The 119,414-nt window shown below is 44.7% G+C and overlaps 1 protein-coding gene across 1 annotated transcript; it reads left to right on the forward strand.

Moving 5' to 3' along the window:
- The first annotated feature begins 39,701 nt into the window (after window positions 1–39,701).
- Window positions 39,702–117,093, forward strand: PPP3CC (protein phosphatase 3 catalytic subunit gamma). The gene is given in 15 exon segments (XM_040346162.1): window positions 39,702–39,812; window positions 67,236–67,433; window positions 69,862–69,986; window positions 70,857–70,968; window positions 87,135–87,280; window positions 89,547–89,686; window positions 89,787–89,864; window positions 90,129–90,223; window positions 100,300–100,425; window positions 104,651–104,728; window positions 106,185–106,266; window positions 108,507–108,604; window positions 114,544–114,564; window positions 116,042–116,084; window positions 116,086–117,093. Coding segments are annotated over 15 exon segments (1,461 nt in total). The 5' UTR covers window positions 39,702–39,802; the 3' UTR covers window positions 116,195–117,093.
- The last annotated feature ends 2,321 nt before the right edge of the window (window positions 117,094–119,414 follow it).

A 119,414-nucleotide genomic window follows, 5' to 3' on the forward strand; every position in this document is an offset into this window, starting at 1 on the left:
AACATGGACACCCCCGCCCATTCTGGGTAAAACTATCACCCCTAGCACCAAAGTCAAAAGTCTGAGTCATTTTGGACACCAACATGACAATGGATGCACAAATAGGGTCAGTAGTCAGCGGATCGCACCATCTGCTGTGCCTGCTACGCAGAATCACCCCCTTTATCCCGAAAGAAGACATTGCAGTCGTGGTGGGAACAATCATCAATTCCAGACTTGACTACGCAAATGCCCTCTACCTCGGACTCCCCAAATACCAAATCACTCGTCTGCAAGTCGTTCAAAATACGGCTGCCCGATTAGTGACCGGCAAAAAACCATGGGAATCAATCTCACCTTCACTGAGATATCCCTTCATTGGTTGCCAGTAAAAGACAGAATCACTTTCAAGGCACTCTGCCTAATGCATAAGTGTATTCAAGGAAGCGCCCCCCAATATCTATCCGAAAAAATAAAAGCCCCTAACCCCAATCGCATTCTGCGATCCACCAATCAAAACCTACTCCAGATACCCAAAGCCAGATACAAGTCCAAAGGAGATCGAAGATTTGCAGTCCAGGGACCTTGACTGTGGAACGTTCTACCAACCACCATCAGACTGGAGTCAGACCACTTGGCCTTCAGGAGAAAGATTAAAACCCATCTCTTCTGAGGTCAAGGTTTTTTTTTCTCACCCAGAGAATGGACACAGCGCCCAGAGGCGATTCAGTTAGCATGTGTTGCGCTATATAAGTTTTTCACTCACTCACTCAGTGGTTGCAGCCGCTGATCAAGGAAATTTTCCAACGCGTTGATCAAATTAATGAGTTGTAAGCAGGGATGGCACTGACTGGACTTTGGCCCAGCTTTAAAGTTGGTTCATACCTATGCGTGTGGTAATCTCAGCGATTCCTGCACCTGCTACCACATGAAGTGAAAATGACCAATGCAATTTTCTTGTGGGCTGCGTTTTGAAAAAGGTACATGCACTTTTTTTATGCACAAAATGCAGGCACAGAAACCCATTCAAATGAAGGGGCGGCTGTGCCCGCACCAACGCGGGCTGCAAAAACACAAAGGTGTGAACCTAGGCTTAGACAGGATGTGTGTTAGAGGGCAGATCACCAGGAGGAAAAAAAAGAAACTAATGCAGCCACCACATTTAGGGCTTTGTAGGCTGCCATTTATAACATTTTTAGTGTTTGGGTTTAATATCACTTTAAAGCCCAGCTCAGGGCATGGCTATTTTTGATTAATTATTTTTTTTCATCTTTACTCACATTAATGCTGTAATTTCCTTACCTACTTTAAGAGCTCTCTAAAGCTGGCCACACACCTATAGAATTTTTTTGAAAATAATTAATTCTCAGGATGTTTTCTAATAGTGGTGTTAAATTTGATGTTGTATGTGTTTTTTTTTTTTTTTTTTTTTACCCTAGTTACAAAAAAATTTAAAGGAGCAGGATCGATATTTTCTGGAACAAAATAAATTCTAACTGTAAATGTAGTTTTACATTTGCGAAAAGCTGTAGATATTGTTAAGAAACCCGTTTAGTGTCAGGTCTGGACAATTTTTTTAAGGGATTTTGAATGAAATTAGTTGACCGAGAGCTGTGCCCTGCAACAAACCATGGGGTTGAGTTATTAAAGGCAAATCCTCAGTGCTCTTTGAAATGCAGTTGCTGTCAATCTGTGGGGATGATCTGAAACAAGGGGAAGCTCTGCTGATTTTTATCATCCAATCATGTACAAGCATAAATGCTGTTTTTTATTTTCCTTGCATGTCCCCCTTGGATCTACAGCGACTGCACTTCCAGTGCAAAGTGGATTTGCCTTTAGTAAATAAATCCCTATGACTCGGCTACTTGTTTTTACTGCCCCCAACTGCAATTGTAAACTAGGCCTATGGCTGAATGCACACTATAGCAATCTGTGAATATGCAAACATGCATGTTGCGCTTGCGTTGCCATCGATTGTTAATGGCACCCAAAACACTTCAAGCTAATAATACAAAAAAACCTGATAAAAAAAAAAAAAGGTGCGAAGCTTAAGGGTTTTAAAATAAAAATAAAGTACATGTGCTACTTTGCCACAATTGTCACACATAGGGCAGCTCTATGCACAAAGTGTGATGCCTGATGTTGTGAATCATAATGTGAATGGTACCTTCATGATTTTTATTTTTTTTTTTTCAATCAGGCTGTTCATTTTTATTTAAATCGGTCTCAAAACTCACTTTAGCCTGAATACACATTTATACAATTTTGAGAACATGCTATCCCACATTTGTTGTCAGAGATTCTGACAACAATTGTCCGATGGAGCCTACAAATGTCGGATTATCCGACAAAAACCGCCCATCACACAATTGGTTGTTGGAAAATCTGATCCGTGTACGGGCCTTTAGCCTGTTTGGATAAGTATCCACATATGTTTGTGTCGTAGCATTGCAGCCAAAGCAAAATAAAGAAAGAAGTCTGAAGAGCAAAGGAAAGAAGCATAGACCCGCATGGTAGTATGTGAAGACTGACAAGTTTTCCCTGACACCAAGAGAAAAAAAAGTGATTGTGAGCGTCAGCTCTGTCCTGTGTGATAGGGGGAGGGGAGGTGTTTCTTCCCTCCAATCCGCTCCCACTGAGACCTGCAGCGTCTAACTTCAGCTCCCGCCCCCTTCTTTCTAAAAGCTCAGACAAACTACTATTATTTTTGCACTTTTGAAGGACTGTAGAGAACAGAAGGCTGCAAAATAAAACGGGTATAACTTATGTAGGAGGATTTGTTTCATCTCTGTGTATCACCTGAAGCTACTCGCTTGACTCGGTTATACCGTATACACCCCGGTTGTACACCCTTACGTACAGGGGCGGACTGACTACTCATGGGGCCCCCAGGCTTACAGATGGCCACCATGCCAGGAGGCAGTGCAGAGGCGGGGCAGCTAAAATCTCGAGATTGTCACATCAAAAGCATGTCGGTTTCGGACATATCAGGGACAGATGTAAAAAAACTCAGATTTTTACATACTGTCCCTGGTTTTACTGAGCCTGGCAACACTGATGAGTCCCCCTAGTGGCATGGGGCACTCGGGCAGTGCCCGAGGGCCTTAATGGTCAGTCCGTCCCTGCTTACGTATGGTAAGGTTTGTACACCCTTACTATACGTAAGGGTGTACAACCACTGTAAGACATTGGGACAGTTTCTGACAAATACTGGGACAAGTATCCAGTTGAGAAAAGTATAAGTCTTATTGGGAACTGTAGAATGTACTTGATTGCATATATTGCCTCAGGAGGGTGTGCTACCAACTAATGGGTTAGGGGTACAAATAATTATGTCCATGTCATTTTCATTTGTTTTTATTTTTTACAAGAATATGTTGTCCTAAAGCAAAAGTGTCTGCTTCATGCACTATAGTAGGGGTTCCCAAACTTTCTAAACAAGGGACCAATTTAAAGGGGTTGGACTGTTGCCAGTGGGAGTAGAAAATGCCTCATGCTTGGTGGTCAGTGGGAGTAAAATAAATAAATAAAATTACACAGCACCCCTCTGGTTAGGAGGAGGAATAGTGCTTCATCATTGGTGTCAGTGGAAGGGATGGTGCCCCATCATTGGTGTCAGTGGGAAGAACGGTTCCCCATCCTTGGTGTCATTGAGAGGAATAGTTGCCCATCCTTGGCATCTTTGGGAGGAATAGTGCCCCATTGTTGGTGTCAGTGGTAGGAAAAGTTCACCATCGTTAGTGTCAATGGGAAAAATAATGTCCCATCATTGGAGTCAGTGGAAGGTATAGTGTCCCATCATTGGAGTCAGTGGGAGGTATAGTGTCCCATCATTGTGGTCAGTGGGAGAAATGGTGTCCCATCTTTGGTGCCAATGACAGAAATGGTGCCCCATCTTTGTTAGTGGAAGGAATAGTTCCACATCATTGGTGTCAGAGGAAGAATTTATGCTCCATCATTGGTGTCAGTGGGAGGTATAATACCCAATTGGTGGTGTCAGAGGCAGGAATAGTGTCCAGAGGGCCAGATAAAGGCAAGCAAAGGGCTGCAGTTTGCAAATCGCTCGACTATGGGATAAAGAATGGATGGCATTTTATACTTTGAAATTATTTTATATAAAAAATTAGAGAGATACCAATACTTTAAGCGGAGTGCCAGTGGACCTCCAGAGCATGCCATGTGTTGTGTGTGTGATGCCACAAACACGCTCCACACATTTCAATGTGTTAATAAAAAATATAAGGGTGGCTGAGACTGACAGCAGAGTATCTGATACTCCTGCCAAAACTCAGCACTGCTTTTATATGTAGCTATCACTAATACAGTCTATTACAGCACAAACAGCAGCCAGACTGTTCTGACATGTTGCATGCATTTGTACTCAGCCCCCTTTACTCTGATACCCCTAACTAAAATCTAGTTGGACCAATTGCCTTCAGAAGTCACATAATTAGTAAATAGTCCACCTGTGTGTAATTTAATCTCAGTATAAATACAGCTGTTCTGTGAAGCCCTCAGAGGTTTGTTAGAGAACCTTAGTGAACAAACAGCATCATGAAGGCCAAGAAACACACCAGACAGGTCAGGGATAAAGTTGTGGAGAAGTTTAAAGAAGAGTAGGTTATTAAAACATATCCATAGCTTTAAACATCTCACGGAGCACTGTTCCATCATCCAAAAATGAGTATGGCACAACGGCAAGCCTACCAAGACATGGGCGTCCACCTAAACCAGGGATCCTCAAACTACGGCCCTCCAGCTGTTGCGGAACTACACATCCCGTGAGGCTTTGTAAAACTCTGAAATTTGCAGACATGGCTAGGCATGATGGGAATTGTAGTTCCTGAACAACTGGAGGGCCATAGTTTGAAGACCCCTGACCTAAACTTACAGGCCGGACAAGGAGAGCATTAAACAGAGAAGCAGCCAACGGGGCCATGGTGAATCTGGAGGAGCTGCAGAGATCCACAGCTCAGGTGGGAGAATCTGTCCACAGAACACTTATTAGTTGTGCACTTCATAAATCTGGCCTTTATGGGAGAGTGGTAGGAAGAAGCCATATCTATTGATACGCCGGCGTAAATTCAAAATTCCCGCGTCGTATCTTTGTTTTGAATCCTCAAAACAAGATACAACGGCATCTCGGCTAGATCCGACAGGCGTACGTCTTCGTACGCCGTCGGATCTAAGATGCAACTTTTCGGCGGCCGCTAGGTGGCGTTCCCGTCATAATCAGCGTTGAATATGCAAATTAGCTATTTACGGCGATCCACGAACGTACGTCGGCCCGTCGCTATTTTTCCGTCGTTTGCGTTCTGTTTTTTCCGGCGTATAGTTAAAGCTGCTATACTGAGGCTTACTCAATGTTAAGTATGGCCGTCCTTGCCCTGGATAGGGCAAGAGACTGGGTGGAGTGGGCCTGTATTCAGGAACAGTTGGCTGTAGTTTTTCTGTCCCATATAACATTCTCTTTCTTAGGGGCTAAGGTGGATTGCAAAAGGCCTTTTAGGCCCTGGGTCCCGGGAGAGGTGTACCTTGTGAGGAAGTGACTACAGAGAGAGTCCTATGAGTTCTAACGACCCAGATAGAGTAGAGACTGCAAGGGAGATGGCTGCTGAGGTGCCGCATATGCTTCCACGTCTGACTCCTGTGGACTGTCCACTAAATGTGAATTACTATGTAATGTCAAGTGTTTCCAGATAGTATGTTCATGTGATCAGGGCCGGACTGGGAGTAAAAATCAGCCCTGGAAAACATTTCATACCAGCCCCCTAGCATTATTATACCAGCCCAACATCATAACGTCATAATTTTTTTGCTCAAAAAAGAGAATTCCATACATTTTAAAGAAACATTTAAAGGGCGTATTATATAAAGATAAGACAGATATGAAAGCACATAGGGCTAGGGAGATTATATATATATATATATATTACACAGTGGAACTTCGGATTACGAGCATAATCCGTTCCAGGAGAATGCTCGTAATCCAAAGTGCTCACATATCAAAGTGAGTTTTCCCATTGAAGTTAATGGAAACGAAAATAATTTGTTCCGCATTGACTTCAATTGCATGCAATACCGCATGTGGCCAGAGGTGGGGGGCGCCGGAGAGCATCGGAGACACTCGGAAATGTCACTTGCCACTTGTCACCAGATTTAGTGTGTCACTTGCCACCCATCCCGTCACCAGATTCAGCGTGTCACTTGTCACTTGGACTGGGCGACAGCAAGGGGACTGGCTGACAGCAGAGGACTGGGCGACAGCAAGGGGACTGGGTGACAGAGGACTTGGCGACAGCAGGGGACTGGGTTACAGAGGACTGAGCGATTGGGTGACAGAGGACTGGGTGACAGCAGGGGACTGGGTAACAGGGGACTGGGTAACAGGGGACTGGGTGACAGAGGGCTGGGTGACAGCAGGGGACTGGGTGACAGAGGGCTGGGTAACAGGGGACTGGGTAACAGGGGACTGGGTGACAGAGGGCTGGGTGACAGAGGGCTGGGTGACAGCAGGGGACTGGGTGACAGAGGGCTGGGTAACAGGGGACTGGGTGACAGCAGGGGACTGGGTGACAGAGGGCTGGGTGACAGAGGACTGGGTGGCAGCAGGGGACTGGGTAACAGGGGACTGGGTGACAGAGGACTGGGTGACAGAGGACTGGGTGACAGCAGGGGGCTGGGTGGCAGAGGGCTGGGTGACAGCAGGGGACTGGGTGACAGAGGACTGGGTGACAGCAGGGGACTGGGTGACAGAGGGCTGGGTGACAGAGGACTGGGTGACAGCAGGGTACTGGGTGACAGGGGACTGGGTGACAGAGGACTGGGTGACAGAGGTCTGGGTGACAGAGGTCTGGGTGACAGAGGGCTGGGTGACAGGGGACTGGGTGACAGAGGGCTGGGTGACAGGGGACTGGGTGACAGAGGGCTGGGTGACAGAGGTCTGGGTGACATGGGTCTGGGTGACAGGGGACTGGGTGACAGGGGGCTGGGTGACAGGGGGCTGGGTGACAGGGGACTGGGTGACAGAGGTCTGGGTGACAGGGGTCTGGGTGACAGAGGGCTGGGTGACAGGGGACTGGGTGACAGAGGGCTGGGTGACAGGGGACTGGGTGACAGAGGGCTGGGTGACAGACGACTGGGTGACAGAGGGCTGGGTGACAGAGGGCTGGGTGACAGGGGACTGGGTGACAGAGGGCTGGGTGACAGAGGGCTGGGTGACAGGGGGCTGGGTGACAGAGGACTGGGTGACAGGGGACTGCGTGACAGGGGACTGGGTGACAGAGGACTGGGTGACAGTGGACTGGGTGACAGAGGGGCTGGGTGACAGGGGACTGGGTGACAGAGGGCTGGGTGACAGGGGACTGGGTGACAGAGAGCTGGGTGACAGGGGACTGGGTGACAGAGAGCTGGGTGACAGGGGACTGGGTGACAGAGGGCTGGGTGACAGAGGACTGGGTGACAGAGGGCTGGGTGACAGGGGGCTGGGTGACAGAGGGCTGGGTGACAGGGGACTCGGTGACAGGGCACTGGGTGACAGAGGGCTGGGTGACAGGGGGCTGGGTGACAGAGGACTGGGTGACAGGGGACTGTGTGACAGGGGACTGCGTGACAGGGGACTGGGTGACATGGGACTGGGTGACAGAGGGCTGGGTGACAGAGGACTGGGTGACAGTGGACTGGGTGACAGAGGGCTGGGTGACAGAGGGCTGGGTGACAGATGGCTGGGTGACATGGGACTGGGTGACAGAGGGCTGGGTGACAGGGGGCTGGGTGACAGGGGACTGGGTGACAGGGGACTGGGTGACAGAGGGCTGGGTGACAGGGGGCTGGGTGACAGGGGGCTGGGTGACAGGGGACTGGGTGAGAGAGGGCTGGGTGACAGAGGGCTGGGTGACAGAGGGCTGGGTGACAGGGGACTGGGTGACAGAGGGCTGGGTGACAGAGGGCTGGGTGAAAGGGGACTGGGTGAGAGAGGACTGGGTGACAGAGGGCTGGGTGACAGAGGGCTGGGTGACAGAGGGCTGGGTGACAGGGGGCTGGGTGACAGAGGGCTGGGTGACAGAGGACTGGGTGACAGTGGACTGGGTGACAGGGGACTGGGTGACAGAGGACTGGGTGACAGTGGACTGGGTGACAGAGGGCTGGGTGACAGAGGGCTGGGTGACAGGGGACTGGGTGACAGAGGGCTGGGTCAGGGTGACAGGGGACTGGGTAGAGAGAGATTATACAGTCCAGATTACATTATTTGCAGTGGCAGCAAAGGTGACAGAGAAAGGGGGGTGCACCATGCAACCCCCCCCCTCTCTCTCTGTCACCTTTGCTGCCCCTGCAAATTGTAATCTGGACTGTATAATCTCTCTCACCATTGCATGGTCAACCCCCCCCTCTGCACCTACCTTTTCTGCCTTCTGCTCCAAGGGTGGCCGGGGCTGTACACTTCTTCTCCTCTGCGGCTCTGCCTTCACACGTGCAGGAGAAACATAGTGGGCGGTGCTGGCGCCGCACGGGACGATGGGACATTCGGTTCTCCTGCTCCGCTCCTCCCCTCCCTCAAACACATGATCGCTCCCAGGGGCGGACTGACAACTCATGGGGCCCCCGGGCAATAGAAGATTATGGGGCTCCTCTGGCTTACAGATGGCCACCACGCCAGGGGGCAGTGCAGAGGCAGGGATATTCACATTAAAAGCATGTCAGTTTCGGACATATCAGGGACAGATCTAAAAAAAACACAGATTTTTACATACTGTCCCTGGTTTTACTGAGCCTGGCAACCCTGATGGGGCCCCCTAGTGGCATGGGGCCCTCGGGCAGTGCCCGAGTGACTCAATGGTCAGTCCGCCCCTGATCGCTCCAGTCCAGTCCACACTTCACACAGCGCGGGAAGGAAAGTGCAGCGGGATGTTGTGACACTGGATTGGAGTGAATGCAGACAATCATAGGGCAGGCAGGCAGGCGTATAATTGTAAAGAGCGGCCGCGGCCCACAGCTCAGCTGGTTACTTTGACTGACAGCAGGCGGCCTACCGGGAATTTTTCCGGTATCCGGGTAGGCCAGTCCGGCCCTGCATGTGATGTGACTGTTATGCCTTTCCCTAAATTTCATTAGTAACTACTTTATGTGTGGACATTCCTTCCTTTGGGGATGTAAAGGTCAATGGCCGGGAATGTCATGTCAAGGTCTCTGCCACAAGATAGTGAAGGATTCGGCCACAGCAAGAGGGACAGTGTTCCAGCAGGACAGAAGCAGGGGTGGGGACTTTTACTCCTGGCGCCGACATCTAGCCAATTGCAAGCCCCTGCTTACACATGCCCCTTGTACAGTGGAGAAAATAGTTATTTGATCCCCTGCAGATTTTGTAAGTTTGCCCACTTAAAAAAAACAATTAAGGGTCTATAATTATTATCATGGGTGTATTTTAAATGATAGAGACAAAATATCAACCAAAAATCCAGAAAAACACACAATACAAATGTTATAAATTGAGTCGAAGTTCAGTGAGTAAAATAAGTATTTGATCACCTACCAACCAACATTCTGGGTCCCACTGACTGGCTACAGTAGGTGCTCATGTGGTACGCAGATTAGTCCTTTCAATTTAAGAAGGTGCTCCTAATGACAACTTGTTGGGCCCCTTTCACATGGGGTGGATCAGTAATGATCCGCCCCGTGAACCTCCGCTTGCTCAGCGGGGACCGCCCTGTCTTTTATCCGCTCTCCCCTATGGGGGGATCGGATGAACACGGACTGTCTGTCCGTGTTCACCCGATCTGATCCGCCAGACGGATGGAAAAATAGGTTTTTCCTCCGTCACACTTTGGCGGATCGGAGCGGGTCGGATGTCAGCGGGCATGTCACCGCTGACATCCGCGGCTCCATAGAGGAGCACGAAGCGCCCGTTCAGGTCCGCCCAAAAAACTGGCAGGCGGACCTAAACGGGCCGCCCGTGTGAAAGAGCCCTTATGTGTATAAAATACACCTGTCCACAGAATCTCTTTCTTCCATTCAAAACTCCCCATCATGGGAAAGACCAAAGAGTTGTCAGAGGATTCAGAGACAAGATTATAGACCTGCACAAGGCTGGAATGGGCTACAAGACCATCAGCAAGAAGCTTGGTGAGAAGGAGACAAGTGTCGAAGAACTACACAGAAGTTAGCTTGTGAATGAACTCAAGGCGTTGAGACCACATTGTATTGTATTGAAATCCTGCAGCTCCTGCAAGGTCCCCCTCCTTAAAGGAACACTAAAGGTACAATTAAAAAAAAAAAAAAATAACATACATGTTATACTTACCTCCACTGTGCGTTTTGCACAGAGTGACCCGGATCTGTGTCTTCTGGGGTCCCTCGGCGGCTGTCTCGGCTCCTCCTCGCAAAAGCTTTCCACGTTCATGCGAGATCCCTCGCATGGTGGAAAGCTTTTGCGAGCGCGCTCCCGTGATACAGCAGCGGCCATAGCCGCCGACTGTATCACTCGGCCCCGCCCCCCGGCGCGCCGCGTCATCCGCTGTGATTGACAGCAGCGCCAGCCAATGGCTGCGCTGCTATCAATCCGCCCAGCCTAGCCAATCAACGGCCAGGCTGGGAACCGAGCAAGATGACAAGCACGCGCCCGGGACTTTCGAACGGTGAGGTAAGTAAAACGGGGGCTCGGGGGGGGGGGGGGGGGGGCCGTGCTGTCAGATGTTTTTTTACCTTAATGCATAGGATGCATTAAGGTAAAAAAACTTTTACCTTTACAAACCCTTTAAGAAGGCACATGTACAGGTCTGTCTGAAGCTTGCCAATGAACATCTAAATGATTCAGAGGAGGAATGGGAGAAAGTTTGTGGTCAGATGAGACCAAAATTTAGCTCTTTGACATTAACTCGCCTCACCGTGTTTGGAGGAAGAAAAATGCTGACTATGACCCTAATGCCGCGCACACACGATCATTTTTCGGGTTGTAAAAAACTTTGTTTTTTAAAAATGTCATTTAAAATGATTGTGTGTGGGCTTCAGAGCATTTTTCGGGTTCTGAAAAACGACCAAAAAAATATTCAGACATGCTCTATTTTTTAAAGACGTTTTAAACTATGTCGTTTTTCGGGTTGTAAAAAATGATCGTGTGTGGGCTTTAACGACGTGAAAAACCCGCGCATGCTCAGAAGCAAGTTATGAGACGGGAGCGCTCGTTCTGGTAAAACTACCGTTCATAATGGAGTAAGCACATTCATCGCGCTGTAACAGACAGAAAAGCGCAAATCGTCTTTTACTAACATGAAATCAGCAAAAGCAGCCCAAAGGGGGGCGTCATCCGAATGGAACTTCCCCTTTATAGTGCCGTTGTACGTGTTGTACGTCACCGTGCTTTGCTAGAGCATTTTTTTTTCACGATCGTGTGTGGGCAACGTCGTTTTAATGATCAAGTTGAAAAAAACTTTGTTTTTTCTAGAGCCTGAAAAACATAGTTTTTTACAACCCGAAAAATTATCGTGTGTACGCGACATAAGAACACCAGGCCAGATTCACATAGAATTGCGGCCGTGTAACGTAACCCGTTTACGTTACACCGCCGCAAGTTTTCAGTGTAAGTGCCCGATCCACAAAGCACTTACCTGTAAACTTGCGGCGGTGTATCGTAAACACGTCCGGCGCAAGCCCGCCCAATTCAAATGGGGCGGGCACCATTTAAATTAGGCGTGCTCCCGCGCCGGACGTACTGCGCATGCTCCGTCTTGAAATTCCTGCCGTGCTTTGCGCGCAGTGATGTCATTTTTTAGAACGGCGACGTGCGTAGCGTCCATTCATATTCCCGGACGTCTTAGGCCAAAATAAAATAAAATTTAAATTCGACCCGGGAACGACGGCCATACTTTAACATGGCTCGACTGAAGTTAAGCCATGTTAAAGCAGGTGTAAAATTGCGACGGGAAAAAAATTACTAGCGACGACGTAACGACGGGAAAAAACTTTGTGGATCGCCGTAAATCCTCATTTGCATACCCGACGATGGAATACGACGCAAGCTCCCCCCAGCGGCGGCCGAAGTATTGCATCCTAAGATCCGACGGTGTAAGTCAATTACATCTGTCGGATCTTAGGGCTATCTATGCGGAACTGATTCTATGAATCAGCTGCATAGATACGACAAGAGATACGACGGTGTATCAGGAGATACGACGGTGTATCAGGAGATACGCCGTCGTATCTCCTCTGTGAATCTGGCCCACCATCCCTACAGTCAATCACAAAGGTGGAAACATGATGCTTTGGGGCTGTTTCTCTGCTAAAGGTACAGGCTGACTTTGCCGCATTGAGGGGCCAATGGACAGGGACATTTATTGTAAAATCTTGGATGAGAACCTTCTTCCCTCAGTCAGAACACTGAAGATGGGTCATGGATGGGTTTTCCAGCATGACAATAACCCAAAACATACCACCGTGGAGTGGCTCAAGAAGAAGCACATTAAGGTCATGGAGTGGCCTAGCCAGTCTTCAGACCTTAATCCTATAGAAAATGTATGGACTAAAGAAAATTTATGGGAGCTGAAACTTCGCGTTGCCAAGCAACAGCCAAGAAACTTTAAAGCCTCATACACACAATCCAATTTTATGTCCATAATTGTCTGACGGACGTGTTGTGTCGGATAATTTGACCATGTGTATGCTCCATCATACAATTGTTGGCTGAATTAACGACAACAAATGTTGGCTGTTCATACTCACCAACTGTCTGGCAATAAATCTGTTACGTCGGTATATCCGATCGTGTGTACACAAATCCGTCCAACTAAAATCCAAAGTACAAACACGCATGCTCAGAACCAATGTTAAACATTAAGACAATATTAGCAGTAGTTGCCCAAAGGGTGGCGCTAAAGAGCAGAAAAAAACAGATATTTAGGTTTTGTTGGCTGAAAATGTTGTGCCGTCTGTATGCAGAATAAGTTCACGGACGTCCAACGGAAAAGACTGTTGGAAGTCCGATCAACTGCTTAGGGATTTAGAGACGATCTGTAAAGAAAAGTGGACCAAAATACCTCCTGACGTGTGCAAACCTGGTCACTAACTACAAGAAACGTCTGACCTCTGTGCTTGTCAACAAGGGTTTCTCCATCAAATACTAAGGCCCCTTTCACACGTGCGGACCGTATGTCCACATTTTCATCCATCCGTTGCGGATGAAAACGGGACATACATTGGTCCCTATGTGATTGCGGGTGTCAGCGGATGGTCTCCGCAATGATCCGATTTTTCGGACGGAAGAAAATCCTATTTTTCTTCCGTCTGGCGGATCGGATGAACACGGACATACGGTCCGTGTTCATCCGATCCCCCATAGGGGAGAGCGGAGAAAAGACAGGGCGGTCCCTGCACAGTGTGCGGGGACCCCCCCTGTCAGCTGACGGCTCAGCGGGGATATACGGTGCGATCCCCGCTGAGCTTACGGACACACGGAGGCGGATCATTACTGATCCGCCCGTGTGAAAGGGCCCTTAGTCATGTTTTGTTTGGGGATCAAATATTTATTTTTCAGGATTTTTGGTTGATATTCTGTCTCTGTCATTTAAAATACACCTATGATAAAAAATTATAGACCCTTTATTTTTTTTGTAAGTGGGCAAACTTACAAAATCTGCAGGGGATAAAATATTTTTTTCCCCACTGTATATGTGCAGCTGCGATGTGAGGAATGTCTCTGCCGCTTATGATTGGCTGTCTGCAGTGACAGCTTCTTGGCGGGATAACCCAGGAGGGTTTCAACTACTGTCCAAACATGCCTGAGCTCATTTTTAAAGCTCACCTGTCCTCGCACGCAAAGATAAACGCATGTGTTGGCCCCGCACACATATGTAAACGGCGTTCGCACCACACACGTGAGGTATTGCCGCGAATGTCAGAGCGAGAGCTTATTCTTGCACCAGGTCTCCTCTGTAACTCTAAACTGGTAACCTGTAAAGGCTTTTAAAAATGTCGGCTTTTTAAATACTCTAATTTGTCGCCATTCCTCGTGGTACGCAATTTTAAAGTGTGACATGTTACTTTGTACTTGCCGTAACACCATCTTTTATATATTAACAAACATTGTGTATTATATTGTGTGTTGTGTGCATTAACATTTATTCAAATGTATTTTTTCCAAATAATGGGCGTTAGAAAAAAACGCTGTCAGAAGAAGGCCTGGCCTTCCAGCGATTACAAAACTGCCAAACCGGTTTAGCAGCTCATTTCCTGTCAGAGGAGTCACTGGGCTGTAAAGAGCGCTGTCTGAGTGTCAGCGGGACTACACTTCCCATCATGCAGCGGGCGCTGCCCACGTTCCCGTAGGCCTGTGCGAGCTGCATGCCGGGAGATGTAGTACACGGCTGTGCCCCGTGACGTGTCAGGGTGGGTGGCGCTAACGGGCGCGGTCCCGAGGCCGGCAGGTGGGCGGGAGGTGCGCGCCCGATAGAGAGAAAAAAGAGACCGGCGGAGGGACTTGAGGAGAGCGCAGCTTCTCAGAGAGGGAGGGTACAGAGTGTGAGCTGGAGAGAGAGCGAGAGAGAGACAGCCCGCCCGCCCGCCCGGATAGAGGGAGAGGACAGTGTGAGAGGGTGACACCATCTGCAGCTGGAGGGAGGGGGGGACAGGCTGACAGCTATGTGAACACCTCCTCCATTCAGCACACAGTGGCTGGTTGTATCTGGAGGAGCACCCAGGGGCCTGCAGGCACACACACTCCCTGCCATCTCCTGGATTGTCCTCTACATACAAAGGATTTGGGGAAGAGCGGGACATGGAGAAGAAGTGACAGAGGGCTGACTGCAAGATCCACACCCCTCCACCCACCACAAGAGACCTCTGCGGGCAGGTGGAATCATGTCTGGGCCCCGGGGTCCCGTCAAGATGTCCTGCACGGAGCGCCCTGTCAGAGGTATATTGCCAGACTTGCCCGACCCGACCACCGAAGACTTGTTCTACTGACGACTTTGACCGGTCAGGAGAGAGCGCCAACTTCACCAGATCATGGCTGGAGACGCTTATGGTTCCTGACCGATACCCTCTGACCTACCTGACCACATGTACTGTATATACAGATGTCACAGCCGCTAACCTCTTCTTACCACAACCAGCGCAAACCATTCCCGAACAGCGCTACCCATTCCCGACCAACCATTCCTGACCAGCTCTACCAATTCCCGACAAACCTTTCCCGACCAGCGCTACCCATTCCCGACCAACCATTCCTGACCAGCTCTACCAATTCCCGACAAACCATTCCCGACCAACCATTCCTGACCAGCTCTACCAATTCCCGACAAACCATTCCCGACCAGCGCTACCCATTGCTGACCAACCTTTACCGACCAGCTCTACCCATTGCCGACCAACCATTACCGACCAGCTCTACCCTTTGCCGACCAACCATTCCCGACCAGCTCTACCCATTGTTGACCAACCATTCTTGACTAGCTCTACCCATTGTTGACCAACCATTCCCGACCAGCTCTACCCATTGTTGACCAACCATTCTTGACCAGCTCTACCCATTGTTGACCAACCATTCTTGACCAGCTCTACCCATTGCCGACCAACCATTCCCGACCAGCTCTACCCATTGCCGACCAACCATTCCCGACCAGCTCTACCCATTGCCGACCAACCATTCTCGACCAGCTCTACCCATTGCCGACCAACCATTCTCGACCAGCTCTACCCATTGCCGACCAACCATTCTCGACCAGCTCTACCCATTGCCGACCAACCATTCCCGACCAGCTCTACCCATTGCCGACCAACCATTCCCGACCAGCTCTACCCATTGCCGACCAACCATTCCCGACCAGCTCTACCCATTGCCGACCAACCATTCCCGACCAGCTCTACCCATTCCCGGCAAACCATTCCCGACCAGCGCTAGCCATTCCTGGCCAAGTAGTAAGAAGAGCCGGCAAAAACTGTAATCCTTGAAGTGCAGTGTATTGGTACATCAGAGTGCCAATAAACTGACGCGTTTCAGCAATAGCCTTAGTCATAGCTGACCCATTCCTGAGCAACTATTCCCGACCAGCGCTACCCATTTCTGACCGACCATTCCCGACCAGCGCTACCCATTCCCGACCAGCGCTACCCATTCCCGACCAGCGCTACCCATTCCCGACCAGTGCGAACCATTCTTGACCATGATATCCATTCCGGACGACCACTTCCCCTAATATGAATTTACTATGGCTGACTGCTACAAATATCGTGTTTGACCCTGAAAACCCTTCTACCACTAACTATTACTGACCACTGTTATCTTTTGCTGGCTGCTGCTGACTAAGGGCATATCCACATGGCCCTGCTGCTCTTTTGCTAAAGCGCAGCTAGCCTCGTGGTTGTTGTATGGGGCAGCTGTACTTTGCCATAGACATTTATGAGGTCCTTCGGTCTTGCTGCAGTTCAGAAAGCCTGCCAATACCATTGCATGCTGCATCTTTGGTTCACTTTCTGAAACCACACCAAATCCATTGGGAAAGTGCAACTGCTACTGACCCTACTATCTCTAACCGTTATTGGCTGCTGCTAACCTTTACTGACCCTGTTATTGCTAACCATTGGTAACTGTTACCAACTGCATCATTTCACTAACCAATACTGGCTGCTATTGACCCCACCACCCCAAATCGCTACTGACCCTACTACCATGAATCTTTACTGGTTGCTGCTGGCCCTAGTTTCTCTAACCATCAGTGGTTGCTACTGCCCCTATTGCCATGAGATATTGGTGGCTTCTACTGACCCTACTACCAATAATTATTAGTGGATGCGTCAAACCCTACTATTGGAATCCATTCCTGGCTGCTACTGACCCTACCATTTCTAAACATTAGTTGTTGCGACTGACCCTACTACTATAAATCCTTGCCGACTGTACTGTTTCTTACCATTACTGGCTACTGCTGGACCTATTCCCACAAATCATTACTATCTGCTACTGACCCTATTGCTACTAACCGTAGCTGATTGCCAATGACCCTATTGCCACTAACTATTTCTGACTGCTTTAGGCTGGGTTCACACTTGTCCGACAAACGGTCCTACATTGGGAGCCTCATGTAGCATGACGTGTGAAAATCAATGTTTCCCTATGAGAGCCGTCTTAACTGGTCCTACACAAGTCGGTCCGACTTTGAAAATGCTCCCTGTACTACTTTTGGTCCTACATGGATCCTACATCAACCCATTGAATATCATTGAAGTCGGACCAAAGTAGTATCCTGTTGATGAAAGTAGGATGGATGTAGGACCAATGTAGGACCAATGTAGCAGAGCACAGTGGGATGAAAGTAGTGTAGTAGTGTGAACCCAGCCATAAACCTGATACCGCCAACTACTAATGCCTGCTATAGTCTTTACTACCACTAATCATTACTGATTCCAATTAACTCTATTTTTTATTAACCATTGCTGATGACTACTGACAATATTGCGACCAACAGTTTCTGACTGCTTTGAGTTCTGCTAAGACTTAACATTACTGACCAGTAAAAAACGCACTTCCGCTAAGCGTTGGTTACCATTATGGTTGAACTTGATGGACTTGTGTCTTTTTTCAACCTGACTACCTATATTTACCATTCCTATCTCCTACAGACATACTACCTCTTAGCTTTATTGGCCCCTACTGATCAAACTTCACCCAATCATTTCTGACCTTATTGCCTTGAACCATTGCTGACCACAACAGTCACAACTATCTGCTACCATTAACATTACTTTTCCTACAGCATAAGGTAGGACAAATAAACCTTTTACCCCTATAGTCTATACCACCATTAACCATTCTTTGTGTTCAGACCCTACTACAATTCGCTACTGCTTTCCATTACAGGCTTTGCTGGCATTAATCTGGCCTTCTCAATGCAGGCCTTACAACCACACACCCTTCCTTCTTCCTAACAACCTACTACCATTTACCATGCTTTGCCTCAACAGACCAAAGTGCCACTGAACACTTTATATTATAGTTCTCAGTAAGAATTTTATTTTACTACAGAGCCTCACCACTGAACGCGTTTCTCTAGTGACCATTCTATCACTAATTATGCCTGATGTCTGTAGGTCCTACCACTGCTACGTGGGACCAGTGTAATTGTTTCTTTTAGATCCGCTAAGTGCTTTGCCTTTTTATTTTGCCAGCTCCTGCTGCTTACTTCTGACCCGTGAAGTTCAGTGCACCAGAGGACAGTTCATAACCTAAACAGGCTCCTCTGCTACTAACCACACCTATAAACATCTACTATTTGTACTTGTTTTAGGCCTATACAGTAAAGTATCTTCTGCTTTTGACAAATCTTTACTAGCGCTAGTCTGCCGTAGGGTTTACTAATGCCCAGCATCAGTTGGTTATTCTTGATTTCTCTACTCTAGGCCAGTGGTCTCCAAAATGTGGCCCAGGGGTCAGATGCCTTTTCCTGCCTTATCTGGACCTTGGAGCAAAATTCTTGCCACTGACACCAACAACGGGACACTATTCCTCACACTGACACCAGGACACTTTCTACTCCCACTGGCCACAAAATTTAAAGGACAAACTGGCCCTTCCTTTTAAAAGGTTTGGAGATCACTGATCTAGACCCTAATCACCTATTAAACACTTGTGTATGCCCTTGATACCTGCAGGCCATTGTAGCTCAGTGCACCAAATGGTGGACGTTCATGCCCTAAGCAGACTTCACCACCACTAACCACTCTGGAATTTAACTATCGGCTATTTCTAACCATCCCTGAAAGGGAAATCTTTTGCCTTTTGTTTCTTGAAAGTGATAAATCTGTACTACCACTACCTTGTGATACGGTCTACTTGTCCCACATCTGTAGGTCATGCTTGACCACTATAGGGCCCATACAACAACTAAACGCTTTTTGATACCGGCAGTCTTTGACCTTCCTGATCACTTAAATCCCCACTGTAACTAACCTTTTTAGATTGGGATACCTACCACCACTAACCTCTCCTTGTAGTTCTAAACAACTTCACACGCCTACTGCTGCCAACTCTTCTGAGTCCTGTAGATCCCTTTTGTCACTGTTCCCGACTACTGTTGACACTGTTTACTAATTAGTTCAACCAAATGGAAATATTACGACTAATTGTGGCTCCTAATGGTATCCCCTGACAGGCTTTTGTTCTACCAGAGCATGCCTTGCTATCCATATTGCACATGGCTTACTCTAACTGACGAGTACAAAGGGGGTATCCCTAAATGTTTTCACAAATACCTAATTATTGGATGTTCCTGGTTTCTGACCCATGGCTGTTGCTAGCTGTTATCAGGGTCCTATTGGGATTACAAGGAGTTTTAGCCATCTCGAATTAAGCACATTTTTTATGAGTACCTCTCTGGGTTTTGGTTTTACATGCCTTTGCCTTTTTTTTTTGTTTTTGACCGTTATCTCTTCATAATGCTGTATATCCTACTGTAAGTACAACGCTGCATTCTGTCAGATTTTTAACTATTACTGTACTATGACATGGTTGTTGCAGCAAACTACCAAAATGAGACGCTCCATAAGGAAGCTGCCATTGACTCCTGGGCTGTATCCACGACCTCCGCTGTATGTTTACTATTTTACCGACAAAAGCCGACGCTGCAGTTTGCTTTACTATTCATAGGCCTGCCATCACAGTCTGTATCTGATCTCTATACACAGCCTGAGGCTTGTGCCATATTCCTAACAGAGGCTGGCAGTGATGCCAACACGGGGTGTTGGTAAGCTCTGATGTCGGTAATGATACCAACTGGCTGAATGTAGTCTTAAATGAGAAGTTGACTTGTGTGGCTATTATATGCACTGCATTTAGTGTATAGGTTGGTGGTAGAAACCACTAAACTCAGTGGTGGACTCAGAAGGCTGACACACCTGGAAGTGTCCGTTTTGGAAGAAACTACAAGGAGGGATTTCTCTACATTGGAGTGCATGGGCAGCAGGAGAGATTTACATCTTTACTTCTTTGCAGTTGTCACTTTTTTTTTTTTTTTTTTTTTTTTTTTTTCTGTTCAATTGATTTTTTATAGAATTTTATTAAAATAAACCATACAGCAGCGTAATGCACCCCATAAAATGCAGTGAGTAGCATAAGGTACAGTATAGCTGAAGAGTTATAGACACCTAAGGCTGGAAGACCAGTTAACTGTTCCAAAAGTATAAAATGCAAATTTCAGAAATGATTGCATAAAATAAAGATCTACATAAAGCTGCCGTGCTAAAGGTGGATCTCTGTGACAATTCCTAGGTAATCTGTGGCAGTGCAACGTATATAGAGCAGGGGGTCTTCAAACTATGTCATTCCAGTTCAGGAACTACAATTCCCATTGTACCTAATCATGTCTGTGAATGCCAGTTTTACAATGCATCATGGGATGTGTAGTTCTACAACAGCTGGAGGGCCGTAGTTTGAGGATCCGTGGTATAGAGCAGTGGTTCCCAACCTCAGTCCTCAAATACCCTCAACAGACCATGTATTGGGAATTTCCCTTAGATAAAATAGCTGTCCAAAATACCAAGTCATTGACTCAGATTTAAAGCACATGTGCAAGATGAAGGAAAACCTATAAACGTGGCCTGTTAGGGGTACTTGAGGACTGAGGTTGAAAATAAATATCACAGCTCCCCCCCACTCTTCTGAATATACTTGCCTGCTGCTTTACTCACTGCAGGGAGGAGGGTGGGAGGCATGAAAGGTCTGCACTGAGGGTGCGAGCTGCCCAACTCTTCTTGTTAAAATTAAAGTTTGGGCAGCTGCTGCTCCCCTTGTAGACCTTCCGTGCCTTCTGCCCTCCTCCCTGCTGAGAGTTTAGCAGCTGCAGGCAAGTCCACCCTGCCATTCCTCCTGCCCTCTTCCCAGTGGTGGTGGCAGGCAAGTACATACGGAAAAGCTGTCCACCTTGCCACCCCTTCCGCCCTCTACAATGCTGATTTTTTTAATATATATATATATATATATATATATATATATATATATATATATATATATATATATATATATAATTTCTCTCAGTCCTGATCAAAAGTTTAAGACCACTTGAAAAATGGCAAAAAATCATATTTTACATTTGTTGGATCTTAACAAGGTTCCAAGTAGAGCTTCAACATGCAACAAGAAGAAATGAGAGCGAGACAAAACATTTTTTGAGCATTCAATTTAATGAAAACAACGAATAAACTGAAACCACACCTCCAAAAAAAAACTAACCCCCCCCCCCAAAACAGAAATCCAACTTCCAAACATGAACTCAGTAATGAGTAGCTCCACCGTTATTGTTTATCACTTCAAAAATTTGTTTTTGGGAAGCTTGATGCAAGCGTTTCCATGAGGTGAGTGGGAACATTTCTCCAAGTGGTGAAGACAGCCGCACGAAGGCCATCTACTGTCTGGAACTGTTGTCCATTTTTGGAAACTTCCCTTGCCATCCATCCCCAAAGGTTCTCAATTGGATTTAGATCAGGGGAACACGCAGGATGGGCCGAAAGAGTGATGTTATTCTCCTGGAAGAAGTCCCTTGTCCTGCGGGCATTGTGTACTGTAGCATTGTCCTGTTGAAAAACCCAGTCGTTACCACACAGACGAGGACCCTCAGTCATGAGGAATGCTCTCTGCAACATCTGAACACAGCCAGTGGCCGTTGGATGCCCCTGCACTTCCTGAAGCTCCATTGTTCCACTGAAGGAAAAAGCACCCCAGACCATTATGGCGCCCCCTCCACTGTGGCGTGTGGAAAACATCTCGGGTGGGATCTGCTTGTCATGCCAGTAATGTTGGAAACCATCAGGACCATCAAGGTTACATTTTTTTTTTCCTCTTAAGAGACTAAAACTTTCTTCCACCTTTTGAATGTCCCATGTTTGGTGCTCTCTTGCAAAGTCCAAACGAGCAGTTCTGTGGCGTTCAAGGAGACAAGATTTTTGAAGCCCTTCAGTCTCAGATGCCGTCTGATGGTTATGGGGCAGCAGTCAGCACCAGTAAGGGCCTTAATTTGGGTCGAGGATCATCCAGTGTCTTGACAGACAGCCAATTGCATCCTTCGGCTCATTTTTTTTTTTTGGGTCTTCCACTTGACTTTTTTGTTCCCTAAACCTCAGGATCATTTAAGAAATTCCAAATGACTGTCTTACTGCGTCCCACCTCAGCAGCGATGGCGCGCTGTGAGAGACCCTGCTTATGCAGTTCAGCAACTCGACCACATTCAAAAAGGGAGAGTTTTTTTGCTTTTGCCATCACGTGTGACTACCTGACAGAATTTTGGCCTTTTCAAGGCATGTGGTCCTAAACTTTTGATCAGCTGAAAAACAGCCTGTTTCAGTTTAATCGTTATTTTCGATTAATTGAATGCTCAAAAAATGTTTTGTCTCACTCTCATTTCTTCTTGTTGCATGTTGAAGCTCCACTTGGAACCTTGTTAAGATCCAACAATGTAAAATATGATTTTTTTTTGTATGTATGTGTGTGTGTATGTGTATGTGTGTGTGTGTGTGTGTGTGTGTATATATATATATATATATATATATATATATATATATATATATATATATATATATATATATATAGTGGGACAGCTGTCACTCAGTCAGTGTCCAGACTGGGATCCGCTATTTAATAGGGTTGTACCGATACGATACTACCGTGTTTCCCCGAAAATTAGACCTACCCCGATAATAAGACCTACCATGATTCTCAGGGAGGGCTGCAATATAAGCCCTACCCTGAAAATAAGCCCTAGTAAAAATCTGCTATTTTTTTTAAAATGAAACTTGCATAATGATTACACCGCTGTAAGGTGTGCGTGTCTCCCTTTGCCGGAGGTCTTCTCCTCTCCTCTCCTCATAGCTGACACCCACAGCCTCCCCCTTCCCCAGCACAAGGAGCTGGCCGACATCAGCCTGACAGCGACTCCTCCCTTTGCACTCCTCCCGCCTGATGCCCCTCCCTCCTCAGCGCACGGAGCAAACGGGACACCGGCTCCCTTCTCCTCCCGCATGCGGCCCCTCTCAGTGTGCGGAGCGTGCCGACACTAACGGGACACCGGCTTTCCCCTCCTCCGTTCTTCTCCAGGACGCGGCCCCCCCCCTCCTCAGTGCACGGAGCGTTGCCGACACTAACGGGACACCGGCTTTCCCCTCCTCCGTTCTTCTCCAGGACGCGGCCCCCCCCTCCTCAGTGCACGGAGCGTTGCCGACACTAACGGGACACCGGCTTTCCCCTCCTCCGTTCTTCTCCCGCACGCGGCCCCCCCTCCTCAGTGCACGGAGCAGCCGACACCAGTGGGGATCCCGGAGCAGAGAACAAGAGCCCAAGCACACCATGCGACACCCAGGGGAGCTGCAACAAAGGTATTTCCCACAAAACAATCACAAAGGGAGACACAATGCACCCCACACTGGCACAATTCCTACAAAACGAGTTACATAATTCTATAGGATGGATTTTAAGATGGTTTTTATGACAAAATACTGACTCCTGACTTGACGGGGAGGGGGAGGGGGAGAATTCAGGGGACACGGGAGATGGATAAATGACACAGCAGAAGCACTATGCAATCTATCATGCTTTAAAGGAAATGGATTTTGTCTTTTTTTTTTAGGTTTACAACCACTTTAAGATCATTGTACATACTGTAAATAAATAAGACATCCCCCGAAAATAAGCCCTAGTGCGTTTTTGGTTGCCAAAATTAATATAAGACCCGGGCTTATTTTCGGGGAAACACGGTAGTATTGGTACTCGTGCAAATGCTTTGATTGATCCAATACCTGCTGTATCGGACTAGGCATCCTCAGTGCTGCAGCGTGGCTGGGCAGCCTCATGGTTGATTGGTGCTAGGGCAGTTACAGGCACGATTAGCCAAGACTGTCCCCATGTGTCCTCCTGGCTTCAGGTGTTTCCCCCTCTCTTTGTCCTTCTCCGGTCCCCTGCTGTGCTTTCTCTGCGACTCCCCCTCTAGGAAGGTCAGATTAGGACAGGATAAACAGCTGGGAAGAAGGTGTAACCTGTTAGGTTATAGGCCGCAACCTTCAAAGATTGAGAAGTGGTCAAAATCTGAAGCAAGGAAGTTTTAGAATTAGGAAGGGGGGTAAAAATGTTCTCAAATCTAGGCATCTGATCCATTAGGGTCACCATTGTTTTTGTTCATTCAGTAGAGCCCAGAAGACTCGCCACAGTCCCTTGAGGTTGAGTGTTGGAGATACAGACATTGGCTATGGTTTGCTTCATCGCAGGAAAAAGAACGAATATCGACTCAAATTGGGAACACTTTTGTTTAAAAAAAACAAAACAATGGTTGATTTAAAGAAAACCTTTCCTGAGAGAAGGAATAGAGGCCAGTCTTCTGGCTAATTCTACTTGGCTGGATGTCATGAGTTTTTGCCTTTCCTACAATTGTTGATCTGAGCGGTGCAGGAAGTAGCTGTACATTAGACAAGGTTGCTGTGTTCACCATTCTCAGGAGTCATGTTTTGGAGCACTTGCTTCATTTTAATTATTGAGTGACTGAGCAAGAGCTTGTTCTCACTATGTGTGGGTTAAAGTACACACACCTTAGTGGGCCCTTTGATTTAGACAGGGCTGTCAACGCGCCCTACTGCATAGAAAAACAGCGCCTACATTCTCTCTTCTGGCATGCTGCTATGCACAGAGCATTGAGCATTAGTTGTAGTGTGCTGTAGCACTTTTTTTGACTATATTTATGCATTTAAAGTTGAACCTCACTCTCTTAATTAACATTGACTATTTGTAATCCATATGCTGCTAGCATTAGTAAATAGATAGGAAAGTACCGTATATCCACTGTACTTGTGTTTTAAACTTTTTTTTTTATTATTTTTTTTTTTATTACCGTATTTTCCGGCGTATAAGACGACCCGGCGTATAAGACGACCCCCTAATTTTCCAGGAAAAATGTTGGTTTTGGGATATACTCACTGTATAAGACTACCCCCTTCTTACTGTCTTTCTGGAAGCTGAGGGGGAGCCAGAACCGCTGACAGAAACAGGCTTTTTCAAATCTCACTGTGCCATTACATTACATGCCCAGACTGTGCCATTACATTCCTCACTGTGCCATTACATTACATGCCCAGACTGTGCCATTACATTCCTCACTGTGCCATTACATTACATGCCCAGACTGTGCCATTACATTACTCACTGTGCCATTACATTACATGCCCAGACTGTGCCATTACATTACATGCCCAGACTGTGCCACTGTGCAATTACATGCCCCCACATTGCCATTGTGCCATTACATGCCCCCACATTGCCATCACTTGCCCCCACTGTGCCTGAACTTGTTGCCCCCCCAGTGCATTAACACTCACTTTTTTCCCATCGCTGACAGTCCCCCATGCTGCGATCGCGATCGTGAATGATTTCAAAGCCGCGCCTTCACTGCAGAGTGTTCTGTGATAGGATGAACAAAAATCTTCCCAGCAGCGCCTCTGTTATGTTTCCCGCCTATCACGGACGTCTTCTCATCTCGTCCGAGGATGAGAAGGCATCTGTGATAGGAGGAACAAAGAACAGAGGCGTTGCTGGGAAGATTTTTGTTCATCCTATCACAGAACACTCTGCAGTGAAGGCGCGGCTTTGAAATCATTCTCGATCGCGATCGCCGTATGGAGACTGTCAGCGCTGGGGAAAAAAGTGAGTACTTAGACTGTACCCGGCGTATAAGACGACCCCCGACTTTGGATGCATTTTTTTGCATCCAGAAAGTCGTCTTATACGCCGGAAAATACGGTATTATATTCAGTTACTTCCTGGTTTCCAGGCCTAGGCAAATGCCATACATCCCAGGAGTCTTCGGTAGGAGAGGTGCTATCTCTGCAAAGCGCACCCTCTCATGCTTGAGCTAAGAGTAGGTGGATTCCAGGAAGTAAATTCTACATCTATCATCTGCCCTTAATCAAGATGGCTACGGCCAGAAATGCTACACAAAAATAAAGCACGGAGACCTGGATGGATGGGGGCATTTGCTTCGAAATATTAAAAATGAATTCAATAGCATTTTTGGTTTGTGGTGCTCAGATGCAACATAGTTCTGCTTTAAGAATGAATTGCAATTAGACCCCTTTCCCACCGAGGCGTTTTCCAGGTGCTTTTGGGCTAAAAATAGCGCCTGTAAAGCATTACGTTAAAAAAAATCCTGCAAGGAGCATCTTTGGAGTGGCATATACACTGCTCCTCCCCATTGAAATGAATGGGCAGTGCCGGCAAAGCATCGATGCAGTGGCACTTTGTGGGTGGTTTTAACCCTTTTTCGGCTGCTAGCAGGGGTTAAAAGCAACCAGTTAGTGTCCAAAAAGGATGGTAAAACCTCGCTAAAAATAGGCGCTTTACTGCCGACACCTCGCTGTGAAAGCACCCTAAAGCCTCATACTCACGATCAGACTTCCATCGGGCAAATCCGTGGATCTTTGTCCGAAGGGCGTTGTCTGTGAACTTGTTCTGCATACAGACGGCAGAACATTTTCAGCCAACACTACATGTTTTTTTCAGCTCTTTACCGCCACCCTTTGGGCAACTTCTGCTATCGTGTTGTCTGATATTTAGCATTAGTTTCGGAGCATGCGTGTTTATACTTTGGATTTTAGTCCAACAGATTTGTGTACACACTATCAGATAGGGGTGCAACGGATCAAAAAACTCACGGATCGGATCGATCCTCGGATCAGGAGTCGCGGATCGGATCATTTTCGGATAAGCAAAAAAAAAAAGTCCCTTTTCATCGGTCCAAAAAAAAAATATTTATATATATAATTTTTCACACACACTTTATAGTCATTGTCAGAACTGGGGGGAAATAACATGCAGTAGTAGTAAATAATCTTGCTGTAAAAACAGCAAGATTGTACTTTTAACAAGTCCTGTCCAAACAGCCTCTTTAATCCACCCTTGTAAATTGCTACTGTGCTCCTTTTTTTTTTTTTTTCCCCCCTCCTCTCAACCAGTGCTTCACTAACATTCCCTCTCCAAGTCTGCTTGCCAGAGCCCAGTGCACAGCGTGACACTCCTCCCCAGGGAGGCGTAGCAGACTGGGTGGAGCAAGATGGCCGCCGCTCCGGAGCTAGGCCGAAGCTGGGGACTTTCCTAGGCCTAGGCTCCGGAGCGGATAGCGGGGTGTGCCGATCCGAACGGGGTGACCCGTTCGGATCAAGGATCGGTGACGATCTGTTGCACCCCTACTATCAGATAATTCGACGGAACACATTTGTTGGACATTTTGAGAGCATGCACAGCCAACATTTTGTCTTATGGAGCATACAGACGGTCAGATTTTCTGACAAAAAACGTCTATCGGACAATTGTTGTTGGAATATCCGATCGTGTGTACAGGCCTTGCCGTTAACCTACCGCAATTGTTTTGTTTACACTTCATCTGTGAGCAATGGTACAAAGCGTTGAAAAGTTATTTACAAATGACATTTTTTATTTTTTTTTCTCTAATGTGACACGTGTAAATATATTGACCACTTCCGGACCGCCCGTCGTCAATATACGTTGGTGTTAAATAACATTGTTATGGCAGCAGATGGTTAAAAGTGGTAGATTCGCTGTGAGATTACTTTTATTGGCGGTGGGAACGGAGCCCCCATCCCTGTTTCCGCCGATTACCGGAGCTGTCGGTAGCAGTGGAGACTATCTGATGCTTTCCCCTGAGAGGCAGTCGTGTGAGGGAATGATGGCCCCCGCTTGACTCGATGCCATTGAATGATGAAAGCGACATCAAAATCTGGGAAAGGGCGTACAATGATATAACCCACCAGGTCCTCTGGACCTGGTGCATCACGGTAAAGGGCCGATGACAGCGGCCCTTTACCACGTGATCACTCCCATCTAATAATAGCACGATCAGTTCTAAACAAGCCGGCGCATGCCCGCTTCAGCTCTTCCCCTCTACGTACCGATAGGTACAGTGTGAGGGGAGAGATCGAGTGCAGCAGCACTGTGGACTAGATCTGTAGTGCCCACAGCGCTGGTCTCTGCCTATTTCTGCACTCATCCATCCACGGCTCAGCCTTCCCCCGTCCATGCCTCATTCACGCAACTACAGTGCCTCACAAAAGTGTAATAGGTGGTAAAATTAGATTTGAAGTTTTTGCCCCTAGAACACCTGATGGTGCTCCCTGCATGTTGGGCCTTTGTGTGTGTCCAGGCTGTGTGAAAGTTTCACACATGTGGTATCGCCATACTCGGGCGTAGCAGAATGTAGTTTGGGTGTGTCACTTGTGGTATGCATATGCTGTGTGTGAGAAATAACTTGCTAATATGACAATTTTGTGAAGGGTGTGGAAAAAATTACAACTTCAAAAAACTCACTGTGCCTCTTACTAAATACATTGGAATGTGTACTTTCCAAAAAGGGTTCATTTGGGGGGGTATTTGTACTTTCCTGGATTGTTAGTATCTCAAGAAATGGGCCATCAGTACGTCAATTGTGATAATTTTTTCAGTGATTGGCACTATAGGTTGTAGACTCTAATGCCCCGTACACACGATCCGAAAATCAGACGACAGATTGTCTGTCTGACTTTTATCGGTTAATAGTCGCAAGTAGAGATTAAATAGGTTACTAAAGTCACAAACTCTCGGGGGGGGGGGGGGAATCGGAAGTGTTGTGTATTTTCGGACAACTGTACTGACTAAACGAAAATCATACGATCTGGTATCGTATGAGGAAAATTTTCGTGCTTGTCCAATCTAATAATATCGGCTCTCGAAACCTCTGTACTAACGATCCGATTATCTTACGATCATGTCGTAAGCGGTATTTTTCGGATCGTGTGTACAGGCCATTACTTTCACAAAGACCAAATAATATACAATAAGGGCACTTTCTTTTTTTTTTTTTTTTTTTTTTTTTCAAATATCAATTTTATTTTTATTTTTTTCACAATGAAATACAGAAAAGTACAGAACTGGTCTCACTCGACCATATCACAAACAAGTAAACTTGCAGTGAGAGTCACATTCCCACTGTATAATCAAGCATATATACTGTCGCCCCAGAAAGGTTCGGTACCAGGGCACTCCCATAGTTAAACCATAGACAGTTCCGCTCCAGCTAGCTAGCACCTGCAATATCAACCTGAACAATCTATCTCGTGTTTTTAGTCAAGATTATGTTGTAGTCGGAATGGCTGCGTCTCCAACAAATACTCGGCCTCCCACGACTTATTATAAGACCATCAGTTGAGGAAACCTCAGATAGAAAGAGTGAGGGAGGCAAAAAAAGTGAAAAATTAGGAGTAGAGAGAAGAAAGAGAAAGGAGGGGGGAAAACGAGTCCAGAGGGGAGAAGGAAAGATGAGGGGAGAGGGTATGTTTGGCACGTGGGTGATGAATACATTGCCACCGTCGGCCCGTTTTGGGTCGACGTCGAAATGTCTATTAAGAGTTCAGCAAGGATTGCCCTTCATCGGAATATATGTACATGTATGTATATTGTATGTATATATGTATATTCAACAACCTCCAAGCTTTAGAGTGTTTTTCTTGTTTATTCTGCGCGTTAATAACCAGGTCTTCCAGGTATTTACTTTCCTCTACTTTACGCAAACCACTATCCAACAGATGGAGGTGTGGTTTGTTTCCAGGTAGCCGGAATGCAAGATTTTGCTGCATTAAGTAGGTGTCTCACAATGGATTTCTTGTTAGATCATGCCGGGACCGTGGAAGCGTTAAGCAGGAAAAAAGCTGGATCTTTTTGAATTGTGTGATCAATGAACTTTTGTGTGGTCGTCTCTATAGTTATCCAGAAACGGAGCAGCAGTGGGCATGACCAAAAGATATGGAGAAATGTTCCTTTTATCCTTTAGACACCGCCAGCATTAATCAGTTGTGGTAGGGAAGAATTTATGCAGGAGCTGAGGCGTATAGTACACCTGGTTAGAATCTTATAGTTCGTTTCTTGGATTCTTGTGCAGATGGACGATTTTTAGAGAAGATCTAAGGATATTTTGCGTCTGAATGTCAGTAAAAGTCTGTTTTAGGTCTTGTCCCCACGTTCGTAGAAACACCAGGTCGGGTTGTGGTGACGGGGTGTTAAGTAGAGAGTATGTTTTCGAGAGTACTTGGGTCAGCACTTCGTCGTCTTTGCAGTAATTTTCAAATGTCGTCAGGTCACAGGTGAATTGTCTGGGATCTGGTATTGAATGGATGAAGTGATGCAACCGAATGGCTTTCCAAAATGGCAGCTGGAAGCGAGTTCCCCATAGTCTGATGGGTGCAATCCAGGTGAAAACGCTGGGTTGCTGAGAATTGGGAATAGTGGGGCCGTCTCTGAAGGTCTGTTGGTGAAATTACCTTGATTCATACAGGAGAGCTGGCCTACAGGACCATGTATCATAGGATCTGGAAGGCCCATTTTCCTGGTGTGAAACCAAGGGATGGCATCCTTGGAAGTATGTCATAGGTAAAATTCTTTCTTTCCTACATTGGGAAAAGAGATGGAGCTAGCCTTAAGTTCCATCAAGGATCCGATCTCGGCCTTATCAGTATTTTCAAAGGTCGCTTGCTTGGCTCTTTTTGATCGGGGCCCTTATACAAGGGGTAACACGTATAAGTCCGCCAGTTGGGTCGCCCTTGTGCTCGGGGGATTGACTCTAGTTTTGTCGGCTTACGAGGTCAGCACCTTGGGCCGATGCACCATATTTCCCTTCATCCTTCTAACAAGGGAACTGGTGTTCTTGTTTGTGGTAGCCTCCACAAGAGAGTTTCAGTATTGGCAACTTTTTTTATATAGAGCCATACTCAGACATGGGAAACTGACGTTTTGTTGTGCTGCCAGAAGACCCTAGAAATGGGCAGGCAGTGTTCAGATCAGCTATTAAAATGGTTACTCTCTGAAAAGTCACGGCCTATCTGAAGAGGCCACTCGGATACGAAAAACTGATGTTGTCGCGCTACCGGGAGGCCCCAGGAAAGGGCAGGCAGCATCTAAATCGACTGTTTTCAATGTTGATTCATCGGGTTATTATTCAGGATTGTGATTTAAAAGAAACAGGGGGAAAACCTCTTTAGAGTGCACCCTACCAGGATAGTAAGCACTTCATGCGTGGTGTATTAACAAGCCTTTGACTCAAAATTGCAAGGCCGCATCTTGGTCGTCGGTGCTTACGTTCACTAATTTCTATCGGGTGAATGTAAGACTGCAAGAGGATGCCGCTTTTTGGCGCAGTATGCTGCAGGCAGCAGTATAGGTCCTCATGTCTGATGGCGGTCTTTATTTGTGTCTCCCTCCCCCTCAGTAGTCCTTGCTTTGGGACGTTCCACTTAGTAATTACTAGGCTCTGTGTCCCGTGATGTACGATAAGGAAAATAGGATTTTTATAACAGCTTACCTGTAAAATCCTTTTCTTGGAGTACATCAAGGGACACAGAGCTCCCGCCCCTCTTGTTTGGGGATATTGGGACACTTATTGCTTTGCTACAAAAACTGAGGTGCTCCCAGTATGGGAGGGGTTATATAGGGAGGAAACTTTCTGTCTAGTTGATTTACACCAGTGTCCACCACCTGAAGAAGGAATATAACCCACTTAGTAATTACTAGACTCTGTGTCCCGTGATGTAATCCAAGAAAAGGATTTTACAGGTAAGCTGTTATAAAAATCCTATTCTCACAACCCCTTTAAAGCGGAGGTTCACCCATAGCTTACACATTTTCCCCTTAGATTCCTGCTCGTTTTGTCTAGGGGAATCTGCTATTTGTTTTAAAATATGATCCGTACTTACCCGTTTACGAGATGCATCCTCTCCGTCGCTTCCGGGTATGGGCTGCGGGACTGGGCGTTCCTTCTTGATTGACAGTCTTCCGAGAGGCTTCCGACGGTCGCATCCATCGCGTCACGATTTTCCGAAAGAAGCCGAACGTCGGTGCGCAGGCGCAGTATAGAGCCGCACCGACGTTCGGCTTCTTTCGGCTACGAGTGACGCGATGGATGCGACCGTCGGAAGCCTCTCAAGAAGACTGTCAATCAAGAAGGAACGCCCGCTCCCGAAGACCCATACCCGGAAGCGACGGAGAAGATGCATCTCAAACGGGTAAGTACGGATCATATTTTAAAACAAATAGCCGATTCCCCTAGACACAACGAGCAGGAATCTAAGGGGAAAATAGAAAAAAAAAAAAGCAATTGGGTGAACTCCCGCTTTAACTTGTATTGTCAGTTGCACCCATCTTTATTATACCACAGAGATGCATTGTTGCCTCCAGAGCGTACCATGTGGTACTCCTCATACCTTACAGTTGGTCCCTAAGTTTTGCATACTATGAATACTGAGGTAGTATGCAGGCTGTCATTGCTGACCTTATCTTTTTTATGTGTAGTAGTTCCCTGGTTGTCATGCTGATCCTGTAGTTTCAATACTTTATGCATTACTGATCTGAAAATAAGTGTGCAGGTCAATTCTGACTTTCCCATCTCTCCATGCTTGTTCCTAGGTAGGGACGCAATACTAGGCTGGTAGAATTCTTGAAAGGTGGTCAGCAATAGAATCATCTTTTTGCTCTCCCTGAGGCTTTTCTGTAAAAGGGACAGACAGGTACGTTAAGTTATACCTGAGAATGACTTTGACAGGTTATACTCTTATCTGCAAGTGTCAGAATGTTATGCAGGACTTCTAGGTAAGCTATAGATATGGTATAAAGCTAGGTCCGGACTAGTTTGTAACTAATTTCAGTAGTTTGTTTCTCCAGAATGTCATCGCTGGATATAAATTAAGAACCTTAATGCAGCAGTGGAAAAATACCAGAAGCTGGTAACCAGTGTTTGTTAAAATACCTATAGATACATCTCGTCCCTCCTTGAACCTATATATATATATATATATATATATATTTTTATTACAAGTAGGAGTTGCTACCCTAAATAAGCCCTACTTCCCAGTGTGGAATGTGAACATACCAGATAGCTGATACCTTCTAGGCATGCAACCTGCCCTCCCCCTTGTGACAATTTTAAAGGACTGTGGACTTCTTTGTTAAACAATATGTGCTGCAGCACTTAAATTATAAGTACATAATGAAGTTAGTTTTCTCTCTACAGTCCTCCTACAAATACATTGCTGAACCTGCCAGTGAAGTCCACCTAATGCAGCTTCCTGGTATGGTGTGACAATGATGCTGCACTGTTCTTCAATCTAGAGCAGAGTTGCCACTTATCTCCTGGCCACACCCAGTCCAGCCCACTACTTTCTGGATTGGCAGCCCTGCCTTTTTTTTTTTTTTTTTTTTTTGCTGAAACCCTCCCACTGCAGTGTCTGGGAGGGGGGGGGGGGTCATGTGAGCGACACGAATAGAGGAATGCATCTCAATCGGGGAAGGTTAAACGATAAGGGCACTTTCAGAGAGGGTGCATCTATTCCTTTTGTCCCTTTGCCCTAACCTAAACCTTCTCGCCCCGCCACAAATGCATACTAGCTTTAATCTGACAGCGATTGTTTACACCCTGGCTGTGTTTATGCATTACAGCCCCATAGACTTATTTCCTGCAGTCTACCTTTGTCTCAGGCCTCAGGACACCAACAGCGAGACACATGGCGCTAAAAGTAAACAATTGTCAGAGGCCATCTGATCGAGGTGAATATGCATCTGTGGAGGGGGGGTTAGGGAAAGGGGCTATAAAACATAAGTGTGCTTTTTATTTAAAGCAGGACTAAACGCACTAATTTCACGGTTTACAAAAACTGTTACATTCAAGGCAGGCCATTTTTTTTATTATTCAGGTTTTATATAGCGCCAACAGTTTGCCCAGCGCTTAGCCATGAATGATGACTGTCAAGTGTTAGTGCTCTCAGACTGTCAAACCATCAAATAGTTGGTTTTTATAACTGATCACATGTGCAGCACCATGACGACAGCAGATCAAACCAAAGTTTGCAGCTTCCTTGGCTGTACAAGAGAGGAGGGTCGAGTTCCACTTTAATCACGTCCTGCCCGGCCTATAGCAGAATGACGGACGGGTAGTGGTTCCGTTATCCTGACTTTGTCATATGACCTCTTTCAGGATAACAGCCAGTGGGGGAGCACAGTGCGGCGATCAGTGGTGCGACGTGTCAATCTGACACACTGCAACACCGGTCTCGGTAAAGAACCTCTGATGGAGGCTCTTTTCCAAGGGATCAGTTGTGTCCAATCACAGCTGATCACAATGTAAACAGGAAAAGCCGTGTATCGGCCTTTTCTTACTCGCACCTGACAGACGCGAGTAGAGGAGAGCCGATTGGTTGCTCTCCTTAACGGGGGGGGGGGGGGGGTCTGCGCTGTGGATGCCCTCTTCAGACCACCAGGATGCCAATTTGTGCCCACAAATGGTGCCAGTCGGTGCCCAATAATGCCTATCGGTGCTGCATACCAGTGACGCCTATCCGTGCCCATAATCGGTGCCACCTCAACAGTGCCCATCAATGAAGGAGAAAACATACTTATTTGCAAAATTTTATAACAAACGCACTTTTTTTTGGTGCACAAAATAGAAACCCCAAGCAGTGATCAAATGGCACCAAAATAAAGCTCTATTTGTGGGAACAAAATAATAATTTTGGTTTGGGTACAGTGTAACATGACTGCGCAATTGGGCAGGAAGGGGGGAAAGTGCCTGGTGTTGTTGTTGTTATCATTATTAATAATATTTAAACTACATGAAGCGTGTGCATCACATAGTAACTGGATTTGGTATTCATTTAGACCAGGGGTATGCAATTAGTGGACCTCCCAGCTGTTGCAAAACTACAAGTCCCATCATTCCTCTGGGTGTCATGCTTTTGTGGCTGTCGGTCTTGCTGATGATGCCTCATGGGACTTGTAGTTCTGCAACAGCTGGAGGTCCGCTAATTGCATATCCCTGATTTTAGACTGTTATACAGGACCCTTTGATTGTACTTTAAGGCATGGTGATTGCCCAATCCAAAAATAAGAACTGTATCATTGGAGGTCAATGGAAAGGATCTGCCTCATACCCATATGTGCTGACATTGTTAATTGGATATTAGCGGGGTCAGAGTGGCCTGGTGCACATACTGGTTCGTGTTTTTTTTTTTTTTTTTTTTTTCTACATTGTTTTGTAAATTTTCTTTCAATGAGCAGGGGCAGTAGAGGAGCAGATGTATACAGCGCCCTTAAATGGTTCCAAAGATGTTGCTTGCAGGACTTTTTCGAACATCCTGCAAGCGCACCGCTCTAGTGTGAAAGCACTCGGGCTCTCACACTGGGGGGGGGCTGCAGGGGAGGCGTTTTACAGGTGCTATTTTTAGCCCTTTAGTGCCTGGGGGAAAAACTCCTCAGTGTGAAAGGGGTCTAAAGGCGCTATTGACATGAAATATTCACCACACGTCGGTAACAACCCATGCAATCTATACATACAAAGAAACTAAAACAAGTTCAGAAATTAAGTTGTGTAGTAAAAGGGGGGGGGAGCATTGAATATGCTAACTGAAATGTATTTAAAACTTCATACAAAATCCTTTTGTTGGTAATGAGAGCTTCAAGACGCCTCCTGTATGGAGAAACTAGATGCATGCATTGCTCAGGTGTGATTTTTGGCCTATTCTTCCACACAAACAGTCTTCAAATCTTGAAGGTTGCGCGGGCCTCTTTTATAAACTCTGATCTTTAGTTCTTTCCATAGATTTTCTATTGGATTCAAGTCAAGGGATTGGCTGGGCCGTTCTAGCAGCTTTATTTTCTTTCTTTGAAACCAATTGAGAGTTTCCTTGGCTTTGTGTTTGGGGTCATTGTCTTGCTGAAATTTCCATATCAAATTTTTATCAAGAATGTCTTTGGTACATTTTTCCATTCATCCTTCCTTCAATGCTACGAAGTTTGCCAGTACTGTATTCTGGAAAACGGCCCCAAACCATGAAGTTCCCACCTCCAAACTTCACTGGGGGTGTTTTTGGGGCGATGTGCAGTTCCATTTGATCTCCAAACAGTGTGTATTATGGTATCCGAAGAGTTCAAATTCGGCCTCATCTGACCAGACTATATTCTCCCAGTATTTCAGTCTTGCCTAAATCTTGTGCTGCAAACTTTAACAAGCTTCACCATGCTTTTTCTTTAGCAATGGAGTCTTGCGTGCATTCAGGCCATGGCAGTTGAGTGCGTTGCTACTTGTTTTCTGTGAAATAATGGTGCCTGCTAATTTCTGAAGCTCTCCACAAGTGGTCCTTGGCTCTTGGACAACTCTTCTGATAAGATTTATGACACAATAGTGAAAAGAATTGTGACGAGCCCCTGGTCGTGACCGGTTTATGGTGACATGTTCTTTCCACTTCTGGATTATGGCCCTAACAGTGCTCACTGGAACATTCAGGAGTTTAGAAATTCTTCTGTAACCAATGCCAACCGTATGTTTTGCAACAATAAGGTTGAGAAGGTTTTGAGAGAGCTTTTTGCTTTTACCCATCGTAAGATGTTTCTTGTGTGACACCTTGGTCATGAGACACCTTTTTTATAGGCCATCAGTGGAGAATGAACCAGCTGATTTTAACTTGCCCTGACAAGGGGCAGGATTGCTTTCTAATTGCTGATGATAAAATTCAGCTCGTGTCTTGGCTTTCCATGCCTTTTTGTACCTCTTTGTGTTCAATACTTATTTTTTTTTATTTTTTTCTTCCCTGTCCTTCCATTTTATTACACATAACCTAATTTCTGAACTTATTTGTTTTGGTTTCTTTGTATGTATTGTTTGCATGGGTTATTACCGACGTGGTGAAAAATTTCATGTCAGCAGCACCTTTAGAAATATATTTACCTAGAAAAATGGTGACGTGTTCTATATTTATTTTACCTGCTGTATATACTTGCCTATTTCTCAGCTCGTGGTCAGGTCATGAGATCCCCTGCTTCGGCTTCAGGGGAATGGAGAAAGTGCCTGACAATGGCTCTCATACTGCCGCCTTTGTTGTCAGTCCCCGCTCTCCCCTGCAGCTGCTGCTGGCTGACACAGGGGCCAAATCGTGTGACTGGACTGGGAAAGGGGTGACATCAACCCTGTGTAAGCTGTGACATGGAGCTTCCTTTGGGTCAGTAGAGCAGTGGGGGAGTCCTGGGTGGTGAGCATAAGTGGGTCATTGGTGGCCTTTAAGCCTAGGTTCACACTGCTGCTAATTCAAAATCGCGGTAAAATGCGCGATTTTACAGCGATTTCGCGGCCGTGATTTTGCCGCGATTTGCCGCGATTTCGGGCGCAGTTTAATGTAAATCGCGGCCCGAAATCGCAAAAAGTAGTACAGGAACTTATTTTTTAAATCGCAGATGCGGCGTCGCACTGATTAGGACAGTGCCATTGCCGCCGATTTGAATCAAATCAAATCGTTCCAAATCGTACCCAGTGTGAACCAGGGCTAAAGAGTTTATATAACTTTGATCTGAATGAGTCTCTTTAACCAATTCAGCCCTGGAAGGTTTTACCCACTTCCTGACCAGGCCATTTTTTGCAATACAGCACTGCGTCACTTTAACTGACAATTGCGAGGTTGAGGGATGCTGTACTCAACTCCCCCCCCCCCCCACAAATGGAGCTTTCAATTGGTGGTATTTGATCACCTCCATTTTTTTTTTTTTTTTTGCGCTATAAACAAAAGCGTACATTTTGAAGAAAAAACATTTTTTTTTTTTTACTTTCTGCTGTAAAACATATCCAAGTACATATGGATATCCATGTTCTGTTACATAATTTTGGTTAAAAAATAAAAATCCCAATGAGCGTTTATTGATTGTTTTGAGCAAAAGCAGACAAACCTGTTCCAGAGGCCCCTTTCACACTGGGGTGGTGGGTGCATCGGCAGTAAAGTGCCACTATTTTCCCTTCACCGCTCCAAAGATGCTGGTAGCAGGAATTTTTTTTTTTTTTTTTTGGCAGCCTGCCAGCGCACCTGCTACAGTGTAAAAGCCCTCGGGGTTTTCACGCTGGAGTGTGAGGAGCGACTCTTTCAGGGCGCTTTGCATGCACTATTTTTAGCGTTGTAGAGCCTGCAAAGCGCCTCAGTGTGACCAGTGATACCAAATAGTGATCAGTGCTATAAAATTGCACTGATCACTGTATAAATGACACTGGCACGGAAGGTGTGAACACTAGGGGGCGACGATCAAGGGGTTAAATGTGTTCCCTGGGAGGTGTTTCTCACTGTGGTGGGGGGGATTGGATTCACTGGAGGAAGAGACAGATCACGATTCTCTTTACATCGGCACACTGCTGAACGATCGGCAGGTTTGCGGTGGACGGACCCGCTGATTGGCTCCCGCTGTGTTTGATCACACAGGTACATGATTTTGCACACCTAGGCCTCCCTGCTGCAGTAAATTTACGTGGGGTGGTCCATTAAAGCGGAGGTTCACCCTCAAAATTAACTTTTTAGCTAACCTATCTCCAGCCTTAAAGGCTTGTAGCGTTTTTTTAAATGTGTACACTTACCCGTCTTCAGCCACACTTCTGGGTCTTCTTCCTTGTGGGGAGTGGGCGTGTTGCTCCTTTTCCCCGACAGGGAGCTCTGCGCAATGTCTCCTGGGAGTGAGTGTTGATCCTCCCAGGAGACGATTGACGTGCCGGTAAAGTGCGTCATCGCCTTCCGAAAATATCCGTCTGGGACTCGGCTCTTTACGGCGCCTGCCGTTTAGAGCTGACTGCGCATGCCCTGTAAAGTGCCGAGTCCCCCTCGGATATTTTCGGAAGGCGATGACGCACTTTACCCGAACGTCAATCATCTAAGCCTCGTCTTGGGAACGCCTACTCCCCGGGGGAGCGAGAACCCGGAAGCCCCATGAAAAAAACCATAAGACCGTAAGTACAGCGGTACAAAAAAAAATCCAGCATACTGTAGATGTCAGCAGTATGCTGGATGTAACGGTCTATTGGTGTTTTAGGGTGAACCCCACCCTCTTTAAGATAACCCTGTGTGTAGCAGCCTCCCCAGCACCCCCTTATTACCTGAACCCCATCTCTCTCCAACGATGTACTCTCCTCTTGATTGGCTGAGACACAGCAGCGGCGCCATTGGCTCCTGCGGCTGTCAATCAAAATTGGTTAGCCATTCGAGGCAAAGGTGGTCGGGATGGGGCTCTGTGTCTGGACACGGGAATCTGTGGCTCGGCTCGGGAGCCCCCATAGCAAGCTGCAGGCTGTGGGGGCATTCGACAAGAGGGGAGGGGCCAGGAGCAGCCAAGAGGCACCCGAGAAGAGGAGGATCTGGGCTGCTCTGCGCAGAACCAACTGCTCAGAGCATGTAAGTGAAACAACATGTTTTGTTAAACAAGACTTAACAATCACTAATGGTGTGTGTGTGTGTGTGTGTGTGTGTTTTTTTTAAGGCCTTTTCTGGCACTGTCAATGAGAACTTATGTTCTGGCTCCCTACATTGGGCTGCTTGTGAATTCCACAGCAATTGGGCTGCTATATGAAAGGTGTGCAAACAGAAATCGGCAGCGTGGTATTTATTTTGGGAAATGACAACTGGAATCTGATTGGCTGTTTTTGACAATGGATGTTTCCATACTTTACATAGTACACTGGACAAAGACCGATATGGGGGCCTTGGTGTCGGTGTTGTAAAAAGCCTTGTGGCTTTTCTTTTATATGTTTTTATAATGTGTTCTGATTTTGAGTGTCCTATAGACAGTTGTATGCACAGTAATCTAGCAGTTCTGTGTCCCTGATCAGGGATCTCCCTCCCCCCCCTCCCCTCCTGACTCACTAATAGGATTTCCTGGCCTCCTCCCCCACACTGCAGCTTTGCTGTAGGTGTCAGCGCGCTCACGCTGCAGCTTTAGAGTTCCTCAGTCCCCTTCTAATCCTCTACCTGGTGGGACGGATGCGGCATGGGGACAGGTAACAGCCAGCCAGCCCCTGACAGGGACATCACAGGGGGCAAGGCTGAGAAAGAGGACAAGGCTGACAAAGAGGACAGGATCCTTATCAGTTCTCCTCCGGTGGCCCCAGAAGCAACAAGGGCAGTGACCGGTATGGGGTAAATTTGGGATGTAGTTAGACGTACCATAGAAGGTCGAACGTCGCTGATCTGTCTGTCCTTTTGTGTCAGCAGTGCCTCTTAGACTTGTAGAAGATAGCACTGTCATTAGTGTGTTCTTAGCCTGCCTATAGATGGAGAGATTTTTCCGCTGATCTGATGAAGTTTTTTTTTAATTTATCGATGACAATTGTGAATGACTGACTGCAAAGTATCAAACGATTTGCAGAGAGAGAGATTTTAGCCTGATGTTTGTGCCCCCCCCCCCCCTTAATTTCCTTGAATCTTTGGATGAGATAAATTGTTCCGTTTATGGACAGCTAATGTCACATGGGTGACCAAATCGCCAGCGTCAGGATGCCTAAGGCCTCGTACACAAGACCGAACATGTCTGCTGAAACTGGTCCGCGGGCCAGTTTCAGCAGACATGTTCGGTCGTGTGTACGGCCGACCGGACAATTTTCCGGCGGATCGAACAGGTTTCCAGCGGACAAATGTTTCTTAGCATGCTAAGAAACATGTCCGCTGGAAGCCTGTCCGTCGGACATGTTCGGTCGTCTGTACGACTCACCGGACATGTCCGCTCGGCTGAAAGCCCTCGCATACGTCAGTGATTCGACGCATGCGTGGAAGCATTGACCTTCCAGGGTCGCGCACGTCGCTGCTTCATTGTCGCGGCGACGGCTACGTCACCGCATATCCTGTCCGCGCGGATTTCTGTTTGATGGTGTGTACAACCATCAGACAGAAATCTCCGAGCGGACATGTCCGATGAAAACGGACCGTTTTCATCGGACTGTCCGCTCGTCTGTACGGGGCCTAAGAGGCTGCCTGTTTGTCTCTATGCGACTGCTCCCCCGAACGCTGGTGAATCTTGATTCCTGGCATCTTGCTGCCTCATCTACTGAGGGGGAGCCCTTCCATAGGGGAGGCCTCTTTGTTATTCTGGTGATGTCAGTCTCACATCTGACATCACACTTGGCTTGACCATACACTAGGATAGATGTTCTAGCTCAAGATTGGGTGCCTTTGGCTGTTGATTTGGTAAAAAAATGAATGGTTTATGCCAGGGGTGTCAAACTCGACTTCATAGTGGGCTGCATCAGCATTATGATTGTCCTCAAAAGGGCCGGTTGTATCTGTAAGATTAGATGTCCAGCTCATCCCCCTCCCCTTACATTAGATTTCAAGAGCCACCCCACCATCAGAAGTTGAATCCCCCCACTCTCCCTTACATCAGTGTACCCCCCCCCCCCCCCCTTTCCTTATGCTGCTGGTGAAGAATCTGGATGCATTGCCTGAAAGTAGGGGTCTGGAGGAGGACCAGATGAGGGCTGGAGCTTTCCTGCAGCTGCAGGAGAGATACGAGGGCCACATGAAATGGCCTGGAGGGCCGGTTTTCGGCCCGCGGGCCTTGTGTTTGACACCTGTGGTTAACGCAAAGCTTATTTCATTATTTATTTTTTATTTTTTTTGGGTCCATTCACACTTCTGTACAGTACAGTTTTTGTTGCTTTTTTGGCATTCTGATGATCTTTCCTAAATATTTACAGTGGTTAAAAAGTGAAATCATTTTTAACCTTTAAAGAGGAGCTCCAGGCTCCCCCCAAAAAGTTAAGCCAGGTCCTGCTGACTTTTAAAAAAAAGTAAGGACACTTACCTGTCCAGAGATCCAGCAATGTCCTCAGCCGAGTCGATTCTTTAATCTGCTTCAGGTGCAGGCTCTGGCATCTCTTGTAAAGGCGGCCATACACGGTTCGAATTTCTTTCGAAAATCGTATCAAATAATTTTTTTGTATGAATTTCGTACCATTAGTGGGCTGCAGCAACAGCCGATTTTCGTGCGGGAAACAAATTTGAGAAATCCGACCTGTTGGACATTTTTTGAAAAACAAACGATTTTCTGATCAATGATGGGAGAATCGTGCGAGAAATGTAATAGAAAGAAAAACGCGCATGTGCAAGAAAAGAATATTCCCGGCAACATGAATATTTTGTCGGCCGAATTTCGAAAATCAATGGATCATCATCATCGGATTACAAAAAAAAAAAAAACTTTCTGATTTTGAAAAGAAAATTTGTTCGAAATTCGACCGTGTATGGCCTGCTTAAGGGAAACAAGTGAAGCCTTGTGGTTTCCTACTGCACATGCAGTGTCTCAGAAGACTGCAGGGGAAGGAGGGGGGCTGAATCTCTGCCCCCCCCCCCCAAAAAAAAGTGGCGACTGTGGTAGTGGAAGGTGCAAACAAGTAGACTTTCCCCTTTTTTGGGTGGAGTTCCGCTTTAATTCATTTCACTCTTACCTGAACCCTCTTGATCCAGCTTTGTGCCCATCTTCAGCAGTGCTGGTCTCTCCCTCTTCTCACAGGAAAATGTGAGAGTAGCTGGAGTCATTGGTTCCTGCTTCTGTCAGCCAAGTTTTGTGAGTGAAGGGGTGGGACTGAGCCAGACTGTGTGTCTATGAATGCACATAGTGCAGCTTGCTATGGGGGCGCACACAGGGGAGGAGCGCTCAGCGCTGGCAGGGAACCCAAAAACAGCAGGTAAGGACCGCTCTGTGCAAAAGAGCACAGAACGGGTAAGTATATATGCAATTAGCGGACCTCCAGCTGTTGCAAAACTGCGAGTCCCATCATGCCTCTGGGTGTCATGCTTGTGGCTGTCAGAGACTTGCTATGCCTCATGGGAATCGTAGTTCTGCAACAGCTGGAGGTCCACTAATTGCATATCCCTGTATAGACCACTTTTTTTTATTTGAGGAAAACCTCTCTACCATCACTTTAATGGCTGAACTCCAGGCTTGCACAGCTGTACATGCTCCTCTTGTTTACTGAAATGGCTTTCTGTGATTTCACTGTAAGCTTCTCAGTGTGCATTAGGAGCTGCAGCAAGTCGGCGCTCACCTCATTGACTGGCTGGAGGACATCCTGGCCCGCCCCTTTCATTCATTGGATTTCAGTCCTTTTAATCATGGAGGCATAATATCACATATAGACATTTCCTAGGGTGTTCTGCATGCAAATTAACTCCCCTAGGAACACCCACTCCTCCCGACTGACATCCTTCCATCAGGGCATTTTGATATTTGCATAACTTCTCCCAAGAGCCAGCCTTTTGGTTTTGTCAGGGCTGAGGGCTTTCGAGTGCTGGTTCACACTGATGTGGTGCGGGACACTGCATGTGATTTCCGATCGGAATCGCACCACATTCCTGTTAAAATCACATGCTATTCTTTGCAGTGCGATTTGAGCCCATTCATTTTGTATGGCTCAAATTGCGCCACACCCGCATGACAAGGGGGCATGCACTTTTTTTCTGTTGCACTGGAATTGGATCACATGGGTGTTCGAATCCATGCTGTCCGATTTAGCCAATCGCATTGAGTTTTGTGACATGTTATTGGGGTGTTGTTAACTTTGACACCCGCAGTGGTTCACATGAACGGAGTGTGATTGTGATGCGGAGTGGGAAACGCTGCGAATCCCGCATCGGTGTGCACCGAGACTGAGGAGAGTACTGAGGCAGGGTGATTTGATGCATTCAGGAAGCTACACCCAACCAGCCACAGATACCTAGTGATGACATCACTGGGTCTAAAATGAGGCATGTAATGAAAATGGAAAGGTCTGATATAAAAATATCATTAGTGTGTCTCTAAGCAGGGAAGGCAAAATATAAGCGGTGTTGATAGACTAAAAATGGTACCAGCCTCATTTTTATTTTATTTTTCTACACACCGTAAAGCAAATCCTGTATTCTTGCCATCTTGCCTGTGGTAGACCTAAGGGGATCTGCAAGGAACAACCAAATATAAGAGCCTGCATATGTAATAATCAAAGGTGGTCCCGCCCCCCCCCCCCCTGTACAAATATTATAATTTAGGTGCGATTATATGCCAATGGACAGCAACGTGCATTGCTGTGTCCTAAAATGTCCCCTTAATAAATGTTTCTTGTCCAATTATAATTTTGCATGGCAATCAATTTCGCTCTAATTCTTCCATCTACTAAGGCAAATGATAAAAAAAAAAAAATCAGCAAATCTTTCTCTACAGAGCGCCCTGCTCGTTTTACACACTGTACCCTATTTTACAGTACATCGCCTGCTTATATTTCATGGATCCAGGTCAGCTGCTGTCTTCCTGCTTTGCAAGATACTTTCATGACTCTTTTTTATAAGATACACAAAATGGAACAATACTGTACAGTCCTAATTAAAATACATTTCCCAGATTATTTAAAGTGCACCTATCTATAAAAGTTCCTCTTCTTTGCAATGGATTAAAAAATAAAAATAAAATAAACCCACTCTTCCTGAGCTCCTCCAAGGCAAAATATCTTTGGACTTTGACAAGGGGCACTAATGAGTTTCCTGTGGTAGACCTAAGGGCATCAGCAAGGAACAACCAAATAGAAGAGCCTGCATATGTAATAATCAAAGGTGGTCACCCCCCCCCCCCCCTTGTACATATATTATAATTCTCAAATATCCTAAGAAACAAGGTTAGTATAGCATTAAAGCTGAACTACTGGGAGAATCTGAAACTCATTGCAGTGATGCTCCCCCCACACCGCAAGGGTTTTAATGCTTATTTTTGTCTAGGGTACCATTTAAAGTGGACTTCCAAATATGCACCTAACTAACCTTTAAACCTGGCCGCCCCCCCCCCCCCCCCCCCTTTACAACTATACTAACTAACCTATGTAAGAAAGATAGATCTATACTTGCATCTTTTCCCCAATAGACTTGTTCTGGTGGCAGCTCAAAATTTTGGATTTGCCATAACTTTCTTTCCTAGTGACTGGCAATTGGGACAATTAGAGTGAATCTCCCTAATAGGGACAGTAATAAATGAGTAGTTCTAACCTTATGGTACCCTATCCAAATCTAAAAATCTAAGTTTTTTTTTTTTTTGCCTTTAGTTGTACTTTAACTTGATTTAGGGCCATTCACACTTGCTCGCACACTAAACTGGAGCAGCCCGTTTTGGATTGCAGTGATGTGCAGTAGAGGAAGGTGTGATGTGTAGTTTATTGCATCACACAGCTCCCCCTTCTTTTTTTTTTTTGTAAACTTTATGTGAAGTGCACAGAGTGACACTTTAGTTATGTCGCCACAAGGCAACATGTTGCACTTACTGCGCAGTGCCATCCAGTAGAGCTGCACGATTCTGGCTAAAACGAGAATCACAATTTTTTTTGCTTAGATAGATCGCTATTCTCTCATGATTCTTGGCATTAACATCTTTCACATTAAAACCCCCCAAAATTGGGCTAACTTTACTATTTTTTTTTTATTATTATTCATTGAAGTGTGTTTCCCCCCCCCCCCAAAATGCATTTTTTAAAGACCACTGAGCAAATACAGTGTAAAATTAAATATTGCAGCAATTGGCATTTTGATCTTTAGGGTCTCTGCTAAAATAATATATGTTTGGGGGTTCCAAGTAATTTTCTAACAAAAAATATTGATTTTTAACTATTTGATTTTTAACTATTTCTGAAACAAGTGTCAGAAATAAGATTCAGACTTTAAATGGTTAAACTTCCTGCATTTACAGAAGTTTGATCTAAGAAGGAAGTTGGTTACAATGTTTCATCTTGTTAAAAACTTGGCCAAATGCCCATTATATATTTTTTTTCCCTGCATAAGTTTATCCCTTTGATCTAAGAAGGAAGCGTTGGTTACAATGTTTCCTGTAGAAAACTTGGCAGACTGCCCGGATATTTTCTTTTGACAACTAATAAGTCTCTTCACTCATTATATGAAAGAAGCATTGGAAAACGTCAGGGGGGTTGAATCGAGATCACGATTTTTTTTAACGATTAATTGTGCAGCTCTACCATACAGTGAGATACAACATTATTAAAATGTGTTGCAAGATTTGACATACTGTGGAACACACAGAAACGCAACTATTTTGTGTGCGTCATTGCAGTTACCTGTGTTTATCCAAGAGGAAAAATGCAGGTAATCGTACATAGTGTAAGTCTGTTACCTCAAGGCTTTCTATCATTTTGTATAGCTATCTGATTTAATTTTATCGGCGCCACTTGTTTGTGTATAACAGTAAATGATCGCTCAGAGCTGCAGCCCTGTATGGAGTAAAGGCAGCCACAGATGCATTACACAGAGCTGCAGCCCTGTATGGAGTAAAGGCAGCCACAGATGCATTACACAGAGCTGCAGCCCTATATGGAGTAAAGGCAGCCACAGATGCATTACACAGAGCTGCAGCCCTATATGGAGTAAAGGCAGCCACAGATGCATTACACAGAGCTGCAGCTCTGAGTGATCATTTACTGCAGTGCTGTGTGAGCTTTCACTTTTATAAATGACTTGTGCTGTGATCGTTCATTCATAAAACTAAAAGCTCACATAGTGCTGCAGTGTTGTGCGATCCATCGGTCAGGCTGTGTATGTGTAAAAGCACCAACCAAAAGACACACAACACTGCCACCTTTTCTTTTATTTATTTTTATGGCTTTTCTGGTCTCTAGAGAGGCAGAGTTACCACTAGAAAAGAGACCTTTTGGACAGATTTGGGGGAGGATAGATTGCGGAGTGAATTTTCAGGTTCCTGGAGTTTAGCCTTAAAGCGGGAGTTAACCCATAAATGCTGTTTTTGCTCTTTTACCCTTAGATGTATGCTCATTTAGTCTAGGGGAATCGGGTTGTTGTTTTAAAATCCAAGCATTACTTACCGTTGTAGAGGGCGATCTTCTCCGCCACTTCCGGGTATGGGTCTTCGGGAGGGGGCGTTCCTCCTTGATTGAAAGGCTTCCGACGGTCGCATCCATCGCGTCACGAGTAGCCGAAAGAAGCCGAACGTCGGTGCGGCTCTATACTGCGCCTGCGCACCGACGTTCGGCTACTTTCGGAAAATCGTGACGCGATGCATGTGACCGTCGGAAGCCTTTCGGAAGCCTGTCGGGAGACTGTCAATCAAGAAGGAACGCCCAGTCCCGCAGCCCATACCCGGAAGTGGCGGAGAAGATCGCCCTCTACAACGGTAAGTAATGCTCGGATTTTAAAACAACTAGCCGATTCCCCTAGACTAAATGAGCATACATCTAAGGGTAAAAACAGCATTTTACCGGCGAACCTCCGCTTTAAGTTTTGTTTTGGATCAAATGGATGGCTCCTTGTCTTTTTATGAAATGGGTACTATAACATGATTACACCATTATAGGGTGGTACTGTGGGAGTACAGACAATTTTAAACAGTGCCAGCCATGTCCTAATAAGAAAAATTGGGCTACAATCCCGTGGAGGTATCGAAACCCCAGCCAGTAGGCTTGAGGACTGATAGTCTGAAAGGGTTTGGCGTAGGTCAACATAACCTGTTGCCACTCAACAGGTTTCACAACAAATCGCTTCCTCGGGGGCTTGGGTAAGTATTCTAAATGGATACAAATGCATGGGAAGTATCTCCAAAAATACATGTCACATTTATCAGATTGATAACTAACATTAATGGGTATGTTAATACATTCCAATACTCCTTCTTCTTTTTTGGAGATCCTTGTCTATTTTTATCTATTTAGAATACTACCTAAGCTCCTGAGGAAGCTATTCATTGTGAAACATGTTGAGCTCAACAAGCTATGCTGACCTATGTCAATCCCCTATAGACTTTATCAGCCCTCAAGCTTCATGTCTGGTGTTGTGATATCTCCACAGGTTTTATTTTTTTTTTCACTTTGCCCATTGTTGGAAAGCAAGAATCTCCTTATTTGTCGAGGTCAGTAGCTCAGGCTGCAGTTTACAAGCACACATGGATCAGAGTCAGAAGAGTGTCTAATCGCAGCGCAAAAGTTACACCCAGATAAAGAAAACCTCCAAAAGTATGTGGCTACCCCTCCACATTATTGCTTTCTAAAAAGATAAGGTTTAAATAAGTTTGGTGTGGAGGAACTTTAGTGACCTGCCAAAGCCCTGACCTCAACCCTGAACACCTCTGAAATGAATTGGAAAGTTAATGAGTCTTCTCATCTAGCATCAGGGCCTGACAAATTCCATCAGATATACAGCAAAAAAACTTGGGAAAGCCTTTCCAAAATTGTGGAGGCGCTTACAACCACAGGGTTTGGAGGAAAGGGGGTTGGATGTGTATAGAACAATGGATTTACACTTATGCGGATTTCTCCGCATCCAGTTCGCAGGACAACAGACTGTGCTGGCTCTCAATGAAGCCGGTTCACACATCTCTGGGGGGGCTGCATAGCAGATTGCACAGAGGTCCTGTGCTTCTTTGGCTCATTTTCAGGCCTGACTTCAGGTAAAAATTTGGGCCTGATTCGTCCCTGAAATGGAAAACCGGGATGCAATGGACCCCTGCTGTCAGCCGCATTCAAATCAAGATGTGAACCCAGCCTAAAGTGGTTTGAGTAAAAGTGTAAATGATAAAGAGTCCTCTGATTGGACAAGGTGGAGAGTGACATCACCGCCCTGCTTCTCCATCTCATACAATTAGAGAAAGGTTTGCATTCATTCAGAAAATGCGAAGCATTTTTTGAATGGTGCCCACACCTAGCAGCTGACCTCTTGTATTCACAACACGCCAGGCGGGCCGCTCGGCACAAGACCCAGAAGCAAACGAAGCTCATTGGAGATTTGGTGTCTACTTAAGTGATTCCCATATCCCAGGGCCATTCGCTGGGTATGATGCATATAGTTCATGGTTACACTGGTCCAAGCTGTAAAAATATACCATGCTTGACATTCTTTAAAGCGGAACTTCACCCAAAAGGTGAAGTTCTGCTTGTTTGCACACATTTGTCACTTTTTGGGGCAGCGGAGTACCTGGTTTTGACAGGTACGCGCTCCCACTTCCGGCTCGGTTCACCCTGGCCCTTTCCCCCTGCAGTCCTCTGGGACACAGAAGCTGGCTCCCTTACTAGAGATGCCTGTACCTGAAGGTGATTGAAGACTTCTGCCCCTATCCCTTCCTCCAAAATGCAACCTACAGTGGGGATCGAAAGTTTGGGCACCCCAGGTAAAAATTTTTATTAAAGTGCATAACAGAGCCAAGGAAAGATGGAAAATCTCCAAAAGGCATCAAATTACAGATTGTACATTCTAATATGTCAAAAAAGTTAGATTTTATTTCCATCATTTATACTTTCAAAATTACAGAAAACAAAAAAATGGCATCTGCAAAAGTTTGGGCACCCTGCAGAGTTAATATCTTGTACTGCCCCCTTTGGCAAGTATCACACCTTGTAAACACTTTTTGTAGCCAGCCAAGAGTCTTTCAATTCTTGTTTGAGGTATCTTTGCCCATTCTTCCTTACAAAAGTCTTCCAGTTCTTTGAGATTTCTGGGCTGTCTGTCACGCACTGCTCTTTTAAGGTCTATCCATAGATTTTCAATTATGTTGAGGTCAGGAGATTGTGAAGGCCATGGCAAAACCTTCAGTTTACGCCTCTTGATGTAATCCCCCGTGTGTTTAGGATCATTATCCATTTGTAGAAGCCATCCTCTCTTTAACTTCAGCTTTTTCACAGATGGCATCAAGTTACCATCCAAAATGTGCTGAAATTTTATTGAATCCATTTTTCCTTCTACTCGTGAAATGTTCCCGGTGCCACTGGCTGCAATACAACCCCAAAGCATGATTGATCCACCCCCATGCTTAACAGTTGGACAGAGGTTCTTTTCATTAAATTCTGTGCCCTTTCTTCTCCAAACATACCTTTGCTCATTCCGGGCAAAAAGTTCTATTTTAACCTCATCGGTCCACAGAACTTGTTTCCAAAATGCATCAGGCTTGTCTATATGTTCATTTGCAAAGTTCAAACGCTGATTTTTGTGGTGAGGACGTAGAAGAGGTTTTCTTCTGATGACTCTTCCATGAAGAGTGGAATAGTGTACCACAACTCCAGTGTCTGCCAGATCTTTCTGGAGGGATCGTGCAGTCAAACGTGGGTTTTGAATTGCTTTTCTCACAATCCTGCGAGCTGTTCTGTCTGATATTTTTCTTGGTCTTCCAGATCTTGCTTTAACTTCCACTGTTCCTGATGACATTTCTTAATTACATTCCGAACAGAGGATATTGACATCTGAAAACGCTTTGCTATCTTCTTATGGCCTTCTCCAGCTTTGTGAGCGTCAACTATTTTCAGTTTCAGTTTTCTAGACAACTGCTTAGAAGAACCCATGGTGCTGATTGTTGGGGCAAGGTCAGATAAGTCTGGGCATTTAAACCCTTTGAGATTGGCATCACCTGGTCTTCCCAGACGATGATTGAGAACAATCCATGACACTGGCAGGTCTCACCTTTGCAAAGGGGGCAGTGCATGCTATAAATTCTGCAGGGTGCCCAAACTTTTGCAGACACCATTTTTTTTGTTTTCTGTAATTTTGAAAGTGTAAATGATGGAAATAAAATCTAACTTTTTTTGACATATTATAAGAATGTCTAATCTGTAATTTGATGCCTTTTGGAGATTTTTCCATCTTTCCTTGGCTTCGTTATGCACATTAATACAAATTTTTACCTGGGGTGCCCAAACTTTCGATCCTCACTGTATATTAATGCAGTGCACCAATGCATGTAACATGTGTTTAATGGAACACAATAGTGTGAATCCATCCTACATTCTTATATCACTTTAACATGTTCAGAAGTAATTTTGATCTTTAAATCTGCAGCTTTCATTTAAGATAATACCTGGTAATCCCGCTGTGATGGCTCTTGTTAAGGCGCCTCATGTTGTACGGTGACAACACTCTGCCCTGTCTCCCAATTGTTCTCTAAGGCCTGGTTCACACTATTGCGGATTTGCGCATGCGCAGCAGCCCATTCATTTGAATGAGCTGCCGTGTCTGTGCTTCCTGCAGTAAAAAAGGCGCTATCTGTCTCAATAAAATGATAAAAATTTTAATTTGGGTACAGTGTTGCATGACTACGCAATTGTCATTGAAAATGGGCCTGGGCAGGAAGGGGGGTGAAAGTGCCCAGTATTGAGGTACAATGCATGACCAATAGTCCTGCATTGTATGTGAGGACAGCATGAGCCGGGGGGGGGGGGGGGGGGGTCGCAGAAAAGATGAGTGCCTGAAACCTGCTGCAGCGAGAAATAAGTTACAGCTAATTCTTATACCTATGGACCTAACGATCATTTAACCCTTGCAGCGTGGGGGATGGTTTGGCATGTATACAGATACACATAATGGTGCTTCACATGTATGTCATATGTTTGGCTGAATCTGGAGTTTTTCTTGATATTATTATTATTATTATTATTATTATTTTTATTTTTATTTTTTTTCGTGATTTTGAGCAATCTTGGGCTTGTATTGCTGTGGAGGGCAAACTTGCATTGCTTCTTGTTAAAGGGCACTGTTGGCTTTGTGGCACTGCTGGTTCACTTAAATAGTTGCTTTGTACAACACATGCAGTTCTTGTTTCTGATCCCTTGTGCCATAAGGCCTGGGGGGGGGGGGGGTTACAAGCTTGGCATTCCTCTTTGTACTGCATACAAGAGCCATTGGATTCCATAGCTCTGTACTGATCTGCCTGTTGCAGCCTCGTAGCTATGTACGTTGTGTCTAGTAGAAGCAGGAAGCTAGCCCCTGGCAGGCAGTCAGGTTGTGTGTGTGAGTGGATCTGTAGCAGGGAAGATTATGGCACTTGTAGTCAGGCCTTGAATCTGCTGACTGCTGAGGAGAGATGTGCCCTAATTAGTTGGATCACTGGGGTTCCTAAGAGGAGGAGGAGGAGGCGGCGGGAGGAGGTGTCGTCCACTGTGTGGCTGACCACAGAACGCTGCGGCCTGTGTACACTATATTTATCACCGTCCATCTGCACATACCAAGCTATAACCTTGAGCAACAGGTGCTGTATTGGCTTCTAGTCCTCAGATCTTTGTGTTGTGTGCTGTATGCACAGGAAAACGTATCCAATTTGTTCTATATCTTGTCGGCAACCCTAGCTAAGAGGTTATTGTTGTACATGCTTTTTATTGCAGACGAATGATACTATTTGTCAAGGATGCCAACCCCCCCGCAACTAGCTAACCAAAGTTATGGACCTTGTTTGGTGGAGGAAGAATGAAGGGGGTGTGTGTGTTGTGCCAGTAAAACCAGCTGTGATGTCACCACAGCACACAATACCAGCAGTTGCCATTAGAGGGAGCCTTCACTGAATCTAGCTGGCTGATACAAATCTTGCATACATTCTAAGACCCCTTTTACACTGCGTGGGCCAGATTCACATAGAGATACGACGGTGTATCTCCTGATACACCGTCGTATCTCTGAGTTCTGCCGGTCGTATCTATGCGACTGATTCATAGAATCAGTTACGCATAGATATGCCTAAGATCCGACAGGTGTAACTGTGTTACACCGTCGGATCTTAGGCTGCAATTCTCGGTCGGCCGCTAGGTGGCGTTTTGGTTTATTTACGCAACGATTTTGCAAATGAGGAGATACGCCGATTCCTGAAACGAACGACCGCCCGGTGTTTTTTTTTTACGTCATTTGCATTCGGCTTTTTCCGGCGTATAGTAAACCCCTGCTTCTATGAGGCGCAGCCAATGTTAAGTATGGCCGTCGTTCCCGCGTCGAATTTTGACATTTTACGTCGTTTGCGTATGTTGATTCACAAAAGCGCTGGACGCAAGTTACGCTCACGCCGAAACCAATGACGTCCTAGCGACGTCCTTGGGAGCAATGCACGCCGGGAAAATTCGCGGACGGCGCATGCGCAGTTAAATCGGCGCGGGGACGCGCCTGATTTAAATGCTACACTCCCCCTAGCCGCGGAATTTGAATTCCGCCGGGGGATTAAGATACGCCGCCGCAAGTTTTTAGGTAAGTGCTTTGTGAATTAGCATTTGCTTTAAAAAATTGCGGCGGCGGATCTTAAATCATATAGGTTACGCGGATCTAAAGATCCGCTAACCTATGTGAATCTGGCCCCATGTGTTTTTCAGGCACTTTAACCCCTTGCCGACCGCTGCATGACGATATACGTCGGCAGAATGGAACGGCTGGGCATATCGGTATGTCGCCTTTAAGACACAGCTGTGTGCGCGCGCCTGGCGCAAGCTCTGTTATTCTGACTGCGGGTCCCGCGGACTCAATGTCTGCCGGGACTCCCGCGATCGTCTCACGGAGAGGAAGAACAGTTAAATGCTGATGTAAACAAACATTTCCCCATTCTGCCTAGTGACAGGACCCTGATCACTGATTCCTGTGATCGGGACATCCCCGCGCTAGCAGTGTGAAAGGGCTTTAAGAGTTGGCCAGCTGTCTAGCAAGTAAAACACACACACACACACACACACACTTCTTGGATTCTTCAAGCAACCCTGCAAGGCAAGATATAGAATCCATGGCCCAGATTCTCAAAGAAGCACCTATCTTTAGGCGGGCGTAGCGTATCTCAGATACACTACGCCGCCGTAACTTAGAGAGGCAGGTCCCGTATTCAGAAAGGACTTGCCCTCTAAGTTACGGCGGCGTAGTGTAAATGGGCCGGCGTAAGCCCGCTTAATTCAAACTAGGCTGGTAGGGGGCATGTTGTATGTAAATGATTGGTGACCCCACGTAAATGACGCACTTTACGAACGCCCGCTCAATGCTTAGTCGACGTGAACGTAACCTACGCCCAGCCCTATTCACGGACGACTTGCGCAAACAACGTAAAATACGACGCTGTTCGGACGTTTCCGACGTCCATACCTAACATAACTTACCCCTGCTTTATGAGGGGTAACTTTACGCCGGTCAGACGCCTTACATAAACGACGTATCTTGATACGCCGGGCGTACGTACGTTCGTGAATCGGCGTATCTAGCTCATTTGCATATTCGACACGGAAATCAACGGAAGCGCCACCTAGCGGCCAGCGTACATATGCACCCCAAGATACAACGGCGTAGGAGACTTAGGCCGCTCGTATCTTGCCCAAATTTATGCGTAACTGATTCTATGAATTGGGCGCATAGATACGACGTCTTGGATTCGGACTTACGACGGCGTACGTGGAGATACGCAGTCGTAAGTCCGTTGTGTTAATTTTCCCACTGCCCATTTACACACCAATATGCTATAAATACAGTAGATTAGCACAAAGCTAAACTATTCACAGGCAACCTCTGCATGTCTTGGAAGGGGGTGTGTGCATTTCCTACAATCGGTTGTCTTGGTGTCTCAGTGTATAGCAATAATCCACTCCTACAGATAAATCGGGAAGAGAAAATTCTAACAGGATGTGCACTTTCTAAACTGTATATAAAGATGAAGACGGAAGATATCCATGTACAACTTATGTAGGGAGATTTGTTTCATCTCTGTGTATCATCTGAGGCTGTTCACTTCACCGGGTGAATGTGAGGGTTTTTATCCACTTTAACGCATTCCGTGTTACGTTTTTGATGCAGTTTTCGAGTCACGTGACCTATGAGACCATAAGCATAGTAAAATGGAGGCAAAATCGTTGCAAATTTTTCTGTGCCATTATCGGCACCCTTTTCTCATTTTTGGATGAAATTTTGGTGCATCTCTAATTTTAATGGCCCCTGTTCACATCTGAGCATTTGGTGGAAAATCGCCTGTTTATTTTAAATGGACGCAAATCACACCAAGGACATGCAGGCAGCAATTTTAGAATTGCGCTACAGCTAGATTTCATAGTCGTTTTGTACCAAGCGATCCGGTGCCTGCAAATGCACTGCATTTGTGACCTGCATTTGGGGTGTGGTTAGGATTGCACTGACACGCCTTTTTTTTTTTTTTTTTTTGACGATTGCTAGTAAAGTTAACTTTTTGTGCTTTCTTTGACAGCACTACTACTGAATATGAAGCTGCATGGTCTCTCATGTAGGCTGTTCCTGATTGCTCTCTGGTAGAATGAGAAAATGGTGCAGGGGCGTGAGCATTGTCACTGCTGGTCTACAAATTGGTAGCTTGTCAATCCGCACCTGGCTACACCTAGTCCTACTGTTTTCTGAATTGGCAGCATTGCCTCTGTTACTGAAACTCTCCCACTGTGAGCTGCAGTGTCTGGGAGGGGTAGCGATTGAGACATAAATAAAGGAGGATTTGGCTCTTTGAGGCTTGTGTATCACATAGTAATTGGATTTAGGCTGTTGTACAGGAACCTTTTTTATATTTAGATCTAAAATTGAACTAATAACTAAAGATGCACTGAAATTTCGGCGGCTGAAAATGGTGCTATCAACCTTTTGCTGATGGGAGAAAAGGGGGCCGGCCATGGCGCGAAAAAAAAAATGTGATTTTGTCGCAACTTTATTACGACTCCCCCCCCCCCCCCCCCCCCCGATTTATTGTGTTTGGTTTTTTTTTGGTTTTTTTCCAGTGACTTTACCACAATTTCACTATGTGTGTGTGTGTGTGTGTGTGTGTATAATATATATATATATATCTGTCATGTCACTCAAACTGCATCAAACATAACATGGGTGCGGTACAGATGTGTTCTTGCTGCATTTTCAATGGGGAGGTGCGATTTTGATGTGGCTTTAATTGCAGCAAGCAGGATTTTTAACACCACAACAGAAGCGCAACGGACCAGTGTGAAGACTTGATTAGAATTTAAAGGGATGCATTTTTCTTGCGTTAAAGATGCCAGCAATGGCGGAAAATAAATTCATATTCATTTAAATTGATGATATTAATAAAGTTGAATATAATGCAATTCTATATAAAAATATATAGTGCGTTTTTCGGTTTCGGCACCAACATTTCCATTCGATGCACCTCTAACTATAACCTTTTTGTCGCATTTGAACTGGAATATGACGACAACAACTGTACTTGAACCAGACAAAAAAAATAAAACCAAATGAATGCAAATATTGTAAAGCCGGAGTGTGGTGTGCTCATATTATTGTGCTGGATGGTTTGTCCCCACTGTTGCTGATCTGGAATGCTCCCAGTGTTGCCATGGTATCAAGGAAGCAACATTTGAATTTTTAGTACTGTTTAGGAATAGAGAAGTGCTGCAGATTGGAATAGGTACATTTTAAGAACGCGGCTGAATTTTGAGCAATTTTTGCCTCTGTCCAAACAGCTTTGTTCAACAATTGATCAGCCGTTTTTTTGTCATAGGAGCCTGTCAAAAAATTGTTGCCCGGCCAACACCTGCATCTATTTAGATGCAAGCACTGTACAAGTATTCTGTCAGCCCTTATGCCCTGTACACACGATCCCAAAATCGTACGAAAAATACTGCTTCCGACCTTAATACAGAGCTTTCGAGAGCCGATCGTGACAGTTCATCCTAATATTTTTATTTTATTTTTTTTATTTTATCGGACATGCACGAATGTTTTTCTCATACGATGCCAGATCGTACGATTTTCGTTTAACCAGTACTGTTGTCGTCCGAAAATACAAATACATTACAACACGTGAGATCACTTCAGATTTTGTTTTCCGTCGTACGAGAATTTTCGTGACTTTAGTAACCAATCCAATTTGTCCTTGCGACTAGTCAGCGAAAAAAGTCGGACGATCTGTCGTCCGATTTTTGGGGAATACGTCTAGCCACTGTTGTGTAAATGGAGCGATCTGCTAGATTTCTTTTGCTCTACCTGTGTAGGTCTTATGAGCATCTTTACTCCTCCGCTTCTTCATTTGTGCTCCGCAGCACTTGGAAGTCCCCGGTACGTTCCCAGTATCGGGGGGCATGTGATCCTTTTTTTTTTCTTCTCAGGCTGCAGTACTCGGGTCTGGTGCTTCATCAAGAGAAACGTTTGATTTTTCTCTGTATGGGTAAAGTGACCGATTCTCTTTAAAATGTTGGATCTCTACAGCTGGGTTACAAAGATGGATATTATTTTACTCACAAACTTCTTCCACCCAGAGCAAGGTGAAGGAGGAAATGATGAAAGAGGAAATTCATCTTTTACTGCGTCAAACACCACTTTGTAATGTTGGTTTTGTTAAGCAAATCGAGCTGTAGGGTGATAAAGTTTGAACTGCACACAGGGACCCATTTGTCGTTGTGTGCCATTATCTTGAGTTCAACCTCCTGTATCTCTCAGCATGTAATGTTCTTCAGCCCCAAGTCACCCATGACCAGCATAGTGACGTGGGTTCCAGAGATGATGATCTGATTGGGGAGGCCTTGCTGCTAACGTCCAGTGGGTGAAGGTCTGTTTTGAGCTGCCTGTCCACCACTATGCAGGAGATGGGTGGCCACACATATCAATATGACCATTCTAATTCTATTGGTCATTTGATGCAACTAACATTTATTAAATGGAATAAGCGAAGACCCCCCCCCCCCCCCCCCCCCCCCAACTTTCATGCTTCTCCCTTACTCTTCCTTCCTCTCCGCCATTCTCCCTCTCATTCTCCATGCTGGAAGCCATATTGTTGGGATAGTTTATTGACAAAAAAAATAGGGTTGCACTGACTTTTTAACAGGCAATTACCAATACTTTTTTGTGTTTTGAGATTTGCATCCATACAAAATGAATAGGGCTCAAATCATACTACAAAGAATTGTGTGCGATTCCTGTACACTTGCCCAGGGCACGTGTCTGAACCCAGGCTTGTTATAGTGATTTTTGAGCCAAGTTCACAGGAGCAGGAAACCACCTTGCATGACAGGTTCCACCAGCTCAGGCTCCCATTCGACTGTGGACATCTGTGGCTCCTCCTTCCTCTTCTATTGCTTTGTCCCCCCAGTCCTGCTGTACCAGATTTGATTCAACCCCCCCCCCCCCCTTTTTTTTTAGAAAAGCCTCTTCACTGGTCCAGGATTTGACATCCCCACAGCTTTCTCTCCTCTACTTCTTTTTTTTTTTTATTAGGAAAGTATGTGCTAGACCAGTGGTTCTCAACCTGGGGTCGGGACCCCCTTGGGGGTCAAATGAGGATTTGCCAGGGGTCACCAAAACCTGGGCTGTTCCTGAAGCCTGCGGCCAAATTTGTCCCAGGACAGAGCCTTGGGGTACCCCACTAACCACTCTAGACCATTCTGAGTACACGTTATTTATCACAACCCTTTTGACACGCCCCCGTAGCCAGTTTTCTATCCAGGTACATACCCTATGGTCCATGCCTACAGACCTACAGCTTGTAGATTGAGCGTTTGTGCAGGACTGTATCAAATACTTTTGTAAAATCCAGATATACCACTTCCACCGGACCTACCTTTGTCCAGATGGCAGCTCACTTCCTCATAGAAGGTTAATAGGTTGGTTTGGCAAGAGCGACCTTTAGTAAACCTGTGCTAATTACTGGTAATTAGGGGTGCAACAGATCAAAAAACTCACAGATCGGATCATTTTTCGGATCACCACCATATACAGTCCCCACTGTAATGTCCAATCTGCAGATGTTGACCCGTTCGGATCACGGATCAATGACGATCCGTTGCACCCCTACTGCTAATGATACTATTTTCAACAGCAAATTCTTGGATATGGTCCCTTCTCATCCCCCTCAAATAGTTTGCAAACTACCGACGTTGGACTGACAGGCCTATAGTTCCCTGGAATAGACCTCTGCCCTCTTTTGAATATTGGTACCACATGGGCCTTTTGCCAATCAGCTGGTACCAATCCTGTCAGTATGTCTTACATGAAGATTAGGAATAGCAGTCTGGCTATAACCTGACTGAGTTCTTTAAGGACTCTCGGGTGTAAGCCATGCTGTCCTGGTGATTTATAATAATTTTGACACTGATAAGTTCATCAGCTGTGGTGGAATTTTATTGATCGATTCTGATCAATAAAATGTCTGTGTAGGCTAGAGGTGCATAGAAGTTTTGGTATGGAAACCGAAAATTCAGGATGCACGTGAAAAACACCCCATAACAGTTTTTGGCGCCATTATCGGCACCTTTTTTTCTCTATTATCAAAATGCCAAAAACAGATTTCCACTGAAATTTTGGTACATCTCTAGTGTAGGCAGATGACTGTATTTCGAAGAGATTAATTGATTTGTAAGATTATGTATTCAGTAGATACTGCATCTGTTTCGCCATTGAATATTTTAATTGATGATGAATTGCTTGTTTGCTACTGCTCATACCCAGATCAGTCACAAATCGATATGACCATGTCCATCTTTATAGTATAGCTTTCTGCTGATGAGCCAATTTACATTGCAGCATGTGCACAGATCAGACGCTATTGTTGGCGGCAGGATTCAGCAATGAAAGGGTTACTCTGCATGTTCTTGTGTTTATCTGGGATGTACACTTCTCTATCCCACACACATACACTTGTGCAGTGCGGGCAGCCATGTCTTGTGGGGGCTGATTCTCTTCCTGCCATGTAATTAGCACCCTGCTCCTCACACACTGACAGCCCCTTGGCATTGCCACAGAAACTGCACAGACAGACCCTATATTTGGGAATAGTGTGTTCCTCAGCACCAGCGGGCACATAGTATGTGTGTGTCTTTGTCTCCGTTATGGATGCAACTTTCTGTGTGTGCAGCTTTGATTTATTGTTCCTTTGTGCTGGATTCTTTCCCTCCCTTATTAAATTAAAATGTTTATTTGCTGCAAGGTAAAACACGGCATTCTGTTTTATAACATGCTGTGTGTCTCCTCTGTATATCAGCGTCTGGTGTATATACAATATTTAATTTCTACAAAGGGATTTTTATTTATTTTTTATGTGGCGGTATAGGATCATGATGCAGTGAGCAGTATATACAGTTGTGTTTACATAGCCTGGCAGCATTTGATTTCTTGGCTATTTTTCAGAGAATATGAATAACACAAAATTTCACTCCATGGTAAAGCCTCGTACACACGATCAGTCCATCCGATGAAAACGGTCTGAAGGACAGTTGTCTTGGGTTAACCCAGTGCTTCTCAAATAGTGGGGCGCGCCCCCCTGGGGGGCCGCGAGGCTCCGTAAAGGGGGGCTCGTGTGACCTGGCAACTATCCCCCGTTTCCAGCCAGTGGCGGAACTACCGCCATAGCAACCAGGGCCGGCCTTTGCAATGATGTGTGCGGGGATGCTGATCTGCACGGCACCCCGGCGCTGCAGAGGGGGGGTGGCGCCGACGCGCCCGAAGTGTCTGACACTGTCTGGTCCCCTTGGCACGCACGCCCTCCCTTCCTCCCTCCTCCGCGTCTCAGGTCAGGTGGTCGCGCGGCGCCGTTGCGTGCATGCTTAAGGCATGCAGTTCAAATTCTAACGGCGGGACCAGGACGGGACTGAAGAAAAGTAAAGGTAAGGCCGCCCGTCCCCTCCACCTTATCCAGCAGGCTGACAGGTGTCATCCCTCCTCTCACCTCACCTGTACTCCAATGAGGAGGGGCAGTTTATTAAAAAAAAAAAAACGTTAAAAAAAAAACGTCAAAATTGATCTTTTGTTGGGAAAAAAAAGGAAAAAAATAAACGCAGAGGTGATCAAAAACCAACGCGCAGTTGTCCGCTTAAAGTGGAGGTTCACCTAAAAACCGAATAGAGCAATAACAATTTTATAGACAAAAGATACCATTTACAGTCGCGCGGGGGGGCCCCCGAAATGTTTCTTCTTCCTAGGGGGGACAGAAAATAATTGAGAAGCACTGGGTTAACCGATGATGCTGACTGATGGTCCGTCACGCGTACACACCATAGGTTAAATAACCTATTGTGTCAGAACGCAGTGACATAAAACACAACGAAGTGCTGAAAAAAATGACGTTCAATGCTTCCAAGCATGCGTCGACTTGATTTTGAGCATGCGCAGGTTTTTAACCCATGGTTTTGCATACTAACGATCGGTTTTTACCTATCAGCAATCCATCAGTTACATTTTAAAGCAATTTAGGTTATTTAACCTTCGGTTAAAAAAAAGCAATGGGGCCCACACACGATCGGTTTTGACCGATGAAAACGGTCCGTCAGACCGTTCTCATTGGTTTAACCGATCATGTGTACGCGGCCTTAGCGTTTGGCTGAAGACATTTATTATCAATCAACTGTGTTTACTATTTTTAAATCATAATGGCAACAGAAACTACTCAAATGACCCTGATCAAAAGTTTACATATCCTGATGATTTTGGCCTGATAACATGCACCCAAGTTGACACAGAGGTTTGAATGGCTATTAAAAGGTGACCATCCTCACCTGTGATCTGTTTGCTTGTAATTAGTGTGTGTGTGTGTGTGTGTGTGTGTGTGTGTGTGTGTGTATATAATATAAAAAAGCCATTGCGTTTCTGGACTCCTGACAGACCCTTGCATCTTTCATCCAGTGCTGCACTGACGTTTCTGGATTCTGAGTCATGGGAAAAGCAAAAGGAATTATCAAAGGATCTGCGGGAAAAGGTAGTTGAAGCTAAATAAAACAGGAAAGGGATATAAAAAGGTATCCAAGGAATTGAATGCCAATCGGCAGCATTCAAACTCTGTTCAAAAAGTGGAAAATGAGGGGTCCTGTTGAAACCAAACTACAGTCAGGTAAACCAACTAAAATTTCAGCCAAAATTGCTGGGGGTGCAAAGAAAAACGCACAAATTTCAGATGAAATACAGGACTCTGAAAACATGTGGTGTGGGTGTTTCAAGATGCACTTTAAGACCAATGCGCTGCATGGTCGAGTCGCCAGAAGAAAGCCATTACTACACAAATGCCACCAAGTATCCCGCTTACAATACGCCAACCGGTACAGACACAAGCCTCAAACTTTCTGGCACAAATCATTTGGCGTGATGAGATCAAAATTTAGCTTTTTGGCCACAGCCATAAACACTACATTTTGGAGAGGAGACAATAAGGCTTTTGATGAAAGGTACGGAGGTGGATCGCTGATGTCTTGAGGATGTGTGAGCTACAAAAGCACAGGGCATTTGGTCAAAATTGATGGCAAGATGAATGCAGTATGTTAGCAAAAATACTGGAGGAACATTATTTATCAGCCAGGAAGATGTACTTGGACATTCCAACATGACAATGATCCAAAATACAAGGCCAAGTCGACCTGTCATTGGCTACAGCAGAATAAAGTGAAGGTTCTGGAGTGGATCTCAGTCTCCTGACCTCAATATTATTGAGCCACTCTGTGCAGTTAATGCAAGATGGCCCAAGAATTTACAGGAGCTGGAGGCTTTTTGCTAAGAGGAATGGGCAGCTTTACCATCTGAGAACATAAAAAGCCTCATCCATAAATGCCACATAAGACTTTAAGCTGTCATTGATCACGGTATTAAGAACTGGGGTATGTAAACTTTTGATCGGGGTCATTTAGGTAGTTTCTGTTGCCATTATGATTTTAAAAAGAGTAAACAAAATTGATAATGGCTTCAGCCAAACACTAACCATGAGTGAAAAATGTTTTTGTTCTCATTCATATTTTCTGAAAAATGGCCAAGAAATCATAAATTCTGCCAGGGTATGTGAACTTATGAGCACAACTGTACATCTCATTTATATAATGGTTTTTTTCCTTGTGTATAGGATGCAGTGTCTGGTGATCCAGCAAGTAACAGGGTGTCTGCAGTAAAGATGCTCCTTCATTCAAAGCTTCTGCCGATATAAAGCTTGAGACAATTCTGGAGGCTCGCTTTACTCTGGTAGGCCCAGCCCTGCAACCAACTCGATGCAATTTCAGTATGTCAGACCACAGTTAGGGCAATGAATACCCAGGAGGATCCTGTATTCCAAGACTGTGCTTTAATTAATCAATTATCTTCTACTTTGCTGTTGTGTAGATTCCCTACAACATGTCATTGGACAAATTTCCAGAATGGCGCTAATCTTCATTCGGATGTGCACAATCTTGTGGCTCAAAGCCTGGTCAGCTGAAACTGACAGGGGTATTTGTCCTATTCTGGACTTCAAGTTCCCAAATTTCTCATAGTCTACAAGGTCAGTAATTGCCTTCCTGACACAGGTCAAATACTTAGGCATCTTGGATGCCAAATGATCCCATCTGCATATTCCCATTTTATCTACCTCATCAGCACTTTCTGTGCTTTGCAGTGGCAAGCAGCCATTTCCACTTTTTCGCATTGCCCTTAAACCTATCCTCCGCTTCAAGAGTATTCCAAAAGGTCCTCGCACTTCCTGCCCTTCTCAAGACATCCAGGTCCCAGTTTATGTAGATGACCTTCTCCTTCAAGACTCTCCTTCCAAACGGCTGTCTGCAATTCAGATGCTACAGACCTTCAGTTCAGTGATCAACTTCCAAAAATCTGCTTTCTGGCTTTCTTTGTCTGGAGCACTTGGGTCCAGTCCTGGACACATCCCAAGCAAAGGTTTTTTTCCTCCAGAAAATTTGTGTGTGTGTATATAATTACACATTTTGTATATGTAGCGGATTGTAGTTGCTATCCTCCACCATATCGCCCTGCTGCCAGACCTCTATATATCACTCTCATAGACGTTCAACAGTCATTTTGCTTTGTGTTTGTTTATTTGGGGGCTATAACTTGGTTCGGGAAAGGGGATATGGGATGCCCATAGAACAGATCACTTCCATCCACTTCCAAAAGCCTTCTCTACCTAATTTCAGAGCGATTCCCAGCAATCACATGACCGGCTGGCTCTCTTCTCACCTTCTGACAGATGCGGCGAGAGGGGCAGATTCCCCCGCTGATGTCAGACGGATGAGAGAGAGCGAGAGAATCATGTGATTGCCAGGAAAGAGTCTGAAATGAGGTAAAGAAGGCTTTTATTTAAAAAAAAAAAAAAAAAAACACAGGAGAAAAAAGTAGGACAGGAGATCCGCGGGTGACGGGACGCACGTAAACTGACCACGGTGTCAGGGCTCAGCATCCATGGTCAGTTTACACACTGTCCAGAACCCTCACCCCCCCGTCACACTGCTCCCCCAACCGACACCTGACAAACTTATTTGTACTTGTAGAACTAGTCCAAAGAGTGGACTTTTCTAATGTGAAATGTACTTTGTCCTTCACTAAGGTCTGTACTTTGGAAAATGTCTGCCACAGCCTTGGTCTGTGTCTATCCCTGCTTGTCATCCGCCTGCTCAGTGAGAATCAGTGGAGAAATCCCCTGCGTAGCAGGAGGACCCGCTTGACTGATTACAACCCATCTGAAAGGGGGCTAAATTTTAAATTCCTCTCTTCTATGTATATTGGTGTATAAAACGCAGTCTCCGGTAATTAGATGTCGTTTTATACAATTACTTTTTTCTCTTTTGTTTTTTTTCTGTTGATCTGGTTATAGGACACAGTGTCCAGTGTATAGACCATCTTTATATCATAGTGTCCAGTATATGGACCTCACCTCAGTAATACAATATGACTTTTCTCCTTTTCTCCTCTGTATATAAGTATATACTTGGATTGCAAGGATAACTTGCCAAAAATTTGTGTCAGTGTTGAATTGTAAGTCTGTTTAACTTGCTGCACATCTTCCCTGGCAAGTTGTACACTTGAAGCACAAGTTCTAGTTGACACGTTTCCATTTTGTAGCAAATTTGCATGGCAAGTCTCTAACAAGAGCAAAGTTGCAGTGGTGAGTCTACAGCATGAAAATTCAGTCACAGTGACCCCTGTGGTTGGATGACTATTGCACAACCTAACTGAACCAGAACTAGCAAGAGTGTTTGCAAAAAAAGTAGATCTGGAGTCATGCAATGCGGACTTGCTTCAATTGTCCAACAAACTTGTGAAGCCTGGCAAGTCTAGCAAGAGCTTAAAGCGAAGGTTCACCCTAAAAACATGTATTTAACATTCAATTCAGCATAATTCCAACATTACACTATGCCGTGTTTTTTGTTTTTTTTTTGCTGTACATACCGTCTTATTGTTTTTCCACCCGGGTTCCCACTCCCGCGGGAGTAGGCGGTCCTATGCAGAGGCTAGATGATTGACGCCTTGTGAAAAACTTCCCCCCCCGGGCGCATAAGGCGCGTCACCAGTTTTCCGAAAGTAGCCAAACTGCTATTCGGCTCTATACGGCGCCTGCCGTGTAGAGCTGACTGCGCAGGCGCCGTATAGAGCCAGCTACTTTCGGAAAACTGGTGACGCACCTAAGTTTTTCACAAGGAGTCAATCATCTAGCTTCTGCATAGGAACGCCTACTCCCGCGGGAGTGAGAATCCGGAAGCCGGGTGGAAAAACGACAATAAGACGGTATGTACAGCAAAAAAAAAACGGCATAGTGTAAATGTTGGAATTATGCTGAATGGAATGTTTTAAATACATGTTTTTAGGGTGAACCTCCGCTTTAATTCAATTGCTTTCTATCTGGGTAGGACATCTAGTTTTATACAGAGACTATCCTCCCTTGTATATTGCTGTATAGGACTGTATTCTCCCTTGTATATTGCTGTATAGGACTGTATTCTCCCTTGTATATTGCTGTATAGGACTGTATTCTCCCTTGTATATTGCTGTATAGGACTGTATTCTCCCTTGTATATTGCTGTATAGGACTGTATTCTCCCTTGTATAGGACTGTATTCTCCCTTGTATATTGCTGTTAATACAGTAGGACTTTTCTCCTCCTTTTTGTATATTAGTACATAGAATGCAGTGTAGTTTATACAATAGGATATTTCTGTATGTCTGTCTGTATGAGGTGAACACTTTGTCTGAGCTTACCTTTTTAAAAAAAAGACCTTCATTTAAAATAGATGTGGCCTACTTGGCAACCACCAACTGTTGAGATATACACATTGTAAATAAATATATAATGTACCGCCCAGCTGATGGGACTACTGCAGTCAGGAGGAGTATATGGCATATATATTGCAGAGTTCAGGACTATATAAAGCCATTTTCAGCCCAAACAAAAATGTAAAATGGTAACTTGCAAATCCTTTAGATGAGGTGTCTGCATTATTTTATTTTTATTTTTAAGGTGGGCGTGTTTTTTTTTTTTTTTTGCCAAAAATAGGTAGAATATGTATCGGCCTAAACTGAGGAAAAAAAAGTTGTTGTTTTTTTATATATTTTTGGGGGATATTTATTATAGCAAAAATGAAAAAATATTGCATTTTTTTTCAAAATTGTCGCTCTATGTTTTATAGCGCAAAAAATAAAAACCACAGAAGTGATCAAATACCACCAAAAAGCTCTATTTGTGGAAAAAAAAGGACGCCAATTTTGTTTGGGAGCCACATCGCGCAATTGTCAGTTAAAAGTGTCCGGGTCCTTTACCTGCATTTTGGTCCGGGTCTTAAGTGGTTAAAAAAAAAAACCGAGGTGTCAAATACAACCAAAAAGCTCTATTTGAGGGGGGGGGGGGGGGGAGGACATCAGTTTTGTTTGCAATCAACGTCGCGCAATTGTCAGTTAAAACGATGCAGTCCCGTATCGCAAAAAATGACCTGGTTGAGGGGGAAAATCTTCCGGTCTGTAAGTGGTTAAAAACCCCCTAAAGGTCATCAGCTTAGCCTACCGGAGGTGGTCTGGTGGTAGAACGGTATCTTTCACTCCGGTGTGCACAGCAATATGTAATGTGCATCGCAAACAACGTTTTCAGGTGCCATAACGTGTGCGTAATATGTAGGGGTGGAGGGCCTCAAATCTATTTTTTTTTTTTTTCGGCGGGGGATTTTAATAAACTTCCGGGTCCGCTCTCTTCTCGGCGGCACCTTCTATGTCGGCCCGTGGCCCGCAGATGGGCAAGTTGCGTCGGGATACATGGTGGGGGCTTGAGGAAGCGTTCAGGCTGCTAAATGGTTTGACTGCTTCTTGATTAGGTCTAACTTTGATTTATACACTAGATCAGGGATCTCCAAACTTTTCAAACAAAGGGCCAGTTTATTGTCCTTCAGACTTTAGGAGGGCCAAATTGTGGCCAGCGGGGAAGAAAATGTCCGGTCCCAGTACCAGTGAGAATAAATATGGCCTCAGGGTGGTCAGTAGGAGGAGTAAGGCCCCTATCAGTAGGAGGAATAGTATCCCATCATTGATATCTGTAGAGTAAAAAGTGTCCCCTTGTTGGTGTCAGTGGGAGGAATAGTGCTTCATTTCAGTTGGAGGAATAGTGCCCCAAGGGCCATATAAAGGCTAGCAAAGGGCCATATCTGGCCCTCGGGCTGCAGTTTGGAGACCCCTGCACTAGATCATTATCGGGTAGTGCTGCCACATGTGACTGGAAGACTTGTGTAGGTGGCTTTTTCTGTTTGGCAATGCTAGTTTCAAGTGGCAATTCAAGTGTTGCCACTTCATTGTTGCTAGCTCATTCCTATAGCTAGACTGAAGGAGAGGACACCGGTGCCCAGGTTGTTTTCTTTTCCTCAGTAGACACTCATGATGGAGTTTGCTCTTTGCCTTAGTGTTTGCGCTCTTCCCTTCACATTGTCCCTTCATATATTCTGTACCCATCCTTCTTTTAGACAGTGATTTTTTTCTTTTCATTGCAGCCGTCCCTTTTCCGCCCACGCGGCGGCTGGCTATGAATGAAGTATTTGTGGAAGGTCGTCCTCAGTTGGAAACGCTGAAGAATCACTTGGTCAAGGAGGGGAGACTGGAGGAAGAGGTGGCTTTGCGTATAATCCGAGAGGGAGCAGCTGTTTTGAGACAAGAGAAAACCATGCTTGAAGTGGAGGCCCCCATCACAGGCAAGTTGGCGGCATCTATATTCACCTTTTGCTTAGACTAGACTGGTAGACTTGGTATCATCACAGCACAGGCTCAATCGACACTCATCAATGTTATGATTTGATAAAAAATGTTTTTCCTATGCCACTTGAATACGTAGATGTTACACACCTCATATATGCCTCGTACACGCAAGCGTTTTTTCTGTCTGATAATAAACCAACGGTTTTCCCGAAAGGAAAAACGGTTTTCCCAGCCAAAGTGCAATGACGCACTATAAAAGGGAAGTTCCATTCCAACGGCGCCACCCTTTGGGCTGCTTTTGCTGATCCTCATGTTAGTAAAAGTTTGAGAGACGATTTGCGCTTTTCAGTCAGTTACAGCGTGACGAATGTGATATCTCCATTACGAACGCTAGTTTTACCTGAAAGAGCGCTCCCGTCTCGTACTTCTGAGCATACGTGTTTTTTTGGCCTGTCGGAAAACCATACAGACAAACTGTTTTCCCGCCAGGATTTTTTCCTGGCGGAAAAAAAAGATCCTCCCTCCTCCCTCCCTAACAGAGAAAAACCTTGGTCCATTCCGCCCCCTTGCTGTGAGTGACAGGTTATTTACATATCTCATGCACTAGCCTGGAGACAGGCATTATTTTTTAATTCCCACCCCCACTCCTTTTCTGAAGTCATGTGGTTACTTTTCTGGATTTTGACTGGATGTTAGTGATCATAGCAGAATTCAGTGTAATACATAGGACAAAATGCATGTTAAGGGGAGTGTAGAGGTGGATGGGGAGTCTACTGACATCAGGACTCCACCCACCAAGCTCCAGACAACAGACCTACCCCCAGAATCTGCAGTTTTTTTGTTCTTAGAACAGACAGATGGGAAACATTTGGCAGTAGTTTAGAAAGGATGAGAGTGGGTTTACATCCACTTTAAGGATTTAGAGAAGATCTGTAAAGAAAAGTGGACCAAAATCCCTCCTGAGATGTGTGAAAACCTGGTCACCAACTACAAGAAACATCGTACCTCAGTTCTTGTTGACAAGCACAAAAAGTCATGATTTGCTTGGGTATCAAATTCTTATTTTACTCACTGAACTGAAACCCAATTCATATCATTTGAATCATGTGGCTTTTTTTTTGGGTTGATAGTCTGTCTCTATCATTTAAAATGCACCTATGATAAAAAAAAAAAAAATATAGACCCTTCTTTTCTTTGTAAGTGGGCAAACGTCCCCAATGTATGTCATGAGTTGTGAGGGTGGGCCACCAGCACCTTGGCAACCAGTGACTCTTTATGGCCAGAAAGCACTGCATCATTTGCTGGTACGGTGATTGTGGAAATTTTCCTGCACCATGGCAACGCATTACTCTGATCCAGCATTCAGGAGAAGACGGAAGTCTCCCGCCTCCAGAGACAATTCCCCTTTGCCGCACTGCTGGAGCCAAAAGGAAGGGCTCTGATGTAAAGATGGGACTGGTTGATTGGGGGACGCACATTTATAGGCTTCTGTATAGAGGTGACTCTGATGTGATGGGGGGCTGTCATGTATGGAGAGACTCTGACACGAGGGAGACCTTTTAATATGAAAGGGGCTCTGATATTCTCTTTTATTGTGGAGGTTATTTCGCCAAGATGGCTCTGTCCCAGACTTGAGTTTCCCATTGATAAATAACATTTACATTTCAAAATTGGCTACATCAAGATTTTGTATATGTAGTGGATGCTGCGACAAAAAAAAGAACAATAAAAATAAACCAAGGCCTAAATAAGTTTTCGACACTGATTTAAAGGGGTTGTAAAGGTTCGTTTTTTATATTCTAAATGGGTTCCTTTAAGCTAGTGCATTGTTGGTTCACTTACCTTTTCCTTCGTCTGAATTTCTCACTTCCTGTTCCTCCTCAGTAAGTTGTTCTGGCTGACTAACCCCAGCCAGAACAGTTCAGATGATGGGGGCAAGCTTACTGAGGAGAAACAGGAAGTGAGAAATTCAGACAAAGAAAAAAACATTTAGAAGAGAAATCAAAGGAAAAGGTAAGTGAACCAACAATGCACTAGCTTGAAGGAACCCATTTGGAAAATAAAAAACAAACCTTTACAACCCCTTTAAACAAATGAAAAGCTAATCCTGTTTGTGTGTGTGTGTGTGTGTGTGTGTGTGTGTGTGTGTGTGTGTGTGTGTGTGTGTGTGTGTGTGTGTGTGTGTGTGTGTGTGTGTGTGTGTGTGTGTGTGTGTGTGTGTGTGTGTGTGTGTGTATGTATGTGTATGTATGTATGTGTATGTATGTGTATGTATGTATGTGTATGTATGTGTATGTATGTGTATATATATATATATATATATATATATATATATATTCTAATGTATAGCAAAGTTCTCTTTTTCTGTGCCTAAAAACCAGTTTCATACCTTGCGTGTTCTTTGTGTTTTGTTTCTTCTTGCAGTGTGTGGAGATATCCATGGACAGTTTTTTGACCTTATGAAGTTGTTTGAGGTTGGTGGTTCTCCTCACACCACACGCTACCTCTTCTTGGGGGATTACGTGGACCGAGGATACTTCAGTATAGAGGTCAGTGCATCGTAGATGGGTCAAGTGTGCCCCAGACCTTATTTTATCGTATTGCCTAAGGAAGACTTCTTCATGTTAGTCCCAGCAGCCACTCATTATTATACAGGATTTATATAGTGCCAACAGTTTGCACAGCGTTTTACAACGTTGGGGCAAACTGTACAATTGCAATACAGGAGGAATTGTAGCTAACAATCTAGATGGGAGGGTCAAGTGATACAAAAGGGTAATAGTGTGGGATGAGCTGATAAAGGAAATGACAGAAGAGAGCAGTTGAAGAGAAACTTTTTCAGGGATCGCCTAAAAGTAGATTTGGAGATAGTCTGACAGATTTCCATAGGATGGGAGAGGCTCAGAAGAAGTCCTGGAGGCAAGTATGGGAGGAGGTGATGAGGGAGCTAGATTGCAGGAGATTGCAGGAGGTCTTGAGAGGAACGAAGAGGACGATTAGATTGTATTTTGAGACTAGGTTAGTAATGTAGCTGGGGGCTGAGTTGTGGATGGCTTTGTGAGTTATTGGTATTTTTTTTTTTTTCCTTTTTTTTTTTTTTTTTTTTTTTTTTTTATAGGTTTCAAATAATGTAACGGAAGAATCCGGTTGCTTTCCTTAACCTTGTCACACAAGCTGAAAATGTCAGAAAATTGTGTGTTTGGCAGGAACTGGCTGGCTTTTAGCCGTGTCTAGAGCTCCCTGTCAGACCGAAGCCGTTCTGATGAACGGACATGCCGGAAACCCAACACTGATCAGTGTGTTCTTGGGGGTTCCCGTGTGTACCCAGCATTAGACCCTTTGGTAAATCTTATGTACAGGACATCTTCTTCTGCATAGCTTACTTCTGAACAAATGTTATTAATACTGTCTCCTTACAGTGTGTCCTTTACCTCTGGAGCCTGAAAATTATCCACTCCAAAACCCTGTTTCTGCTGCGAGGGAACCACGAGTGCCGACACTTAACAGAGTATTTCACCTTCAAGCAAGAATGTAAGTATAGACTATATTATGTTTCTTTGTGTCTTGTTGTGCCCCTCTCTGCACTCTGTCACTAAAGATCTTGTTTGGAGGAATTATTTTAAAGCACCTTTAAACCTAATATTAGCGTTACTTTTTGCTCATTCATATAATGTAACACCGATGTAAATTCTGTTCAGAAAGTCTAGATTTTTTTTTTTTTTTTGACCGGGAAAGCATTGTGTAAAGTGTTTACCTTTTAAAATCCTTTTTAATATGACGTTCACCTTATTAAAGGGGTTGTAAAGGTACAATTTTTTTTCTTCTTCCCCTAAATAGCTTCCTTTTACCTTAGTGCAGTCCTCCTTCACTTACCTCATCCTTTGATTTTGCTTTTAAATGTCCTTATTTCTTCTGAGAAATCCTCACTTCCTGTTCTTCTGTCTGTAACTCCACACAGTAATGCAAGGCTTTCTTCCTGGTGTGGAGTGTCGTGCTCGACCCCCCTCCCTTGGACTGCAGGAGAGTCAGGACTCTTCGTTGCAGATAGACAAAGCAGCTGTGTTAGTGGGCGTCCTGACTCCACGTAGTCCAAGGAAGGGGGCGAGTACGACACTCCACACCAGGGAGAAAGCCTTGCATTACTGTGTGTAGTTACAGACAGAAGAACAGGAAGTGAGGATTTCTCAGAAGAAATAAGGACATTTAAAAGCAAAATGGAAGGATGAGGTAAGTGAAGGAGGACTGCACTAAGGTAAAGGAAGCTATTTAGGAAACATTTTTTTTACCTTTTACACAACCCCTTTAAAGACTTTGTATACTTTTTGTTTTGTTACTGAACATGGAAGTTTGTGGATTAACACCTAGAGCAGGCTGTACATTTCACTTGGCCTAGCCTCATTTACTCTTCTTGCTCAAAGGATAACTCCAGGAATTTTATTTGGGAAGGACTGCTCGAGGTAGGTATAAAGGTGTACGCTTACCTCTGTGCCATGCTTTCTGGAATACAGCTGTCTGAAAACAATAACCGGAGCTTAGTAGTATTGTTGGCTCACCGATTCTGGTCATTGTGGATCCTTCCTCTAACTTCTACAGCAATGGTGGTCTCATGGATTTCTATTATGGTTACTGATTCTTTTGAAAATAATTACCATAGCCCTCTTTTACTCACCTTACCTGCAGCTCTCCTTTTAACATTCAGTGCGCCCCCCCCCTTCCTTTTATACCATCAGAGACACTGTCTTTTTTTCGCTCTCAAAATCTGTCTTTCAGCCCGACCTATTCATACTCTCTTTTTGCCAAACTCATCTGCCACTACGTTGGAGTCCTCCTGAAATACCTAGGAATTCTGGGAATTGGAAGCATGTATTTATTTATTTATTATTTATTAAAATTCTTAAAAGTACAAAAAAAAGTACAAAACGCAGTCAGTTACCCGTAGGCCTCGATGCGCCGAGAACAACAATACAGCAACAACCAAAAAAACACAGGCAGCGGAACAGATCAAATTTAAAATAGTAGCAGATCAAAGAACTATAAAAACCTATGTAATTCCATAGGCTAGACTGAAAAGCTCAGTTTTTAAAAGCTTCCTGAACTTAAAAAGATCATTCTCAAGCCTTAATTTTAGAGGCAGGGAGTTCCAAAACTGTGCTCCCTGGACCGCACTCGTCCTCCCTCCGCATTTTTTCTTACGAAATTTAGGAATCACCAAAGTTTCCAAATTAGCCGACCTTAAGGTACGATTGGGCACATACTTGGTGAATTTTTCCTGCAGGTACACTGGCCCCTTGCCATGGGTAGCCCTGTGCACCATGCATCCAGTCTTAAACAGAACCCGTTCCTTCACGGGTAGCCAATGCAGGGCTCTCAGCGATGGCGTGATGTGGTCACGACGACCAACACCCGTGAGTAGCCTCGCAGCGGGATTCTGAATAAGCTGTAATTTGTGCATGATGTTATTAGGTAAACCCAGGTACAAAGCATTACAATAATCTAATCGACTTCCAATAATGGCATTGACCATGGAGATCTTATGCGATTCTTCAATGAAGCGAAAAGTCGACCTCAGTGGAAGTGACAAGAACTCACCACCTGGTTTACCTGTGGTCGTAGCGTCAATCTCTCGTTCAAGATGATTCCCAAATCCCTGACCTGGGTAAATGGCACTGGGACCGATGAAAACGAGTCCGGCCAGGTAGGGAAACCGCCCGACCATGGCTGATTGCATAAAACCATGCACTCAGTCTTGGAGCCATTGAGCATAAGATAATTGGCCCCCATCCAGGCTTGAATTTCCTCCAGGCAGGTGGCCAGAGTTATCTGTGCCCCCCCATCCCTGGGCAGAGGAATGTAGAACTGGGTGTCGTCAGCGTAGACATGAAAAGATAGGTTGTGGCGGCGGATGATATATAGCAGAGGCCTCAGATAGATGTTGAACAGGAGCGGCGATAACGCCGACCCTTGAGGGACTCCACAGAACAGGGGACTATCAGAAGAGCAGTGCAGTCCCAGCCTTACTCTCTGAACCCTGTCCAGCAGAAATGAGGTCATCCATGCCAATGCTATACCATCAATGCCTGCCACAGTCCCTAATCGATCAAGCAGTCTAGAATGATCGATGGTATCGAATGCTGCCGACAGATCCAGCAATACCAAGGCCGAAGCCTCATTTCTGTCCAGGGCCCAGAGTAGATCATCCTGGACTTTGGTCAAGGCGGTTTCAGGACCTCTTCCTGGTCGGAATCCAGATTGAAAATCATCGAGAATGGAATTGGACTCGAGATGGTTTTAACCCTCAGTGTTTGGGGATAAATAGCCAATCGCCAGGACTAAGGGCAGGTTCACATATGTGCGGGCGCGATTCACAGCATGGGGTTCGGGGGCGTCCCGGTTCAGGTGCGAATCGGGTCAGAATTTTTGCCTGAATTCACACTTAAACCGGACTGAAAGACACACATGATCCTTTTGAAATGCAGACCAAAGCCTCCCCGACCCTGTGTGAATTGGCTCTATTGCGATTTGGGCACACATGCCTGTCATGTAAATGAAGGAACAGAGCAGCGGGAGAGCGTATGTATGGTAAGTAAGTGGATCAGGTGGTAAGCTTTTATGAGACCCTGTCACTTTCCCCTGAACAACAGTTGTCTTTTTTAAAGCTCAACTTTTTTTTTTTTTTTTTCCATAGGTGTCTGTGCACCCTTTTTTTTATTTTTTTATTTTTTTTTGGTTTTGTAACCTCTGGATTAGTTGGTATCCTTCTTTTTTTTTTTTTTTTTTTTTTTTTCTTTTCTCCCCAATATTACTTTTAAATGCTAATAAAATAAATGCACATCGTTTTGCATAATGTGTATTTATTATTATTATTTTTTATTTATTTTTTCTTGTAGGAGCCTGTAAAGCATTTCACTCGCAATTAGCAGATCATAGATACAATCTCAGCCTCCTGCGGACTGTCTGTCCGTAACTCATACAGGCAGGCAGTTACTGAATGACGGGAAGAATCGATAAACTACTAGAGCGCTCACCAGCGCCCTGGTAGTTCATTGAAAACTACAAGCCATCAGCCAGAAAGGATGTCGCTACTTGTATCTCTTTCATTCACAGGTCTTTGTGGATGGAGCCCCGAACAGCCCCGTTCTGTGACAGCTGGTGCGGGAGAAGGTCCCCTGGCCTGCTGTCATAATTGGAAGGGGGATTGGGGAGAGGCTGCAGGTACATGTTCCACCCTAAAAACTGGTGGAACGTGTTTTCAAAAATGAACTCTTTCCTTTTTAATTTGGAAGGTTCCAATTGGCTAATGCATACTTCTTTTTTTTTTTTTTTTTTACCTAATTTGCACAGCCGTTTAAAATAAGTTTGTCTTTTGATGCAAGAGCTTTTTCGCTCTTACAACATTAGATCAGGATGCACTCTGTTTGCATAGACTGTTACATAAAAATAAGACCAAAATAGGTTTGTGTGAACAGAAATTAACACAATGGTAACATTTTCACAGGTTTTTTGAAATTTCCAAATGGCATGTACCTGTTTATGCAAGAGCATCCAACATATTTGTTTGACCATATGTTGTGTGTGTGTGGTTTTTTTTTTTCTACATTTTGGGGTGTGCTTACAGGAAATGCTGATAACCTCATAGATAATGCGACTTCCCTTTTTTAAAGCAGAACTGCAGGCAAACCACTAAATACACAGATGAAGTACATACAGTATATGGGGGCTGCTTTACCTTCCAAAGGATTTGCATTTCATTCCTTCTAGTCTAGCTGGAGAGGAGACCTGATTTTTCTGCACTGCATTTAAAGTGGTAATGAACTCAAAACCAAAAATGTAACATATGGTAGCTTACCAATCATTTAGATGTGACTGCATTAGTTTTCCTTTGTATGCCTTTTTTTCCCTTTTTGTTTTCACCTGGTAATCTGGCCAGTAACACACCACCTATATTGGAGTGCCTACACTCTGGATGAATGAGCACAGGCACACCTTTTTAAACGGCAGCATTGTCAGGGTGGGTGGAGGGTGTTGGATGTACTAGCAGAACTTAAAGCGGGGGTTCACCCAAAAAAAAAAAATTAAAATTAGATCTAGCATACTAATGATACATTTATTTTCGGGAGGTCATTTTTTTTTTTTCCTCTGTACATACCTTTTTTTATATCCTGATTTTGTCCAGGGCTTCTGGGTTCCAATGACTGCGGGACTGGGCGTTCCTATCCTTCGGTTCGATGATTGGCGGCTTGTGAAACAGTTCCCCTGTCGCACAACGCGCGTCACCAGATTTCCGGAAATAGCCGAGCTGCGAGTCGGCACTATACGGCGCCTGCGCAGTCGGCTCTACACGGCAGGCGCAGGCGCCGTATAGTGCCGGCTCGCAGCTCGGTTATTTACGGAAATCTGGTGACGCATGTTGTGCAACAGGGGACCTGTTTCACAAGCCGTCAATCATCGAACCGAAGGATAGGAACGCCCAGTCCTGCAGTCATCGGAAGCCTGAGGCAGGGATAGGAACGCCCAGTCCCGGAGTCATCAGAACGCAGAAGCCCTGGACAAAATCAGAATATAAAGGTATGTACAGAGAAAAAAAAAAAATGACCTGCCAAAAGTAAATGTACTTAGTATGCTGGCTCATATGTTAAAAAATAGTTTTTAGGGTGAACCTCCACTTTAACACGCTAACAAACTGAAGCTGAACTCCAGCTAATGAGTTATAAACACTTACAGCAGTTTTTACATAAATAAACAAAACTGATCATTGTAAGCACCTTTGCCAGTGTTGATTTGTTTGCCTAATCCCTGTAACTGATACATCCAGGGCCGGTGCTACCACTAGGCAAACTAGGCAGCTGCCTAGGGCACACAGCTGCCTAGGGGCGCCCGGACACTGGTTTCCCTCTGCCTCTGCATGTTCTGCAGGCTGCAGCATGTAACTAAGTCCCAGGCAGCTGCTCCATTCGACCGGTGGTGCAGTTAGAGGCGCATTGCAGAACTGAAACCAGCGCTAGAGGAAGCCGATGCTTCCTGTATAGCGCTACCTCCTGTCACATGGGTAGGGTAAAGAGGGTGGAGTCAGGGGTGGAGCCAATAGGGCATCAAAATTAGGTTTCACCTAGGGTGTCAAAAATCCTTGCACCAGCCCTGGATACATCTGAAGAAAGCTAGTTCTTTTGAAAAACAGACTTACTGGCTGGATTACCAGGTGACAATAGAAGAAAGTCTAAAAAAACAAATGCAGCCCTCATATCTAATGCCGCGTACACACAATAATTTTTCGGGTTGTAAAAAACAACGTTTTTAAGGGTCTAGAAAAACGACGTTTTTTTTTCAACCCGATCATTAAAACGGCCTTGCCTACACACGATCGTGAAAAAAAATTGCTCTAGCAAAGCGCGGTGACGTACAACACGTAGGACGGCACTATAAAGGGGAAGTTCCATTCGGATGGCGCCACCCTTTGGGCTGCTTTTGCTGATTTTGTGTTGGTAAAAGACGATTCGCGCTTTTATGTCTGTTACAGCGTGATGAATGTGCTTACTCCACTACGAACGCTAGTTTTACCAGAACGAGCGCTCCCATCTCATAACTTGCTTCTGAGCATGCGCAGATTTTTCACGTCGTTAAAGCCCACACACGATCATTTTTTACAACCCAAAAAACAACGTTAAAAACGTAGTGAAAAAATAGAGCGAATGTTCGAATTTTTTTTTGCCCGTTTTTCAGAACCCGAAAAATGCTCTGAAGCCCACACTTTTTTTTTTTTTTACAACCCGAAAAATGATCATGTGTACGCAGGATTAGAATTGGTAAGCTGCAATATACCGTATTTATCGCGGTATAACGTGCTCCCGCGTATACCGCGCACCCCTAAAGTGCCCCCGAAATTCCTGTAAAAAAAAAGTTATATGCATTACTTACAGTTTTGGTGTCTTCCCAACGTCCATCGTCCGGTCCGGCATCCGTCTGCGGCCTCAATGGTGTCCTCCCGGCTTCTCCAGCGCGCGCCTCAAGTCGAGTCCGCGCTTCCCGCGCTCAGTTTGAACGCCTCCGCCGATATATACCGAGTGCAGTACACTCGGGTGCATTCGGCAAGGCTCGCGCTCACGCTCTGTGACGTTTATGCGTGAGCACGAGCGAAGCCGAGCCTGGCCGAATGTACCCGAGTGTACTGCACTTGGTAGATGTTGGCGCAGGATTTCAAACTGAGCGCGGGAAGCGGCTATCGGCGTATATCGCGCACCCACGATTTTCCCCTTATTTTAAGGGGAAAATAGTGCGCGATATACGCCGATAAATACGGTAACTTTTGGCTTTCAGATTTTTATACCACTTTAACCACTTGCTGACCAGACTTTTTCTGGCACTTTTTGTTTGCACAGAGGCATCCCTTCCTGCCTCTTCAGAAACCGGCCCATCGACTCTTGAGCTATTTGGATCGGTTTTGTGTGAAAGCCGGCCGTCTGCTGTAAAAAAAAAAAATATCTTCAGCCATAACTCTGGTAAACCACTTGCAAACTGCAACGTGTATATATAAGGATTGAGGTCAGCAAGTGGTTAAAGGAGTTGTAAATAAAAACATGTTTTCACCTTAATGCAATCTATGCATTAAGGTAAAAAAACATCTGGTGTTGCGGCCCCCCCCCCCGAGCCCCCGTTTTACTTACCTGACCCGTCGAAAGTCTCACGTGGTCCCGAGATCCTCTTCTCCGCTCAGCCTGGCCGTTGATTGGCTAGAGCGGATGGATTGAGAGCAGCGCAGCCATTGGCTGGCGCTGCTGTCAATCACATCCGGTGATGCGGCGCGCCGAGGGGCGGGGCCGAGTGATACAGTAAGCGGCTATGGCTGCTCGCTGTATCACGGGAGCGCGCCCGCAATTACTGACCACCATGCGAGCTCTCGCATGACTGTGGTGAGTAATTGCGGGGAGGACCAGAGACGGCCACCGAGGGACCCCAGAAGACGTGGACCGGGGCCACGCTGTGCAAAACAAACTGCACAGTGGAGGGAAGTATGGCATGTTTGTTATTTTAACCACTTAACGACCCCTTCACGCGATATACGTCGGCAGAATGGTAAGGCTGGGCACATCAACGTATAGGTACATTGTCCTTTAAGCCCAGCCGTGGGGTCGCGGGCGCGCTCCCGCGACCCGGTCCGAAGCTGCGGGACTCGCGGACCCCATCGCCGCTGGTGTCCCGCGATCGGTCCCCGGAGCTGAAGAACGGGGAGAGCCGTGTGTAAACACGGCTTCCCCCTTCTTCACTGTGGCGGCGTCGTCGATCGTGTGATCCCTTTTATAGGGGGACACAATCGATGATGTCACACCTACAGCCACACCCCCCTACAGTTAGAAACACACTTGAGGTCACACATAACCCAATCAGCGCCCCCTGTGGTTAACTCCCAAACTGCAATTGTCATTTTCACAACAAACAATGCATTTTAAATGCATTTTTTGCTGTGAAAATGACAATGGTCCCAAAAATGTGTCAAAATTGTCCGAAGTGTCCGCCATAATGTCGCAGTCACAAAAAAAATCGCTGATCGCCGCCATTAGTAGTAAAAAAAGAAACAATAAAAATGCAATAAAACTATCCCCTATTTTGTAAACGCTATAAATTTTGCGCAAACCAACCGATAAACGCTTATTGGGATTTTTTCCCCCCCAAAAATAGGTAGAATCCGTATCGGCCTAAACTGAGGAAAAAAATATTATTTTTTTATATATTTTTGGGGGATATTTATTATAGCAAAACGTAAAAAAATATTGAATTTTTTTTTCAAAATTGTCGCTCTATTTTTGTTTATAGCGCAAAAAATAAAAACCGCAGAGGTGATCAAATACCACCAAAAGAAAGCTCTATTTGTGGGAAAAAAAGGACGCCAATTTTGTTTGGGAGCAACGTCACACGACCGCGTAATTGTCAGTTAAATCGACGCAGTGCCGAATCGCAAAAAGGGGCAAGGTCCTTTTAGCTGCATTTTGGTCCGGGTCTTAAGTGGATAAAGGGGAAAAAAAATGTTTCCTTTACAAACGCTTTAAGTAACACTTATAGGCCTGGTCTGTCCCCCAGGCTGTGATTGGACAGTGAAAGGAAAAGCAGCAAAAGGATGGGCTTATCCCTCTGCCACTATGCGGTTTCCTTCTATCAGCATGCTCCATGTCAGAACATGAATAGACTGGCTTTTTGTCTTGGCTCTGATGTACAGGGCACTACGAGATTTAAACACTTTTTTCTCTCTTCATTTTCAGGATTTTCTATCGCTTCCTGTTTGGCTTTGCGACAGGAAGTGAAGGGAAATCCCAACAATTGGATACAGATGGCCAAAACAAAATCTGACGGGTTACAACCCTCCCTTGCTCTACCCAAAATGAAAAAGTGTTTTTGCCTATAGTTCTGCTTTAAGCCTGTCTACCTATTTTGTTGCAGCTGTGCTATATTTTCACCTGTTGTCCTTTACATCCTATTGTGTGTTATGGCTTTTTGTATTCCATGAGCTTGTCCCCTGTTTATGTACTGCAGCTCTCTGTTCTGTCTCCTGTGTCTGTCCATTTTTTACCAGTGGCGCATAATAAAAACCAAATGGGGGGAAAAAAATATTTCAGCTCACATGATATTTCAGTAATTCATATACCTGTAAAATGATGCAGATTATACGAAGTATAAATTACCCACCACCTATTAATATCCGCTTGCCGGCATGGTAGACCTAAAGCTGTATAGGTTTTACATTTAATTAGCTCATTAATAGCTGAGGATCACAGCGGAACCAGAGTAGGATTCATTTAGGCATTTTGAAGAACCCAGTTTGCTTCCACAGGAAAATATGGGAGGCAAATCTATAATTAAATGGAGTATTAAATCAGGTATGTGGTTGTATAACAATCAATTCATTCTATCATGTCCAGACTGGATAATTTAGGCCAAAATTATGGCAAACTTGCATCAAATTAAGTAGACATTGTTACTGTATATAGTCAAGAACTGTGTAGTGTAGTGTTTCTCAAACTTTTTTTGTTGTCTTGCGGCACACCAAAAAGATGTTAAAAAATTCCTGGGGCAGGGCAAATGGAGTGTATGGGGGGGGGGGGTGTGGGGGTCAGCTGGGGGGTGTCAGGGTCTCTCACCTAGCATTTTGGCTCTGCAGGTCCTTGTACGCCTCCTGGGGGGGGGGGGGGGGATAGTCCTGTGGTAAAGTTGCTGCCAGCACCCAGCCTCGCAGCCCGAGCCAGTGGCGCGTCCCGACTCCCTTGCGTCCATTGCCCCCAAGACTCTGGCCTCCGGGAGTTTTTTTAGTTTCCTCTGCACTTGAGCGCAGACTACAACTCACAGAATGCAACAGCGGCCAGCCGCTGCGGTCTTGCCCGACTGTTACAGTGATGGCTCACCCGCAAATGTGCCTCAGCACACAGTTTGCGAAACACTGGTGTAGTGCAATCACAGGGGACTAAAGGGCTGAAATCTCAGCGCATATATATATAATATATTGCTACCAGCCATGCCATCAAAAATGTTTGTTTGCGCTCCAGTTGTCTAAATCCTGTCTTTGGTTGGCGGCTTCCTCCTTCCTTCTCTGTGCTGGCCCACCAATGACATCTGTGCCAGATCTGGTGCATGCACTGTATTGGATCTGGCACAGTTTGTTAATGCCCCCCCCAAATCCTGCAAGATTTTGCAGTTTTCAAACAAGATCTCCCTGGAAGCCACTGGTGATGTAGCCTTACCGGGGGCAGCTGTGAAGCTCTGGCTAGATCACCAGTGCCTCTGAATACCAGGAAGTGGCGAGAGAAAAAAAACACGAGTACACACAACCTTTAGAACATGACTTGAGAAGGTTTTTAGTTCAGCAAACAGATCTGCTTGCAGCTGAGCTTTTTAGGTTGGTGGAGGTTAATTTTAACACCAATAGTAAGACCATATACATCCAGCTAACTGATGATATATTTTTGTTTTGACTAGCCAGCTAATTGATAAAATATGAATGGATTCCTCCATACACACAAGCAAGGTGGTAAATAGAGGAATCTTCCCCAATGAGACATTGTATTCTGACAGTGGGACTTCCAACATTCCCTATCTACATGGCTGGTCCCTGCTTAACCGTCTGAAATCAATCTATGGCCAGTTTAACTGCTTGCTGACTTTCCTATAGCACTTTTACTGCTACAGGGCAGCAGCTGTGCAAACGATCATGTTTATGTATCCGTGATCTGTCATTTTTGTCCGCGCGGACCGCTTTTGCTGTGATATAATTCAAAGCGGAAGCCGATCGGCGGGTGTCGGGCACTCTATGTCCTCCAGTACCTGCTGCCTGTCGACAATCCACAGAGAACTGATATGCCTATGTAAGCAAGGCATATCTCAGTTGTTTCTGCAAAACGGGGACTAGAATAGATCTCTTCCCCCTAGTGAAAGCAGCACACTGTGTACACAAACACTGGCTAGGCACACAGTTTGATCTCCCTAGATGTTTAACCCCTTCCCAGCTAGTGTCATTAATACAGTGACAGTGTATCTCTCTCTCTATCCCATAGTTTTTAGGCGCTATAATGTTCACATAACCTAATCAATGTACGCTTATAGTGTGTGGTGTTTTACCAAAAACATGTAGCAAAATACATATTGGCCTAAATTTATGAAGAAATTAAATTTAAAAAATAATTTATTGGATATGTTTTATAGCAGAAAATAGTCTTCCTCTCCATGTGAACCATACCATCCTCTTACCTGATCTTGTCTATTCTTATGTGCATGTGTTTATCCCTCCATATGTCTAGTGGAGTTAAGCACATGTGTCTTTGAAATGTATGTATTTTTATGCTGTATAAAAATGTACTTCATTCTTGTCCAGTGCTGAAGCTAATGCTGCCACCTGTACACGTACTGTGCACTTAATCCCTGTCCCTCAGGCTGCTCTTTGTCCAATCTGTTCTACCATGTCCATCTGTAAAGCTGAGATCCAGCTACTTTCAGTACAAAGCACATGTCAGCCTGTCCCATCTGTTTAGTCTGCTGCAGCCGCTGTCTGCTTCTGTGCTTCCCTCTGCAACTTCATTGTTTCTATTGCTAGATTTCAGTTTGCTGCTGCACTACTTTCACCGTCGGTTCATCGGCTCATCCGTTTTGAAGAGGTAGTAGTATATGCATTAGAGGACGTCTCGTCTGCATTAGGCAACATATCAAATTTATTATCATAGAGCAAAGGTCACTCCACCATATCGAGTTGAAATAAAAGCTAACAGTTTAGATTAAAAAGGTTGCTTCGCCCCTCCTCATACCCACCCTGCTTTCTCTTTTGTAAAAGCTGCTTCTCTATATAGGTTTTATAGCAGCTACAGAGTTCGGCTGCAGAGACTGGAGTAAAAGGTGCATTAATGAGGTGAACATGTGTTTTGCCCATGTATGACATAGCCGCGGGTTTCCTTTATCACCTCTCCACTAATGCATACATTTCCCATCTCTTTGCTCCATCACCTCTGTTCACCCACTTGAGAGAAATGGCAAGGGTGTAGAGGAACTCTTCTCTATTCCTACTACAGTGCAGTTCTGGGTGCCTTGGCAGCCAATAGCCAAGTGCCGGAGACTTGTCCTTAAGGTTCCCCTAACGTGAAAGTTCCTTCAAGGACTGCGCAGGCGCAAACTTGCTGACGGAAATCTCCGAACCTCGCCCGGCATCCAGGCTCATTCTTTAACATCCCCGTGGATTGGAGGATGTTAAAAAAGAGCCAGGAGGCGGAGCGAGCCATCCGAGCGAAGCAAGGACGTGAGGCCGACTGGCCACTTTCCTCGAAATCCACGTCGCCCTGGATGCCGGCCGAGGTTCGGGAATTTCCGTCGGCAAGTTTGCGCCTGTGCAGTCCTTAAAGGAACTTTCTTGTTAGCCGGAACCATATCGGCTGATCAGATTGCGCCTGCGCAGGAACTTCCACGATAGCCGGAACCAGCCCGGCAGATCACTGGCATTGTGGGGAAGAAAGTCCTTAGCCATGTGTAAGCTCTGAGCAGAAGTTTACATTAATTAAAGGTGAATAAGGGTAGACATGGATCTAAGTTGTATTCGGATTGCACCTCAGAGGTGATTGACAGGGAGTAAGGAAGTGATGCGACACCTCCTCACCGCCTGTTTTAGCTTTATTTTTGCTGACAAACACAAAAATGCTTGCAGCTAATCTCTACATGTTGGGTAGATTAGACTGCGAACACGAAGCATTGTGACTGTGGCGTGTAACCAGCCCTTTCCACTGTCTATTGCAGCTTAGGGGGTGCAGTTGGGAGATGGTAAAAACATGGCTCAATTGTGCATTTTTACTGCCCCCTAACTGCACATCTAAACTTTATCCTAAAGGAATCTGGGGAATGAGACCACACCTGCAAAAACGCCACACATGTTCACCTTAAGAGGTCTGTGTAACCCAACTAATGAGAGATTAAAGTGATTCTAAAGTCTTGTGTGGTGTGTGTGGTTTCTTTTTTTTTTTCTTTTTAAGTTGTACTTGCCTGCTCTGAAAGCAGCGCTTTGAAAGCAGCGGGAGCCAATGGCGGTGCTGCTGTGTCTCAGCCAATAAGGAGGAAAAGGCTCAGATGGCAGAGTAATTTGTGGACAGAGATGGGGCTCAAGTAAATATTAGGAGGGCCAAGGGGATCTGCTGCACACAGAAGGCTTTTTATCTTATGCAGAAAATGTGTTTAAGATGAAAAACCTTCTGCCTTTTACAACTCTTTTAACATTACTTTTAGGTAATCATGTTATTCTTTTATTTTTTTATTTTTTTTATTATTAAAATTATGAACATCTCATACTTGCCTACTGAGTGGCCCCAAACCACCTCTTCTGGTGTCCACTGCCAGCCATCTTTGCCCCTCTTCTTTTGTGTCTGCCCCATAGCAATCTACCAAGCGGGCCTTGTGTATATAGAAAAACACAGCAGCTTGGTCCCACCCCCTTACGCTCTGCTTACAGAATTTGACTGACAGCGGTAGGAGCCAATGGCTCTCTCTGCTATCTGATCCTCCTGTGAGAAGAGAGACCAGGAAGAACTGCAGACTGGCACTGTGATGGGTCGATACAGGACTCGGGTAAATGTTTTTTGGGGGAAAGAGGCGCAATCCAGTGACGACTTTTCTTTCCTTTTTTTTTTTTTGTATATATAATGCAGGGAATGCAATAAGGTAAACATGCTTTAGAACCACTTTAAGCTGCATATTTATCATATATCATAAACTGGGCCATGGATGAATCCTGGTAATGGGGGGGGGGGGGGGGAATAGGTGCATATTCTACAGTGGCCCAGTAAAAGTCCTGATCCCAGTAGAGAATTGTGGTGCACAGGCATCATCTAACCCAAATAATCTGGAGTAAATGGGACAGAATTTAATTTGAACACTGCAAATCTGCTGCATACTTACAAAGCTCTTATTGCTTCTAAAGATGGCTTTATAAAATATTGAAATGTGTGGATTAAAGATTTATGCACACAGCCAATTTAAAGGTTTTATTTCTAGGGAAGAAAACCTGTACTTAAAAGAAAAAGAGACTGCCATTGGAGACCTTTTTCTGAAAATGCTAGTCTCTCGGCTGTCTCTGGTTTTATTACTTTCTCGCTGTCTTGGGGCCCTTTCAGACGTGCGGACCGTATGTCCGCATTTTCATCCATCCGTTTGCGGATAAAAAAAGGTCCCTATGTGATTGCGGGTGTCAGCGGATAAACATCCGCTGACACCTGTAATCACCCGCCTCCGCAAAGATCCGATTTTTCAGACGGAAGAATGTCCTATTTTTTTTCTTACGTGTTCATCCGATCCTCCATAGGGGAAAGCGGAGAAAAGAAAAGACAGTGTGGTCCCTGCACAGTGTGCGGAGACCGCCCTATCATCCGACGGCTCATCGGGGATCTACGGAGCGATCCTCGCTGAGCTTACGGACACACGGAGGCGGATCATTACTGATCCGCCCCGTGTGAAAGGGCCCTTAGTTGCAAGCATGAATTTCATCTCCCCAGCTGAGCTGTTGTGTTCTGACAGCCAGTACAATCTGATCAGTGCTCTCTGCCATTGGCTGCGAAAGCTGATTGGGAGTCGGCAGCTGTTGGTTTTCCAGCATGCAAGTTCGACGGAAGCTGGCCCACTTTCTGTCAGAATGACCGACATACACACGGGCCAAATGTCGGCCAGTTTGTTTTTTTAACCAGCCTTTTTCTCCTGACATTTGGCCTGTGTGGCTTTAAGATGGATGAATGAAAGCTCATTGACTTTTTTGTATCCCATGGGTTCTTCACAAAGACCGGGCCTCTGTCCATTCTAACAACCCCTGTGTGCCTATCTACCCTTACTTACCCTTGTCCCACTACCCCAACCCTGCTGTCCCCAGACCCTCCCCCTATCTTTGTTCAACTTTCTTCCTCTTCTGTCTTTCCATAAAAAAACGACTACCAACTTGCCATGATAACTCATATCATTGTGAATCAAGATGTATCAACACAGTATTGTTATCCAATCTACACAGAGTTTGTATTATCTCCTGCAAATTCTTACAATTTTCTGTTTAAAGCAGAGCTCCATCTAAAGAGGAACTGGATCTTCCGTTCATCCCCCGCTGCCCCCCTCCCCCCACGCCCCCCCCCCCCCCCTCGGGTACCACATTAGGCACCTTTCGGGTGGGAGAGAATTACCTGTCTTTGACCAGCATGGCACCCGATCTGCATGGGAGTGACGACATTGCGGAGTGGCCATTGAAGAGACCAAACAGAAGGAAGATGGGAAGTGCCTGAGTGCTGACATTGCAGCACAGTAGGGAAGTCCTGTCACAATGTGCTAGTTTGTGGTGCATATTGGCACATTATAGCTTAAACCACCTGGGGGCCCTTTTTTTTTTTTTTTTTTTTTTTTTATGATTATTATTATTTAAAACGGATTTTGTTACTGTTTTTACTAAAAACTATTGAAGGAGAACATTTGAATATTCCTGGACACTTTCATAAAGATGGCTTACTCAACCCGCATTGGTCTCTGTGTACCTCAGAAATGTCTGCAATAAACATGGTGCTGCCTGGCTTGGCCAATTAAATTCTCCTTATGATGTTACCAAGTCCACTCCTCTACCAGATGGTGCCTGTGTTCACCTGCGTTTCTGACTGCATTATGACCAGCATCCTGCAATCCACTTCCTGTGGGAGGGACAATAAAAACATATTTTTTAATTTAATTTACAGTTTTTTTTTTTTCTTCTTCTTTGTGTGTCAGTGACCTATGTCTCTATCTTCTTTATTAGCTAGCCACATTTTTACAGTGTTGCCAGAAATGTTGGATGTGCTGAATAATGTTACGGTATTCTACTGTTACTGTCATTTGCTGACGTGGAGTAGTGCAAGGTTAACACTTGTGGTGTCACACATGACCATTCATTTCAGTTTTCAAGTCCAAAGCCTGATGTGTGTCTGCCTTGTGCCTAGCAGATAATGCCTGCAATGTGCTTATCTTCTGTCTAGAGCAGGGAACAAATGTGTACCCAAAAATCCATTGTGGTTTGTAAAATCAATTCAGGCAACAGGAAAGTAAATGACTTTCACTGATTTTTCCATGCAAGGAGTTCAGGATGAGACTAGTTTCTTGATCATTGGAACATGGCTACTCTTGTGATATCGTTCAAACTGTCATGTCTGTCTATGTTTTTCTAACTATCCCACCCCATCCTATTCCTTCAGGTAAGATTAAGTACTCGGAGCGAGTGTACGACGCCTGCATGGATGCCTTTGACTGCCTCCCTCTGGCAGCTCTGCTCAACCAGCAGTTCCTGTGTGTGCACGGGGGTCTCTCTCCAGAAATCACCTGCCTGGACGACATCAGAAAGGTAAGTCTACTAATTCTGAGTAATGCAGTGACCATATGACCACAATAGTCTGTTCATATATGGACAAAAGTTTACAAACAACTGGCCACTGCCCCCCACCTATAATTGGCCTTCACAGCAACACATGCAAAACAAATCCAAAGATAATTCTCAGCTCAACTCGCCACTGTGTGCTAACTAAGGATGAGCTCAGGCGTGTTCACAAACGGCACATGCAGAGCCCGCCTGGAAGTCTGCTAATCACAAGCAGTGAGACATTATCCCGATGCGCAGCTGCAGAGATCGGGTAATGTTTCGCTGCCTGTGATTAGTGCTTTTTAGTGCGGACTTTGTGGCGGACTCGATACGTGCGGTTTGTGAACACGCCTGAGCTCATTCTTAGTGCTAACTAAACCCGTGTTTTTTAACGCAAACTGTTAAGAAGGATAATTTGGTTGCAGACTGTCTGGTGAGATAAGCTGGGAATTTTCTTTTGGTTTTGTTTTGGATGAAAGTTTACACCTATTATACAGGATCACTCATTTTTCAAAATTCCACACCTGTAAAATTTGCTGCTGATAGAAAAATGTAAACATAACTTTCAATAATCGTATACAAACATACCACTGAGAAGTTGCAGCATCATTGGTGGCCAGGTGAGAACCAGTGTCCTGCTTGTGAGTTCATGGGAATCCATTGTAAAGCACTTCCTAGACTTCTTGAAAAGCCAGGTAAGTGTCACTCCCCTTGCCGCAATGTTTTTGTGAAATAAAGGATCCATTTATAGGAGTTAAAGTGGTTGGTTGTTAACCCACTGCAATAAAATCCATCTGATCTCATCTGTACCATAAGAACATGTGTCCCTGTGTCTGTGTAATATAAAAAAAAAAATCCGATCTATACCTATATGAGCTCCGCTCCCAGCTGATTCCTCACATTTCTTCACTCTCCAGATCACAGCTGCAGTGGGCGGGGCTGAGCACTCCCGCTGACATCAGCCGGGGAGTAGAGGAAGAGATGAGAGAGACTCAGTCAGCTAATCGTCGAGCCACGTTCATATAGGTACAGATCGGAAGATTTTTTACATTACACAGGCACAGGGACACTTGTTACGAGCAGAGATGGGAAGGGGGAGGACAGAGGAGACGGAGCAGGGCTGCGGATGACGGAATCACATAAATGGACCACAGTGTCAGGGCTTGGCAGCCCTGATTATCTCGGTCAGTTTGTAGCGGGGAGGGTATAGCCAGGCAGGATCAGCCAGGTTTTTTAAGTGATACAGGGGTCCAAATGACACGGCACAAGCGCTGTGCTGTATAACATGCTTTAAGGGAAAAGAATCTTGTGTGTTTTTTTTTTTTTTTTTTGGGGGGGGGGGGGGGATAACAAGCGCTTTAAGCGGCCATAAGTGGTGCGATTTTCCTCTCCTGCATCCCATGAAAATTGCTTGATCCCTCACACGGAGCCATTGTGTTCTCGCGGGGGGAAGCCATCCTTGCCGTGAGAACACAGTGATTGATTTCTAGCGGCATTGATGGATCAACTTGGGTACATCGACCTACCCATAATTGGTTCAAATCACAGCCGGTTCAGCAGGGACAGTCTATGGCTGGCTTTAGACTCCCCTTGTAGTGACATTACCAGGTGGGCAGTTCTGGTCATTGACTCAGCCCACTACCATCAACACAAACATGAATATTTTTGGGTAGACTGACAGTAAAACGAATACATTTGTTTAATTAAAAGAAAAGCCAGTAGTGGTCTACACCTTGCTTTGCGAGAAATTGCTAAATAAAAAATAATGCCTGTGTTCAGCAGGAACCATGTTGTGTCTGGCTTGTTGAGTGTGTTTTGCACTCATTAGAATTAGCACATGTTATACAGTGGAACTGCACTGCATCTGAGCACCACAAACCAAAAACAAGATTTAATTCATGTTTAATATTTAAACCAAATTCACCCATCAATCCATCCATGTCTCCATGCTTTATTTTGCTGGGAAATCACCACTCTCGGCAGCATTTCTGGCCGTGGCCAATCTTGAGTAGGGGTATGTGATGTAGCATTTAATTCCTGGAATCCATCTGCCCTTAAGCCAGTAAACACTGTGCTGCCTCTGGACAGTTCATTGTTTGCTGATTAAACACAGAGGGGGGGGGGGGGGGGGGGTGTTACTGAAAATAATTCTGGGAAAGGGCGGGACCCACCTTGGCACAGGAACTATGGGACTGGTATTTTGCTTATACTTCCCTAATTCTGCTATCTCCTCTTCTCTCCACCTCATCAGTTAGACAGATTCAAGGAGCCGCCCGCCTTCGGCCCTATGTGTGATTTGCTATGGTCTGACCCTGCTGAGGATTACGGCAATGAAAAGACACTGGAGCACTTCACCCACAACACAGTGCGTGGCTGCTCCTATTTCTACAGGTGACTTCCTTGGTACTCGGCATGTGCTACATGTAGCTTGCTGTTGTATTTTTAGAACGAATTCCTATAATCTTTAATTAATATGATGCCTGTGTTTTAGCTACCCTGCTGTCTGTGAATTCCTACAGAACAACAACCTCCTGTCAGTGATCCGGGCCCATGAAGCACAGGATGCTGGGTAATGATTTTCCCTTTCCATTGTTATCTAGCAGAGAAAATATGCCATCACGTCATACATGTGGTTTCCTCTGGATGATGATAAATAAATAGGGCGGGGAGGACAGATAAGAGGTGCAGAGACTGGCAATGGGCATTAAGAAATGTGTGCACTCTTTGGTTTAATCAGAAAGTGTCAGTGCAGCTTTTACAGAGGCCAGTGATGTAGAGTTAAATGGTGATGCCTGTTATACACCACATGTCATGCTTCTCTTTCAATCTGCAGCTACCGGATGTACCGAAAGAGCCAGACGACTGGTTTCCCATCTCTCATCACCATTTTCTCTGCACCAAATTACCTTGACGTATACAACAACAAAGGTTAGAGGGGTATCTGGCTTGTGTGTATCTTATAGATAAAGAGCCCTTCAAACTTTTTAGGAAATAAAAACAGAACACCCTAAAATAATGGCCATTACAGGGGGGGCACTCCTGACTAATAAAACTGCCCCAGTAGTCAGCCAAAACATTTTACTTTAGGTACTTTAATTGTTCCCTATCCCATACAAAGAAAAGGAGACAGTTACTGAAGATGGAGACTCTGCCTGATGACCAATAGCTGGGTGGTATGTTTTCTATACGTCTTGCTATCAGTGACGACTTTGTAAAGATGTTGACTGCAGTAAAGTGGCACAGTGTTTAGGATGTTAACCACTTGCTCACTGGGAACATATACCCCCTTCCTGCCCAGGCGAAATTTCAGATTTCGGCACTGTCACGCTTTGAATGACAATTGCACAGTTGTGCGACGTGGCTCCCACAAAATTGACTTTTTTTTTTTTTTTTTTTCACAAATAGAGCTTTCTTTTGGTGGTATTTGATCACCTGTGCGTTTTTTTATTTTTTGCGCTATAAACAAAAATAGAGCGACAATTTTGAAAAAAAACGCTATTTTACTTTTTGCTATAATAAATATCCAATTAAAAAAAAAAAAAAAAAACTTTTTCAGTTTAGTCCGATACGTATTCTACATATTTTTGGTAAAAAAATCGCAATAAGTGTATAGTGATTGGTTTGCGCAAGCGTTAGAACGCCTAAAATAGGGGATAGATTTTTTTTAATTTTTTTTACTAGTAATGGCGGCGATCTGCGATTGTTTTTTTTTTTTTTTTTTTGACACATCGGACACTTTTGACACATTTTTGGGACCATTCACATTTATACAGCGAACAGTGCTATAAATATGCACTGATTACTGTATAAATGTGACTGGCAGGGAAGGGGTTAACACTAGGGGGCATCAAGGCGTTAAATATGTACCCTTTGAGTGATTCTTACTGTGGGGGGAGGGGACTGACTGGGGGAGGTGACCGATGGCTGTCCCTATGTACAAGGGACACACCATTGGTCTCCTTTCCCTAACAGGAAGTGGAGCTCTGTGTTTACACACAGAGAGCTCCACGTCCTTAGCTCTGTGACTGCCGATCGCGGGTGCCTGGTGGACATCGGCTGCCATACACGCACATCCCCACAGTGGCGCGCGCCCGGAGGCCGTATATTGACGGCCTCCCGGCAGATCAGAGCCACCTTGCGGCCGTTAATAGTTGGCCGCAGGATGGCAAGTTTTTTTCCCCATGGGTAGTGTAAGGGAGCCTGGTCAGTTTTTTTTTTTTTTTTTTTTTTTTTTTTTTTTTTTTTTTTTTTTTTTTTTTTTTATATATCTGTGGTGTCCTATTGGGGAGATTTCCATTTAATTTCTGTCCCATAGCCAAAACAGGAAGTCAGAGGAAATACCTCCAAGGTGAGAGAATCCCTGGTTCTCACCAGGGTCAGCAGAACTTGTGTCCCTATTGGAAGATTTCCCAACTATTCTTGTTCTTGGCACAACACCAAATTTTCAGATTTCTTTTCACTGTTGGTGGTAACGGTATACAATAACAGATAGGGGGGGTCGAATCTTCCTAATGTATGCACAGAGAGCGATAAAAACCTGACAGATGTTCTAATACCTTTTTACTTTATCAAAGTTTTTCATGCTTTATCAAAATATTTTGCATTTAGTTGTATGTATGTATGTATGTGTATGTATGTATGTATGTATGTATGTATGTATTGTGTATGTACTTTGCTGTGTCTGTGCTGTCACTAGGGATGAGATTTGGGTTTGCCTTTACCATATATTTGCAATGAAACTTCAAGTGGTTCTAACAGATGAAGGGTGTTTTTTTTATTTTATTTTTTTACCTTTTAATGCACTCTCTGCATTAAGCTCCTACCGTGTTTCCCTAGGTCTTACCACGTAATGTGCTGTCTTCTCTCCTCTCCCTCCCTGCTGGTCAGGAATCCCCAGTGTGAACGGAGTTAAAATGCTTGTAAAATCCTATAATCCATTCTATTACAGTAGTAAATAATGTACAATGTGTGCGTTTCTGTAATATAATTCTGCCAAATACCTTCGTTATAGCGCCGCTCTGTGCTTCTGTGACCCGCCGGAGCTCTCTTCCCCACAATTATATTACAGAAACGCACACATTTGTACATTATATTCTACTGTAATATAGTGGATTATATGAGTTTACAATTTCTTTAAACTAGGGCTTATTTTTGGAGTAGGGCTTATATTGCATCCCTCCTGGAAAATAATGCTAGGTCTTATTTTCGGGGTAGGTCTGATTTTCGGGGAAACACGATACCCAGCCACTTCACTGTACCTAGCTGAGCCCCATCTTTCCCTTTTCATAGGCTCAGATATGGGAGCGGGGGCAGGGCAGGGCCGGGCCGAGCCACGCTCTGTGTCAATGTAAACCCACAGCACAGCTCGAGAGCCAGCCCACATAAATGGATTGCTATGGTGGGCACTCAGAAGGGGGAGGAACTAGCAGTGCCTGTGGGGAACCCAAGAAGTGGAGGATTGGGGCTGCTCTGTGCAAAACTGTCGTGCAGAGTAGGTAAGTATAACTTCAGTGGGGTTCACCAAAAAGTTCTCAAACATTGAGCAAGATTCGGGAAGCAGTTCACCAGTCTAACCCAGGCGGATTCACTCATCCGGATTCACTCATCCCTAACAGTCGTCCCTGTTTGTACTTTGTACATAGGAGATTGTGATATCTGCCAGGACAGAAGAGACATTGTATGTGGAAGGAACAGTGTGAGAACTCTATAAACTTTGCATATTGTACATTTTTATGTTCATTACCTAAGCTCTGTGTACAAAATACTGGTTTGTCAATGCCCATACTCTTTGTAGAAGAGACTGCTGAGCAACTGGTGTGTGTGTGTGTGTGTGTGTGTGGCTGTGTAGGCTTGCCTGTGAGTTTAAAAATCATGCAGTCACTACCTGCTGTCCTCAGACGCCACACCGCAATTCTGTCACAGTTCCTTTACATAGAGCGCTCAGTTTGAGGGTCGCTTTCTAGCAGAATTTTGCAAGTAAATCACCACGACTCAATTCTAATGATCTTTCCCTTTTGGCTGATGTTTCATAGCAAAACCATTGCTAAACTCTGATTTGCCTATCCAGAAAACTAAATTGGGAAAAAAATCTGTTTACTTTGGGGTAGGGCCGAAACTAATCAATTATAAAATTAATCAATTACAATTTTCATAATCGATTAATCAGCCAGTAACATAATGAAGTTAAAACTAAAATGAGCCCTTTATAGTACAAAAAAGGAAATCGCTACTGTAAATATCACTTTCACTGTCAAAAAATTAACCCCTTACAGTAGCGATTATTTGCTCTTTTTGTGCTTATTTTACTAAACATCTCAGGCCTGGGTCACACCTATGTTTTTTGCAGAAACACACTACAGTTCATTTACATGTTTTCCTATGGGACACGTTCACATGCATGATTTTTTTCAGCTGCTGCGTATTTGGAAAGGGCTAGGACTTTTTAACACAAAACGGTGCTATTATTTATTTTTATTTTTTTGGTTCAATATACTTCAATGGAGAAGCTGCAAAAAAGCACGTAATGTGTTTTTGCAGCAATTTTTGTTTTGTAATCTGCCCAACAACAAATTGTCCCAAAAAATTGAAAAAATGCACATTTTTCTTTTTTTTTTTAAGGCTATTTTCCGATTAATCGAAACAATCGGCCAACTAATCAAATATGAAAATAATCGTTAGTTGCAGCCCTACTTTGGGGGTTACATTTTTTTATGATTAGGGTATTAAGCATGGTCTGCTTAGCCATTACCACAGTTTACCGTCTTTTGATTAATGGATGGACTTTCTTCCCATAATCTATGATCTACCTCTTTGGAATAGGCAGCTGGAGTCGTGGATTGTTTGGTACTGCACAATATTCCACTATCTGGCTTTTATCCCCCCCCCCCCCCCCCCCCCCAAGGTTTGAAGGGCTGACTTTGGTCTTTTAGGACCTTGGAATTTTACTTGATGCATTGTATAGCTCTGGGAGGTTTGCTGGATGATGTGATTGTGCTGTCATCAGTTATCATTTGTTATCCATTTATTACCCTAAAGGACCCTGTTTCATTTTTTTTCCCTGGATGGCTACAAATTAGTGTGGCGTGACTCCCATTTCAATGAGAACTTTTTGCCCTAGAGTTGGGCCAACTTAACATAAGAAGAGATGTGGGGTGATTGCTATCCCAATTGGACATCTCTATACTGTTACGATCTTATGCATCTATCATTGTGCTCTGAGCAAACCTGCCATCTGCAGCCCGAGTAGCCATCGGAACAGGATTTGGCCTAAGATGGGCAGCTGTTTTGTGGAGTTCTGTATGGAATACATTTTGGAGTCTTATGATGTACATATTTGATTTGATCAATACTTCTACGTTTTTTTTTTTTTCTCTTTCTGTATTTAATTCTGAGGATAGACGTTGCTCTTCCTTTTTAAGGAATTAATGTTTTTCAGACATTATATGGACCTAACCAACGTGCTCACAGGCTTATATAGTGCATCTCACTTTTATTTGCCTGCAAAATTGACTCCATTTGATAATGTGCCTATTTATGGGCATTTATGCTGCTGTTTAGGAAACCTTATTCAGTTATTGGACTCTTAAGGGCAAATGTTTAATGACTTTTTGTTTTGTTGTTTTTTTATTTTTTATTTCTTTAGGGGGGCCCATTATTCTTCACGGGCAGCCATTCTCGGCCAGGGTTCTGTGTACCTCAAGGATTCCTTTACAGGTTGCAAAGGGTTCTTTAAAGCAGAACCTTTTTTACCATACAGTTCCCTCATTGCATTGGCTAACTGGTCATTTTGGTCTAGGGCAGTGATGGCGAACGCGTGGCACGCGTGCCGCTCCCGGCACGGCAAGCTGTTTCGGTGGGCACGCCATGAAATGAAAGCATACAGTGAAAAATCTAATTGTCCACACCGCACTGCAAACTACATCCCCCATAGTTCTATCTATTGGCTAGCGGTGACGTACCTGAGTGGGAGTGACAAAGAATAAGCGACGGGGGGGGGGGGGGGTGACGTGCGCACGCTAATCCAATCCACACTGCACCCACCAATCAGCGGCTAGCTGCCGAAATAATCAGATCTGCTCTTCTAATATTTGCTTCACCCACCAGCCAATCAGTATTGCTGTTACCCGCCCTCCTCCTGCAGCCCGCCACATTTGACAAGAAGATGCAGGCAGAGATGAAAGCGTGGCTGTGCTGTATTGAGGTGGGCGGGAGTGTGCTCTGCTCGGCTCTGTTCCCTGCACTTGCCGTGTTGTAGAGAGCCTGCTTCTCCTCTGTCAGGACCAGAGCTGCTGTGACTCTGACAAGAGCCATCACAGAGCAGGCTTTCTGTGATGGCCCCCCCCTTCTCCGGTCAGCAGCACCAGCAGAGAGACCTTCCTCGGCAGGACTGAGTGGTTTGCAGAAGGGGACTGAATTACAGGTAATCATTGTTCAGTAACTTTTCATTATGCAGTAATTTTTCAGTGTGCAGTCATTTTTCAGTGTGCAGTATGTTTTATTATGCAGTCAGTTTTCAGTGTGCAGTCATTTTTCAGTGTGCAGTCATTTTTCAGTGTGCAGTCAGTTTTCAGTGTGCAGTCAGTTTTCAGTGTGCAGTCAGTTTTCAGTGTGCAGTCAGTTTTCAGTGTGCAGTCATTTTTCAGTGTGCAGTATGTTTTATTATGCAGTCAGTTTTCAGTGTGCAGTCAGTTTTCAGTGTGCAGTCAGTTTTCAGTGTGCAGTCAGTTTTCAGTGTGCAGTCAGTTTTCAGTGTGCAGTCAGTTTTCAGTGTGCAGTATGTTTTATTATGCAGTCAGTTTTCAGTGTGCAGTCATTTTTCAGTGTGCAGTCAGTTTTCAGTGTGCAGTCAGTTTTCAGTGTGCAGTCATTTTTCAGTGTGCAGTATGTTTTATTATGCAGTCAGTTTTCAGTGTGCAGTCATTTTTCAGTGTGCAGTATGTTTTATTATGCAGTCAGTTTTCAGTGTGCAGTCATTTTTCAGTGTGCAGTCATTTTTCATTATGCAGTATGTTTTCATTATGCAGTCATTTTTCAGTGTGCAGTATGTTTTCATTATGCAGTCATTTTTCATTATGCAGTCATTTTTCATTGTGCAGTATGTTTTCATTGTGCAGTATGTTTTCATTGTGCAGTATGTTTTCAGTGTGCAGTCATTTTTCAGTGTGCAGTCATTTTTCAGTGTGCAGTCAGTTTTCAGTGTGCAGTCATTTTTCAGTGTGCAGTCATTTTTCATTATGCAGTCATTTTTCATTATGCAGTATGTTTTCATTATGCAGTATGTTTTCAGTGTGCAGTCATTTTTCAGTGTGCAGTATGTTTTCATTGTGCAGTAACCTAATGTAATTCTGAAACCTACATTCTGAACAAATTTGGCTGAAACGTAAATTTTTGGTCCTTTTGGGGTGAATTAAGAGGGATGATCAGTCCCATCCTCTGTACAGAGACGCTGGCAGGTTTAATTCTGTGTTGGCACTTTGAAAGAAATAAGTTGGTTTTGTCGCGGTTTGGGCACTCGGGCTCAAAAAGGTTCGCCATCACTGGTCTAGGGGTTCCAAGAGCCGAGATCTACTTCTCTAATCCTCCGATCCCAGTCCCCTCCCCCCACACCCCACGTGGTACAGTGATGGACTGTTCCTGATATCACGCCCATTGACTGACTCTGGACGTGAAGATGGCAAGAACAGTCCACCTCTGGACATGGAGGAGAGCCCTTTTCCCAAGGATTGGGTGAGTATAGATGCTGTTTGCCCCTAGTCAAAATAAGCAGGTAACCCATGCCGTACGGACACACTGCATGGGGGAAAAACATTTCCCCGGAGTTGGGCTTTAAGCAGTGGTTGAAGCGGTTGTAAACGGCTGGATTTTTGTATTTTTATTTTTGGACATAATGTCATATGATGGTATGCATGGCATATGCTGCTGTGGTATGTGCTGATACACATGCATGGTCATGTGCACATTTTACAGTAAAGAGCCCAAAATAGGTCTAGAAGGTATACACACCGGTAGTGTCAACTTCTCCATGAATCTAGATCACTATTGGTGACTCATAAAGTGAACCTGTGCTTTACCTCTTTTTGATAAAAAAAAAACAACAACTTTTCTTTTTGTTTCGAACAGAGTTGGAAATGGTGAAAAACCATATCATGTGTTTGTTTTGTTTTTTTGTTTTTTTATTGTCCGTGTCCCATTGGGGTCAATCCCCTCTTAGACATCTGTTACTGAACAGGTGCTCCCAGTGGAAGATTTCCCCTCGCCTGTTCCAGTGACTACTGTAAAATTTTGATTTTCTGTTCCAGTGACAATGGTAACCAAGACTAATGGGCTGAATCTGTCATGGGGGACACAAACTGCAAGAAAAACCTGACCAGGAATCTAGCAATTACCTGTGCTATTCAAAGCAAAAAAAAAAGTTTTTACTTTGTAGAAGAAAAGCCTAAAGCTGGCCATTCATGAAACAAAATTCAGACAGTTCAGCAGGTGCCAGGTTATGTTTGATCCATGTGTGACCACTGTGGTTAAAAAGTAGTTGATCTACCGATCAGGACCCCTTCGTTATGCTGGCCATACACTATATGAAAAATCGGCTGAACACATTTTAGAAAAATCAACAATCGGCAGCGCAAAGCAAACGATGGTGCCATCATGAAATGACCGATAAATCGTTCAGTGGACATGAATCAAATTTTTTTGTTAGTCTTTTTTACGTATACCTAATGCAAACAGTTTGTGCAGGAAACATATTAACCTTTCAATGTATCATTTGTTCATCAGAACATTTCCAAACTGGTCCTTTGTGTTTTTTTGGCTCAAAAACATCCCAACGATTACTGATTTTGTGCCCAATAACTGGCCAAAAAACAAACGAACTGGCCAAATGACCGAATTTCGGGCAATTTTTTGTATAGTGTATGGCCAGCATTAGGCATGTTTGCGTTGCCTTGTTGCGAGTGTGTGGGTTGCCTTGGGGTGCTGGTAACAAATCCTCCAATCTGTGCTGTTCTCTGGACCCCAACTAGTGGTCGTTGCAGCAGTCCTGTACCTTAAAGCCATTTGCAGGAATGTGTGCATTGGGAAAGTTTCCCCGGTCCTGTCATGTGATCCCACAGCTCCAGCTTCCTTGTGTCAGTGAGCGGCTTCTGCAGGGTTTAGGATGGAGCACAGACAATGGCTGAGCTATGGGAGCCGATGGGTGATTTTTATGGCTCCTTGAATTTCCAGCCGTTGTCGAGCATTCCCTAAGCCAGAGCTGCTGAACCTAAGTACAGATTTTTATTGCAGGGTAGGTGAAAAGAGGGGGGAGGGAACATTTATCGGAATTCATTAGCTAGACCAGGAGGGCCCTCAGGTCAGGATCGAGAGACAAACCCCACCAAACGGTGTCTGTCCCTTAAGTACCCCTCCCCGGAATCCACAGCGGGTTGACCACACCCCCTGCACTACTTCTGGGAAAGAGATACCCAATGCATTCAGCAAGGCCATACATGGTTTGAAATTTGACCGGTTCACCAGGAATCAGATGCATTTTAGTGCATATATTTCCATTCCTCTGCATTAAATGTCGATCCACCGATCGACTTCTCACAAATGGGACTGCTGGAAAATGTTACTGTGATTAGCCCTGCAGCGCTGACCAGTCTATTCTGACAGCGGGGAGGCAGGGGAGTCTATCAGACGCCAAACACAGTGGGCAGGATTCCCTGATCCACACCAAATGGGTGGCTGGGGAAATAGGGTCATGCGGTTGGCTGAACGAAAAAACGGACCCTTGTATTGGCAGATTTAGGCCTCATGTACACTGCTGCTGGTAAATGGACGTTTAGGAGCAATTGGGCATTTTTTTTCAACTGCTCATGAACTCTCCTCTGTTATTGGTGCATGTACACAGGGGCGTTTACAATAATTTCTAGGCAGTTGCGTTTAGAGGCTTTTTGTTTGGAATGCAAAAATGGGTTCAGAATCTGAGTTTAGAGGCATTTCAAGCGGTAAGTTGCGTTTTTTTTTTTTTTTTTTAACATACATTTTGGTCATTTAAAAATCACTAAACGCAGCAAAACTGACGCTTTTAAACGTTGGTTACTATCTGTCAAGTTAAATTGTTCAGGAGAGGTTGTAAAGACGTCCCGTGTACATATGAAGCCTTAGGCTTTTCTTCCACTTTAACTCCCCCCCCCCCCCCCCCCCCCTGGTGTGCAGCACATAATTCTCCCTCCCGTCAGTGCCTCCAAAAGCAAAGAGAAATATCCTATTTTGTAGACGCTATAACTTTTTTGCGCAAACCAATCAATAAACGCTTGTTCAGACTCATTTTTGTTTAAAAAAAAAAAAAGTAGAAGAATACGTATCGGCCTAAACTGAGGACATTTTTTTTTTTTTTTTTTGGGATATTTATTTTAGCAAAAAGTAAAAAATATATATATTTGTTTTTTTCAAAATCTTTGCTCTATTTTTTTGTTTATAGCGCAAAAAATAAAAACCGAAGAGGTGATCAAATACCACCAAAAGAAAGCTCTATTTGTGGGGGGGGGGGGGGGGGACATCAATTTTGTTTGGGACCCACATCGCGCAATTGTCAGTTAAAGCGACGCAGTGCTGAATCGCAAAAAGTGGCCTGGTCTTTGGCCAGCCTAATGGTCCGGGGCATAAGTGGTTAAAGCACAGGTCTACATTAGGAGCACTGTTTGGTTGGTTTATGAATAATGGCCAGTTTATGATCAGATGTGGGTTAGAAAATCTAACGTGTGATTTGGTTGATTTTGAAGATATTTCTTTGTATTACAAAGATATTTCTTTGTATTAGAAGATGAATGATGGCTTGGTGTATGTTTCACATAGTCTTTGTTTGGCTGGAGATGGAGTGTGTGTGTGTGTGTGTGTGTGTGTGTGTGGTGGAAGTCTGTGCAGCCAACAGTGTGCATGTTGGAAGCAGTTACTAGCACTGCTTGTTTGTGTAGGCGTCTGCAATGTATGTAAAATCATCTCCTTCCTCTCCTCTCTCCTCACAGCCGCAGTGCTCAAATATGAGAATAATGTGATGAACATCCGTCAATTTAATTGCTCTCCACATCCTTACTGGCTGCCAAACTTCATGGATGTGTTCACTTGGTCTTTGCCCTTTGTTGGGGAGAAAGGTAATAAACACACTGAACTGGATAGATATATATATATACACATATACATAGTATATGTAGACTTATACTGGGAACAAAGCTCTATTGTTGGTTTGTTTAATAGATTGCGAAAAGCTACATCTGCAAATGACTATATGTATTTTATCTGCAGTTATTATATTGTGTTCTAGCTTCCTCGAGTTAACAACATGCTTGTATATTTGAAGACAATGGACTGATTTTATTAAAGGAGTATGAAGATCCAGTGACCCTTTGTTTACCCTAAACATGTAATCTTGTGCAGGGGAACCTAATGACTAAATGATTGAAGTGAATTTGCCTTTATGGGACAAAGGACATTTAATCTTTTTTTTTTTTTTTTTTTTTTTAAGTTGCTCGCTTTATTACAAAAGAAAAACGGGGCCTGTAAAATAAAAGGGTTTATAATCGCCTGTTTTACCATCTGTCCCTCCAGTCTTTGCTCTCTTGAAGTGCTACAGCCTCTTCATATCTGTTATTTGAGGGTGTGATATATCTCTGGTCCCCCACTGTTCTCTATGGTTCCTCCTGCCGGCTTGTAGTCTGGGTGACTGGTGTTGCAAGCAATAAACGCCCCTGGAAGTGGCACCTGTCCCACTGCGCAGCCCTGGAAGTATCACATGTCACAATGCACACTCCTGGAAGTGTCACCTGTCCTATTGATAGACCAGGGGTAGACAACCTTAAAGGGGGGTTCCAGCCTTTTAGTGTTTTATTAAAAGTCAGCAGCTACAAAAAGTGTAGCTGCTGACTTTTTTTAATACACACACTTACCTGCTCCACGGTCCCCCGCCCCCCCCCCCCCCCCCCGTCCGGCCGGGGACCTCCATTCATAGTGTGGGCACCCGGCCGTGACAGCTTTCGGCTTTACGGCCGGGCACTCACTGCGCATGGGCGAGTTGCGCTGCGCTCTGAATGGACAGGCGATTTCCTGGGAAATGTCGTGTGTCCCTGGAGATCGCCTAAAGGGAGGGGCCGCCTAAGGCTAGAAGAGAAGTCGCAGAGGCGGTCCCTGGGCGGAAAGAGGGAGTGGGACAGGAAGTCCCACTCCTACCGAAGCCCCCACTCCCCAAGCGCCCCCCCCCCCACACACAAAAAAAATTACATGCATGTAAGGGGGTGAGGAGTGCTTAAAGCGGAAGTTCCACTTTTGGGTGGAACTCCGCTTTAAAGAGGTGAAGATTTACCTGAACAAAATGGGAGAAGTCAAAGAGCACAGTGTCGCCCCCTCACACCTTATTTAAATCTCTAATTGCTGTACTACCGTGTCGCAATCGTGTGCATTGCATGCCAATCATGGGTTTAAATCAGGTGGAGAGGAGAAAACACATTTCCTCCTTACCACCTGTCAAACACACTCGGATCATTTTTCTGGGGGGCAGCAGTGCCTGCTGCACTTGTGAATGAGGCCTTGGTTGCATTTGGCAGTGGCACCCTTAATGCTCATTCACACGTATAGTTGGGGGTGGTAAAACCCCCCTATAAGTTTGCTTTTACACTGATGTGTTGCAGTGCATCTACCTGCAGTGCATCTGCGACCCTCCTGGGTTAGCTGCGCTTTGCCAGACTTCTGTTATATCCTGCAGGTGTGGTGCGCTTTCAGAAATTGCACTAAACCCACAGGATATAATAGAAGTCTTTGACTAAGCACAGCAAACCCACAGGAAAGCTGCAGGTACACTGCACCCGCGGTGTGGGTAAGCGGCAGCGCATCAATGTGAAAGCAGCCCTATACTATTATGCTTCACTGACTGAAGATCTCTTCTTTCCTGCTGCTGGCACCACTCTGGAGACCGCTAGCTAGGATAAGGGGTGGAGTGTAGTTGGTATCACTCCCCATGGGACAGGAGCCAGCACTACAGAGGAGGCATTGGCTTATTCGGCTCTTGCTCTCTACTACAGCTCCGACTTTACAAGTAGTCACTCTGCATTTTATTTGGTTTGATGCTCTAGGATGGCTGGTCTGCAAACCCAGACCACGATATACCAGTCATCTGTCCGTGATCTACTGGTTGCTGACCCCCCCCATGCTAGACAGTCTGTTTTTAGTGGATCGAATGTCGGTGGGTGTCAACACACTTGTGCGTTGACAACCTACTCCATAGAGGGCAATGGTGTGACAGGAGCCTTAAAGGAGAAGTCCTGTGAATGGGAAACTACAAGTACCAGCAACCTTAGCAGTTGTTGACTTATAGTTCTCAATGAACTGCCCTGGCACTGTTGAGTGGCCTGGTAGTTCATTGTCTTCTTGTCAGTGTGTATCTGCCTGCCTGTACAAGGTATGAGCAGGCAAATAAACTGACAAGTCTGCAAGAGTCTTGCATGTCCTAATAATAATATTTTTTTATTTTTAGCTGCAAAAAGGTGTGCATTTATTTTTCTTTAAAGGTGAACTTATTTTAAGGTTTTTTTTTTTTTTTTTTTACCTTTGCACATTCCTTACATTTAGGTAAAAAAAAATTCTGACACACAAGACCCCCCCCCCCCTTTTTATACTTACCTGAACCTGATCTAGGTCCAGCACTGTGATTTTGTGCACTGGCTTTCTCCACTCTCTCCCTCTTCACAGGGCAGATTGATAGCAATAGGAGCCATTAGCTGCTGCTGCTGTCAATCTAATCTTGTGGCGGGGTGGGCACCTGCCAAAAAAGGCGGAGCCAGAAGTGCTGGCGGGGGACCCCAGAGTAGGATTGGGGCTGCTCTGTTTTAAGTTTTACAATCACTTTAAAAGTGACCATCAAACATTTTATCTTTAGGATAAATATTACATCACCCTTTACATAAGCCTCCCTTTTAATATTGCTCATAAACTAAATACAAATGTTAACAAAAGTATTTGCTCATGTTCCCTGTAGAATCCAATAAAAAGGTTGCAGAATTGTCGGTCAAGCACAATCCTTGCCTGTTTTTCAGCTTTGCAAACTTCATGTTTATTCATGTGTATAGGAACTGGACTGGCCAATTTACACTCCATGTAATAGGTGGTTGTACAAAAGTCCACCTGATTAAAGCCTCGTACACGATCAGATTTTCAGACGAACGTTCGTCTGTTTTTTGTTGCATGCTAGTCTCATGTCGAAAGAGAAGAGGTTACTCGCCATACGAAAATTCTCGTACAACAGAATTCAACTTCAAAAGTGACGTAATCTGTTGAATAGTTTTTGTCTTTCTCTTACAAATTTTTTTTCGGCCGAAAACTGTACTAGTTAAACGAAAACCGGACGTTGTGTTCACATCCGACATAAATTTTACAGTCTGCACATCCAGCTTTTGTCGTAAAAATCTGAATTGGCTGTCGAAAGCACCATACTAACGATCCAAAAACCGTCAGGTTTCCAATTTTTGTATCGTCTGTATGGGCCCTAACGTCTGCACAACCAGCCTGTTGAATAAATGCTGTTCGATTAGCGCCGCCGACTATAGTGGCAGTGTTGATCAGTGTAGTAAGTCTCCCCACTAATGGCTAAATACAATAGCTTAGTGGGATTAATTTCCTCATCCACCACTGTGCGGTTGAGTTAATAGGTCTGTTTTTGGTTGAATGAAAAAATTGAAACGTCTATGGGCTGCTTAAGGTGGTTGTATATCTTTTTTTTTTTTTTTTCCTACAGGTAAGCCTATAATAAGACTTGCCTGTAGGTAAAATGAATATCTCATAAACCTGTACGGTTTAGGAGATATTCACTTTGCATGCAGCCGCTGATGTTAGCGGCACATGCGCTGTGAAGGTCCGGCAGACGCTGCCGAAACGTGTCCTCCTTGCGCGGGAGTGACTATATCGCGGTCCTGGCCGCAGACAGCGCCGTAACCTCGAACCTGCAGGACACGCTGAGGGGAACAGTCGGCTCCCTCTGCGGGGACCAGGATTAGCTGCCGATGCCTCATTCTAAGGTAAGTATTTTATAATGAGCTAGAATGTGGTGCATACTAGCACATTATGCCTTTTTGCCTTACAGGTTTAAAAAAAAAAATGTGTGCGGGTATACAACCACTTTAAGTGTCTGTCTGACCTTGGCAAACAGATTCCAATGGGCCTGTTTCTAGTGCAGCTTAATCAAATACATGTTCTAAGGGCAACATGGATACGTGACTGACCATCAATTTTAAGTTTTAATGGTAAGATATCTGGGAAAGTCAATACATGATATATTCGTGGTATAATAAGTGACATGAGATGGTGATTGTACATTTGTTGTCTCTCTCCTAGTCACTGAGATGCTGGTAAATATTCTTAGTATCTGCTCGGATGATGAACTGATCACAGAAGGAGAGGACCCGCTGGAAAGTAAGTCACATACCTTCCCTCTATTATCGTTTCCATATTACATTCCCCTCTTGCTGTGCCGCTTCTGCTTTTCTGCATATTGTTTACATAGACACTAATATAATGAAGTATCATCTTAGAGGTGGCAGATTGTGCTGTTCGGAATCTGCAGGCATAATCGTCAGCATTTTCACAGCTCCTGACTAGCAGCCAAAGAAATTGGATAGATGATTAAATAATCTGTGTAAACTCTTTTAGATCAACCTCCCTAGAACCCATAAAGGGATGCACAGGGTCAGTATCAATACTTGGGTATCCTGTGGCCTTCAGTTATGCTCAAATCAGTATTAAGAGTACCACCATAGCAGGGTGGATTTGATTTAAATCTCTAGTAAAAAGGCTTAATTTAAATCGTAATTTTTTAAGAGCAGCTGTCATCTCTGTACTGCAGCGGCCCCTCCTCTGACCCGCTGTTGACTCGCCAACAGTCCCATTCACTTTAAAGGGTGGCAGCAGATGAGTGGATGCCCACTATCAGGTGCTGTCTTAAATGTAAGGACTTGATCTTGCTGGTAGTTAGAATCTTTTAATATTTGCAAACAAATGATTTTTACTCCAAAAGCATTTTATTAAAATACATCTTAATAAAAAAATAATAATAATCTGATATTTAAATAAAAACGATCCGCTTTTAAATAAAAAAAAATCAGCTTTATTTAAAAAAAATATGTTTTTATCCACCCAGCACCATAGTAATGCCACCTGTGAGTGCTGTTGCTTGTACTAAGCCCTCTGGAGTAGATTATTCTCCCATACATTGGCTTTATAGAACCCCGGGAAGCCTGACTTAAAGGGGTTGTAAAGGTAAAAGTTTTTTCACCTTAATGCATCCTATGCCCCCCGTTATACTTACCTGAGCCCTCGAAAGTCCCACGCTCGTCCACGTCATTTTCCTCGTCGCTCACCCTGGAGGTACATTGTGTAGAGTGGATGGATTGAAAGCAATCACATCCAATGATGCGCTGCGACGGGGCCAAGTGATACAGTGAGCGGCAATAGCCACTGGCTGTATCACAGGAGCGTGCCCGCAAGGACTCCACACCATGCAAGCTTGCCTGGAGAATCCGAGACAGCCGCCAAGGGACCCCAGAAGAAGCAGTTCGGGGCCACTCTGTGCAAAACAAGCTGCACAGTGGAGGCAAGTATGACATGTTTGTTATTTAAAAAAAATATATGTTTTTCTTAACTGATCCTAAACTTTTGCCCTAATTTGTGGCAGTTCAGCATAAACATGGATTTTAGGTGATTGCACAGGTGGATTGAAAAGTAATTTCATGGAATTTTGAAGAAGTCCCTAAGGATTTTTTTATATATTCACATGGTGTTAAAATTGTAACGGCCAAAGTTTTGTACAGCTTGTCTCACATTGACCCATTGGTGTTCCGTTATCAGAATAATGTTCTCTGGTCTTCTCTAGGTGGTGCCACTGTACGTAAAGAGATTATACGGAATAAGATCCGAGCGATCGGGAAGATGGCCAGAGTATTCTCAGTGCTCAGGTGATGTAGCTGCTATATATGTATGTCCTCTGATAGGCCTACACACTACTCGCTCTTCACATGTCATATAAAACAATGAATGTCAGTAGCTGTGGCTTTGGGCAGAATATGCAAGACTAATAAATACAAACAGCCTTTGGACAAGTGTAGTACTTAAAGTTCTGTGATTCAGATAAAAGTGTAGGTAATTTTTTTTAAGCAAACCATTGCTACCGAAAAGGCTGGTTTCGCACTCATGTAAGCTTATATAATAAGACAGGGCATGGACTCAGAAGCATTGCAAAGTGCAGTGACCTGCATTGACTAACCTAATTTTAGTCTGCTGAATCTACACAAGTAAAGGACTTCTGATTACATGAGCCAGGGCTTCACAACTACTTCAGTCCCTATATGTCTAAGAATTAAGTGTCCTGGCAGCAGATCAAATGCAAGTTAGAAGGTGCTCAGTTGCAGGTTTGAAGGTGGTCTGTTGCAGGTCACATGCAGGTTTGAAGGTGGTCAGTTGCAGGTCAAATACACCTGCAATGATTTATAAAAGATGACAAACTCATCTCAAACTGATGCAATTTGTCCATGGAAGCCTATAGATATTAGCCCTAAAAGGCTAGATCTGATTAGTAGCTATGAGTTATTGCACTTCCTTATTAGATAAGGCTGTTGACAGATTTTCAGGGCTGAACCCATGTTTATAATTCTGACTATCAGTTTATTAAAGCAGAACTAAACTCTCTCAACCAACATTAAAGGAGTTGTAAAGGCAGAAGGTTTTTTTTTATCTTAATGCATTCTATGCAATAAGATAAAAAGCCTTCTGTGTGTAGCAGTCTCCCCAGCACCCCCTAATACTTATTTGAGCCCTCTCTATCCAGCGATATCCAGGAGTTCCTCGGCCATCCTGGACTCTCCCTCCTGATTGGCTGAGACACTGCAGCAGCGTCATTGGCTCCCACGGCTGTCGGCCAATCAGGAGAGAGAGTGGCGGGGCCGATCAGCAGCTCCGTGTCTGAATGGGCACAGGGAGATTGCGGCTCTGGTGCCCCCATAGCAAGCTGCTTGCTGTGGGGGCACTCGACCGGAGGGAGGGGCCAGGGACACCGAAGAGGGACTCGAGAAGAGGAGGATCCAGGCTGCCCTGTGCAAATACACTGCATAGAGCAGACAAGTTTGACTTGTTTTGTTTTTTAAAACAAGACTTTACAATCACTTTTAAAAAAAAATTTTAAGCAGGTGGTATTTATTGAGGTTTAAATAATTTTTCATACAAAAAAAATAAAAAATCCTTAACAGACTGTTCCCTGTATAATAGACAGGTATACATCAAAGGACAGTATGGTACAGCAATACAACTCGGATTACAACAAGCATTACACGACTAGGGACACAGGACAAGAGTCAAAGACCACTTATGGAAACGGACAACATAAACTATTTTTGATCCTTATGCTGCTAGCATTAGTGAATGGATAGGAAGGTATATTGTATTGTTTTAAAAAAAAATAGTTTTGTTACATTTCTTCAGTTCCTATTCAGTTGGAAGATAAGTCAGTTGAATTAGTTTATTGTCTCTAATAATGCTTCTCCAGGCCATGACCTTTAAAACCGCACGGACATGGAGTTGATCTGCAGAGTCAGAGTACCCGAGATAATTCCACTGACAAACTTGGTAATGCTTATTGGAAAGATGAGATGATGAGGCACAGAGCTCTGTTGTAAGTCGCCACCCAAAAATTGTAGACAATTCTCAAACTGTGACCGTAAACTGGATCCTTGGCATGCTGTCTTCAGATTGTGTCACAAGGCTCTTATAGTCCAGACAAAGTTTATTAATCATCACCTAACCTGATCATAGGTTGACATTCTCTTTTCTAATGGTCTAAAAATAATGTAAACTAGTCATTACCAAATCAAACGGTGTCGTGTCTTTCCAAAATGCAGAATAAAGGAAAGTCTTAAAAGTCCAGCTTTTAGTTCATAATTGTTTTGGGTGATAATGGCTTTTAAAAGGGGTCTTGTACCTAATTATCACCCACTTTATTAACAGCCTATAGCCTTAGAAATCATGGTCCAGGTTATCAGCAGAGTGTCAGGGCTGTGGTGTTGCCAATCTATCTCTTCCATCCCCAGTTAAACTTTGAAGAAGCAATGCTCTCAGAAGTGCTATGTCCTGTTGGGGCCACAGAACAATGTGTGTTTGTAACATATGGCATTTCCAGTCTGACTTTTACCCTTCTATTCCACAGGGAGGAAAGTGAGAGTGTGCTGACACTGAAAGGACTGACACCCACAGGAACACTTCCCCAAGGGGTCCTGTCTGGTGGAAGACAGACCCTGGAAAGCGGTAAGGAAGGAACTCGAACAATTGAAGTCTTATTATGTTCCTAAGAGAAACAGAGGGTTCAGGAAAACATACAGTATATTGTTAAATGGGTTACTGCTATTTGATAAACTTTTCAACTGTAACAGCAGCATCAAAGATTTGGGCTTGGTTCACACGTATGAGGTGCGAGAACCCGCGCGATTCCAGTGCTGGGTTCCCGCATTGCATGCCACCCGCTGGCAGTTCACACTGCCCTATAAGAACCGCTGTGGGTGTCAATAGAAAGTTAATGACACCCCCAGATCGGTTTGCATATTGCAGTGCAAATGTGATGCGATTTCAGCGATACAGTTTGTATGCCTGAAAGTTGCACTGCACAGACATTGCATGTGATCTGCACAGCATTTGATTGACAGCAGCAAGAGCTGCTATCAATTTGTCCAGTGAGGAGGGAGACAGCGGCGAGAACCACTGCTCTTGTGTAACATCGCTGGATCAAAATCTGGCTGAGGGATCCTGCAGCACAGAAGGTTTTTTACCTTCATGCAGAGAATGCATTAATAATAAAAAAAAAAAAAAAACCTTAAGGCTCTAGAACCACTGTAAGTAGCATAGTATTGGGAAATGTTGTTACAAATGTTATATATTTGAAAGGTGCACCATCATTCCCAATTTAAAGAGAAACTTTAGCCCTGTTTGTGCAGGTGCCATAATGGTGGCTTCACCAAAGATATGCCAAATAGCTCTACCCTGCCATTGGGTTCTGGCAGAGCCCATCAGTACATCTTCATATGTGCAGGATGTTTCCTGTGCATGCACAAAGAGGGCGCAGTTTTCCAACTTTTATAATCATCGTCTTTGTTTTATGCATGGGGAAAGCCATGCATGTGCAAAATCTGGACAGGGTGGCAGAAACATTATTTTTTGTCTCCCTCCTATATCCCATTGAAAGAGAAGGAGGGGGGAGGAGACAGGATGAGAAAAGGTTTGTGATGAAAGTCCACTTTAAATTCCACCCTTATTTCAGATTTGGAGATATGTTTTGGAGTCATTTGCTTCTTTTTTCAGCTGTAGCTATGTCTTTAAGCCATCTGCTGCTTTCTAGACCTCAGCAGAAAAGAGCGGATAATTCCATCATTTTATTTTCCTTATGGTTTGGAATGAGTTCAACTTGAGGAATTTCTGTCTTCCATTAACTCAGGGAAAGTACAGGAGAAACATTGAGGCTCCTGTGAGTCACCAATAGACAATATTGGGTATTGTACTTTGTTGCCATTTCTTGGGTGCACACACATTTTTAGGCTTGACATGTTATTTGATATTTACTCAACATGATCTAATTTTTCATGTTCTAAAAAAAAATGCATTTTATAGCGTTTATTTGCACTTAAATAAATGTGTGTGTGTGTGTATTTTTCTATTGGTATTATAAGCCTTGTTCACACAGGTGTTTTAAACACCTAAGCGAGGGCCATGTTTGCCCACATGGTAATGCACAGGTGACCCCTGCAGGCAGTCCCATCCATATCAATTGGGATGTAACCGCTGCTCCCAAATTGACATCTGTGGCTACGTGCCACCAAATGCAGTCATTTTTGTGTTCAGGTACATGCACCTGCATGGATGTCAAATTGGGAGCAGCAGCTGTGTCCATGTAGCCACTGCGCTCCAATTGCATACCAGCACTGGCAAACACGGCCCTCGTGTTTTAGTTTTATAGGCCCTTTGCTTTCAGAATATAGAGAGGTGTGTGTGTGTGTGTGTGTGTGTGTGTGTATGTATATATATGTGTGTGTGTGTGTGTGTGTGTATGTATGTATGTATGTATGTGTATATATATATATATATATATATATATATATATATATATATATATATATATATATATATATATATATATATATATAAATGTTATATTGTTTTGGAGCTTTTAAAGTCGAGTTCCACCAAAAAGGAACTTCCACTTTTTAGAATCCTCCCCCCCTCCGGTGTCACATTTTGGCACCTTTCACCTGTGTAATACAGGAAATTGCTCCCACTTCCGGGCATAAGTCGCCTTGGCGATTGATGTGACCTATGCCACTTCCGCCGCCTACTCTGTCCTCTGGGAGACACACAGGCCCCAGAAGACAGCAGGGACCAGTGAGGACGTGCGGCACGACTCGCACATGCGCAATAGGGAATCAGGAAGTGAAGCGGCAAGGCTTCACTTCCTGATTCCCTTACCGAGAATGGCAGCAGCCGAGAGCCGAGCGACAGATCGGCTTCAGCTGCCGACATCGCAGGCACCCAGGACAGGTATGCAAATTTTCAGACATGAGTACAAAACAAAAAAACTTAAAAGTTTCTCTGGATGCAGAAGGATTCAAATGTGCTTGTCGTGAGAAAGAGAGGTAGGCTTCCATTGCTGGCCTCTCTGAAAATGCTAGTTGTGTGGCTATTGCAGTGGTTTTAGGTAACAGAGCGAGCATAAAACAAGTGACAGACGAACAAATGTACTTGCCTCAGGTCAATGATTACGTTTGTAGCCAAAGCACCACAACAGCCAGGGACCCAGCATTTTAAGAACGGGAGCAATGGTTTCCTAAAATTTCTCTCATGTCAGGTGTACTTTAAAATCACCAGTTTGGGTTGGCCTCTGGATCTAGTCAGAGCCAGGATTTAAAAAAAAAAGAGCGTTTTTTTCTCTGTGACCACTAGAGGGGGCTATTCCCAAAGAGATGATGCAAACCTCATTTAGTGCCACTGCCTGCAACATTCTTGAAATGTTCTCGTAATGATCCATAGTGTCAATCTGAGAATGTTCTTTACATGGCAGCATCACCTGGGCCCCTCTAAGCAGGCCATATACATCATGAAATGGTTATGCAGGCAGGGTTTAGTCGCCTTGTGATGATGATTATTATTATACAGGATTTATATAGCCTAACAATTTGCGCAGCATATTACAAAATGAAGGCAGACAGTAGGGTTACAATACATATCAATACAAGAGGAGTCAAAAGGCCCCCGCTCATTAGCGCTTTCAATCTAAACGGGAGGGTCAAGTGATACAATGGGTAAAAACTGGGGTTGAGTAAAAGTTGAGTTATGTGAAGGCAGCATAGGCTTCTCTCAAGTAATGAATTTTTAGAAATCTCCTAAGGCAGGGGTAGGCAACCTCGGCACTCCAGCTGTGGTCAAACTACAAATCCCATCCTGCCTCTGGCTCTAGGAGTCATGCCTGTGATTGTCAGGGTCTTGCAATTTCTCATGGGTCTTGTAGTTTCACCACAGCTGGAGGGTCGAGGTGGGCTACCCCTGTCTAAGGCCTCATGCACACAGAGTTTTTACAGCTGCTTTTAGCAGCATCTGATGTGTGTGTGTGTGTGTGTGTGTGTGTGTGGTGTTGTTGTTTTTTTTTTTCCTTTTTTTTTTCTTTACAGCTTCTCCATGTTCTATGTGTCCATACACACACAGGCTTTTAGAAGCCTTTAAGTGGCACAGGCATTTTTAAGCTGCCAAAAAAACAGGGCCAGCGCGTTCTGAGGACTGGCGCTACAGCTGTAAAAAAAAAAATTTGAGACATGTCAACATCAATAGTTTCCTATGAGAGCTCATTGATTTGAATAGAAGTCGGATCATGATGATTCGACTTGTGCGCTGAGGATCTTGAAGGGGAACCCTCACCAAAATGGGAAAAAAAACCTGCGCCTTCCACCAAGACCATAGCAGACCCTTATCTGAGCATGCAGCCCAGTAGTTCAAGAAAGGGAAGGGGGACAAGCAAATGTCCCACCTTCCTGTACCATACTAGCCCACATGCCCTCAACATGGGGGGGGGGTGGCTACTAGACAAGGGCGTCCTCCCGACAGCCATGGTCGTTGGTTGTGGGGGTCTGTGGGGAGGGAGCTTATCGGAATCTGGAAGCCCCCTTTAACAAGGGGGGTACCTAGATCCCGGCCCCTCACCCTATGTGAAATGAGTATGGGGTATGGAGTACCCATTCACCCCCAAATAAGTGTCAAAAATAAAAACGGTACACAGGTTTTTGACAAAGTAATCTTATTGAAGCATCTCTGGCGTCTCTTCGCCTTCCGATTTTTTTTTTTTTTCTCCCTCCAATCGTCTTCATCCTCCGTTCATCCACCGGTTCTTCCCCCTCCGCTGATGGTTCTCCTCTATTCGCTGTCTTCTCCCTTTGCTGGGTCTCCTCTCTTCGCTGTCTTCTCCCCCTTTTCATCCTCAGATGTTCTCATAACGCTCTCTCTGATGTAATGCTAGGGCTGCAGTGTGCCATTACTTGTATAGCCATGGGGTGGGGCCACTCAGTGATGTCATCCGGAGGCCCATCAACATGGGGACAAGGTTCTTTGGGGTGGGGGGTTGGTATGGTCCAGGAGGGGGGAGTTACTCGCTTTCCCCCTTCCTGACTTGTTGGATTGCGTGCTCGGACACCGTTTTTTTGCGTGGTGAGTTCCCCTTAAAATCCATACCAGATGGTATTGTCTGGGGGGGGGAGGGCAGTGGCCTACAGCATGTGCCGTAGGGTACCGGCTGTGAAGCCAAAAGGTTTCACTTACTACTGTAATATTTGTGAGGTAATAGGATCCAAGGGGCATATGGTTAGGTGGGTATTAGTAAAACGTTTAGTGAGTATCCTCTATAGCAGGGTTAGGCAACCTTTTGAGAGGTGGACATCATGTAAGAGATCAAAAATCACTGGGCTTTAGCATTTTTTTTAAATATAAGCAATAAACCAGAAGGCCCGACTAAATGGTAAAACTTTAAAAAATATAAAACAAATGTCACTGTAAAATTATCTTAAAAGTGGACAGTGTCAGTCAGTCAGGGCTTAGAATGGTGTCAGTTGGACAGTGGAGGGAGGCAATCTATCCATCACCTGCATGCGATTGATGGGTTGCCGACCTCCGCACTATAGTAACAAGGTCAAACAAGGGAAGTATTGTACGTAGAACGGCATGCAGTGTTAGGTAAGGGAGATATTGATACAGTGGAAATCTCATTACTAATTGTATCAGTCTTGTTTCTGAAGTGATTTGATGTCTTCTGGCACAGCTTCAGGTCTACACAGAAATACTTGTGCAACTCCAGCTATGGAGAAAATAGACATTAGGTTATGGCTCGATCTGCCAAAAACAGCCACCTTAGGACGCTGTGGGGTTTATTTACTAAAGGCAAATCCACTTTGCACTACAAATGCACTTGGAAGTGCAGTCGCTGGAGATCTGAGGGGGACATGCAAGAAAAAAATAAAAAACGGCACTAATAATGGGGATCAGCAACTTGTAATGAGGCTGTAATATTGCAGCGAACAATCTGACACTAACTGATGCTGGGGGAACTGCCACTGACATGACCAGTGGCAATAATACAGCAATTAGTGCTAAATATACACCATCACGGTACTAATGACAATGGCTGGGAAGTGGTTAACATCAAGGGGTTTTAATATATGCCTAACTATGTCTAACATGTGAAATGCTTTTTACTAATCCTTCAATTTAGAGCAGGGATGAGAAATTGGCAGATCGCTTCCTATGTACAGAGCCCTATGTTGAATTTCAACACAGATCTCTCGGCTGTGAATGTACACGGCTGATCAGCACGTCCCGACCGTAAATCATTGGCCAGGTCTTGCTGACAGGCTCCCGCTGTGTACATGTGCGCGCCCTAAATCCAGGAGTAGGCAGCAACGTACCAGTACATGGGTTTTGCCTACAGTGGTCGGCGAGTGGGTATATATGAATGGCTACATGGAATTGTATGTTCCTTAAATTTACAAAGCGTCTCTATTAAGAACGATCTGTTCCTTGATAGGCCCAGTCAGATTCTTTCTTCAACACTTTATTCAAATGTGGCCGATTTTAGTATCTGAAAAGATACTTTGGATGAGGTTCAGCATTATTTGTAATTTGGTTTAAATGTAACGCTGTTCCTTTTTTTGCTTATTTTACAGCCACGGTTGAAGCGCAGGAAGGTAAGAGACTTCTATTTCTTGTATAAAGCTGCTGCACAAATGTGTTCTGTTTTACTATTCTTCCTGCAGTCAGTAGAACTGACACAAGGGGGTGCTGTTGGGTCTTTTTTAAAAGGCATTAAAATTAATTCCAAGGGCTTCCATTCCCCTAGTGAAGATGCTAGCTGTGTGACCAGTACGCTGGCCAATTGGGTTCAGAAAGGTTTGAATCACTAACCTGGAACAAATATGCAAATCTCTAATGTCGGATATTTTTATTTGCATGCTTGTTTCAGGCAGGAAAGGGAATACAGAGCATCAAAGCAAGAGGGTAAACATGTTATCCAGGAGACTAGCATGTGCAGAGTGAGAAGTATCAATGACCGGCCCTGTGTTTCACCTAGGAAGGCTTTGCTTTAAAGAAACCTGTACTGAGGAAGCTGATATTGATCTTTCCTTCTGAAAATGCGTGGTTCCTTGGCTGTCACGCTGATCCAAATGGTTTCAGTGCTTTTTGTTCAAATGGAACACATCAAAATTAACGAGTCCCTAAAAAATTGGATACAATGGCTTTGAAATGACCGCTCAATTGTTTTATCCAACTATATTCTGTCTAAATATTTCTGGACCATATGACTTTTGAGCCAGTGAGCGTGCTCCTAATCTCACCTTGTTTTCTGTGTAGAAGACACCTGGGAGCCGGAAATCTTGCTGATTTTCAAGGGGGATCAATACTTTTTTCACTCATTAAAATGAAAATCAATTTATAACTTTTTTGAAATGCGTCTTTCTGGATATTTTTTGTTGTTGTTCTGTCTTACCATTAAAGAAATGATCAGTCATTTTAATGGTAGGTTTATTTTGTCAGTGGGTAAATGTACAAAATCAGCAGGGGATCAAATACTTTTTTCCCTCACTGTATAGGTAGGCCTTATTATAGGCTTGCCTATTGGTAAACATTATGCATAAGAGTTTACTCCCACTTTAAAGTAGACCATAAATTATTAGATTTTTGTTCCCTGCAAACATGGGTTGCAGGGAAGAAAATCACTTGATTCCCCCATCAACACAGTCAGTGTTGGAGGGGCTCCTACGGAGCTTTTGTGTTCTCCCAGTGGGGGGGGGGGGGAGCAATCCCGGGCAGGAGAACACACAGTAATTACTGCCAACCGCTATAGCCGCTGGCAAAAAAATAAATAAAAAAATCAAATCACATGGCGATGGTTCGTATCTTGGCTGGTCCCTGCTGAACTAGCTGAAATTTAAACCATCTATGGCCAGCTTTATTCTCTAATACAGATCAGACTTCACTGGCTGCATGCTCATTTCCAGGTTGGTGACACAAAAAATATAAGGCATCCCAGGCAACAACCAATCTCACTATGAGGTTGGCAACCATAGCATGCATATATTTTTGATAAAGGAGCTCCCTAAAATATTCTAGGTTTGTTATGTATACAGCATGAGATGTGTTAATTTGCAATCTTTTCTCCCACAGCTGTCCAAAGCTTCTCTCCACAGCACAAGATCCGTAGCTTTGAGAAGCCGGGGTCTGGATCGGGTCAATGAGCGCATGCCCCCACGCCGCCCCTCCTCCCAGGACATCAATCTGAACTCTACCGATAAGAACAGTAACAAAGGCCAGCAGTGACCTTCAGAAATCTGTGCCGCAATTCTCCCATCACCTCCACTGATATTGTGTGCTCGAGGGCCGGACTCTCAATTCAAGCAAAGGACACATATATACACTGCTCTACAATTTCTGACTCATTACTGATCCATACAAACTCACATACTGTATACAAGGGCCGCCCTGGATATTCATGTGTGCATACAGCTGTAAACACGCATTAATGATCTGTTTATCTATAAACATACCCCCCCCCCCCCCCTATGGGTTATACATAAAACTATACACACTCAGTGCTGATCTATACAGCTGTACACACAAATGCCAATGAGTTATTTTGTATGGCTCTACACAGTTTGTTGATCCCTAAAGATGTACACACCTACCCCTGTGGGTTTTCCATATGGTTGTACACACAAATACCTATGGGTTATCTGTATAGCTGTGTGCACTCATTGCTGATCCCTACAGTTGTACACATACCCGGACTCTAAACTGTCACTGCTGATCCCTACTGCTGTGCACAAATATACAAGCTCTGTATTGCTGTATACACACAGGAGATCCATATTGCTGTATTTCTAGGACCTGTACTGTGCATGTATACATGTACATTGACTGACTTTATAAACCTGGACCCACGGTCCTATATGGAGGACTCATAAATGGTGGGGTCCATTATTGCTGTACACACCCACCAGAAGCCATGCTACTGTACACCTGGGATTTGTACACTGCCATATACACAGGAAATCCCTAGCACTAGTTGCACAAAGAATCTGCTGTGCATATAAACAAGATTCTTACTACTGTATACACGTGCCCCTACAGAGCATCTATATAGCTTTATCTATGGCACCTGTACATGTGTGCACTGAACCTATACTGCCGTACACAAAATACATCTCTAGAATTGTCTACACCAGGAACTTTTACTGCTGTTCACATAACCAGGACCAACTACAATCCTGAAACCATGCACATGTTGCCTGATGTGTACTACCTTACTCAGTGTGCACCGCTCAGCCTATTACACACAGGGTCCACACTGCTCCCCACACATACCTATACAGGATCTGTTCTGCTCCCCACACATACCTATACAGGATCTGTTCTGCTCCCCACACAAACTATACAGGATCTGTTCTGCTCCCCACACATACCTATACAGGATCTGTTCTGCTCCCCACACAAACCTATACAGGATCTGTTCTGCTCCCCACACAAACCTATACAGGATCTGTTCTGCTCCCCACACAAACCTATACAGGATCTGTTCTGCTCCCCACACATACCCATACAGGATCTGTTCTGCTCCCCACACATACCTATACAGCAGTGGTCATCAACCCTGTCCTCAAGGCCCACTCACAGGCCATATTTTATGTATCACTTTGGAAAGATACAGACTAGAATACTGCAATCACTGAACAGCAATTGATATTACCTGTGATGGATTTGAGTTATTTTGCAAACCTGGCCCGTTATTGGGCCCTGAGGACAGGGTTGATGACCACTGCTATACAGGATCCGTTCTGCTCCCCTCACATACCTATACAGGATTCGTTACTGCCTCCCCGCACATACCTATACAGGATCCGTTCCTGCTCCCCCGCACATACCTAGACAGGATCCGTTCTGCTCCCCGCACATACCTATACAGGATCCGTTCTGCTCCCCGCACATACCTATACAGGATCCGTTCTGCTCCCCGCACATACCTATACAGGATCCGTTCTGCTCCCCTCACATACCTATACAGGATCCGTTCTGCTCCCCGCACATACCTATACAGGATCCGTTCTGCTCCCCGCACATACCTATACAGGATCCGTTCTGCTCCCCGCACATACCTATACAGGATCCGTTCTGGCTCCCCGCACATACCATATACAGGATCCGTTCTGCTCCCCGCAAATACCTATACAGGATCCGTTCTGCTCCCTCACATACCTATTACAGGATCCGTTCTGCTCCCCACACATACCTATACAGGATCCTTCTGCTCCCCGCACTACCTATACAGGATCCGTTCTGCTCCCCGCACATACCTATACAGGATCCGTTCTGCTCCCCGCACATACCTATACAGGATCCGTTCTGCTCCCCGCACATACCTATACAGGATCCGTTCTGCTCCCCCGCACATACCTATACAGGATCCGTTCTGCTCCCCGCACATACCTATACAGGATCCGTTCTGCTCCCCGCACATACCTATACAGGATCCGTTCTGCACAACTCGGACCTATTCATGATCCGTATTGCCTTCACATCCATACAGGTTCCATAGTGATCTACACACTTAGATACTGCTCTGCACACAAACCTTTAGTTACCATAGTAAAGTACACAGGTGGGAAAACTAGGCCAATTGATCTAAAAGTATTTTGTGCTAAAAGGGTCCAGAAACATGTCACAGATATCTGCTGTAGAAACGGGGACATATGATTGCAGGGATTACAGATGTACACAGACAGACAGACTGACATCTACACACACAAGTTTGTTGAACACGAGTTGTGAGCACACACACACACACACACACACACACACTGAAATGGTCTGTCTCGCGGTTTGTATTCTCTTTGTAAATGTCATTTGCGTTCTATATATATATTTATACATGTGTAATATAAAAAAACCCTGTTTTTTAATGTAGGGGTTGTTTGGCGGCTACAGCTTCAGTATTTACCATACTAAAAGGGCCAGCTGTGTGTCTGCCCCCTCCAACCCAGCACAGAGCCACCTGCACTGCACCCAAGAACAGACCCGTCCACACAGGCTACTGCTGCATGGAACAAAAAAAAAAAAAACATTCCGATTTGGTGCTAATCAGGCTTCTGTGAGCAGTGACACATAGCTGCTGTCTTCACCAGCACTTCAGACTCAGAAGGCAGAATTCCATTACAATGGTATAAATTGGAGCCCTGGCAGATCTCTTTTTGAAACATAAAAAATAGTTCAATATAAACCAGCCGATGCTTGGCCCGTGTGTACTGCAGCCGGTTCGAAAGAAGCCGGCCGTTCGTCGGGCTTCTGTTGAAGGGGAATGACCGAAAGAGGCCTCCAGACTGGCTTCTGAACAACACTCTCAGCCAATGGCTGGGAACGCTAAGCGGAGAGTTCTGGCGGAGTGGCTGTCCCCCTGTCAGGACACAATAGAACACAGGACACCATTTTCCTTCAGTCTGCTGGGTTAAACAAAAAAACGAGTGTGTACTAGTCTTAACTATGCGAT

This window comes from Rana temporaria, chromosome 3 (genome assembly GCF_905171775.1).
Source record: "Rana temporaria chromosome 3, aRanTem1.1, whole genome shotgun sequence".
Taxonomy (NCBI): Eukaryota; Metazoa; Chordata; class Amphibia; order Anura; family Ranidae; genus Rana; species Rana temporaria.